The sequence below is a fragment of the Muntiacus reevesi genome, chromosome 5 (assembly GCF_963930625.1).
Source record: "Muntiacus reevesi chromosome 5, mMunRee1.1, whole genome shotgun sequence".
Classification (NCBI taxonomy): Eukaryota; Metazoa; Chordata; class Mammalia; order Artiodactyla; family Cervidae; genus Muntiacus; species Muntiacus reevesi.
In genome coordinates, this window is record NC_089253.1 from 27,284,654 (window position 1) to 27,425,410 (window position 140,757).

The 140,757-nt window shown below is 48.2% G+C and overlaps 6 protein-coding genes and 1 long non-coding RNA gene across 15 annotated transcripts in view; 3 read left to right on the plus strand and 4 right to left on the minus strand.

The window, feature by feature from the left end:
- Window positions 1-12,299: 12,299 nt before the first annotated feature.
- Window positions 12,300-19,746, plus strand: NRGN (neurogranin). Its single transcript, XM_065936490.1, has 4 exons — window positions 12,300-12,446; window positions 18,055-18,281; window positions 18,500-18,517; window positions 18,928-19,746. The coding sequence occupies exons 1-2, from the start codon at window positions 12,432-12,434 to the stop codon at window positions 18,274-18,276; spliced, it is 237 nt and encodes a 78-aa protein (XP_065792562.1). The 5' UTR covers window positions 12,300-12,431; the 3' UTR covers window positions 18,277-18,281; window positions 18,500-18,517; window positions 18,928-19,746.
- A 289-nt stretch (window positions 19,747-20,035) lies between these two features.
- VSIG2 (V-set and immunoglobulin domain containing 2) lies at window positions 20,036-26,115 on the minus strand. Its single transcript, XM_065937307.1, has 7 exons — window positions 25,121-26,115; window positions 24,601-24,764; window positions 23,630-23,837; window positions 22,688-22,846; window positions 21,619-21,738; window positions 21,133-21,277; window positions 20,036-20,165 (listed from the first exon to the last, which is right to left on the minus strand). Exons 1-7 carry the CDS (start codon window positions 25,182-25,184, stop codon window positions 20,036-20,038), a joined length of 990 nt encoding a protein of 329 aa, XP_065793379.1. The 5' UTR covers window positions 25,185-26,115.
- Window positions 26,116-26,307: 192 nt separating this feature from the next.
- On the minus strand, window positions 26,308-35,014 carry ESAM (endothelial cell adhesion molecule). The gene is made up of 7 exons (XM_065937306.1): window positions 34,786-35,014; window positions 31,120-31,316; window positions 29,621-29,825; window positions 29,302-29,457; window positions 27,773-27,895; window positions 27,353-27,479; window positions 26,308-27,130 (listed from the first exon to the last, which is right to left on the minus strand). Exons 1-7 carry the CDS (start codon window positions 34,853-34,855, stop codon window positions 26,815-26,817), a joined length of 1,194 nt encoding a protein of 397 aa, XP_065793378.1. The 5' UTR covers window positions 34,856-35,014; the 3' UTR covers window positions 26,308-26,814.
- A 1,401-nt stretch (window positions 35,015-36,415) lies between these two features.
- On the plus strand, window positions 36,416-42,683 carry LOC136169526 (uncharacterized). Its single transcript, XR_010663417.1, has 3 exons — window positions 36,416-36,490; window positions 37,733-37,816; window positions 41,571-42,683. It is a non-coding gene; the product is annotated as an uncharacterized lncRNA (long non-coding RNA).
- Window positions 39,436-70,958, minus strand: MSANTD2 (Myb/SANT DNA binding domain containing 2). 7 transcript variants are annotated; one of them, XM_065937313.1, is made up of 6 exons: window positions 56,019-56,246; window positions 54,910-54,988; window positions 50,747-50,836; window positions 46,768-46,867; window positions 45,002-45,062; window positions 39,436-40,971 (listed from the first exon to the last, which is right to left on the minus strand). In XM_065937313.1, exons 4-6 carry the CDS (start codon window positions 46,841-46,843, stop codon window positions 40,119-40,121), a joined length of 990 nt encoding a protein of 329 aa, XP_065793385.1. In that variant the 5' UTR covers window positions 46,844-46,867; window positions 50,747-50,836; window positions 54,910-54,988; window positions 56,019-56,246; the 3' UTR covers window positions 39,436-40,118. The 7 variants fall into 7 exon arrangements, 6 of the variants coding, with proteins under 6 accessions (XP_065793385.1, XP_065793383.1, XP_065793384.1 ...); XM_065937311.1 differs by lacking the exons at window positions 50,747-50,836; window positions 54,910-54,988; window positions 56,019-56,246 and adding an exon at window positions 69,371-70,944 and having other exon boundaries at window positions 46,768-47,023; XM_065937312.1 differs by lacking the exons at window positions 50,747-50,836; window positions 54,910-54,988; window positions 56,019-56,246 and adding an exon at window positions 69,371-70,943.
- A 43,542-nt stretch (window positions 70,959-114,500) lies between these two features.
- Window positions 114,501-132,489, plus strand: ROBO3 (roundabout guidance receptor 3). Its single transcript, XM_065937055.1, has 28 exons — window positions 114,501-114,660; window positions 117,610-117,936; window positions 118,228-118,385; window positions 119,051-119,171; window positions 119,270-119,408; window positions 119,715-119,842; window positions 120,237-120,361; window positions 122,018-122,189; window positions 122,491-122,696; window positions 123,234-123,315; window positions 123,619-123,784; window positions 123,982-124,148; window positions 125,006-125,127; window positions 125,308-125,533; window positions 125,758-125,879; window positions 126,119-126,290; window positions 126,399-126,584; window positions 128,440-128,463; window positions 128,555-128,597; window positions 128,810-128,949; window positions 129,494-129,688; window positions 129,854-129,992; window positions 130,164-130,376; window positions 130,765-130,913; window positions 131,042-131,152; window positions 131,333-131,500; window positions 131,974-132,158; window positions 132,478-132,489. Exons 1-28 carry the CDS (start codon window positions 114,501-114,503, stop codon window positions 132,487-132,489), a joined length of 4,158 nt encoding a protein of 1,385 aa, XP_065793127.1.
- A 1,901-nt stretch (window positions 132,490-134,390) lies between these two features.
- Window positions 134,391-140,757, minus strand: part of ROBO4 (roundabout guidance receptor 4) — a 14,580-nt gene continuing 8,213 nt past the window's right edge. For 2 of the 3 annotated variants that reach the window (XM_065937321.1, XM_065937320.1), the window contains exons 13-18: window positions 137,690-137,797; window positions 137,354-137,492; window positions 136,962-137,207; window positions 136,449-136,807; window positions 135,183-135,395; window positions 134,391-135,046 (exon numbers count right to left, since the gene is read on the minus strand). In XM_065937321.1, the coding sequence (XP_065793393.1) occupies window positions 135,036-135,046; window positions 135,183-135,395; window positions 136,449-136,807; window positions 136,962-137,207; window positions 137,354-137,492; window positions 137,690-137,797 (1,076 nt within the window). In that variant the 3' untranslated portion in view covers window positions 134,391-135,035. Of the gene's footprint in view, window positions 135,047-135,182; window positions 135,396-136,444; window positions 136,808-136,961; window positions 137,208-137,353; window positions 137,493-137,689; window positions 137,798-140,757 lie in introns of all 3 variants that reach the window. The other variant, XR_010663418.1, reaches the window with a different exon arrangement.

The following is a 140,757-nucleotide window of genomic DNA, read 5'->3' on the forward strand; positions in this document are numbered from 1 at the left end:
TGATCTGCCATATGTTTAGCAAATCATAACATAGCTCAATTCTTCTGTTCTGTTCCCAGGAGAACAGACGGTGCTCTCTTTTCTCTAAGAACCAGGCTTTAAAGTACTGGGCTTTCCTGGTGGCTCCATTAGTAAAGAATTTGCCTGCAATGCAGGAGACCCAGTTTTGATCCCTGGGTCAGGAAGATCTCCTGGAGAAGGGCATGGCAACCCACTCCAGTATTCTTGCCTGGAGAATTCCATGGACTGAGGAGCCTGGTGGGTTACAGTCCATGGGGACGCAAAGAGTCGGACATGACTGAATGACTAAGCACATTAAATTATTAGGGAAATGCAATCAAAACCACCATGAGATATCTCCTCACACAAGTCAGAATGGCCATCATTAAAAAGCCCACAAACAATAAATGCTGGAGAATGTGCGGAGAAAAGGAAACCTTTGTACACTGTTGGGAGGAAGGTAAATTGGTGCAGCCAGTATGGAATTTCCTCAAAAATAGGGAACTTCTCTGGTAGTCCAATGGTTAAGGCTTCATCTCCAATGCAGGGGTTGCCAGTTCGATCTCTGGTCGGGGTCTAGGATACCACTTGCCTTGGGGCCAAAGAAACAAACAAACAAAAAACATGTAAAGCAGAAACAATATTGTAACAAATTCAATAAACAGTTTAAAAAATTGTTAAAAAAAAAAACTAAAAATAGAGTTATCATTATGATACAGCAATCCCACTCCTAAGACTATATCTGGACAAAACTATAATTCAAAAAAATACATGCAGCCCTATGTTCACAGCAACATGGTTCACAATAGCCAAGATAAGTAAGCAAGCTAAACGTCCATCAACAAATGAATGATTAAAGAAGAAGTGGTATAAATATATATACACATATATGCCATGAAATACTACTCAGCTATAAAAAAGAATGAAATAATGCCATCTGCAGCAACACGGATGGACCTGGAGATTATCATACTGAGTGAAGTGAGACAGAAAGAGAAAGACAAGTATCATGTGATATCACATATATGTGGAATTTAAAAATTGACAGAAATGAACATATCTACAAGACAGAAGCAGACTCACAGACAAAGAAGAGACTTGTGGTTGCCAAGGGAAAGGTTGGCAGGGGAGGGATGGGTTGGGAGTTTGGGATTAGCAGATGCAAAGTAGTATATATAGGTTGGATAAACAATAAGGTTCTACTGTATAGGACAGGGAACTATATTCAAAATCCTGTAATAAATTATATTGGAAAAAATATGAAACAGATTGTGTCGGACATAACTGAGCAACTAAGCACATACATATATATATGTATGTGTGTATATATATGTAAGTATATATGTGCATACATATAACTGAGTCAGTTTGCCGTACACTGGAAGCTAACACAAAATTGTAAATCAGCCACAATAAAATAATTTTAAAAAAAAAAGAACCAAGCTTTATAGCCTCACTTACAAGGAACATCTGTTACAGGATTATGTCTACTGTACAGATTGTTGACTCCGTCTCCCAGGCATGTGTGAACACTGAACACCGATGAAAAGGCTATGTAAATACCTTAAGACTTCAGGGTCAAAGGGACAGAGTGGTTTTACCTAACATGCCTTCTCCGCTAAGCAGTAGGAACATTTCCACTAACAATCCAGCCTCAAAACAGCTCATGTTCCAGCACTCCCACCCTCATTCCACTCCAACACACGAACCCACGGCAGGCAAAGCAAAAATAACAAAAGTATATCAACCCAAATAACGATCAGTTCTTGCCTCCTTAAATGCAAACACTCCACCCAAACAGCAGAATAACAAAAGCTTGTAGCTAATAATCCTCTACTTTCCAGTGCTTCAGTCCGACCAAAAAGAGGAAAAAAGAAAAAGTCAAACCGAAGAAACATCACCAAAGTCAGAGTCAGGGTTACTCTGGGTAGAACTTCTGTCATCTCTACATAGGGAAAGGCGTTTGACCAAATGATCAAATTCCTGTGTCGTGATCTAACCTGAGGGGTGTGTGACATGCTTTTCATATTGGGTGGTGCACTTGAGGAAGTTTTTTCTTTTCCTTTTTAATAATTTAAAAAATGTATTTATCTTTGGCTGTGCCGGGTCTTTGCTGCTGCACAGGTCTTTTTCTCCCGTTGAGGCGAGCAAGGGCTGCTCTCTGCTTGTGGTGCGCTTCTCATTGAGGGGGCTTTTCTTGTTGCAGAGCATGGCTCTAGGGTGCATGGACTTCAGTAGTTGCAGGGAGTGGGCTAAGTATTTGCAGCTCCCCGGCTCTACAGCACAGGCTCAATAGCTGGGGTGCACGGGCTTAGTTGCTCCATGGCCTGTGGGATCTTCTCAGACTAGGGATCGAACCAATGTCTCCTGCATTGGCAGGCGATCTCGTTACCACTGAGCCACCAGGGAAGCCCTTGAGGAAGCTTTTCCTCTTAGAAGGCCTGCCATCTAGACCCTACAATGGCTGAATTCTAGTATCTGTTCTCCTATGTCTGGGCCAAATATGCCATCCAATAGGCTGGCAGTCTGTGAGGACAAATCTGTCCGTGTTCCCTTCCTTGTGAAGTCTAGGTAAGAAACCTTTCCCCACCAACACTAACTGTCCTCACACAAGCTCGTATGAAAATTCAGTAAATGATTGTTGATAACACCATCTCCAGCCAGATGGCTGATCTGAATTGGTTCAACAAAAGTGACCGTGGTAGGCCCTTGAAAAGTGAAAGTGTTCGTTGCTAAGTCATGTCCGACTCTTTGCAACCCCATGGACTGTAGCCCACCAGGCTCCTCTGTCCGTGGAATTCTCCAGGCAAGAATATTGGAATGGGTTGCCATTCCCTTCTCCAGGGGACCTTCCCAACCCAACGATCAAACCTGAATCTCCCGTATTACAGGCAAATTCTTTACCATCTGAGCCACAGGGTAAAGCCACCAGGTAGATCCTTGCTTTCCTATAAATGACAGTGGCAGGCTGATCTTCATCCATCTAACCAGCCTCTGGTTTGGCCTGGTAGGCAGAAATTATTAACACAGAAAATTGTTCAAGGGAATAGGGATCAGCTGCATCAGACCACCAGATGAAAGAAACATCCCGCTTTTTAAAATGAAGAGAAAACCCTCCAAGCTTATCACTGGAAAGAAAATCTCCAAATTAAAAAAGGACAGCAAACTTCCCTCACGTTCCCATGGTTAAAACTTTGCCTTTCAATGCAGACGGTGTGTTTTCGACTCCTGGTCAATGAACTAAGATCCCACAGGTGGAGGGGTGTGGCCAAAAAGATTTTTTTAAAAAAAAAAAAAAAAGGACAGCAAGGCCACAAAGTCAGGCTCTGATCCCCTGACAGCCAATTTCCTCTTAAGCTCTCTTACTCGCGGATGCTGCCACCCAGCTGGCCTTTGGACCTCGAGCCCTGGGGTGCGTCCTGCTTCCTTTGATGTCCTTTTGCATAGCTAAGACAAAGCTGAAGTGCTCCACCAAGCTAAAGGAAGGAAACCATAAAACAGCAAGAGAAACATGGAACTAGATAAACTGGTTGTAGGCAAAGTTCCTTCTCAGGCTCTCAGGCCCGGTCATGTTCTGTCTCCCACGCTCCTCCCATGAAGGGAAGGGGAGGGGGGATCTCAGCAAGGACTTCCATGGCACACAGATCCAAAAGTCTTGGCTGCTCAGAGTAGAAACCCTGAGGCTGAATCTCAGAGAGTGGAGGAGTCGCCTCCCTATTTAAGGCCCACCTACTACATTCTTGCTGAAGACATACCTGGGCTCCACCAGAATCATATGTGTGTGTGTGTCTGCTGAGTTTCAGTCGTGTCCAACTCTGCAACTCCATGGACTATAGCCCTCCAGGCTCCTCTGTCCATGGGATTTCCCTGGCAAGAATGCTAGAGTGGGTTGCCATTTCCTTCTCCAGGGGATCTTCCCAACCCAGGGATGGAGCCTGTGTCTCCTGCATTGGCAGGCAGGTGGGTTACACATGAGCCACCTGGGAAGCTCCCAACAGAATCTACGCCCACTGCAAACTAGATCATGCCTGACCACAGAAACATGCACTTTCCTTTACCCCTTACTTCATGTTGATAATATTATTCTTTCACCCCTTTTTCACTCATTCAAAAAAAAAGAATTTATGAAGTATCCACTATGTCCCATACATCAAGATAAGGTTAGAGAGGTTAAAAAAGCTATTTTCTTTCTTTATGGAGCTTTCAGTCTATAGAACATATTCTTTAAAAATAAGGATTAAAGGGTCCCTATTTTTCTGAGAAGCTAAAGGCAAAGGAGAAAAGGAAAGATATACCCATCTGAATGCAGAGTTCCAAAGAACAATAGGGAGAGATAAGAAAGCCTTCCTCAGTGATCAGTGCAAAGAAATAGAGGAAAACAGCAGAATGGGAAAGACTAGAGATCTCTTCAAGAAAATTAGAGATACCAAGGGAACATTTCATGCAAAGATGGGCTTAATAAAGGGCAGAAATGGTATGGACCTAAAAGAAGCAGAAGATATTAAGAAGAGGTGGCAAGAATACACAGAAGAACTATACAAAGAAGATCTTCATGACCCAGATAATGACAATGGTGTGATCACTCACCTAGAGCCAGACATCCTGGAATGTGAAGTCAAATGGACCTTAGGAAGCATCACTACAAACAAAGCTAGTGGAGGTGATGGAATTCCAGTTGAGCTATTTCAGATCCTAAAAGATGATGCTGTGAAAGTGCTTCACTCAGTATGCCAGCAAATTTGGAAAACTCAGCAGTGGCCACAGGACTGAAAAAAGTCAATTTTCATTCCAGTCCCAGAAAAAGGCAATGCCAAAGAATGTTCAAACCACCACACAATTGCACTCATCTCACGTGCTAGGAAAGTAATACTCAAAATTCTCCAAGCCAGGCTTCAACAGTACATGAACCATGAACTTCAAGATGTTCAAGCTGGATTTAGAAAAACCAGTGGAACCAGAGATCAAACTGCCAACATCTGTTGGATCATCAAAAAAGCAAGAGAGTTCCAGGAAACCATCTACTTCTGCTTTATTGACTATGCAAAAACCTTTGACTGTGTGGATCACCACAAACTGTGGAAAATTCTTAAAAATGGGAATACCAGACCACCTGCCTCCTGAGAAACCTGTATGCAGGTCAAGAAGCAACAGTTAGAACTGAACACGGAAAAACAGACTGGTTCCAAATTGGGAAAGGAGTACATCAAGGCTATATATTGTCACCCTGCTTATTTAACTTATATGCAGAGTACATCATGTGAAATGCTGGGCTGGATGAAGCACAAGCTGGAATCAAGATTGCAGGGAGAAATATCAATAACCTGAGATATGCAGATGACACCGCCCTTATGACAGAAAGTGAAGAAGAACTAAAGAGCCTCTTGATGAAAGCGAAAGAGGAGAGTGAAAAAACTGGCTTAAAACTCAACATTTGAAAAAAACAACTCAACATTCAAAAAACTAAGATCATGGCAACTGGTCCCATCACTTCATGGCAAATAGATGGGGAAACAATGGAAACAGTGACAGACTTTATTTTTTTGGACTCCAAAATCACTGCAGATGGTGACTGCAGCCATGAAGTTAAAAGACGCCTGTTCCTTGGAAGAAAACCTAGACAACATATTAAAACAACCTATACCACATATTAAAAAGCAGAGCCATTACTAGCAAAGGTTCGTCTAGTCAAGGCTATGGTTTTTCCAGTAGTCATGGATTGATGCAGGAGTTACTATAAAGAAAGCTGATCGCGGAAGAATTGATGCTTTTGAACTGTGGTGTTGGAGAAGACTCTTGAGAGTCCCTTGGACTGCAAGGAGATCCAACCAGCCCATCCTAAAGGAAATCAGTCCTGAATATTCATTGGAAGGACTGATGCTAAAGCTGAAACTCCAATACTTTGGCCACCTGATGGGAAAAACTGACTCATTTGAAAAGACCCTGATGCTGGGAAAGATTGAAGGTAAGAGGAGAAGGGGACGACAGAGGATGAGATGGTTGGATGGCATCACTGACTCATAAACATGAGTTTGAGCGAACTCCGGGAGTTGGTGATGGACAAGGAAGCCTGGTGTGCTGCAGTCCGTGGGGTCCCAAAGAGTCAGAACAACTGAGTGACTGAACTGATTGAACTGATATTTCAGGGACATATGTGCTTAGTCACACAGTTGTGTCCAACTCTTTGTGACCCCATGGACTCTTTGTAGCCCACCAGGCTCCTCTGTCCATGGAATTCTCCAGACAAGAATACTGGAGTGGGTTGCCATGCCCTCCTCCAGGTGATCTTCCCAGCTCAGGGATCGAACCCAGGTCTCCCACATTGCAGGCGGATTCTTTACCATCTGAGTCACCAGGGGAGCCCATATACTTGAATATTTATAAATAAAATGATAATGGGGGAGTCATGAGGAATATTGGTAAATTTGGTGATGACCTGAGAATTATTGAAAGTGAGTGATGGGTACTTGGAGTTCCTTTAAATATAACTCTGTTTACTTTTGCATGGTTTTTTCTAAAGTAACACAAAAGGTTTTTTTTTGTTTGTTTGTTTTTTTAAGTATTAATACAAGGCAATAGTGGCTAGATGTCAAATGGATGACATCCATGGCCTCTGGATCCAGATGAACCACCACACCACCCAAGCTCTCAGACTAGAGAGTGTAGCGTGGAGCAACTTAAACGTGGAATGCTGGCTACACACACATTCCAAGAGATGCCCATTCTGTATGACTTCAACAGTCTCTATCTCCTGGATGTTTCCCCTTCTTCCCTAAGGTAGACAATGGCAGGGAGAACGGCCTGCATCTCACCTGACGCACATTACTGAAAGGACAAGGAACCTCTTTTACTTTAAAAAAATTTTTTTAAGTTTTTGGCCATGCCATGAGGCTTGCGGGATCTTAGTTCCCTGATCAGGGATCGAACCTACACCCCCTGCCTTGGAAGCTCAGAGTCTTAACCCTGGACTACCAGGGAAGTCTCAGGAATCTCTTTTATCCATTGTCCACCTGAACCACAAAAGGAGAAAGGGTCTTCAAACAGACTAAGGTCAAAGCCATATCTCATATAAGTCTTTTTATAAAAACAAACAAACAATTAAAACAGGCATTGTCTGGACCAAAATTGAAGTGGTTCTTTGGTTTGTGTGGGAGTTTAAAATATTATCAGAATGGTTGTTTGCTTGTTATAAGAATACTTTTGTCGGTCCAATGTTTGCAGGTGGGATGTGAGGCTCCGCAGGTACACGTGTTGCTAGGCTATCGCTGGCTTTTATTCATCGGGAAATGCGGGGAAGCAAACTGAGGAAAGCGAAATGGAAGGCTAGAGAATAAGGAAATGTTTGGAGCAATATGGAACAAGGAGCAAACGACCCAGGACTCAGAACTACACCGAGACCCCGAGTAACAGCGCAAGGACGGGGAGGAGGCAGGCCCCTGGCACGGGGGCAAGGGGCAGGCGTGTGTTAGAGCTCTGGGGAGCAGCGGGCGGCTGACCGGGCAAAAGCACACCGCTGACGTGACCTCGAGGCCTGGCGGTGCCCCAGTGTGTCGTCAGGGTACTGATTTAGACATGAACCCTGCGTGAGGGGCAGGAGATGGAATTGCTGTCCTCACCGTCTTTCTAGACAGGGAGACTGCATTAAGTGACACCAAATGCAGTGCAGGCCTGAAATGTCCTTCTGCCTACTTCCAGCCCTATTCACTTCCTTTTTGAAAATATCTTTACTGAATTTGTTATAACATTGTTTCTGTTTTGGTTTTTTGGCCAGGAGGCATGTAGAATCCTAGCTCTCAGACCAGGGATTGAACCCACACTCCCCGAACTGGAAGGTGAAGTCTTAACCACTGGACCACCAGGGAAGTCCCCGGACCTTTAGTTCTTTGAGTCCTATTCTTCCTCCAAACCATCCTCCTCCAGGAAGCCTTCCTGGATCATCCAAATTTTCAATTATTTCTCCCCCATCTCAATTCTCCTAACACTTACTGTCCACATCATTCATTTGGCATCTATCATTTATTACTTTAGGAAATAAAAATATATCTCATACATGTACATGTAGATACATATTTATATACATCTATATCTACATATCATAAGCTATATGTGCACATAGATATATATACACACACATACATATATACTTTTATCTGTAAGACTGTGAGAGCCAAGAGAAGAGAGGCAGCTCAGGATTTGTTAACCACTGTAACCCATCTTTCGAGCCCAGTAAGCACTGGGAGTCATAGAGGTGAACACTCACAGAATTCAAAGCTATAATAGAATTCCTGCCTTTTAGTCTTAGTCCTGCAGTGCACCAGACTCGTATCAACAAGACACGAGCCCCTGAATCTCTCCAGGGCTCCCTTCCCGCTCAGATGGATTAAAAATACTAATACCTCCTCATCCAGTTCTCAAAAGCACCAAATTAAATCATGATTGTGGAAACACCTTCTAAATCATTATTCAGATTTAGGATAATATTATCATTCTCTTCTGGGTTTTAAATCCAGGCTGTTGCATTTCATGACGGTGGAAGCGTGGGTAAATTCTTCAACCCCTGAAAGTCTTCGCATCCTCATCTGTAAAATAGGAAAGATAAGTCCTAACTTGCAGAGTTGTTACCAGAATTAAACGAAATCACATTTACAGTGTGGCTAGCACGACACACAGCGCCCAGCGCTCACTCGGAAGTCTTGCTCCCTTCCCTGTCTCACCAAGTGTATCCTGGTAAGCTTTTTCTATCCTGTCTGGAGCAGCACCCTGCACACGGCAGAAGTTCGAGAAATACATACTCTTGATAAGGATGCTCTTGAGAAAGATGTTGATGAAAACAGACAATGACTGCCCGTGAAGATGCCTTCGCAGTGGCCTAACGCGTAGCAAAACCGACTTTTAGATTTGAATCCCTTGTGCCTTCTCCTCCTTGCTTTTCTGACATGTGGGGGGAGGGTGGGAGGAGACCTTCAGTCTGGTAGAGGCCCCTTTAAAAATGTACCCGGGCTCCTCCTCTGCCAACCAAGTCGCTAAAAATACTACCACAGCAAAAGCTGAAATATTTGCTGAGAAAACTGAATTTCCTGCTACCCTCACCCCTTCCACTCAAAATCCTGACCTAAGAAGCCCCCAGCTCGGCTTCATCAAAGGCACAGCCTCCCACGTCCCACCCTCGTCTTATCGTGGAGTCTCGCTGTGGGTTAGAGCTAGGATGTTATGTTCAAAAAGTGCCCACTCCAAGGCGGGGAAGCCACAAGTCTTGGCAAATAGCTTGCCATGTGCCTTGGCGTTTGTCTCTGCTTACGAGGACCAGCTCTCTCCAAATCCCCCTCCATCTGTCCCAAGAAGGATCTGTACTGGACCCTAGAGGCTTCCCACTAATCCATCTTTTATCCTCTCTTGTGTCGAACCATCTCCTCCTCTGCCAGCTTTGCCTTCTATTCTGTGCCCTCCACCTCCCTACTCCCAGCTGAGTCCAGCACCCACGGGCCCCAGCTCACCCTCAAACCAGGCCCTTGCAGACTTCCTCTCCTTTCTAGGCCTGCAGTCCTCCTTTAATAGCAGTGGGAGTCAGTGAAGGCAGGGGAGTTTTTGAAATGTGAAGAGTCGAGGACGGTAAATGCAGGGCCAAGCCCAGTGGGTTAACTGATAACACTCCAAAGGCTGGTCCCAGGCCAGGCAGTTCTCTATGGGGAGTGTCACCTGATCTCGCCAGGTCCTCAAAGTCTCGGGACCCCTCAGTTCCCACTGCTCCTGTCTCCTTTCCTTCTCATTGATTCAAGAATCAGAGGCTCACAGATCCATCCAGCCAAACTTGCCGACAGCCTAAGTCACCTAGTCCAGAAGAGGAACCCCTCACCAGAGGATGTGCGTGCCCTCGATGTGAGCTGGTGGAGGGGTCCACTTCTGTGCGTGTCTTTGGATTTGCACATGTGATGAGGAGCCCACAGTACGTGTCTCTGCAGATGTGTGACCAGTGTGTGTGTGTGTGTGTGTGTGTGTGTGTGTGTGTGTGTGCGCGCGTGGAGGTGTCATTACACGGGGACATCCGTGGTGCTGCTCCCCTCTGGATACTTGAGTCTGTGGGTGTCTGCCTTCCTATTCCTGGCTCTGCCTTCCTGTCTGTCTACCTTTTCCTCACCTTGGCGCCTGCCCATCCCCCTGCCAAGCACTGTGGCCAGTTCTGCGTAGGCGCCTCAAGTGGGCTGTTGCTGAAATGGTTGTTTTCCGGGTGGAACCGCAGTCGCGTAGCCATTGTCCCTTGGGCCTGCGGGTGTTCAGAGACACCCTCACCTCCTCACAAAGGTGGTGTTCAGGAGGAGGAAAGGGCTGCGCTGCCTGTACAGGGGTCTGAAGGGGGGTACATTAGTAAGATACCCCCTCTTCAGCTCTGACCAGCAGGAAGAAGGGCCCAAAGGCAATGCAGCCTGCAGAGTGATGTTGCCTAGCAACTTGGGAGACTTTACTGCAAACTCACTCAATCCCGAATTCCTCAGCTCTAATTTGGGAAGAGATAAGCACGGAGTCCAGGCCTGATATCCAGTGTGCCCCCCAGGTCCTCCTTCCCTCTCTCCTCTGGAACCCAGAGTTGAAAACTAACGGAAACTGGCACAATCTGAGGCCCTCATGTAGGCAAGGGCCCGAGTTCCCAGGACTTTCTGTCATCTGGTGGGGGGGGGGGGGGATGAAGGATGTGTCAGAGACAGACTGGGGAACAGATTTTCAGTTACAAGGGTGGGTGGGTCCCAAACCTGCTGAGAGAGACATCCCTACACCCCAGGGCCTGGAATCCCAACCGGCATCCAGCTCAGCTTGGGGGACAAGCTGGCTAAACCTGTCCCCAACCTGAGTGACTACCAGAATTTCCCTCCCACTCATTTTCCCTTTGGCAAGCAAAGCCCAAATGTTCAGGTAGGAAGGAAGCATGCAACAGTCGTGCTAGGACAGGCGAGGGGCTGTGGGGTCACATCAGTTCTGTTTCAGAGCCACAGGGCATTTTCCCCCTCCTCCCCTTGGCTCCAGTCCACACACCTGAAGAGCAGGCATCCTTGCTTCCTTCCCTCCTCTGGGACCTCAGCTGAGAAGGACCTCCCAGTTTTCTCGGAGGTGGCCCAACCTCTTCACTAGCATGCCACGCTGCTAGCTCTGGTACCCTGACCGGTTGGGGGAGGTTGACAAGCTGTTCCCCCACCAGGCTGTTCTCCCACGAGGCTCCTCCTCCCATATCTCCGTTCCCAAGCCTCTCACAAAGCCCACATCCTTCCTCCACCATGGACCCAAAGAACTGATGACTTTGGATATTTCCCTACACTGGGGTTGAGAGTATTTTCTTCCCCTCCCAGGTGCAAGGGTGAGCGTAGCCAGTATTTTTCTTATTCAGAAGCAATGGAACAAGATGTTGGGGAGGTGTGGTTTGGGGAATGAGAAGGAAGGGTGTGTATACCCATATATAATATATATATGTATACACACACCCCAAATGGGTGTTGTGCATATATGATTTTGCCTTGTCAGTGCAGGACATGTAGATGGAATGGATGGATGGATGGATAGATACGTAATGCAGACATTTCCAGTAGAGTGATTGCTGTGTACATGTGTACTGGTGTGTGCACATAACAGGGAGTCTGCGTGTATCTGCACAGCCTGCGTACAAGGCCTGTGTAGTTATTTTTGCAGGCTGTGTCTGCATGTCGAAGTGCACGTTTCAGTGAGCCTGGGGAGTATCATATATGGGCGTGTGGGGCTCTGGTGTGAACTTTTGTGTTTCCGTGTGCCCACCACCGGGTTGTGTACCCACACCTTCCCCATTCCACCGCAGTGATGACGACACCTTTAAACCGCACTTCCTAGGGGTGCATTTATTTCTTTGAGGCCTGAGGGGGGAGGGAAGGTAGAGGGAACCATATCTAGGACTCTAGCTAGTTTGTGGAAGTGTGGGTTGAGGGGTGCATGATTTTCTCTCTGTGGGTGGGAGGAGTGTTGTGCCCAGATGCGAGTGTTTTTGTGCCCGGGATGTCGGGGTCCTCCTTCTGCGTGCGCCGGCATACATCTGCTTGGCAGTCTGCCGCCTCGGCAGCAACGGGGGGGTGTTGGTGGTGAGTTTGGGAGGCTGGGGTGTGTAGGAGGAATGGATGGAAACGAGTAGGCAGACGGGTTGCGGCAGGAGGCGGGGCGAGGAGGAGGGAGCCGCGAGGGGGCGTGGCCCTGCCTCCAATCCCCCCGCCCACTCTACCGAGGGCTTCTCCTGATTGGCTTCTCTTCCGCAGGGCTCAGGATACTTTCTCCTGCAGAGCGGAGCGCGGGAGAGAGGACCCGAGAGCTGAGCGGTTGGTTCGGCGCGGATCGGCTGCCTCGCCACCGCCCCAGGGTCCCCACCCGTCACCGCGCAGAACCCCTGCGCCAGCCTCCGTCCCGGCCAAGGACCCCCGACATCAAACATGGACTGCTGCACCGTAAGTGAGCGGGCCTGGGGGGCGGGCACTCAGCTTGGTCTGGGGAAAGGGCTACCGAGAAGCTCCTGGAGGGGGAGTGGGGAGTGAGGGGATGGAAGTGGGTGCAGAAGACCTAGGAGCCATAAGGGTGCCTGCTGAGACGAGAATGGTGGGTGGTGGAAGGCGCCCGCCTGACTGGGCAGCCCTAGGAAAAATGCTCCCCAACTCGCGGGGGCGTCTGGGCGCCCATCCGCCAAGCAGTCTAGGTTGGACCCGGAGCTCGACAAGGCTCTGCAACAGGAAAGCTGCAGGTTAGATGAGAAGTGGAACTTCCCCAGGGAGACGCTGGAAACCGTCGCCTAGCGAAGCAACCGCGACTCCTTTCCCCTGGCTTTCGGCCCCCGCCCCAATCCCCGTCCCACTACTGCCGCCGTCGGTGAGCGGACAGGATGACCTTGGTGACCCTGGCGTCCTGTGCAGCGCCGGGTGAGATAGTCAATTCATAGTGATTACCTTAGTACTGATGGTGGGCAGCGGAAAGCCTAGACCGTGTGGTCCTGGGGAGGGATTGGCCCGGCCTCCAACGCTTTCTAGCTCTGGAGGGGGCTGGGTGAAGTGACCGCGAGAGAGCCCTGCTGGCGAGGGAAGGAAGTGTCTGCAATTTGTCAGCGCCCACAAGGAGACCTGACGCCAAAGCAGGTTGCTGTTCAGGTGCGGGCATGAAAGCGCCTCGCACAGGACCAGGCTCCTGGCACACCCGAGGAGTGGTGATCATGCGTGTATACGATATGTTTGTGTTTATTCACTTGTTACTTTTATTTATTTATTTTTAGTCCTTACATATGGAGAAAGTCCGACTTCAAAGTCCTTGTATTCTCAGCCATTTGGTCAACCCAGCTAATGACACAAGAAGTTATGACTTTGCCTGCTCCCCACCCTCCACCGTATGGCTTAGAAAAGTGGAAAAAGTAGGTTTGGATGGAAGGAATAGCCCAATTTAGAAGAGGTGAGGTTTCCCTATGTCGGAGTACCAAGAGGCAGAAAGAACTTAGAGGCAAGTGGTTGTGGTGGTTGTTATGATGTTTAGCTCTTATTAATACAAAGAATTGTTGTCAATTTGTGAATACTTACCACGTACCTAACACTTTATATTTAACCATCACGACAACCCAAAAATGGATATTTTTCCATTTTATAGATGTGCAAAGTGAGGTTTAGAAAGATTAAATGACTTGCCCATGGAAGTACAGCTTCTAAGTGTGGAAGTGGAACACTAGACTTGTCTGATTCCAACAGCTATAACTTAACCTCTCCTATAAATATTTCCAATATTTCATTATAAAGGTAATATGCTCATAACAGAAAAAAAAATTTTTAACTAAAGAAAAGTATAAAAAAAGAAACATGTCAATCATCTACAATCCCACCCCTGGAGAAAGCCCTGATAACATATTTTCTTCCAGCCTTTCCACTCTGTTGTTCTCCTGGAAGCAGTTTTTGGTTGTGAAGGAGAACTGGGCTCTTAATGGAGGTTCCTGGGCTGCTCACCCCACAGTGGTGTTTTACAAAACAGAGAAAATAAATGCATGGTGGGTTCTGGCTATGTCTGTGGGGGAGAGGAAATATTGCCCAGATGGTAAGAATGGTGGGGACGATAAGTCAGGAAGCATGGTCAATGGAAAGAAATGCGAGAGCAAAGACTCCAAAAATCCAGAGAAGGAGAGTAACTTGTCCCCACTGGCACCTGCAGGACTAATTAGAGTAGGATGTCGGGTGCCTGCCTGTGGACTCTGGTCTGCCTTGGACCATGCTCCTGAGTGCCCAGAAAGCCATACTGAGGGGCTGGTGGGCATGGCTGGAATAAGTGTCCCCTAAAAAAGAAGCTGCTCACTCAAATAGTACAGCAGAGGCAAACACACAATTATCCCAGTGGCCCCGCATTCTGGGTCACCTCCTCCAGTGCATTCTGTACACAGGCGCCTTCCCCCTTTCAGGTCGTGTCCTAGGTGTGCAGGGCTAAAGGGCTGAGCAAGCGACAACTCTCTGCCAGGCTGAGCAGGGGGGCCAAGAAGAGGTGACAGGGCTGAGGGTTGGGGCAGGGCTGGGCTGAGCGTCTTCCTACCCATCTCCATTCTGTGCAGGGCTGGGCTCTGTGCTGGGAGGAGGCTAGCACATGCATAGTGAACAGCACATCTGGGAGGCTGGGAACCCGCCCCTCTTCACCTTCCATCCTGGGCCCTCCCTGCTGACTGTCCAACCTGGTGTTTGGGCATCACCTAGTCTTCCCTTACTCCCTTCTTTCTCCTTGGTAGGGAGGCTCAAACAGAAATGAGAAGAAAACAGCCCTGCTTTTTTTTTTTTTTATGAGCGAGAGCTGTTGATTCAGATGTACCAGTTGCCAATTTACATAGTCACAAATATCTGACTTTTCCTGAATCACTTAATATAAAAAGGCAAAGAAACAGTTTTGGACTTTTTTTTTTTTCCACTTAGTCTAGTTGACTTGATCCAGCTCATAGAAATAATTACCTGCCCTGAGGCAATGGTTCACAACACAGGTTTCTGAATCCCATCACTATTTGTCGGCTCTGTGACCTTGGGTAATTTGCAAAATGTCTTGGATGTTTCTTGATCTGGAAAATAGAGATTAAATGAGGGCGTCCCTGATGGCTCAGCAGTAAGGAATCCGCCTGCAATGCGGATGACGCGTGTTCAATCCCTGGGTCGGGAAGATCCCCTGGAGCGAGAAACAGCAGCCCACTCCAGTATTCTTGCTTGGGAAATCCCATGGACAGAGGAGCCTGGTGGGCTCCATGGGGTTGCAAGAGTCGGACAGGACTGATTGACTAAACCATCACCACCACCAACGGGTGCAAAGTGCTTAGCACAGGGCCCAGCATATGACAAGCAGTAGGCAGGGATAATTCTTAAAACCTTTAGGACAGGGGAGCTGAAGGAGACTGCATTAATTGGGGCCAACTTCTAGATGTGGCTGAAGATATTGAGACCCTCAGAGCTGAAGTGATGTTTGGGACCAAGAGCCATGACTCGTGTTTTGCCCACAACTGCCCGCCTCCCCCTCCCAGAAGCCCCCTAGTTCATGCAGAGCTCTCAGGCACACACCATCAGATCTTGGTTTTGGAAGGCACCAACCTAGGCACCCTTCCTAGGTCTTTTTACTGTCCCTCCAGCTCTGCCCTGAGAACTCAGCTGGAGGGAGAGGGAGTGGACTCCGGGGAGGAGCAGTGAGTTGGGGGTGGCTCTGCCTGTTGTTCCATTCTGGATGCAGCTGGGGTGGGTGGTGACAGCAGGTGGGTCTGAGCATGTCTGGGGGAAGATACCCCTTCCTCCGCTCAACCTCTACAGCTGCTGGCTCAGGAGAGGGCACTGGGCATGCGTTTTTGATCACTGTCCTCTTTGGAGAAGAAACTTTCACCGTTCCCTAAGAATATCCCCAAGAAAGGTTTGAGTTCTGAGAATCGAGGATCCAAAAAAGAGTGGTTTCTGTTTGTAAGTGGGGAATAAGATGTCAGGGAGAGAGTGGTAGGCCCAGGAAAGACAAAAAGAGTGTGTTGGGCCCCTCCACAGCCACCCCAGTCCTTGATAACATCGTTCACACACATTTAACTCAACTGTGGACATCTTGAGCACAAACCAAAGATCTCTGAAGCCCATAAAATGCAGACAACCTTGGGGACCATGATGAGAGGAAGCCATTTGTAAACCTTGACTTAGGCATCTGGGATTGAAACCTATGCAAGTCCTGGGGTGAGATCTGGTGAGGTCCCACTCACACTCGTCTTAATTCCATGAACTGGACGCATGATGGAGGGAAGAGAAAGGAATGGAACTGAATTACTCTTAGTACGTGAGACCTTGGTCATCTCCTGCCAGAGAAACAAAAACACAGCGAAACTAGTGGAAGTCCTCAGGCCAAAAAAAAAAAAAAAAGACAAATTCCTAGAAGCTAGAGGGTCAGTTCGAAGGAGAAATGCCCTTTTAACTCCATAGTTAACCTTAAGCTTCCCACCTCACCTCAAAGCTGTTGGGTTGGGTCTTCTTATTTTTCAGTTGCTCCCTGTGAAATTGTTTTTACATGACTGCTTCACCCTACAGAAACATCTATCTTGCATCAACTTACCATTATTTAAAAGAATCATAATAGCTACCATTAATCGAGTGACTAGATTGTGCCAGAAACTTTCTGCATATCACAGTGTTTATTCTTCCCCATGACCCAGAGGAACCTGATTTCAGATGAAGGAATGGAGATAGGAAAAGATTAGAAAACTTGCCCAAGACCACTCAATTAGCAAATGGTAGAGCGTGGTTCATTTTCTTGACTGCCTTTGCTTATCTGCAGAGTAGGAGTTAAAAGGGGCTTCCCAGGTGGCGCTAGTGGTAAAGAACTGGGAGACACATGAGACCCAGGTTCGATCCCTGGGTCGGGAAGATCCCCTGGAGGAGGGCAGGGCAATCCACTCCAGTATTCTTGCCTGGAGAGTCCCATGGACAGAAGAGCCTGGCGGGCAATGGTCCATTGGGTCACAGAGTCGGACAGGACTAAAGTGACTTAGCATATACACAGGCAGGGGTTAAAAATAGACTCTGAACTCTGATATAAAAAAGGCTTGACTCTTTAGTCCTGATAACTACCTGCACAACCTCAGGTAGGTTTTCAGCACTTAACTCAGTTTGATTAGGGATCAACTGGGATAACAGTAAAAGGTACGTCATAGCATTGTTGCCAGGGCTAAATAAAATAACATCTGTAAAACCTTGTGTTGCCACGCCTGGAACAAGGGCAGTGCTTCGATGGTATTAGGAACCATTGTCATGATTCTTTTCTTTCTCTTGAGCACCTCATGGAAAGGGCTTCTTGCTCCTGCTTATCTTTCCTTTGTCCTTTTTTGAAGTGAAGCCTTTTCTCTGTAGCTTCTTGCAGACCATTCCCTCTCTCCTGTGTTTGGAGCAGTGCAGAATGGAGCGTGAATGGGGGAACAGTCTCTGGCCTCTAGCCCTGGGTTGGGGGAGGCTACCCCACTGCAGGGTAAGCCCCATCTCCACCCTCATCCCAGCTTTGAGCCCTGGGGTGATTTTACTCAGCGAAGGGACAGCCTGCTGATTCTTCTAAACCCTCTCCCAGGGAATCCTGGACTCAGCAGGGACCCTTCTGAGCCAGAGGCACCCTCTGAGGATGGGGGAAAGGCAGCCATGTCCCGGAGTCCCGGCGTGGTTTCCTTTGCTTTTCTCCAGTAATTGTGTGCAGCCTCCAGACAGCCAGCCGGCCCCCTTCACTGGGCTGCTGGCTGGGGCCTTGGCTCACTCACCTGGCTGTCTTGTAGCACATCTACTGTGCGTTTCTTTTTCCTGAGTTGGGAACACAACTGTGTTCACCTGACCCCGAACCTTCCTTTTTGTCTGCCGCTGCCCAAGACACACACGCACACACACACACCATCCCCTCCCCCGCTCCAGTGCGGGCCCTGCCTTAGCCCCTCTGCGCTTCCCACTCCCGCGTCATCCTGGCCTCAGTCCCCCAAGTCTCTCCTCCTATCCCACCCCCTCGGGGATCTCGGCCGGGTCACCCCACAAGACATCCCCCCCCCCCCGCTACCCCGCCCCCCAGGAGAGCGCCTGCTCCAAGCCGGACGACGACATTCTAGACATCCCTCTGGACGATCCGGGTGCCAACGCGGCCGCTGCCAAAATCCAGGCGAGTTTCCGGGGCCACATGGCGAGGAAGAAGATAAAGAGCGGAGAGCGCGGCCGGAAGGGCCCGGGCCCCGGGGGACCAGGCGGAGCTGGGGGCGCCCGGGGAGGCGCGGGCGGCGGCCCCAGCGGAGACTAGGCCAGGTGAGGCGGGCCGCAGGCTCTCCTTGCCGACACCCGGCCCCTTCCTCCGAAGGTGCAAGGATGACTAAGGGCACTGGGGGATGGAGAAGGGAGTGGAGGGAGCCAAGGAAACTGGCGATGTGGGGGGTGGGGGGGCGCGCGGTGGGGAGGAGGCTGCGGGCTCGCGAGCTCACCTGTTTCTATCTCCATCCTCCATTCTGCCTCGCCCTGGACCGAAGGACTGAGCATTTTCGAAGGTAATGGATGCGACTCCGAAGCAGCGAGGTGGGACCCCTGAGTGAAAGAAAAGCCCCAGACCCACACCTTCCCTTCGACCGCCCCCACCCCCCTCCCAGGCAGGGGAAATGCCCCTGCGCCTGCGGGCTTTCTGACTCTTGGTGACACCTGACGCTGCGACGGGGCGCCCCTGGACCGACACCCCTGCCACCCGCACTGGACTGCACCAGTCGGGCCCGGGAGTCACAAACACCCCGCGGCTCGCACACCTTCCGGCCGCGGGCTCATTTCAGCCCAGTGACTCCGGGTGGGCAGTCCCGGATGATCCGGGGTCCCCGATGCTCCCCGCCCTGGGTGCCCCGGTTCAGGACGGAGGGGAGAGAAGAAAGTACTGGGAGCGGGCAGGTGCTCACCCCTTCTCTCTGCTCAGTTTCCCGAGACAGATGGATGCCGCGTCCCCTTCGCAGTGACGAGACTTCCCTGCCGTGTCTGTGATCCTCTCCTTTCCACCAACCTGCCAGCTTCAGGAGCCCTCTCTGCTTCCCCGAGACTCCCTCTCCCAGGAACACTTCGTCCATCAGTCGCTAAGGCCGTGCCCTTTTAGTTAGCTCTCCAGTCTAGTATGGTCCCCGTTCGCCCTTCCTCCCCACCCTGACCCCCCCATCCTCGCGCGCCCAAATCTTTCTTCTTTAGCTTCTCGCCCACCTCTCCCCGCACCCAGCATGCAGCTCTCTCTCCGCAGCCTCCGCGTGCTTCCCTTCGCGCACTGCGGAGGGCGCCCTAAGCGTGGCCCAAGAACACTCCAAAAAAGAAAAAAAAAGAAATCCTTTAGTTCCGCGCGCAGCTAAAGGGAGCACCCCTGCGTCTCTGCTGCGCCGCTCACGCCCCAGCCTAGTCCAGAACTTCGGGGCGAGGAGAGAGGGGATGGCTGTTTTTATGATGTCGGATGCCCCTGGCGGTGATCAGAAGGGAAGTTGCCCTGTCACGCCCCAACCCCACGCCTGCCTGTAATCACCCTCCCCCCTCCCCAGCGTACCCCGAGAGCCGCCTCTCCAGTTCTCCGCCTGTTATCGCGAACGCCGAGAGCCGGGGGCGGCTCGGTAGGAGGAGTCTTCCGCGGCCCCGCCCCTGCTCCTGCTGGCCCCGCCCCCACGGGCTCCTGGGGCTGTGGCCGGGAGGGTTTTTATCTCCGTGTGTGCATGTGACTGTGCCGGGTTGGAATGTGAACAATAAAGAGGAATGTCCAAGTGTTCAGAGGGTGCCAGAAGGGAGGGAGTTTGGGTGCATGAGGCCACCGCTGGAAATCTGAACAAGTCTCCTTTGACCAAACCAAAAAGTGGAGGTGGAACGGTGAAGGGAGGAGGGAAACCAAGGTTAGAAGGTACCTTGAGAACCAAACTTCCCGCCTACAGCATCCCTTCTGGGAATACTCTGGGCCGCCTAGAGGAATTTGCTAAACTGGCAGAACAAGGAGGGAGACAGTATGGTAGCCAAAAACTTTAATTTCTGATATTCCCCCTCAGGGATCAGGAAAGAAATCAGACAGCCATAGGGAGCTTGGACTTCGTCGTCAACGTGCTGGCAGAGGGGGGCCTCTCCAGGAGCCCATTGCTAGAATCTGCCCTTTCCGAAGGTTGCTCAGAAATCCCAGGTGCCATGGCGTCCTCCCTGACAGGCAATTCTTAGTGAAAGGTGGGCGCATCCCTCAGAGCACACCCATCCTCTAACCCAGAGACTTCTCATTTTTAGTGTGCGTAGGAATCCTCGTGGAATTTTGCTTGAAATGACGATTCCTGGCCCCATCGCTCCCCCCAACACACACACACACACACACACACACACACACAGATTCTGCTTCAGGAGGAATAGGAAGTGGTTTGAATCTGAATGTTTAACAAGCTCCTAGTTCAGGTAATCTGAGGACTGGGCTTCCCAGGTGGCGCTAGTGGTAAAAGAACCCACCTGCCAATGCAGGAGACTTATATAAGAGACACAGGTTTCATTCCTGGGTTGGGAAGATCCCCTGAAGGAGGGCATGGCAACCCACTCCAGTATTCTTGCCTGGAGAATCCCATAGACAGAGGAGGGATTGGAGAGGACAGACTGGCAGGCTACAGTCCATAGGGTCACAAAGAGTTGGACAGGACTGAAGCAGCTTAGCACATAGGCACTCTCCCAATGTGAGGACCGCACTTGGAGAAATGATGCCCGATTCTGGACCCCACAGCTGACAACTGAAGTTGATGACAGGCAGCTTTTGTGTCTCCTTTCCTTACTAGCTGTCTCTTCCCCACACAGAAGAACTAGACTCAGCTGAGAGCGCAGAACAAACAACTCCCAGCCTCCACAGCCTGTGGAGGTATGTAAAAGTTCCTTAAAAGTGAACAGTAAAACATTCTTCTAAGTGTTAGGAGGGAGAGAGCAGCTCATGAACCAAGCCCTCCACCCCGCACACTTCACTCACACCCTGAAATACACAAGCCACACTTTACCCACAGCACAATCAAAGCCCAGGGCTGAGCCATGCCGCTCACCCTGAAACACCTCTTAAGGTGTCAGAGTTTGAGAGCTGCAGTCACCAACTGTTAACCTAAGCCCTTTCCTCCCACCCTGACCAGCCCTCTGCCCTCCTCACCGTAGGTCACTCCCCCCGAATGTCTCCTTGGGTCTCTTCCTCCTTTCTTTCTGGAACCTTATCAGGCAGAACACAGCCACGGACAGGAACAGCACGCCCAGCAACACCCCAATCACAGTCCCAGCCACTCGGCCTTTGGAAGGGTCTAAGGAGACACATAAGGAGATAAATGCCTGGTGGCTCAGATGGTAAAGAATCTGCCTGCAGTGCAGGAGACCTGGGTTCAATCCCTGGGTCAGGAAGACCCCCTGGAGGAGAGCAGGGCAACCCACTCCAGTATTCTTGCCTGGAGAATCCCATGGACAGAGGAGCCTGGGGGGGCTACAGTCCATAGGGTCGCAGTCGGATACAACTGAAGTGACTTAGCACATACACAGGGAGACACATGATCGTCAGAGCAGCAGACCTTCCTTGATGCCCCCAGATGGCTTCACACCGACCCCCAACCCAAGCAGACCAACCCAGCCTTTGCCCAGCATCCCCTACCAGTCACAGAGAGGGTCAGCTCACAGGACGCACTGCCCATCTGGTTAGTGGCCACACAGCGGTAGGTGCCCGACGAAGCCAGGGAGAGATTGGTGAGAATGAGCTGGCCAGACACCTCATCTAGAGGGTAAAGAAGAAGTGTCCATCACTCATTCAACTCGCAGGGAGCTACACTGTGACCAAAGCGTATCTCACTTCATCCTTACCACAATCCCATCAGGAAGGAACTAACCTCGTTCTATAAGTGGGCAAACTGGCTCAGAGAAGGAAAGTAATTGCCCGAGGTGACCCAGAGAGGAGGTGTCAAACCACTGCAAGTTCTATACTCTTTCCACCCTACACAGCTGCCTTTTCAGGGAAGGGGAAACAGCACAGATGGAAGGTTCAGAAACCGCAGTGGAATTGCGGTGAGCTGCCTACTGGCTGATGTCAACTTCTTGGTTGGTGGAAAGGGTTTGATTGCTAGAAATTGTGTCCTCTGGAGCGGGCTCTAAGCTGACCCAAATGCTCTTCTAAGCTGCTTACCTTCCCTTTACAAGGAGGAGTACACATCGGGAGGTGGCCTGGGGGCTCTCTGGATTGGTAAAGGGCTCTGCTGGGGGTTGAAAGGGTAGCCAGGGCACTGGAGCCAGCATGAGGAGGCTGAGAAGCCAAGGCCTTTAGCCAGCTATGTGATCCCCTGAAGAAGATTCAAACCCGTCCTTGCTACTCTGCCTTGGCTTCCTCGCTAGGAAGTTTGGAAATGACTCATGACCATTAAGATATCTACAAGGAACCCCAAGCCCCAAAATAGACAAGTGGGAGTCACAGAATACCCCCTGCCTTCCACTGTCTTCCAGGATATCAGATATACGTTTAGCTTGAGAAATGCTCCCAGGACCACACAGCCGCAGATGGTACAGGAAGACAGGAGGGAACAGTAAAGGCAGCCAAGGAAGAAGTAGGGGAAAGATATAGCCATGTGTCTCATGCCTGCAGGCATGGAACTTGTACTGTGGGTGTGTGGAGTTTAGAGGTCAGATTTGCCCAGGCTCTGAGTCCCGTCTTCCTTGATGGCCTGCACCCTTACCTTGCACCATGCTGCCAGGAGAAGGTGTAGGAGAAGCTCCAAGACGGATCCAGTTGTACACTGGCTTGGGGGCTCCCGTGGAAGAGCTGCATCTGAGGGCAGCAGAGCCCCCCACGGAGGTCTGACCACTCTGACTGCATGAGGGCCTACTGGGGGGCACTGCAAAAATCACAAGAAGTACCTTAGCTTTCTTCTCGCCCCACCTCCATGAAGCGCTAGTTTTCCTGCTTTAATACTCCTACCACCTAGTGGACCACTTCTGTTCACACACCACATCACCTCCAGGAAGTGATGTCCACTATTGGAAATTCTGATTGTTAGGAAATTCTTCCTCATATGTCAAGCCAAATCTGTGTTAATATGATATCCACCCATTGGTCCCAATTCCTGTCCTATGGGCCCACAAAGAAAAAAGAAAAAAATCTCCTCCGTGAGACAGCTCTTCAGATATTTGATTGCAGCTGTTACACACCACCACCTAAGTCTTCTCTTTTCCATCTCAACATCCCCAGCCCCTTTAATAGTTTCTTCTGTTTGCCCATCTCCAATCAGGCTCTAGTTTGGGGTGAGATGGATGCTCTGAACCGGAAGTCAGTGCTTAGTGATGGAGTGCCTTCTTCCTTTAATTGGCCGTACCTTTTCTCTGCTAGAGAGGAACAGAATCCAGCTGCAAATGGGAGGTTCCCCTAAAGAGGGAGCTGTTGGGGGTTGACTCAGATCCCTATCTGTGGGAGAGGTTTACTAGGGACTGAGGAAGGAGGCATTCTTTGTGGAGGGTGGAGCAAGGGTAAGATTAGACAGCTTTGGGAAGGGGGTATTTTCCTTCAAGGTCTCTAGTGCAGTTAGGTGCTTGGGCTAGAAAGCAGGAGAGGGGCGATTTAGCAAGGCCAGTGCAATCTTTCAGGTAATGTGGGTGGCTGGTGGGTCCCTAGCCTGCCTTACCCAGCACAGTAAGGTTGATTAGCCCCAATCCATTGGTGTAGAAATCTGGTGGGTTGTTAACATGGCAGAGGTAGGTTCCAGTGTCCGAGGGGCGGACATCGGTCAGTTTCAGGGTGGCCACTCCTCCTGTGGGGGGGTTCTGAAGCAGGCTGGCCCTCTGTGCCTTAGAACCAGTTGGATACAGCTGGCCATTGGTGAAGTACAGGATCTGTGGAGAAGCAGAATGTGCCTTTTGCCACCTGGCGTCAACTCTACAGTCCTTCAAAGTAGGTATAAGAGACCCTCCCTTAAAGCAGCCAGGGAAGCTGATACCCTCTAGCTAGAACCGTGAAGATCTGTCTGTTCCCAGATATCATCCCTTCCCAGGGGCTGAATGAACTAGACTCATTGCTTTCAGCTACGCAAGCTCTCAATGCAGGGGTGGGGGGCGGGGAGGGAGAGCAAATATTCTTGGAAGGGGCAGCATTTTATCCTGCTTTTAATCACAGCAGCTGAGCCTTCGTGAGTTTGTGAACTGACACTGCAGCTGCACTCACATAGGGAAGTCGCTAAGTCGTATCTGACTCTTCGTGACCCCATGAACTATAGCCCACCAGGCTCCTCTGTCCACGGGATTTCCCAAGCAAGAATACTGGAGTGGGCACCATTTCCTCCTCCAGGGGATCTTCCCAGCCCAGAGATCGAACCACAATCTCCTGCATTAGTGCGCAGATTCTTTACCACTGAGCCACCAGGGAAGTCCAGCTATGGAGGAGGAAGTTACAAACTGCAGGACTGTGTTTTTGATACAGGGTCATGCAGACTGTGTTCCTAAGATGATCTAGAAAGAGTCCACTGATTTTTTTCATCCAAGTGTTTTCATCCCCAAATGCACTCTCTCTTACCCCCTGCCCTCATTCTAGGAGGGTCCCCTGGTCCTGCCTCTCCAAAGGCAGGAAGGCCCCCCACTCGCAAAGGTGCCCCCAGCTCACCGGTTGGGACGTGGAGACGGGCCTCCCAGGCTGCACGAAGCTCCACTCCAGGGCAAAGTTGTCTCCCACCGAGGTGCTATAGCTGCAGGCCAGCTCCGCAGTCTTGCCCACCGGTGCGCTCAGGGGCTCGGAGGGCACCTTCACCTCCACGGCCAACCCGGGGGCTGGGGGTGCCAGAGGCCGGCGGGGGAAGGGCTCAGATGACCCGGTCTGGGTGCCCTCCCTTCGCCAGGGCTCAGCTCCCTCCTCTCCATCCCTCCCTTTCCGAAACCTGAGGTTTCGGGGAGGGAGGAGCCCACGTCCCCGCCAGGTTGGTGGGTGAAAGGACCGAGGCTGGGCCAGGTCCCAGGGTGTGTTTGTCGGGCAAAGAAAAACAGAAGTCGGGTGGTGGTTAAACCCTCCTGAGAGAGGCCCAACTTGTCCTCCAGCCTCTGTCCTCGACCCTCCCAGCAGCCTTTCACATCCCCTCCCTGTCCGCGATTCGCTGGCTCTCACCCCTATCCTCCAGCCCCCTCCTCACCGCTTAGGCCGACCCAGCCCAGCAGGAACCTGCAGAGGAAACGCCCGGGGAGCCAGGTCATCATCCTGCCAACTCTTGGTCCGTCTGGGTCTGGGAGAAGGAAGGGAGTGCCCACCGTGCAGCCTGCTGGTGCTGGGCCGAGCGAGACTGGCTATCTCAGAGCAAACAAGGGGAGAGGCCGGGCCCTCAGGTAAGGAAGGGCTCCTCCCTCCTCCAGGCCCAATATGGGACTCATTCTCACCCTAACCCGTTGTGTTGTCCCTTTCCCCCCAATTTCTGAAGCTGTCAGGCATGGGGGTCGGGGAGAGGGCTGGGTTTGGGATGGGGTGGACACTCCAGGGAAGGGGAGGGATCAGAACCGGAGCTCTGTAGGGAAAGAGTGACCCTGGAGGAAAAGTGATGCATCCTAATAACCTGAGATGATGTCTCCACTTCGGGGTCTCACACTGTGAGCCTGAACCCCAGACTAAGACCCTACCACCCCCTTCCACTCCCTTTACAGTCTTGTTCCTTCTGAGCCCCTCAGAGATCCCTTTCTCCCCTGAGTCCCTTTCTTTGGCCCTTTTGGCATCCCTTGTTGAGAAAGGAGTCTCCATGGAAACTATAACCCCGCCCCCTTCCCAGAGCCACCCCATTACATGGGCAGAGAAACTGAGGTCTAGAGAAGCCCCCGCCCTTGGTAGGAAAGGGTGTGGCAGGATTGGTGTGGACACACCAGCCCCACCTCCTGCACCCGGCTCTGCCTCAGCACAGGGGGATCACTGATGGATGGACATGGACAGGAAGGATTCAGTGGTCTGGGAGAGGGCAGGAGGGGTCAGTTTCTTCAGGCCCTGCCCTCGAGGAGGAAGGAGAAGATTAAGTGCACAGGCACCCAAGCTGTGAGCTCCAGCAGAAAGTCACCAATGTCATCCCCTTGCTGCTCAAAGTGAGTTAGAATCTCTCTGCCCCAGGTTCTTGTTCCTCTCCACCACCACCGCCTGACACCACATGACCCTTGTAAAGACTCTAGAAGAGCCATCCTGAGCCAGTAAGCCAAGTTGTAAGCTGCGTGAAGCCCTGCTGGGTCCACAATCCGGGTACCGTCCTCTTTGCATCATCCTGAATGTCAGCTTCTCCCTGGGAATTCCAACTTTGAAAAGGCAACTGGACACCCACTTTCCATACAAACACAATGTATCTTTATTGAAGTTGGCAAAATAAAAACAAAATCATGCATTTCAAGTTAGTTGAAGAAAATATCTTCCTTATCCCCTGTCCTAACAAAACCCAACCAAGCCAGCAGGGTAGGTTATATTAATGCAAGGAGCTGGAGGAGGGAGTGAAGGATGAGGTTAGGTGGGGTGGGGTACAGACCAAGGGGGCCTGGAGGACTGGTTGACTGGTGGTCCCCACCAGGCCTGGGGGTTGGGGGGAGGGAGCGGTAGCAATTTCAGCAGCATCCCACTGCAGACTTAGAGACAGCCCAGGGTGGGAGCGCTTCCTAATCCCAGGTCCACTTCCTCTTCTCCTACTTCCTGGAAACTTGGGTTTCAACTGAGGCTCAGTTTTCCCATAGTAAAGAAAGGTGAGGGTGGAGGACCAGAGGTCTGGAAGGCGGCCACCCTCCCGATCTCAGGCCTCAGTGCCAGGGGTGTCCGAACCTTGCAGGAAGGAGAGGAACCAAACGGCTCAGCCACCGAGTGGCTGGGCCATCACACCAGAGACCCAGCCTGACTCTGGGCAGGAACCATCACGGGGACAGCACCCATGCGGCTCAGAGCAGAGGAAGAGACCCCACTAGGGCCGGGAGGTATTGGCTGAGGGTGGGCCCCATCTGTCCTGGGCAGCCTTGGCGAGGGCAGGACCTGACTGGAGAGGCTGGGTGTGGGGGTCAATGCACCAAGCCTGGAAGGGCCCTGGGGTGGCCGGAGGGCTCGCGCCGAGGTAACAGAGGAAAGAGTCCCATTCTTGGAAATTGTGTCTGAGCCCTTGGGCCAGGGCAGCGTCCGGGGAGCGATGGCGTCCTCCCTAATCATCAAAGAAGTGATAAAGGATCAGAAGGTGGAAGGAGGAGGAGGGGAGAGTTTCCATATGTTTTGTCTTATTCTTGCCTCTCCTCTTCGTCACTCTCCTCCCTTAAAATCTGCCCACATAAGTGATGTCTCAGCCACTGTCCATCCCTACCTTAGATGGGAGCTGCCTGAATCCCCAAGGAGAGCCCTCATCTTGGCAGTGACCAGGGACACTTACTTGATATCATTGGCCGGCTCCTCTAGGGCCTTGCCCCGGCGTTGGTACAAGAGCACCAGCCCTGCCAGCAACCCCAGTCCGACCATGGTGCCCACGACAGCTCCGGCAACCACCGTAGCTCTGGGCCCTGGAAAAACCTTACTGTCAGAGGCAGACCCTCAGCCATCCCCCAGTCCTTTCCAATCCCACTGCCCCTCCGCCCCACCGCCACCACACCCAGTTTCTCTCTTTGTTAAGAGGAAGGTGACTGTCAAGCAGTAAGTGGTCACTGATCAAACACCTGCACAAACGCGTAACCAAGACAACCACCTTGTCTTGTTATAACGAGAGGCCTCAGCAGACAGCCCTCCTCCCCTCTCTTGCTGACCCACCCCCACCACTGATCAATCTTCTCCTTGACCACACTTACCCCTCACTGACCTGTGCTCACAGTCAGGGTCACATTGCACTGGGCATTGCCCACCTCATTGTGGGCCTTGCAGACATACACTCCAGACATGGAAGTGGACAGGTTTTTGAGGCTTAAAGACCCATGGATGGCATCTGTGGACACAATTTGGCCATCAGTCCAAGGATCGATCCCCTTTCCCATAAAATATCACCCTACCCTTCCTCGAGAATGTCTATTTTGACTCTCTGGGAGACTTAGCTATCTGAATCCCCAATGAAAGATAAAGGTATGAGAGTCAGTTGCCAAACTGCTAGCTCACTATCCTTTTTCATTTCCACTGCTCAGCGTTCCCAAGTGATACCTGAAAGAAGGCTAAAGAGGAAGTGATGCCCAAGAAAACCAAAACCCAATTTTTATGTTTATTTCTGAGGAGTGAGAGAGAAAAAACATTGAGTGAGAAATTAGAAAACGTGGCATCCAGAACAGGCCATGGGACTATAAGAATGTTACTTGCTATCTCTGGGCCCCAGTTTATTCATCTATAAAATGGGGTGATATGACCTAATTGATGGTGTTGAAAGGAAAGTATGAAATAATCTAATGATTTTAACAGTTAAAGTTTATTGGCTGCTTACTCTTCACCAAAGACTAAGTTCTTTACATGTATTAATTTATAAAAGTCTCACAACAAACCTACTATGTAAGTTCTACGTAAATAAATAAATAAATAAAGTTTTATTATAAAAATGGTCAAATAAAAAGTAGAAGGAGGAACAAAATGACAACCCATATACCCACAGTTGCTAACATTTTGCTACACTTATTTCATTTCTTTCTCTTTTTCTCAAGACATTTTATAATAAACATTTCAGCATGAAATTCCAACACAGAAGGATACTGTCCCACATAACTGCAATATCTTTACCACAGCTGATAAATTAAGAATAATTCTTTCAAAGTATCTGGTATACAATATTAAAATTGTTCCATCAATAATCTTAATAAAATTGAAAAAAAAAAGTTCCAGCTGCCTCCAAGTGTTTTTTATAGTGGTATTCATGCGTGCATGTTCAGTCATGTACGACTGTTTGCAATCCCATGGACTGTAGCCCGCCAGGCTCCTCTGTCCGTGGGATTCTCCAGGCAAGAACACTGGAGTGGGTTGCCATTTCCTCCTCCAGAGGACCTTCCAGACCTAGGGATCAAACCCCCATTCTCCTGCGTCTCCTGCACTGACCAGTAGATTCTTTACCACTGAGCCAGCTGGTGTACTAATTCAGGGCTATTGATACTCCCGTTTGACAGATGAGGAAACAGTCACAAAGTCACACCTGTAGTGAATGGCAGATCCTCTAGCCCCAGCGTCTCTTGAGTGGCATAGTCTTCAGCACCTGTCTGCACCTGGCAGGCCTCTTTCTTCAGCCCCCTCCCCACATCCTCCTTCCCCGCCCCACCACGGTGCTTTTCAGCATCGCCTCCCCTTGCACCCCAGTCCCTCTGGCCCTCATCTTTCCTCTACCCCAGCCACACTCTCAGTTGCCTCTGGAAGTTCCCTCACCTAAAACAGGTGCAAAGAAGACCTGGGAGGAGGGGGGTGACCGCTCCCACTGGTACTGGGCAGCAGGCTTACTCCTCGGGGACTGGCAGCTCAGAGTCACGTTGGTCCCCACGTGGGCCACACCCCGGAGATGGCAGGATGGAGGAGCTGGAGGGACTGGGGGAGGGGAGACAGGTTAAACATGCACATCAGGGGACCAGGAGCTCCCCCTCCCCCTCCCACACAGGGACTCTCGGTCACTCTGCCCCTCCCCCAGCCTTCTCCCTCAGTCATTTAGGGGAGAGGCCTGCCTGACCTCCCACCAGTGCCTCTCACTCACCCAGCACATTGAGCTCTAAATGTTTGCTGCTTTGACCTTTAACAGTGCGTTGATTGTCTTGCAAGGTCACAAAACAGAAGTAGGACCCGGAGTCTTTCTCCTGCAGGTCCCGCAGCCGCAGTGACACGTTCCGGGAGGGCATGGGGTGGACCAGGGATGCTCGAGGCTCATCCGTTGTTGTGACCTGATTCATGTACACCAACACCTGGGGGGGGGGGCAGCAACACCTCCCCATTATCACGTGCCTGCTCTGTGCTCAGGGCTCAGCTAGTGCCCCTCCCCCAAGCTGGGGGTCCTCAAATACCCCTAACCTGCACTGTCCCCTCTAACCTGTAGCAGCTCCCCATCCACCTCTGTCTCCCTAGCCACTCTCTTACTGCCCCAAATCCTCTGCATCAGAACAGGTCCTCTTCCCCTGGACACTGTTTCTTCATCTCCCACTTGGGTGTTTAGAAAGTGGTAAAAATGGATGTGTGTTAGTTGCTCAGTCATGTCCTAGTCTTTGAGATCTCCTGGACTGCAGCCCGTCAGGCTGCTCTGTCCATGAACTTCTCCAGACAAGAATCCTGGAGTGGGTAGATATTCCCTTCTCCAAGGGATCTTCTCAACTCAGAGATCGAACCTGGGTCTCCTGCATCACATGCAGGTTCTTTACCATCTGAGCCACCAGGAGGGGATCATATAAACAAGGGGAGAACGTATGAAAGAAACAGGCTGCAGGGGGAGAGTCAAAAAGAAAAAATATCTTATAAAATTTCCTTTTTCTTGAAGACCCTGCCCTCCAGTGTATAAATCCCAGCCCCCCTCCTGCAATCTATGTTGCTTGCATATTTCATATGCTTTCATCCCCTATTTATCAAATGACTCCCCCCTCAACACTCTTTCTAGCCCTTGCAGGGAACCCAGGCAAGAAAGGTGATCTGAAAATGACATTTCCCTGGCTTCTGGGTAAATCTGCCTCTGATGTTAGGAAAGGAGGACAGGTGAGAGACTGTAGCAAGAGACCCACCTTGCCTCTCAAGGAGGTTATAAAGGGGTGGGGGGCAGATAGTCATCTGGGGGTGGGCTTACTGTGACCTGTGGCTACGTCCAAAGGACAGGTAATGTGAAAATAGGGAGATGCTCAACTTTTAAAAGCTGTGTGACACCTGCCCTAAACTTCCTGCTTCCCATATCCTCAGTCCCCACTTTCTCCCTCACCCAGCAAAGTAAAAGGCTTGTCCACCCAGCAGTGTTTCGTGTGCTGGGTTTCTAGGGAACCCTAGGAAAAGGAGAAATGAGTGGGTGGGGGGAAGCCTCCAAGATCAAAACAAAACTTGAACCGGTGACACGGACCTCGCATTTCGCTAACCTAGCTGGCCACCCCTCCCACCGTCGCCAGCTCTTCCCAATCCACTCCCCCACCCCTCTCCGCTCCCTCCCCCTAACCCCCTCCCACTCTGCACCCCCCAGCCCCGCCTCCAGTAGGCAGCTAGCCTCCTGCCCAGACGTTCCCTCACCTGGCTCATATTCTTATCCTTCCCTTCTAGGAAGAACCACATCACGGTGGGCACCTCCCAAGGCTTGGGCTTGGTCGGAGACAGCTCTCCATGCAGGCTGTACCACGCTGAGAACACCACTTCCGCTCCCTCCACCGCCTGCAGCTTCGTGAGGCTGGTGGACACGTGCACCTCCAGCTGGGCCCGCGAGGGGGGCGCTGGGGAGGAGAGAAGGGGGGGGGGTGAGCGCGGAGTCCCGGGACCCTGCCGAGCGCAGCAGCAGCTGAGGACAAACCTCTCCTGGGTCTCTCCCAAGACTGCCCAGGGCCCGCTGGCCTGCGATCCCGCGAAGGTCGAGTCCACCACCGCGTCTTCTCCCCAGCCTCAGCCCCGCGGGCCTGTAGCAAGGATAGGACCCGTGTCTGTGCATTTATTTGTATTCAGAGGCACAGATTTCACAGCACCAAGTGGAGGGGGGCAGATTTCCAGCGAGAAGGGGAAGACACCCAAGAGGAAGGGCGGATTTAATACCTTTAATCTACACTCTACTTAAGCCACTTGCTCCCGCAATTTCCCCGGGGCATGAGCCAAGAAGGAAAGACAAGGGTCAGGATCAACAACGTTTCCATCTCCTGCAGATTCTCCACCAGATGGGCAGAGGGGAGCGGGAGGGTTAATTGTTTACCGATTAACCCCGCGGCTGCTTCAGAACTACTCTGAGCCAGAGAGTCTGGAGCGGCCAGCGCCCAGTGCGGCCCAGTGACTGCTGGACTCCACACGTGGGCTCCCCCCAGCAAACCTCCCAAAGGCGCTTTGAGGGCCCAGGGGAGATGGGGGGTGGTGCTCTGAAGTCGCTGGGAACCTCGGCAGAGCTAGGAGGAGAAGGAAAGTCCCCAGGTACAAAACGATCAAGCACAGAGCTTCCATCTGCCTGTGGCTGTCCTTCAGGAGGTGGCCGCGGGTATAGGTTTCAGGGAGGGGACTGCCGAATCAGAGCTTGCCTCATGGCGTCCACAAGGCACTCCCTTCCTGCCCTTTGCAGAGGGAGTGGAGAGGCCCAATCAAAAGTCCTTTGGGGGAATAACCTTGGACTTGTCTGTCTGAAGCCAGGCCTGAGGATGCTGGCGGCTCTAGACCTTCACCCAGCTCTTGCTGAGGCTCTTGAGTCCTCGGCCTCAACGGTCTGCACTGGAGTCTGAGATGCCATCTCTGCGCGGTGGTCAGGGGGCCGCCGAGCGGACAGAGGCCGCGCACAGGCCGGGCGGTCCACCCTCCTAGAGGCCGACTGAAGGCCTCTGAGGACCCAGGAGCGGATCCGGCCAGGATGCGCGCCACCCCCCTCCGCTTCCTGGTTGCGCGTCTTTACAGAACCCTCACCCCAATTCCTTGGCCTTCTTAGCACCCCCCTCCCCATTTCCTGGCGGGGTCCCTGAGGGCTGAGCAGGAAGCTTGTGCCCGGTGATAAGCCAGGAGACAATGTGGAGGGCGCCGCTGGACCGGAGGCTCTGCAGGCGAAAACAACGTCCGCCTCAAGGAGCCCGCCGCCCGCTGAGGACCGACCGGCTGGCCGGGACACCAGAGAGGCCTGCGGGGGCCGCAGGCCCTGGCCGGGCCTTCCTGCCGCTCACTCCCAGCGGCCAGACACAGTTCCCGCCGGAAACCTGCCGGGGTCCCAGGAGAAGTGAGCCGCCTCCGCCCTAGGCGCCCCTCGCTCAGGTCCTGCATTTATAATGTCACTTTACAAACGGGGGTGGGCAGGGTAAGTAAGTCAGTAGTAAGTTGGACACTCTGGGGCCTGGACACGGGTCAGCCAGGAGCTGGAGAGGGCCCCAGGCTTCACTGCTCTGATCCTGAGTGTCCCCCGAACCAGCAGCCCCTCAACTCTTCGGCCCTTTTTGTTCCCAGGTGCCACAGGGAGAGGAAAGGAGCCGGGTGGTCTGAATGAAGGAACCCCAGGCAGGGAAGGGACCCTTCTGGGCCTCTCCAGACCAACTTGTGGAGCAGGCAAGAGCGAAGGAGAGCGAAAATGGGCTCTGGGCTGGCTCCCCAGGGCTACTATTTTTAGTCTCCCTCTTTCTCTGAGAAACTCCCCCCGCGGGCTTCTCACGCCCCAGGGGCAGCATCGCTGAGCCGCGAGGGAGCAAAAGGGCCTCCGGGTAGAACCCGACCGGGGCAGAGACCAGTGGAGCCGGTATCTCCCCAAGTGCTGACCATCCAGAGGACCATTTAACCCTCGAGTGACCAGAGAGAGTTCAGCAATCCCCCAGCGGGGGTGGGGTGGGGTGTGGTCGGTGGGGGGTAGGGGTGGGGAGAGGTAGGGATGCTGAGTTCTGGACCTTCGGTGTGAAAACTGAAGCTCAGAGTTATCAGAGCTCGGATGGAAAGAGGATGGGTTGCAGGAGAGCCAGAGATGATCAGATGATGCCCTGGACACTAACTTGAATTTTAGATCCCCAGCAAGAATTAGAGCTCTCCAGCAAGAAGGGGGATGGGGAAATTGAGGATAGAATGCAGGAAAAGAGACAGTTGATGTTGAAGTTGGGAGAGGGGGGCCTGAGAAGTGGAGGGATCCTGCAGCAGGCCCACCAAGCCTAGAGGGGCTGGCAGTCTGGTCTTGAGTCCTACTTTGTCTAGGGACCCTAATATGTCCTGCCCTGACACCCTTGCAGCACAGATTGGGCTAAAGATCATCTGGGTGAGATTTAGATGCTCCCCATCTCAGTCTCCATCACTGTGGTTCTTTCCAAGCCTTACGTGTCCTGGAGATTTCCAGCCTGAGAGAAATGAGGAGTTAAAGCTGAGCCGGACAAACCCACCCTTCACCCTCATTCGGGATCCTTGAAGGATAGCAAGAAAGCCTGGGAGGCAGCATGAGAAATGGTTTATAACGAGTTTCGTTCCTGTGGGTCCTTTTCTCCCAAATGTTGCACCAGGCCACCCCAGCTTCTGGGTGCTCCTGGAGGCCTTCACACAGGCCTCAAGCACTTGGCCCAAGGAGGTGGCCTTCCTCTCTGACTCTCTGAGGCCCTCCTCCTATTTCCTTTGTCCCTTTGGCTCAGGGAACCAATGGGTGGGTGATGGACCTCTGGGGGGGGGGGGGTGTCACAATTCTGCTCCTCTAGGCATTCGAACCCCTCCTCCACTTCCTGTGTCCTACATGACCTCACGGTCAAGCTTTGGGGGCACCTCCCTTGATTCCCAGGGCAGGAAGCAGGAGGAGGGGGCCAGCGGGAGGATCTAGGCTTGGGAATTGAGGTGAAGTTCGTGCATGTGTCAAGCTGGGGTACCAGGGAACTCCCCAGGGGCTCTAGTACATCAGCTTGTGTGTGGGGTGGGGGGCTGGGAGGGGGCTGGAGTTAAGTCCTTAAGCTCTTTAGCCAGTGTCTCCTGCAGCAGCCTAGCTCATCTGGCTCTGCCGGGTGGAGGTGGGGAGTGGGGCTGAGGAATGGTTCCAACAAACCGTCTCCCCTGCCACAAACACACTGCGCCCAAAGTGGTGGCTGTTCCCAACACAGGGGACAGAAATCAGCACCCGCCAGTGACACTCAACCTAGGGGAAAGTATAAGGAGCCGAGGCGGGAATCCTGTCCCACCCAGCTCCTCATCAGCGCCCCAAACCACCCGCCTCGGGTGGGATGCATCCCATCTCCCATCTCATGTCCCCTCCAGGTCCAGGCTTTCACTCACCGAGAGCAGTCAGCCCCAGGAACAAAACCCGCAGCAAGCTGATCGCAGGAGACCCGGGCAAAGAAATCATGGCCTTCCCTGGCCCCGACGGAGTCAGGGGCGCGGGCTCCAGGACACACCGGCAGACAGGTGTTCGGGCTGCCCGGCAGCCGGAGCCGACGCGGGAATCGGACCACTGGTACCAAGGGCGGCTCTGGCCAGAGTCTCTGCGTGTGTGTGCCGGTGGCGGGGTGGGGACCGCCGGGGACTGGGGGGCGGGGCATTCGAGGGGGCGGAGAGGTCGCCGTCCTCCCGGGCGGGGCTCCAGGGTGACCCGCCGCAGGGGGGCGATCCCTGCGCTCCGACGGCCAGATCCGGCGGCCTCCACCCGGTCAGGACAAAGGGTGGGGTCGAGTGAGTCGTGGGGCCCTCGCAGCCCGCGGGGGTCCAGGGCAGAAGAGAGGGTCCTGACCTCTCAGACCACGCCATACCCTCCCCCGTCCGCTGCGTGAGCTAGGGAGGGCCAGGAAGGAAGGGAGGTTTGGGGATTGTCCGACGTCCAGGGGCCACCCTAAGCGGCTGGGGTTCTCGCCCCACTAACCGACTGGGGGAGCTTGCGGGTACCGCGTCCTCAGCCGCGTTTCCCCGGGGCCACTGGGGCTCACGGTGTGGGGGTCGGGGCGGCAGGAAGGGGCCAGAGTGCCGGCCGCGCGGGCGCGGTCCTGCTGCCCGAAACGATCAGTTTTCCAGTGCCAGCGGCGGGCTGGCCGCGGGAGCCGGCCGGGAGAGCGGCGGCGAAGGGATGCGGCCGCGGCCGCCCCCGCCCATCCCTGCAGGTGCCGCGGGATCCGTAGGCTGCGGGGCAGGATGCGAGGGCCTGCCGGCGTAGATCGGACCTCTCAGCAGGTTCCCCGAGGCTTCCTAAAAGGCAGACCCCAGGGTCATTCGGACCTTGTAACGCAAACCCAAGCAGGGAAACGATTGGCGCAAGGAACCCCAGGTTCTGAGCGGGAAACAGGAGAAAGCCAAGTTCCCCTCTCAACTCTGAAAAGCCTTAGGCAGACTGGGGAGGAGGGGGCAGCTGCGGGAAGGTAGACTGGACGGAGTCCCTCGGTTTATTTCTGCCTCTGTCTTCGCTGCCTCCCATCCCGCCCCCAGCGCGTTCTGATCTTTTAATTCCCGGGGCTAGATCATGTTCTAGTGAAATTTAATTTAACCGTCCCTTCCCCGCCCCCATCTCCCCGCGCCGGTCGATCAAATGCTCCTCTGCACCCTCTGGCGGCCGCAGCTCTCTTAGAGAAGGGCACGCACCTGTTCCGGCTTCTCTGTCGGACAGCCAAAATAAAGACGCCTCAAACGTCCCGGCACAGCTCAACCACCGAGTCAAGGTCACCGAGGACAGAAATCCTAACAACGAATCCCTGGCGCTGCCTGCTCCGGGTGATAACTGACTGGGCAGAAAAGATGCCAGGTCTCCTGGATTCCATTTACTCCACATGGTTCTCAGGGTGGTCTTTGAGCCTGCGCTCACCAAGGTTTTGTTTTGAATACACGATGTCCCACTGACCCTCTCAGCTCTTTCTTCCTAGTATGACCTACGTGACTACTCTTTAAATACCTGCCATGCAGTGGCGTTGAGAAATGGCTATGCAAACACTAGACTGCTCATGCAATCCCTGGAATCTAGTACTCGGCAGCTTAGTGACAGCAAAGGCAGTAGTAATAGGTAGTAATAGGTAACTGCTAGTCTTATACCCTTATGCAAGGGCTACAGGCTTGAAACGGTCAACTAGATTGTGTGTTTGTGTGTGTGTGGTGGGGTGCTGTTGGTTTAGTTTTTCTAGTCTATCAGTCTTATTTTTTTCTTTTTTTTAACTTTAGTCTTCATTGCAAAGCACCTCTTGCAAACATCCCTCCTTTACTTCCAGGTCAGTGCTAGGTTACCCCAAATAACTCCTTCCAAGAAGAGCAGTACAGAGCTCTTGGTTGTCTCAGGTGCACTAAAGCATCTGCTTACAGGCTGTAATCAACTGCTACATGTTAGAACCTCAACATTCACTCTCAGTAGCTAACTTTTCAGAATTTGCACCCCAAGTAATTTACATCAGAAGTAAAGACACAAATATTACTTGTCTGGCAACTACCACAGTAATCATTGTTACAGGCAAGAATATTAATATTATGGGAACAAGTGAATATATAAGGGAATACTTTGTACACTTTATACAATATTTTATAAATCCCAAATTATTTCAATAAAAAGTTTCTTAAGGGAAAAAAAGATGTAAAAATAAAGATTCGTAGTCAGTGATCCTCTCCAAGTGACACAAAAACAGTGCTTTCAGGACTCTCACTGTTCTCACCCAATAGAAGAATTTTCTACACTATCTCCTATTCCAACCACTTTTTTTTTTCCCTGCTGACCCTGAGGGGGTCAAGTGTAGAAGTTAGCAGAGCAGTTCTACTTCCTGAGTTTTTGCTGAGATGTAGTAATTTAGGGTGAACATTTCTCTTTACCCTTGTGTAAAATGGGAATATTAGAAGATGATCTGTGAGTGATCTGGGAGCTGCATGCACAACAGGTTATCTGCACAAGCTAAGTTCGTATGTTAAAGAGATTTATAGTTCACTAGTGTTTCTCCCAGTCATATATCTTTTACCTCTACAGTATATTTTTTTAAGATTTTTTTTTATGTGGACCATTTTTAGTCTTTATTGAATTTGTTACAGTATTGCTTCTGTTTTTATTTTTTTGGCCCCAAGCCATGTGAGATCTTAGCTCCCAAACCAGGGATCAAACCCACACCCCCTGCATTGGAAGACGAAGTCTTAAACCCTGGATCGCCTGGAAAGTCTCTACAGTACTTTTTTTAATGCTGATTTTTATATTTGAACACAGTGTCTCCATTCCCCTGGAATCAGTTATAAGGCTTCATTAAGGTCTAAACAGTCCACTTTTTGTTTTTAGGAATACTCATAGTTATGTGACACCCTGCTGTCCCTTTTTCTGGATTGTTCCGGCCAAAAAGAATGGATATTCAGGATCAGCAAGGTACTTTCAAGTCTCCCTTTCCCAATGCTCAGCTTTGTCCTCTTGCCCCGACTCCTCATCCATCTCAAGCCACATGGTGAGAAAACAAACAAGATTGGTCTTCGCCATATTCTCCATGCTGCTCATGGTGGTCAAGCAGTGCCCTGTTCTTAGTAACAGTAGGTAAATCTCAAACATCCTCTCTAAATGTTCCCAAATGTTCTACTCCTGCTTAGTAACCAACAGCAGTGAGAATTGGAATGGGGAGAAAATGTGTAATGTTAGTTTTAGGGTTGACCAGTGCAGCTTGGGGAATGCCATGTACTACTCCTGGCAATAACGCTTTTTCCTGCAGCACTTGGCACTGATATTATGACATTATTGCCACAAAATGGTCAATGTAGCCTTGGTCTTCAGGACAATTCCAAGTTCCAAAGAAGAGCTAACTCATGAGAATTTCCTAAGGCCCATTCCTACAGCCTATGCCTGGCAAGATGTGCTGCATTCAAACATTCCAGACTATTTATACACTCCCTGAACTAGCACCCATTTTAGCATCTCATGTCGGGAAACAGCCAACTCCATAAAGCTAGCCTCAAATGACATTAATAAGAGTTATCTCATTGATCATAAGCTCTCTAGTCATTAGACAAATAAATAAACACTGACCAGCCAGAATGAGGGCTTCCCAGGTGGCTCAGTTGGTATCTTCAATAACAATGTGGGAGACCTGGGTTTGATTCCTGGGTTGGGCAGATACCCTGGAGAAAGGAACGGCTACTTACTCCAGGATTCTGGCCAGGAGAATTCCATGGACTGTATAGCCAATGGGGGTCACAAAGAGTCGGATACCACTGAGCAATTTTCACAACCAGAATGAGAAAAATTACTGATATAAGGCCACTCAGGCTACAAGAAACATTTTTTTTTAATCACTATGCAACTTTACCTTCAAGAAAAATGGGGAGAATTATGGCTCTTACTTCGACCTGTAGACCACTTAAAGTAGAAAACCTGAGAGATGTTGGGGGACTCATTAAAGGTAAATAAATCTAACAAACCCCTGCCTAGAGACTAAAGTAGCCCTTCACAACACTACTGGTAAGCTAGTTCTTAGCTGAGCTTACTAACCTCTATGTGGAGTGCACAGAAATCTCTGAAAGATCTGAACGTAATAGTTACCCTCCTAATGAATCAACACATTACCATTTCCTATCCTATGGACCACTTAAAATTTTTCTATGAGCGTTTCTTAGATCTTCTCTCCTTTTCTAGGCAGTATGATGTCAGTCCTCCACCCGTGCTCTTGAGAGAGCTACCCCTGATTACTGAGTATAAAGATGAGGAATGAAAGTCTCTTGCAAATATTATGTACCGAGGGCCAAAAGGAATATCCTTTTGTAGATTTTATTTTTATTTTTGTAGCTTTTTAAAAAGTAGCACAAAACTAAATGTCCCAGTGAGCTTCGGGACTCGGAAAACGGATAATGACATTGGCCAGTGGGGTACAGACAGTGAAGATGAGTAAGGAAGTGAAGCTACTATCCTGCTCTGTTTTGTTCATCCCTTGCAGTAAAGTCAGAGAACAGTCCCACTGCCAGTGCGACCACACTCCGCTACAAAAAGCTCCACCACTACAATGCCAAGAGGCCAGGAATTACTTTAATATTTTTTTTAAAAAAGTTTTAAATGGCAACACAACCAAAAGTTGGTACATCACAGAAACGGAGGGCTTTGCAGGCAACACTGATTGGGAAGAGCAAAACACTTGGTTGGTGAAAAAAAAGGAAACTAAATTATATACAATAGTAGCTAAAGGGTAATATTGAAAAACAGTCTTACTCACTGTGACTCAAGATTTTACTTGCCATTATCTATTGCTTATTTATTCAAGGTTGTAAATAATACTTATATAGAGACATAGAGATGTGTAAAAATGAAACATCGTGAAAAAAATACAATTTTTCAATTTCATATGAAACTCAAAGTATAAGTTTTGTCCAATATGGAATGTACCTACATTTGTTTACATTAGGGCTCTAAAATTCATTTAAAAATTGTTTTTTTGTTGTTTTTAAAAAAGAAAACAGCTGACCCACCACGCAAGTCTGCTGTGTAGCTTGTCTGCTCAAAATGAGCATTTTTCAGGTGAGGTCTGTGTTCTCTGCCCAAGGTCTACTAGGGTTTCTTAGTTGTACTGGCCCGATCGTGGAAAGAGTTTCCATGAAGAGTCGATGGCAGCATCTGGATGAGGGACAGTCTGGGTCATGGGACAGGGGTAGAGAAGAGAGGTAAGAGCCCAGATCCTTATGAAGGATGACATTCAGTTGTTATATTTTAAGGGGTACCCGATGGCTTTTTCCAGGCACTCAACTAACGAGCCAGCAGAAAGAAAATCCCTCTCGACTTCTACAAATTTGATGTAGATGGATTTGGGGGACACACCAGGATCCACAATACAGTTCTGAGACAAAAACCCATTTATACCAACCCAATCCTTGCTGAAGGTTTTGGTATTTGCTTGGAAATGTAAAAACAAGCATTGCTGCAGAGTCCTGACCTCAGCGATCCCGAGGTAGCAATAGATAATTCGAGTGGGTTCTATCTCCACCTGCAGTGAGGCTTGTGCTGAAAGGGTTTCCAAGTCAACCCGGCCCTCCTTTCCAGGGTCCAGGGTACGTCGCTCCACATGGGGGGAGGGAGGCCTCTCAATACACTCCTCGTAGCCAATGGCATAGAGACCCGGGCTTTTGGGAATGCCTCCTGGCAATAAATACTGAACCACATTCCCACCAGTTGGTTTTGAGTGGGCGATGGGGATCCAGTCAATTTCCATGTGCAGCTCCAGGCACCTGGCTTCGCTAATAGTGATCTCCAGAAATTTGTAGTATACATTCTTCCAGTTCATTTTCTGCACTCGGGTCATGATGATCCGGCCCTCAGGTTTCTCAGAATTGAAGTACTCCCGGAGTCGCTTGCCAAGGGGCACCTGGGAGCTGATCTCAGCGTAATGGTAACGGATATCCTCTTTCCAGCGGGTGTTGTAACCGATTCCAAAAATGGCCAGTTTATTAGAAAGGTGAAGCCTTGAAAAGTCTGTCCAGCTCTGAAACAGTTCCCATTTCAACTGTACTGACTCCAAAATTTGTACGATATTCTGCATGATGTCTCTTTTCCTAGAAAGAGAGATAAAAGTCAGATTCCTCAGGTGTCTAGATGTCCGACAGAACTTTCTGCAATGGTAGAAATGTTCTGTGTCTGTGCTGTCCAGTATGTTAGCCATTGCACTGATATGTGGCTACTGTGAGTGAGGTATTAAGTTCTTAATTAACTTAAAATTACATTTAAATAGCCACAGATGGCTAGTGGCTACCACATTGGACTATGCAGGTCCAGGTAATCATAGTATTAAAATCTGAGACATGCTTACCCCTAGGAAGTTTCTAGGAACTAGTGATGAACTGCTTTCCATTATTCTATAGTCTAGTTGTATTACACTTAGTAACTATTGATACATAAGACCCTAGGATTTCAGAAACTCAAGAATAATGTGTGGTGTGTGTGTGTGTATAATAGTGCATATGATGGCCTTTAGACCTATCAAAATTAGGTGAAGATTGCTGTATTCAGAAAGGTAATCAGAATCACTTAAAAGAATGAACAGATTAATTTCTAACCTGGAAATTCTGAAAGTTAAATAAGTTTGGCCCATACATGCTGGCCATAGGAAAACATGAAATTGATTATGACTATTGATCTGAATTCTCCAAACCAGGCTTCAGCAGTACGTGAGCCGTGAACTTCCAGATGTTCAACCTGGATTTAGAAAAGTCAGAGGAACCAGAGATCAAACTGCCAACATCCTTTGGATCATCAAAAAAGCAAGAGTTCCAGAAAAACATCTACATTTGCTTTATTGACTATGCCAAAGCCTTTGACTGTGTGGATCACAACAAACTGTGGAAAATTCTTCAACGGATGGGAACACCAGACCACCTGACCTGCCTCCTGAGAAATCTGTATGCAGGTCAAGAAGCAACAGTTAGAACTGGGCATGGAACAACAGACTGGTTCCAAACAGGGAAAGGAGTACATCAAGGCTGTATGTTATCATCCTGTTTATTTAACTTATATGCAGAGTACATCATGAGAAATGCCAGGATGGATGAAGCACAAGCTGGAATCAAGATTGCTGGGAGAAATATCAATAACCTCAGATACACAGATGACACCACCCTTATGGCAGAAAGTGAAGAAGAACTAAAGAGTTTCTTGATGAAAGTGAAAGAAGAGAGTGACAAAGTTGGCTTAAAACTCAACATTCAGAAAACTAAGATCATGGCATCTGGTCCCATCACTTCATGGGAAATAGATGAGGAAACAGTGGAAAACAGTGTCAGACTTTATTTTTTTGGGCTCCAGAATCACTGCAGATGGTGACTGCAGCCATGAAATTAAAAGACGCTTGCTCCTTCAAAGAAAAGCTATGACCAACCTAAACAGCATATTAAAAAGCAGAAACATTACATTACCAACAAAGTTCCATCTAGTCAAAGCTATGATTTTTCCAGTAGTCATGTATGGATGTGAGAGTTGGACTATAAAGAAAGCTGAGCGCCAAAGAATTGATGCTTTTAAAGTGTGGTGTTGGAGAAGACTCTTAAGAGTCCCTTGAACTGCAAGGAGATCCAACCAGTCCATCCTAAAGGAGATCAGTCCTGGGTGTTCATTGGAAGGACTGATACTGAAGCTGAAACTCCAATACTTTGGTCACCTGACGCGAAGAACCAGCTCATCAGAAAAGACCCTGATGCTGGGAAAGATTGAAGGGAGGAGGAGAGGGGGATGACAGAGGATGAGGTGGTTGGATGGCATCACCGACGCAATGGATGTGAGTCTGAGTAAGCTCTGGGAGCTGGTGATGGACAGGGAGGCCTGGCATGCTGCAGTCCATGGGGTCACAAAGAGTTAGACACGACTAAGCGACTGAACTGAACTGATCTGATTCAAAAACATGAAAAAAGGCTATTTTCCTCTATTTGTCTAAAATACATTACTACTCCCAAATTTAAAAGAACAGTTTAGCACAGAATTAAGATCTGAGAATTCAGATGGAAAAGTTTCATTACTAAGCTTCTATTTTAAGAAAGAAAAATTCCAGATAATGAATTGAGATTGTCCTAAAATATATTTTTATAAAGGGAAGCAAAAGCATAGAAATTATTTCAGTTTTGATTTGGACAGTTAACAGAATAAGACAAAGTGCATGGAAATTCTTGTTTCACATGCTGCTTAATTCAAGTAATTCCAACTGACACTTCATAAATGACTTATATAGATAATGAAGATATTTGTTTCTCAGGGCACAACTCTGATATCAGAAGACTGAAGTTTGTTAAATGGCAACTCGGCAGCAAACAATCACAGGTTTAAACTACAAAAGTACTCAACTACCACACTCACATATAATCAAATGCAGGCAAGATAAGAGGGTGTAATGGTGGTTTGTGAACAGCTTCTTGGTAGAAGACAGATTGTACACTTTCCTCTTAAATTCTCAAACCTTCTAGAAGAGCTTTTGCAACAAACTGGGGGATCTTCCACATAGCCATTCTCTTACTTTCCTTTACTTTCTTTTCAAGCTGACAAAGAGCGAATGTCTTGTTGTCAGTTTCTTGGTCCAGTGACTGTCCTGGACTCACCCTCTGCACTTTAGTTTGTCTAGAAAGCTACTCAAGTACTTGAGTGACCATGCAGATGAAATCACTGCATTTCTGGGGACTGTTCCTCTTCTCAGAGTGCACAAAGGCACTCAGTCACTTTGTTAATAATGTTGAGGATGTGGTGTCTGTGAGGCTAAGATATAGGACCATGTTTCTGCACGGGTCGATGCTTTAAAAAAGAAATCATTGTTCAACGCTATCATTCTTCCTTGTCCTCTTTTAAAATATTTTACTGATCTCAAGGAAGATTGGGCTAAGGAGGTGGGATGGAGGGCAGAGACTTTTGTCTGTTCTGTTCACTGCCGTACCCCAGTGCCTGACATACAGTAGGTATTTGATGAATAAGTGATGACTCTTCTTCCTGGGTAAAGGATGGTATAATTGACTGGTGTAAAAGAATCCATCAGTTAGTTCAGGTGAATTCCATCTAAACTTAAGAGTGAAAAAATCCAGTGCCCAAATGAAGTTATCATATTTGGCATTGTCACAGCCCTAAGTCAGCAATAAGGAACAGTTCTTAGGAAACTGGTACACTGGGAAATGAGTCGCCTCTTAGGACCCACTCACTCTGTAAGCTGAATCTTGGAGAAGAGGCAGCCATGCTGGACATTTCTGCAGAGTCTGCCAGTTTCCTGCCCCAGTGATCTGATCTCAGCCTGAAGTTCCCTGGGCTCAAGCCTCAGACCAGCTTTTGACAGCTGTGGAACACAGCGAGAACTAGACCCAGCTATTTAAACAGTTCCTGAGAACTGTCCGCTGTATTTCTGAAGTTCCAACTGGGAAAAGTTCAGGGGGATCTGAGACTGGTGACACCAATTCTGTGAAGCTTGAGTTCATTTCCAGTTACATCAGTTGGCCTACCATGTAGTTCCTAAGAACTTACTTTTTGATTCCCAAAATGGAATGTTATAATCTGGGGTCCCTAACTTCTGGGAGCTAACGCCTAATGATCTGAAGTGGAGCTGATGCAATAGTAATAGAAATAAGGTACACAGTAAATATAATGCGCTTGAATCATCCCAAAACCATCCTGTACATCCTGGTCCGTGGAAGAATTATCTTCCACAAGACTGGTCCCTGGTGCCAAAAAGGTTGGGGACAGCTGTAATTTAAGTGTTCCTCTGGCCCCACTATCATTTCACTTAACCCCAGACAATCTCTGGGCCCTGCACCTTATCTCTGTATCATATTTAAACATCCAAGTGCCATATCCACACAAATACATAAACACACTTATTTTCATATATCTCTTTCTTCTCGTCATACACAAAATTCTCAGCATTTCTGGATTAAGCCCTGGGAAACTTGGGCAAGAAGATGAAGAAGAAGGAGACACGCTCCCTCGGCGGCACAGCAAGCAGGTCCTTTACTGTCTGGGCCACCAGGGGAGGCCCTACCTTTCACAGCACGTCTAATTACAGCAAGACTTTTGACATTAAACTTAGGTAGTTACGCTTTTTAGAAACGGGGGACATCTACTTACTGTGCTTCTTCAGAAGACTCTTGTTTTATTTTTAATGTTCTCTTTGTGACAGGTATTTCATCTGAAAAACAGAGGTTTTGGAAACATTATATTTTCCTAAGTGGTGACATGTATTTATGTAGATGAGTAGCTGTAAGTTTACTGTTTGTTCCATAATTTCCAATGTGAGAACTTAATTCTAGTGTCTAACACTGTCCAATGTCAGACTTATAGATGTAACTCATATATAATGAGATGCATACATTTATATGCAAGATCAGAAACCAGCTCTACGAGTATAAAATTCTTCAAGGTCACTAGTGGATTTCTAGCTAGGAGCTTAAAGCTTAATTTCATGGCAAACATGATTTTTAAAGGAATGAGAATGAAAATCATTCTCTTCTATTTAGATTTTCTATGTAGGTTTTATAGAGCAATTATTCTCCCCCAGCCCAATATCAGGATCAATATGCTCTACATGTTATTTTTTTTGTCCCAAAGGTTTGGGTGACTTAACTCTCTCCGGCAAAACCAGAGTTACAGGATGCCAAAGTAATTGAGACCTTAGAACTGTTTTGAAATTAAGAGGCAGTGATCACTTAGCATCTGCCCTTTTTATTCTTCCAGTAATCAATTCTCTTACATAGTGTTAGTCTTATGATATAACCACTTTTTTCGCTCCTTCTCTTTTTCAATATTTGAGAGGTTTTTTTTTGTTTTTTTTTTTTTAGAAACAGCATTTGCAAGAAATACTGGGTCAGTCAAAAAGTTCTTTCGGGTTTTCCATACCATTTTATGAAACAATCCAAATGCATCTTTTGGCCAACTCAATACTAGCATTTAATCCTTTTTCTTTTGAATCAGCATTTCTCTGTCATAGGAGATCTGTAAAACAGTGCCCGTGGGCTTTTGTCTTAAGCTGGGGAGGTATATTTATAGAGTCAATTCTACTTATCCTTCCTTGGGGGCTGCCTGAGTGCTTCACTAGAGTAAGAACATTCACTTACAAGTGAGCACTCATTACACAACTTGCTATGAATGTACAAAGGCTGCAGCAGACACTTGATTAGTACTGGCAAATTATGAAAACTGAAACCAGAACATTTATTGCAAAAAAAAAAACCCAATCCAACTACATATATATACTCTCTTAATTAGTCCATACAAGTTTAGATTTGCTGGCCAAGAGTTTTATTTTCCATTTTTAATGTGAAGATAGTGAATAAATCACTCCAGCTATTGTTGGGATGTGAGCCTTTAAGAAGTTGGAAGGAGTATGATCCCTGATGAAGTTCAATTATCAGCTCCTTTCAAACCAAGGTTTTCCTTCATTTATTGTTCAGACTGAAGCCTGGGAAGGGACCTTTGCCAAATTACAAACAGGGGTGGGGGAAAATTATTGGGGATAATGGAAGGAAATGACAGTTATATCTATACCAGCTGAGCCAGGAGTCAATACTCTTAGCAGTCATCTTAGAACACAGAGGTGCAGGGTATTTTTAATTGTATAGCCTGTCACTGAGCTTCCCGCTGCAGCCCAGCATCAGGAATTCTTCTGTGTCTTTAGGGACTTTGTGGAACCCCAGGCACCAGGCGCCAGCTGGCAGTCTAAGGCTAATCGAAGGATCCCCAAGTCGCCCCAGACAGACACTGGCTACATGTGCTGTGCTATCAGTGGGAATGGTAAAAGAAGGCGTTACAGATGTGAAACACCTGAGCACATGTGAAGATAGGTACAGACACATACACACACACACCACAAGTATCACAGATACTGGCTTTCTTACCCAATTCCTGATCTGTGGGGTAGCCATGGAGATCCTGACTGTGGTTTCCCCAGTCCTCCTGTGAATACTCCTCCATAGTGCTGCCATCTGACTCCAGCTCCTGGTACAAGCCACTACTGTTAATAAGTACAGGCTGGCAGGGCTGAGCATCCCATCCTCCCTGACCAAACACCTGTTCCAACTGTTCAAATGTGTAACTGCTCTTTCTTTTCCCAACACCATGTTCTTTCACCCGACTGTAACACCTGCGAAGGGTCTAAGACACAAAGTCTTTTGTTATTCCTTTAAAGCTGTACTTCCTCTTCCAGGTACGGACCACAGATATTAATTACTATTAGACAGACACGGACAGACAAACACAGACACATTGTTACAGGAATGCTAGATTTTAAATTCATTATTATATTAGAAAAAAATGACTAATTTAGCATTTACTCAAACATGTTATAATTCAAACAATTATTTCGCAATTAATTATCCATTAAACAACAAGAAACATTACAACATTATTGCATGTATCCCATACACATATTTTTATACCCCCACCCCCATTTTAAAAGAATAAGGAAAAAAAAAAAAGAAAACAAGAAATACCAGCCAGCCAATAGGATGCACACCTGCCACAGAAAAGGAAGAGCTGCTGTTGTGCCCAGAATTTGGAAAAAGTGAGGGGAGGGAGGACAGAAAGAAGAATTTCCCAAAGCAAAGAATGTACCCTTCCTTACTCTTGATTAAGAAAGAATATAGGGTAAACACAATTGCCTAAACGAATTAGCTAGTAAAACAAATTACTTACATAGTCCATACTCCTTACTAACTCACTCTGACTTTGGGGCAGTTGCTAGAATTGAATTTAAAAGAGATCAAATCAATAACGCTACAGATGCTGTCTCAATCGTCAAGAAACAAGACACTGATACCAACATCTAAAAATCAGCCAATGACAATACTAGCCTATTCTACCAACTCAAACTGCCAAACACCAACAAGAGATGCCAATCATTTCTTCTGGGGTGGGGGTCACAGAAAGTGAGGTGGAAGGGTGTTATTTCACTTCTTTTTCTGCTTCGTGGTACAGAGCAAATAACATATCCTTATGCAAGTCCACAGATAAAACCTGTATAATTTTATTACCTTGCACAACCCTTCAACCTGCTTCATGGTCTTCTAATGCATATTTCTGATAATTAACCCAGTTTCCTTAGTTTAATGGTATATCTTATGCTATCTTACATGATATTTCAAAAGATAAGTCAAGGGTTTAGTCCCAGGCCTTGCGCCTCAGTTCCAAATTTAGTTTAATTATATTCATTCTCTGTCCCATCTCTGCCTCCTTTCGATCCTTTTAATCTCCTTTCTACTTTACTAGGTTTTACTCATGAGACTTTTCACAGCAGACAAGACTCTTTTTCTCCAAATGCTTTCAAACTCAACTGTGCCAAACCAGCTTACCTTAGACTTAATTTACACACATCAGCCAGACTGTAAATTTCTCCTGAATGTGAGATGACTTTCCATAAGCCAATACCTCACCTACTCTCGCCAAAATAAAACAACTCTGAATAATCTTTATGGAGCCTCCTCGAAAGTTCAGTACCGTTAAATCTCAGTTGACAAACTACAGGAAGACACTCTGTCAAACACTGCAGATCTCTCCCTTGAGGCCAGAAATCCAGACAGGCAAAGGGAATAATAAACACAAGACACACATGACGATCTTCCTCCGACACAGAGCAGCGATTAAGAGTCGTCCACCCTGAAACCAGCCAGCCTGTCCCCTGCATGAGCACCTGCCTCACTCTTCCTTTCTGGAGATTTCTTTTGGTGCCTGAAAGGATGCCTTAAAGAAGTGAGGTTTCTGATCATACACTCTTTAAAAGTGTTCCTTCTTCCTCTTTGTAAAGGATACTCACAAGTACATAACACATAACTTTCTGGAACAAATCGGAAATGAACCTGGGAAATGTGTCATGGGCAACTCTACAAATGGGAGGGGACAAATGCCTCCAGCTGACTTCACGTGACTTTCTATACCCCATTACCCAGCACCCTCTGCCCTCCTTTCGGGAACTGGAATTTGAATTGCAAACATCTCCTGCCAATTTATTTTTATCTCACAATGTCTACTTTCTGCCTCCAGGAACACCCCAACCGCTCTTTTCAGCTCCTCCAAGGACCGTAAATGGAGAGTCCCAGCCTTGTCCCTCTCACCCTTCCAAGGCCATAAATGGAGATGGAAACCACACCACTCAGCGCTCACTACTTGCTGGCTGCCTGGAGCACAGCTCTCCACACACAAAGAACCCCCACGGATCTGTCACTTAGGGCCACTTCGGAAGTCAGGGAGCGAAATTAACACTCCTCTGAAGGAACGTGCCACACTTAGATGTGACCAAGGCGTGAGCAAAGCGACCAATCTTTGACACTACATTTGGTGGGAAACTACAGAGAAGATTTACTTTCTTTGAAACCATCAAATCGAGCTTAACATTTCACTTCTTCTGTATATGAATAAGGAAACCAGCAGTATTTAAGGGTTCTAGATATGGAAGAACAGTCAGATGATATATTTTATATTCCATCAAAAAAAGGTCTAACAGATCCTGTCACCTCTTACTCTGCAGTGTAATTTTGAAATATAGTAGTGTAATATGCTGAAATGTAAAATATCTGTTAGGCGTCTGAATGAAAAATGTTTGGTGACATCTAAATCCATAAGATGGGAATTTGATGTATCGAAACAATGTTAAAAAGATTTCCAACTCTCTGGAGACATAAATATACAAAAGAGGTACGTTCTGGGTTCAGTAAAGACCACAGATCCAAGCAGAGGCTGTTTAAATAGCATATATCAACTGAGATAGAAAACAAAGAAAGAAACATTAGCTTGACTGCTACTCTAACAAACATTGGGATTTAGATAAGCGAGAGGGACTTTAGAAATGCATAAAAAGGACATATGGAGGCCTTCCAATTCTTATCATTCGTAATAAACCAGAAAAGGTTACACTTTCCATACTCTAAATGATTAACCAAAGCACAAAGTCTGTATGTCTGTAACAACAGTCCTCAATAAACCAACTAAACATCTACTGTGCATCTTAGATTAGATAATGCTATGGTATCTAGGAAAAACTTGCCTCCCATTTTGGAAAGCTGTACCAAGCCCAACAAGAACCTCAATTCCGCTTCCTTCGAGAACCATTTCCTGTTCTGCAGAGAAACCTTGTTTCCCTTCCTTTCTTCCTTTATCTCACCCATCTTACAAATTTATAGTCACTTGGCTCTAGCATTTTTCAAAAAATTAAGACCTCAGAGAGGAAAGAATTTGCTTAAAATTATTAAAAGACTATTCTATTCACAATGAAGAAGAAGAACACTTCCTTTATTGTTAGAAATGTACACGGTAAATCTCTATTACTGTCTCCCCCAGGAGTTATGAGATAATACTATATCCTGAGTGAAGTCACATGGATAGAAGTCAAGAAAACCTGGATAGAAGAACTAAAACAACTTGACCATGTGGTCGGATCAGAGAAATCCAAAGGTATCTGATTCAGAAGAACTCCCAAGTGAATGCTTGATACATCCACCATGTCGAGTGTTCAATGACTAGAAAAGAAAACCAGAGAGAAGATGTCCCATTACCAAAGCAGGGAGAAAAAATCAGAAGGCTGACAACTGACAACTCATAGACAGAGGGAAGGTTTTGCCAAAGTTTAAGATTACAGTGAGAGGAAATGAGAGAATAAAAGATGACATTCATTGTGGATGAATGTAAGGGGAGTCTGGGGGGTGGGAAGCAGGGCAGGTAAACAAAGGCAGGAGCTTTAAGATTGGCAGGATTGGGGGTTTGACGGCAGCAATGCAGAGAGAGACCCAGGGTTACAGTACACGTAACATTAAATACAGTGCACAATGCAGCTATCTTGCCAAAGTAAGTAAATCCAGTATTGGGCTGTATAAGCAGAGGAATCACATGTAAGCTATGGAGGTGGCTCTTCCTCTCTATTCAGCACCGGTGAGGCCACAGCTGGAACACAGCATTCAGTTCTGGGCATCGAACCAGCTACAAGAGAGGGAAATTGCAGAGTTCAGAAAAGGGCAAATAAAATAATGAAAGGCTTGGAAAATAAGATCTTTAAGTAGGGCCAGTGGTTTCATCAAAGCCCTTCCTGACATTATATAAGCTACTGTGGGGGTCAAAAAGTAAGGTTTCTTTTTATTTCAGTGTCCTCCAATTCCTCCTTTGGCTTTCAGGAAGAGGGAAGAATAGAACTCTTCCCTGGTATGGCAGAGTAGGAAGCAAGCTCAATAAATTACATGGGCATACGCCACCTAATTCTGCTACTGGCTCCATCATTTTCTCAAAATGTGCCCCATTTCATACAATCATAAAATCATCACCATGACAAAACCACTGTTCTAACAGAACTGTCTATAACTGGAACAGGGTATATAACAGGGAGGAACAGAGATAAGGCATAATTGCCATACAATGTTTTGTTTAGAAAACACTGGCATGATCAGTCTAAGATGTCAGATGAAAAATAGTCAAATTGCAGGGAGGACAGCTTAGTTGTAACAGCAGGAAACAATGTTATAAGAAAAAACAAGCAGTGAAACAGATTTTCAAACGTGGTTGTCAAATTAGCCATACTAGAAATGGCTTACAGTTTATCTTAACCCTCTGCCAACTAAATATGATAAATTTAAGACTCTTTAACCCAAATGATTAAATAAAGGATACACTTATTTGGAAACAAAGTCTTAAAAATCACATACTATATTTCCACAAGCAATAGCTGAAATTACACTAGGTGCAAATCTCTAGTGATTGTTTATAAAAAGTGATAAAAACAATACTTCAGCCTAAGCTGATGTGTACTGTAAAGCAAAAGAAACAGATCTATCATCTTTTAAACTAAAGCCGCTGCTTTACTGTGTTACAATTAGTTGCTCTTAAATTAATTGAGGCAACAGAACAATACTGAGTTTATTTCAATATTTCTAAGAAAGGTTCAGTTTAATTTTCTTACTGTGAGCACAAAGGTGGTGGGGGGAAGCTTGAAATGGCAAATAACTGTAAAAACATTTCTGCACACAGTAAAAGGAACATTAAGAATATAGCATAAATTTATATATATATATATGTGTGTATATATATATATATAGACAGAATTGTAACTAATGATGAGGAAATCAGTTAAAGCAAAATCCATCTAAGGTCAGTGTAATTTTTACTATCTATTTTCTTAGGTTTTCTGTACGTTAAAATTTGGCAAATTGACTTGCCAATCACCTAATCCTTCAAATCAACCTAAGTCATTTAAAACCAACCAATCAACCAAAAACCCCAACAAAAGAAAACCAAAAAACACAGCACTTGTTTTACACTCCCTGGTTCTTAGCACTACAGAAGATCTGGCAAGTGAGAAATCTTGACTCTCAAGACGCCCTTTTCCTCTCTAGAGCAGAGGTGCTGTTTTGGGTCCTGGATCCCCTCCCCAGAAGAATATCTGTACAAAACTGTTCTATACAATGTCAAGGGGAACCTGGACTCCCTGAAGAGCTCACACAAGAACCCTGGGTTAAGAAACTGCTCTATGCCACGTGGTTTTTTTTTTTTCTTCCACAAAAGAATATATAACATATTAGTCAGAAATTCTAAAATAAGGTAGACTTAGTCTGTGTCTTACGTTTTACAAGAGAGGCTGAAGGCTGGGACCAATTCAAATACAATTTCCCCAGCTTTCTCAGAATCCTACTCATTTAGATAAAGCAGCCTTACTACTTTCTTTAAGAGGTAAATTAGCAAAATTCCCATTTCTTGAAAAAAAACAATTTCTATAGGTAAGAGCATACAAAGGTATCAACTTACTCTTCACAAAAATATAGCACTTTTTTCCTACCTACTGGGAAAGAAATGTTTTTCTGTAGTGGCAATGAAACAGTAATAAATGATTCATAAGTTATGTTATCTGTTCGAGCAGTATCACAAAGTACTTGATCATTCACTATCTGATTAACATATCAATTGAGATTCTAGGTAAATCACCTAAGGTAACCACTTAGACCAGGAAACTCTCACACACCTAGAAACAAGTATAGGAACGTTAAGTCTTGACTACCTTCCTCAGTGGACAATGGCTAAGCCTTAACATCTCCCCACTTTAACAGCCTAAAGACTAAAGGGACTCCAAGGAATAGGCAATGTCTATGGGAACTCAATCCTTAACTCCATGGGATCAAAGTTGATCTGTTATTCCACTGAAACCATCATGGTCAGTAATGCCTTTCTAATTATTAAGAACAATGGTCCTCAAACTTTGTCCTTAACTCTTCTGACTTTCTTGCGGTACTTGATACTATTCGTTACCTATACCTGTCACTACTCTTGCCAAGTGCCTCTTCTGTAAAATCATCTGTAATATAATGATTGACAGAGAGTAGGTGGGGCTGCCCAAGGCACTGAGAGAAAACCAGGTTCCAACTTCCAAAACATTACAGAAGTTCTGAATGGAAAAGAACTCAATATCATCTAGTCCAACTTCCTCACTTAACAAATGAGGAGTCAAGACCCCAAGACAAGTGTTCCTTCAGAAGGGATTTGGCATGTAAAAATTACCAAATGACACTCTAAAATGTTACTGTATCCTAAAAAAGTTATTTCGCTAGATTGTAAACTTCAAGGGGCAAAGGCTGTCTGTCTTGTTCCCTGTTTCCTGGAGCCCGGAACAGTGCCTGTCATGTAAGGATTGTTCAATATATGTTTATTAAACGAATTAAGGTAATTTTAAAGTATTAAATCGCTTGCAAGAAGGTGAAAATCTTCTTAGCAAAGAAAATGGGGAAACTCACTGTTTAACCATACAATGCATTAAATGTATTAAAGTCAATAAATCCAAGGTAGGCAGGAGTCCTAAAACCTTTTGAAAAGAGCAGAAGTGGCAAGAGGTATAAAACACAGATACCACCATCATTAGCAGAGCAAAGTAATTTCTTTGTAAAACAGGAGGACTAACTGCAGAGGGTAAGGCTATTTTAAAATATCTACCATTCCTATCACACTTTTCTTTGGCGGGGAATGGGGGGCGGTGGGGCAGGACGGATTACCTGCCAAATAGAGCTTGTAAACCCTGTCCAAATTTTATTATTTCTTATGCCTTACAAACTAAATAGTGAAGAGTATTCTTTGACAGTAGTTCAGTAAAATATACAAAAGGAAAAAAGACTTGATTGCTTCCTGGATTTTAACAGGGTCAAACCCAAGAATGACCACCAGAAACCAAGAGCTCTTACCTCTCTAGGGCCTCAGTCTTTGTGGGGAACTGCCCAGGATCGAGTTCTATCAGCTGCACTTCATCCCAAATCTGGCTATCAGTGACTCACTTGTGTCTGTATCTGATCAGTGTGTCTTTATGAGGGAGAAATTCTTGCATAGAACAAATCATTCAGGAAATTTTCTCAGTGCATATTCTAAGCTTTCTAGCTTCCTCCATGCTAGCAGCTGAGGGTCTTACCCATTCCGAGTAAAGAAAAAAGCCGGGTGGGAGGCGGCAACAGGATGGGGAACACGTGTGGATCTATGGCTGATTCATGTCAATGTATGGCAAAAACCACTACAATATTGTAAAATGATTAGCCTCCAACTAATAAAAATAAATAAAGAAAAAAAAAAAGAAGAAAAAAGCCCTCGAGGAGAACAATACTAATTGTCAAAATTAAACATCTTCCATTGCTCAAGAAACTAAACTCATATGGCCATAAAGCTTTTAACTCTACACTGTCTATAAATCATACGGATACTCATACAAAATCTCATCTTGGTCGCAATACTAGATAAACCATACCTAGTGTGCATGGTCAGGTTCAAGGGCTTCTTTGGGATACAAGAGTCTTTCTAGATATGGAATTCCTCAAGGGTTTCTCTATTTAAGACAAGTAAAAAAAAAAAACAAACTAGAGTTTACTGAACTGCTTAATTATTTAAGATGTAGGCAGCAGTCAAGCAGTCATCAAACCCAGTCAGATAACATTATGTATCTAGAACTTCCCCCACCCCCACCCACCACTTGAAAGGGAAAAAAATCAGTTGTTTCGAAAAGCACTGACTTGGATGAGAGGTTATTTTCATCTGACCTCCTCTATCAGCGCTGACGTTGCTACATTAGCATCTCTGTTGAATCTTTTCTCAGTACGTCACATCCCAGGGCACCACCTAAAAGCAGTATTTGGATGATGTTAAAATGGCAGCTTTTATTAGTACGTGATAACTAAAAAACGCATTCAAGAGAATTATCTAAAATCTATCTAGGATAGCGGTGAGAGCCACTCATCCTTAAAGTCCTCTCTCATACAAACATTCTCCATTAAACACTGACAGCTCCATAGTCAACACTGTCTAAAAGTTAAGCACCACACATGAACATGTATATACGTGTTCCAAACATCCTTGGAGCATCATCGTTACAATATTGTACTGCTTCCCAAACACAGAGGTACTTTCTTTGATTCATGAGACCAGGTTTAGGCAGACCAGGCTCCCCTCTGAAAAAGGCCACTTGATTTTGTTTCATAGGGTGACCATGTGATTCTCAATTTTGCAGTTATCTTCTTACTGAAAATTACCATCTATGATGCAAAGATAACTTAAAATAGTTTTTTTTTTCCATTAGTAAATTTTAGGTATTTGGTTATGAAAAAAATAATTTGGACATTTAGTCAAAATCACCTAAACAGTAAGATTAGAAATCCTCCAGAGATACCTGGGTACAAGCATTAGGTTAAGATTCAGTTGACTATTAAAACCTGGTAAATATTAAGTGATTTCAAAAGGGTTTTTTCTTTCTGCATTTACAGGGTATAAGCATGAAAATAAAATATTTCTGTATCTTGACATATAAACTTTCTATGAAAAATCTGAAAATAAGCCTGCTTTAAGTTTATGCACCTGTCTTTGAGCAACCTGAGCTTACTGAGAAAGTTGTTGGAAACTCAGAAAATCTACCATAACACTTTTTATAGCTCAGTTGATAGCATTTTAATATTTTATTCTTACCTTTATAAGGACTGCTAAAAGGAATTACCATATGAAAAAATGTCTGTACCTTCTACAAAAATCAGACATTTTCCATAGGTGGCTCAATGTCCCACGCAATGAAAGTAAACCATAACTAACATCTTCTCAGACTCTACCATGTGCTGAGAGTTGGAGTCAGCAGTTTTCACTTATTATTTCTAATTTTTACAATGATGCTAAAAGAGAGGGTCCCAGGAGAGACACTGAGGAGGCTGTGCAGGACGTTTATAGCGGAGAGCTCTTCAGAACAGGATTTGTGAGCACAGGATGGGGAAGACAGGTGAAGTAACTCATGGCTGCCGCGGAGGTCTTGGTCAATCCTAAAGTGAAGTATGGAATCTGAAAGTAATACTTTAGAGCTCCCTTGACTTAAGGCAAGGCGGCTAGACTTTTGAATTTCAGCACTGACCACTCACTGAGTCCAGGCTGCCAGGGGAGAGGGAGCCTAGCCATGGACAGCCAGACATTCCTGGGAGGATTCCTTCAGGAGGATTCCCGAAGCCATCACCACTCAAGGCAGCTGGTGGGGACGCGCCAGTCTCATTCCCCGGGGGAGGGGTCCAGGCAGTGTATTACATATACACAGAAGATACATCATGCTGCCCTATTTAACAGAAAAGAGAACGAAGAGAAAGGCAAGAGGAGTATCCAAGGTCGCTATCAGAGTGTCCTTAATGAAAATTCATCTTAGGTTTCAAAACGAGGACCTTGTGTGTTTCTCTTCTGCAGGCAATGAAAAGTACAGAAAAATCGCTGTATTTACCTTTTTGCCATAGTTGCCAGGAAGTTCATAGCTCATTTTCATATTTAGCTGAAGTAACCACATTTACCTGGGTTACTGCTATACTCCCTGCACTCTCTTGATTTCTCACTTCTTGATTCTATTTTGAGCTTTCTTCATCTGCATGGTCTCCTTTTCGTATATTTATATCCCGCATTATGAAACAGCCCACCTCACCCTCATCACCTCTGAGGAGAAGAGCACCCAGCCATTCACACAGGAGGTGAACAAGCACAGCCATACAGTAACGGTCACTCTGCGGTCTCCTTCAGTAAGCCACATCCTCACCCACTTTTACTGTCAAAAAGTGCTTTCTACCTTGTAAATGTTTCTCCTTCTTTAACCTCAAACTTAATTTCTTTAAGAAGAGTTGGTAGTCCAGCAAATACCATCACATATATAAAGGCCTGAATGAACGACTGAATGAGCTGTCTACAATAAAAGTCTTATTTATGTTTCAACACTTTGTTTTAAATTCTTGGGACTTTCAAATCAATGTTTCTCATTATGTTTATAATCTTAGGACAGCATGAATCATCTGCAAGGATTTTTAAAATTTCTGTTTCCATTTTTATGCCAAGACACATATATGAGCCCTATGAGGTCCATCTGTGTGTTGCTGTGTGATTTTGGCATTTATGAATTTGATTTCATTGTTGCCAAAATACTGTTTCAACTGTCAAACTTTAATAAAGGTGGACTGATAATTCACAATGGGGCAATACATAATCAAGTGATTAAGAGTTCAGAGTCAGACTTAGTCTAGCTTCACCACCTGCTAGCTCTGTGACATTAGAAAAATTAATCATTCTGTACCTCAATTTCTCTATCTGTAAGGTGGAGCTGGTAACAGTACCTCCATCATGAAGTGAAAGTGACAGTTGCTCAGTCGTGTCCAACTCTTTTCGACCCCATGGACTGTATCCAGACAGGCTTCTCTGTCCATGGGATTTCCCAGGCAAGAATACTGGGGTATGTGGCCATTACCTCCATCATAGATTTGTGTTAAATAAAAAAATTCAAGTAGAGAATTTAAAACAGTGTTTGCTTAGTAGCTTGTACTCAGTAAATGTTAAATATTTATTATTACAACAAGAATAGTCACGCCACCTGGAAACCAAGATGCCTTAAGTGAAGGTTAGTTCAAGGGGAGAAAAAGTAGCCGTGAAGCTTTATCATTAAGTACATGATAAGAATAACAAACTCACAAGAACCTTACTGTGGCGATCAGTGTCAGGACCTTGTTTAGAAAAGCAAGTAACTTTCAGCTAAACATCACCCAATATTAAAAGAATGCTCACTTTATTAGTACTTAAAGTGTTGTATCAAGTTTTGTTTGACAACATGTGAAATCTTTAAGTATTAATAAAAGGTGCTTATACCTAGATTTAGGTTTGTTATATATTAGGTAACATTGTTAAATGAGTATGTTATTGCCCATACATTATTCAAGTTTCACCAACACCCGGCTATGTCATCGTAACTTCGCTCATATTCATTCTTCTATGGCTAAAAGCCAATCATTTAGCCATTTTCAAAGGTTTATACTCTGAGCAAGAATATGGTGACTAACACAGTGACATATAAACAAGGGGAAAAAAGGAATCCTCGCTACCCACCCTGAGTGAGGACTTAGCCTCACTCACTGGGCAACCTGTTTGCAAGTAGCAGGAGGCAGGCATGAATCAAGTAAGAAGCATGAATGACCTATATCTACTTTCGCAGAGTTCAATAAAACAAAAAGCATGTAGGTTTCTCATTTCTTCTTTGGTGCATGGAAATTTTGCATGTGTGCTCAGTCATGTCCAACTCTTTGCAACCCCATGGACTGTAACCCACCAGGCTCCTCTGTCCATGGGATTTTCCAGGCAAGAATATTGGAGTGGGCTGCCATTTCCTTCTCCAGTGGAAATTTTACTGGAATTAAAATAAGCTTCACCACCACTTCTTGAAAAATAACATCTCACAGACTTGTAGATATGCTATCGTGAAGAAGAGTTAAACTTTCCCTTGCTTTTTCCTCTTAGTTTTATAATGTGGTTTATATAACTTGTGTCAAAAATTATTTTATACTGTTCTAAAACTGGCAAAACTCTGATTTCTCAAATCCAACTATTAACCATATTTCCTAATTTATACAAGAGAGAAGGAACATTATTTCTGCTGAAGGCTGCACCACCAGGACCAGCACAGACGTGCTCATTATCTAATGACAGCATGAATACCAGGCAGCATGGTACTCTGCTGCTTGGAGGGGCAAGACTCAACCGGACACATCACAGTAAGAAGTCATAACACAAAAATCATGTAGGTCATTCTTAATAAGGCCAAAGCAAAGGAATTTCCATTTCCCATGCATAGTGGAAGGTTGAGAGCGCAAACCTTCTAAGGTCAATAAGGCTAATATAAAAGAATATCTTATTTGAGGGTTTTTCTGATTGTGTTAATAGTTTTGAATTAACATATTTAAAGTATTCATATTGTTTTCTACTGGATATAACCTCCTTGAAGGCAGGTGGGTTTGTCTTTGTTTTTTCCCCCAGTTTTACTCTTTGACGTATTCTTAGAACCTAAATCAAATATTTGGCACACAGAAGCGGCTCAATATATTTTTGTTAAAGGGATGAGTAAATGACAGAAACTCCTAAGATTGTATGTGGCAACTGAGAGTTACAAGGTCAAGGTACTTTCTGGCCTATCACACTCCTTTTTCTAAGTCATTAAGCAGCTCTAGCCATTTAGAGAAAAGTATTTGTAAATTTTAAATAATAATGATAAGAGCAGGTTTTGGTATATATGAACTTTATTCTGGTTTTATTAGTATCAAGTACAAACATAATTGACTTATTTGGATAAATGTAGTAATCTGAAGGTAGATATTAGAGGAACAACATTGTGAGTTTCAAAAATTCAGGCTGTTACAACAAAGTCATCTTACACAGGCTGAGAAAATGCTACTAGAAAATAAATCTAGGTAAATAACTTCTATTCTATTCCATCACTTTATAATGAATGAAGTTATTATTTGGTAACTCAAGAAATGTAATTTATGAATACAGCCAAGAACACACATATAAAAATAAGATGATGGCTGTTATTCCTAAAATGTCTGAGAATAAACACAGGTCTGTATTCTATTAGGAAATAACATCACACCCCACCCACTAAGCGACAAAGTAGCACTCACTTGATTAGCGCCAAGAAAAAAGGTATTTCCATCGGCTCTCAAGGACTCTCTCAACTACAGATAGGTTAAGAATTATACAGACTTAAATATACACCTTAGTCCAGTATGCAGGCATTTTTCAATTCTTCAGAACAATAGTGGGGAAGACTTCACATAGATTACAAACCCCAGATAACTTGTAACATATGCAGCATAGGAGGCACAGATTCATTGAGCATTCATTTTCAACACTGAAGGAAGTTTTTGCAATGGTAAATAGTAGACAGAACACACTGCATAAACCCCGCAACAGAAATTAAAATTAAACAGTACCTAATAATCAATGGGCAATCCTAACAATCGACTATCTAAAAAATGGTACTGGTATTCGTTTTTGAAACTCAGGAAGTTTTTTCTCCCCCCACCTTTTTTTTAAATAACATTTTGCAAACACGACACAGATACAACCATCCAAAGTGAAGGGGGGTCGGGGGGGGGGTTGCTATTCTACCTCATCCTAGTGACATGAGCATACTTCTGAGAGAATGCATGACAATTTACATTTGAAATTTTAGATCTGATTTTAGTTCTTGCCCTCTGGTAATGTTAGGAAAAAACAAGGCAAGATCATCACTTAAGAAGCCTGGGGAGCAGATCAGAACCCAAGGGAGTCTGGATAACACAGACAGGACTGTCCTAAAGCTGTGTTTTATTTAGCTGGGTCTCATTGGGTTCTGGGCTCCCCTAGTGCCTCAGATGGTAATGAATCTGCCTGCAATGCAGGAGACCTGAGTTCAGTCCCTGGGTCAGGAAGATCCCCTGAAGAAGGAAATGACAACTCAGTCCAACATTCTTGCCTGGAGAATCCTGTGGACAGAGGAGCCTGGCAGGCTACAGCCCACTGACTCACAAAAGAGTCAGACAGGACTGAATGACTAGCACTTCCACTGGGTTTGAGAACCAAACCTAGAGAATTCCCTGGTGATCCAGTGATTAGGACTCTGCCCACTCCCTGTAGGGAGAACTAAGACCCCCTGCCATGTAGCACAGCTTAAAAAAAAAAAAAAAAGAACCAACTTAAAGCTTAAAACTTAAGCAATGAAGTACTGTGATGACCTCTGAGGACTGTAATTAGCATCCTCTGTGTACAATGGTAGAGAAGTACACAGTGAGTTGTGTAGCCAGGTTAAGATCTAGCAAATCTAAATTTTCAGTTTCTCCAAAACAGCTCCAATACTTTTGATTATGTCTGAAATCTGTTCTGTTCTCTCCCTTTTCATTGCCACTATTTCACCTCCTATGTAGGTTTCTGCAAGGAGTCTCTAAAAAATCTTAGTACTTTCAGTCTTAGCCTTTCCAATTCATTTTCCACCTGACAGCTAGTTCGAGAACCTAAGGGAAACCATGTTACTCCCCAGCTGAAAACTCTCTATTAAGTTAGAACAAAGTCCAAACTCCTTGGCCCATCCTCTGACCTCTTGTTTGTCTCCAGTCTGATTTCTTACCACTTCCCACCTCCTTTCACCTTCCCCTCAAGCCATAGGTTCTAGGTCTCTAGAACTACACAGGATAAAACATTTCACAAGAACATCTGGGACATGACCTGTCCCAAATGAATGATGTTTCTGGAGTTTTGATACCTTGAGTCTAAAGTAGCACAATGACTGAAAAAACTAAATGTCACCTCATTCTCTTCTATTCCTCTTCTATCTAACTGCAGGTTCTGGCTTATTAGCAGGTTGGTAATCAATTTTAATGACTTGTGGGCACCTTTCTCAACACCTCACATGGGAGATGAAGGGGTAACCAACCAGGGGAACAGGACCTGTTCTGGTGCAGAGGATTTGGGGCGGTGAGAGGGTGACTAGGGAGACAAGGGTGGATGCAGAGCTGCTACAGGTTAGAGGGGACAGTGCAGGTAAGGGATATTTGAGGACCCCCAGTTTGGGGGAGGGGTACTAGCTGAGCCCTAGGCACAGTGCAGGCACATGATAATGGGGAGGTGTTGCTGCCCGCACCAGGTGTTGGCACACCTCAGTGAGGTCATGTCAACAAACCTAGATCATCCCTGGTCCACCCCTTACCCTCCCAGAACATGTCACTGCGGCTGTGGAACCTGTAGGAAAAAGACTCCAGGCCCTACCTCTATTCTGTGAGCTGTTGGTCCCCTGGAAATGAGTATTTAGCCTGTCTCCCCTTCCCCCAGCTCCTCCATCCTGCCACCTCAGCGGTGTGGCCCTCGTAGGGACCAACGTGACCCTGAGCTGCCAGTCCCCGAGGAGTAAGCCTGCTACCCAGTCCAGTGGGAGTGGTTACCCCCATCCTCCCAGGTTTTCTTGGCACCTGTTTTAGGTGAGGGAACTTCTGGAGACAAATGAGAGTGTGGCTGGGGTAGAGGAAAGATGAGGGCCAGAGGGACTGGGGTGCAAGGGGAGGCGATGCTGAAAAGCACTGTGGTGGGGGGCGGGGGAAGGAGGGTGTGGGGAGGGGGCTGAAGAAAGAGGCCTGCCAGGTGCAGACACATGCTGTAGCCTATGCCACTCAAGAGGTGCTGGGGCTGGAAGATCTGGGTTCAAGTAGAAAAGAACCAACCAGAGAGTGTTGCACAGTTAAGTATAGCGTCACTATGTGAGTTAATTAAGTTAGTATTTGTAAAGCACTTAGAACAGTGCAGACACACTCTAGATGCAATATCAGCATGACTATTTTGTGAAATGTGCTTTGGTTACACATACACAAACATCTATTTATGCTCATATAGGCCACAGGGTAAAATACATTTCTTCTTGTATGTTCAAAAAGACGCATGGCTTTGGTTTTTCTTTCTAGTATATAAATTAAGGAATGAGATATATCATGGATATAACTGCAATTCAAACTATAAAAAAAATTACTTATGGAAACATAAATTTCTAGAACTGGTACATCTGCTGTTGTCCCAAAACCAGTGACTCCACCCTTTGACCTGGTCCTGGATGACAGCCCCCCACCAGTTGAATGTGGGGTCTAGGGCATACCTTCATGCATTACAGCAAATGGTTTTTCAACTGAAAGGCATGACTTTTAAACAGGTTGTAGCACCAGGAGCTTAATGTCCACACAATCCATAGACCACGCTCACAATACTGAAACTGGTGCTCTAGTATCCTGACTCCTTCTTCCCTGGAAAGGAGACTCTGACGGTAAATGATACACTGCGGTAAGTCAACGGCCTCACACAGAAAGCCCTCAAGTATCTGTTGATGAATAACAAGAAAAAACAAAAAAAGTTCTTATTTCAGACCTTAGTATTTAAAGAAACCCTGTGATGAATCTGTCAGATGAGTGTGATGAAAGGGAATGGGTAAGATTTCCAAGTCCTCCCCAGATGCCTGGCCTTTAGCCAAGAGTTAAGTTCCAAATCTCTCCTGGCTCCTCCGGGCAGTGGAATTCCAAGGGCCTGGGAGCTCTACATCAGCCAAGAAAGAAACAGAAAAGATGCTCAAAGTTCTAAATTAGGGGTCTTTAATTGTAGTGCCCATATGCCTTCTTTAATGATTGATCAAGGCACCTTAAACCTGAGGGACTCCTGTCAATCCCAGTTTTGTATATATTTTTTAGGCATGAAGCTTGGCTGCTGAATTTAGAATAGTCAAAGGAATACAGGTTAATCATACTATTTAAGTATAAGTGGAATACTGTGGGATCATCAACATTTTCAAGATATAGTTGATAAAACCTATAGACACCAGTCCATCCTAAAAGAGATCAGTCCTGGGTGTTCATTGGAAGGACTGATGCTGAAGCTGAAACTCCAATACTTTGGCCACCTCATGCGAAGAGCTGACTCATTGGAAAAGACCCTGATGCTGGGAGGGACTGGAGGCAGGAGAAGGGACGACAGAGGATGAGATGGCTGGATGGCATCACCAACTTGATGGGCATGAGTCTGAGTAAACTTCGGGAGCTGGCGATGGACAGGGAGGCCTGAGGTGCTGCGATTCATGGGGTCGCAAAGGGTCGGACACAACTGAGTGACTGAACTGACTGAACTGATAAGAATTTGGGGTGAGTCTTTCAGATTCAGAGTACATTATTCAGTAAGTTTCACATCAATCTCATCTCACTCACACTAGATTTAATATGTCCTATATCCTGTTCTGTCCTGTTAGTTGCTCAGTAGTGTCCGATTCTTTGCGACCCCATGGACTGTAGCCCACCAGGCTCCTCTGTCCACAGAATTTTCTAGGCAAGAATACTGGAGTGGGTTGCCATTCCCTTCTCCAGGGGATCTTCCCCACCCAGGAATTGAACCTGAGTCTCCTGCGTTGCAGGCAGATTCTTTACCATCTGAGCCACCAGGGAAGCTCCCATTAACGTCCCATAAATTTTAAAACACATGATGAAAAAATATTAATATCATCTTTCAAATGTTCAAGAGAGTGCATGGATTTCAAAACTCTTTTGGGAGTACACAGCAAAAAAACTGAACACTATAACCCCAAAGCTGTTCTGGTCAATATAATAGCCACTAAACTTACTTATCTTTTTAAGTTAACTTTTATTGAATTATAGTTGCTTTAAAATGTTGCATGAGTGAGATATAAATGAATTAAAATTGAGATTAAAATCCAGTGGCACAGTCTCATTGGTCACTTTTCAAGTGTTCCATTACTGCCTGTGGCTAGCAGCTATTGCACAGTAGCTGCTAGACAGTGTAGATAGGTTTTGCCCCAGCCAACTGAGATTGTAATACTTTATTCCTTACAGGAAAGCTCCTCCTCCTCCAACGGTGAACCGTATCCCTGGACTGGTCAAGGTTCCTCCTACTCAGGGGTAAAGCAACAGGGAGCGCAAGAAGAACGAACTTCCAACAAGACCCCCGCCCCCTCGGAGGTCTGAGGGTGTAGCCAAGAGAATCCTTTCATAAAATAAAGCCTTCTTTAATATTCTGAATAACAACTTTTTACCTATATTGTTCAATATGGTAGCCACTAGCCACACGTTGCTATTTATAATTTAAAATGTAATTAATTAAAATGAAACAATTAAAAATTCAGTTCTTCAAGCACACTAACCACATTCCAAAAGCTTAATAGCCTTTGGCTAGTGGTTCTTGCCCTGAACTGCAGCAGATATAGAACACTTCCTCATTACAGAAAGTTTTATTGAACAGCACTGCTTTATACTATGGATCGCCTCATTTTTTTTTCTTTTCACATATCCTCTTAATGAAGGATCCAGAATATTTCACTCTACTTTCCAGTAGATCTCCCAAAATGCCTGGAAATAAACTCAGGTGCCTATTCACGCAGAGTTTTAGGTGTGCTTACTAGAGTCCTCACCTCCAAAACCAAAAGCCTAAATATACGTTTGTATGGCTGGGAGTCTATTCTTTCAGTATATGTATCAAATCTTCATCAGATTCAAAAGCAGACAAGAAAACTGGAACACACAAGTTTTCTGGTGGCAACGGCTTGGGAACGAAAGAAATGGAAGGAGATAAATCTGACTAAATCTTTCATATGAACACTTCTGAGTGGCAGACCACATTCTGAAAAATCTTTCAACGATAATGCAGAAAGTCTGGTGTGCTAACATCAGAAAAGTCCTTAGAGACAGGCAGTCTTAAAATGTTCACGCACGGACAACAGTATTGGTGGGCTCCAAGTTATCTTTGCCCTATTTGTTCTCACAGGACAGATAATGACAAGTCTTGATAGTTACAGCAAAAGATCAAATATACCACACTGTGATTTGTCTGCTAAAGCACAATATTTGTTCCAAAGATTACAATGAATTACTGATGAATAAAGATCAAGACAATGTCCCTAAAAAGTTAATCATCTTGCTTGCTAGGCAGAAGACTCCCCACCACTTATAAGTTTATCTGATAAACAACCAGCACTGACCCAGCAAAGACAAGTTCTTTAGGTCATATGATCACCTTGCATTTCATCTTCAGGTAGAGCCAGACTAAAGCATCCAACTCTCAAGAGTCAAATTTCTGGAGAACACCCAAAAATATGGGACTTGAGAATGAGTTTTGCAGGGCATCAGATTAACTGACTTAAGTGTGAATCCGGCATCTGGCTCCGAATTCCAAGTAGGTCTCTCAACTACTACAGTATGGGCTGTGCTGAGTCCTCTTCCTCCTTTGAAGTAAGTCATCACACTTGTGGTTTGCTTCTGTCATTCGATACTAAGTACTGCACTGCATACCATCCCCTGTGTTGTCTGGTACAGCTTTTGAACTCTTAGGTGTGGGTATACAAATTTCAACTACACTGTAAGCTCTTGGACTCTGTATTACAGTTCTTCTCTCCACCAAGCAGACAGTAAACACTCAAGCATTTAGAAAATGGAGATGACGACAAGGCAAAGAAAAGGACAGAAAATCACCCATTTGTTTATCTGACTCCAAAATTAGGGCTGGAATTGTTAGCAGATTCATTTTCTCCTGGCAAACAAACAGAAAGCAACAAAACTTCAGAACCAAACGATACCAAACGTGTAGCAAGTCAGTCTCAAACATACCCATTTTATCCAAAAAACTGAACAAATACCAGTAACAGGACATGTCAGACTTTGCAGCAATTAAAAAAAAAAAAGTTTATATCTGACTTTAAGTTAAAATCCTGTGCACTTAGAAATACATATATTCGCTTGGATAGTATTTAAAAATAGTACTTTGCTAGCAAAATCCAAGAGTCACCATATGACAAGGTTGTTACATCAACATATTGAAACTATGATTCAGTGGAAGTTTCAGGGAAAAACTGAAGTTACTATATATCGTCCTTCCTTTCAAACTTGGAAGAATTTATTTACTGGGTCTTCATAGTTGAATCTTGAGAGCTATTTAAATAAATCCACTGGACCAGAAATGTAACTGATGCACATGGCGCTCCTCCCCAGGAGCCTCTGACATGAGTTCACAGTTAACTGAGCTGCATTATTCTGGACAAGATATATCTCCATGTCCATATCTCACTGCACGACTTTGTTTCTATTCTGCAAATTCCAAAGCAAAAAGGATTGTTGAATTTCTTTTTGTGGTTCTCATTAACAGAATCAAGTGAAAGATATCTCTGAATTACTTGTTCTAAATTGGCATTTCTGAAACTGGGATTGAAAGATTTGTTTCAGGGGTTTGCGATGATTCTCTGAGAATTTCCTAAGGTTGCCTTTTGATTCTCACAATCATAATCTGGAACATAATCATAAACATCCACCTCATAACTGTGTAAGCCTATGATTTCAGTGACCACGTGTGTATCTATGTTTAAGATTACATTCATCTTAAGTCTCCAAGAGGGAGAGTTTAGTTTTTAAGGAAGTATTTCTCAAATTGGGTTTCAAAGTCTATGTTTTGAGGTTAAAATCTGAACACTGCTCTAGATTTTTATACTTTCCAACATTATCCTTCAAGGCTTTGTTTATTTGGTGAATTTAATAATGTATCCAGTGCCTACTTATGTCCTAGGCACTGGACATACTATTGGGAATAAGAGATCAGAACTTGTCTTTATGGAGCTTATAATTCCGATAGGAAAGACCAATGCTATTAAAGAAGTCTGGTTCCTTGGTTGAAATCACACTTAAGGAATTGTTTACTGAAAAAAGAAAACAAAAAACAGTGATCTGGTCACCTCACCAACTGCTACTGTGGATTAGAGAATCCATCATCAACATCCATATAGTCTCAAAATATTCTAAGAGCTTGAGGTCAATCTGATCTTATCTGCTTGGAGACAGAGAAAACGATCCTCTTTTGAAAATTCTTCAGAGAAGCCCAGTCTCCTTTCTTTGCTTTAGGTTATGCTTCTCATAACTGGACAAAGATGCAACCCAACTAGAGATTTTCTGGCTTTTTGAGAAACAATTTTATAATCAGTGAGACTCATAAGCAGCTTTGGACAACACCCTTTGTCCTTCTGATTGGGAAATCTCTATGGACCAAAAAAAAAAAAAAAAATCAATGAGGCTAAAACAATTACAAACGCCTAAAGGGCACTTCTAAACTCAAAAAAGTTCATGGATAGAGGCTAAACAGCACAATGCAAAAACTCCCCTGAACTTAACCTTAACAACCTTGAATAGAACAAGGAATGAGATTCAGAGAACAGTGGTTACTATTAGCTACTATTTATCCTATCTATAAACTATTACTTTCATGACATCCTTGTCTAAAATGGAGAGGGAGGGGGACCTAAAGATAACATGTTATCAGGTAAATTAATCTAATTTTCTAATTGAGAAATGGGTGTCAGATTCCCTAAAAATAGTTAATAGGAAAAAAAAAAATAGTTAATAGGTTTGAAATACCTTGGTTTCTGGACCAAAGTTTCTAAGCCACAATGTCCTCAAATGAACACTTGAGACAAGATCTCCAGAATTTTGGAGCCATCTCCTTCTCCAGTGTGAGTATGACAGTTCCAACTGGGTTTTTTACCCCGCCATGGAGTTCCAAAAAAGTGTCAGCCCTGCCAGAAATGAAGCACACTGATCCTGTAACTCTGAACAAGTAGTAGTTCCGTGAACTAGGGGGAAAGTCTTCTACCAGAATCTTTCAGCAGACACTGCAAGGAGGGCACCAACCAACTTACCTAAAAAAAACAACTCCGTATCTGCCAATACTACAAACCTGAACTCCCAGATTAAAAGTCAGCAGGAACAGAAAACTGTAACCGACTGGAGGTAACATTTCCAGCCCAAATTCAGTCTCTGTACTGAAACCTTCAGTACACAAGGATGGCCAGACGCACAGTGAGAGCTTCACTTGTCACCACATCCGGCACAACAGCTAAGGCAGGGAAACACAGGCTTTCAAGAAGGAGCTTCGTCAGAAACACTGCAGGGCCTCAAGCCAACGTAACTCTGGAGGCAACACACTCAAATTTCGGACCAAGTATCAGCCAGGCTAACTTTAACTGTGCCCTAACTCCACAAAAGCAATACAGTATCTGGCTACAACCGAGCCTTCCCAATTCTCCAAAGCATCTCAAGACTTGATCGCCCTTCGAGTTAGAAGCAAGCTCAAGGCAGAAGCAAGACTGACACAAAGGCCATCGTCTGAAGGCGCCTTTCGTAAGGCTCTGCCCCTGCCACTCACTTGAAAATTCCTAAACTGGGGGGTAGCGGGGGGGAGCTCAGCACCTCCCCCCCTCCCCCGCGTCTATCCCTGCTCCACCCTGCCCCGGCCGGTAAGCCTCTGCCTGGGAGCCCCCCGGCCTGGAACAAAGCGAGAGGCCCGGGCGGTGGGGGCGAGAGGCGCCGGCTGCACGGGACCGCCGCCGGGAGCACAATGCGAAACTACCAACTTCACAGCGCAAGAACATCCTCGATTGGCAAGAGAGAGGGGCGGCGGCAGGCACGCCCAACTTCAAACTCAGAAAACCTACGGGCTGGCGGCCATCTGGAAAAAAAAGTCCCCCCCTTCCCAGGGAGAGAAGAAAAAAGGCGGAGGAGATGCGAATGGCCCACCGGGCCCCGGAGGGGAGCCCTGCGCTCAGACCGGCCCCCGCCCCCGAGGCCCGCTTCCCCGCCTTCTCTCTGCCTCTGGTTTGCTGCCCCAGGCCGGGCGGCCGGTTACCTTGATGCGCTCCCGGCACTGGGACGGGGTCCGCTCGTAGCCCAGCTCGGCCAGGGCCCGGGACACGCGCTCGTACATGGCCGGCCCGGGGGCCTTGCTGCCGAACACCGTGCCGGCTCCCTCCAGCTGCTGGTACCGTGCCTCCACCAGCCGCTCGTTGCCCCACACTGCGATGAGCGCGTTCGTCTCTGCCGGCGTCCACGACATGCCCCGGCAGGCGGCGGCGGCGGCTGCCGCAGCCCCGCCACCACCGCCGCCACCAGGGGAGAAGGAGACCGAGGACGAGGCGGCGCTGCGGCCCCCCAGCCCCAGCCCGAGACCCCCGGACGCCGCTGCCCCCGAGCCCGCCGCACTGCCCGGCCCGAGCGGGGAGGCACCCCGAGGCGTGGAAGGGTCGGACAGCGATGGGTTTCCGTCGCTCAGGCCATCAGGAGAAGCCGGGGAGAGCACCTCCATCTTCGGGATTTTTAGCGGCGAGTTGGCGGGCAGCTCCGAGCCACAGGGCGCAGCCATCTTCCAAGCGGCCGCCGCTGCACCGCCCGGAAGTGACGCGCCCTCACATCCGGCCGCCCCGGACTCCGGGGCTGCCCTCGGGCCTGGCTTGCTGGTAGGCGGGCGGCTGCGGGCCCCGGCGGCCGCGTGGAGGCCGCCCGCCGTCCCCGGCCTTTCTCCGCGCACTCGGCCGCGGCGCGCGCTCCTCTCCCGGGGCGAGGGGCGGGAATGAGGCTCGCCGGATCCCCGAGCGGAGGAGAAGGGTGGGGGCATGAGGGCGCCGGTGTGAGGAACAGATTGAAACCTTCCCACTTCCTCTCCAATCTCAGCCCCCGGGAGGAGGGGTGAGGCCCGCGAAGGGGCCCGGAGTTAAGGAGGACTTGACCATTTCGCTCTCTCGCTCTCCTCCCTCGGCTCTGCCGCTCCCCTCTTCGGAACTGGCCTCGGGGTGCAGGGGCTGACGCCCCGGGCGGAGGCTGGGGAGCCCCGCGCCGGGCTCAGCCAGGAAGGCGCCGAGGCTGCTGGGAGAGCATTCCTGGTGAAGACTTTTAAAAAGCATCTGGGAACCAGGCTTGGTTTGTGCTCTGTAGCTTTTCGAGACTCCCAAGCGCAGTATTTGAAGAGCAACTCCTATTCCAGTTCTGATCTATTTTCCAGTTAGTCTAGATGGGGGTGACGGTTTGTAGAACAGTTAGACGTCTTTATTGCGCTTGCACGATCTGTCTACAGCTTAAATGAGTATGAACTCCCAGCCTCAGCAGAAAACTTACTTTCCCATACCGTTCTCCGTCTCCCTAATTGGGAAGTTACATCGTTTTTCCTGCAGTTTTTCATACTCTCCAGTGTAAGGCGACGAAAAAAGGACTGTCAGTTATGATGGCTCTTGTGACCTCCAGTAATTAGTGGTAATCGTTCCATAAAGTGCTGCAGTTTAATGAACGTTAAACACCCCGAGTCCAGTACATGTTGTTAGCTATTTCAGTATTCTTCAAAGCCAAACATCTAATCTTAGATGCTAAACTTGAAGGCCCCAGCTGGTGGTTGTTGTTGTTGTTGTTGTTTTTCAAATATAAATAAGCTATGCAATGGTTTTTTTTCTTTTAATGGCAAATATATGTTAGGTTTAAAAAAAAAAAGCTGAGGTCATCTGCATTTTAAACTTAAAATCAGGGCTTCCCTTTGTGGCTCAGTGGTAAAGAATCCACCTGCCAATGCAGGCGCGTGGGTTCAATCCCTGATGGGGGAAGATCCCACATGCTGTGGAGCAGCTAGGCCAGCCTGCCACTGTTACTGAAGCCAGGGCCTCTAGATCCTGTGTGCCACAAGAGACGCCACCGGGATGAGAAGCCCACACACGGCCAACTAGACCTCCTGGGCTCCTGGCAACTAGAGAAAAGTAGTACAGCAAGGAAGACCTGAGCACAGCCAAAAATAAGCTCAGAATCACCCCAGAGAATGGCAGGGTTGTCATTGGAAAGCCAAAGGAATAAGCAACAGGGACAAAGTAGAGGAGATAATTGTCTCTCTCTGCCATTTTAAAATGTCACCGTACTTTATAAGATAGGAATATGAAGAAACACAAATTTCAACATTTATGCTATCTCTTCCTTTTTTTCTAAGAAAAAGCTATAGTCTAGTAGATGTATAACTGATTCCTATTGCTCTACACCTGCAACTAACACAACACTGTAAATCAACTCTCCTCCAATAAAAATTCAAAACTGGGGTGGATGGGAGGGAGGCTCAAGAGGGAGGGGAAGTGTGTATACTCCTGGCTGACTCCTGTTGTTATAGGACGGAAACCAACACAATGTTGTAAAGCAATTATCCTCCAGTTAAAAAATTCAAAGCAATAAATCTTTCACATCTTTAAAAATATATATATATATAGTCTAGCACCACAGTTAAGAGTATGAATTCTAGACTCAGAAAGCCTGGCTTCTTCCAGTTCTGTAACCTCTTCCAACTTATTTACCCAACCTTTTGGTGTCATGGTATCTCCAGCTGTAAAGTGAGGATGACCTCACGGCATTGTCATGAGAGTAAATGCATTAATACAGATCAAACTCTTCCAACGGCTCCTGGTTCTCACAAGCATGTGTGAGCACTGGCTGTCACGTCACTTTGCTTGTACTCTAGTTAATCTAATCTTCCCCCTTCACTTTCTACTTCTGGTTTTCAGTGTTCTCATCTCCAACTCCCTCATGGGCTCTAGTGGAATCTTAGACACCTATGAAAGTAAAACTCACTCTCATTTAGCCCAACAGTAATTTTTTTTAATGTCAAGGTGTATAGTGTGTATGAAAGAGAAAGAGTGAGTGAAAGTCACTCAGTCATGCCTGACTCTTTGCGACCCCATGGACTATACAGTCCATGGAATTCTCCAGGCCAGGATTCTGCAGTGGGTAGCCTTTCCCTTCTCCAGGGGATCTTCCCAACCTAGGGATCAAACCCAGGTCTCCCTCATTGCAGGCGGATTCTTTACCAGCGAAGCCACCAGGGAAGCCCTGATGAAAGAGAGTGATGTGCCTAAAATCATACATGAAATCAGAAACGCCACAGAGTTTTAAAATCATTGCTTCTCCCACTCTTATTTTTCCACAAGCCTGAAAAAAAAAAAGTTCCCTCCTTCTATTGTTAATTCTGGATGATCCTCAAATCACTCTGACTCATGCAGGAAGCCTTCCTAGATAAAGTGGGTTGACTGAGAAGTCTCCCTTCCCACTAACTTCTGTTTTAGACATTATTGCTATATATCCCCCCCACCCTTTATTCCAACACCCATCAGTCTATTCAATGAGAAAAGCTTGTATCAAAAATAAAACTTCCAGTAACATCTTGAAGGTAAAATGAAGCCAATAATGTAAAAGCTATTAATACATATTCCATTCTATAGTGTAGAAGCACTGCCATATGATCACTAGCATCATGTGACCGTGGTGTTGGCTTCTAGGAGTTGTGTGATATACTTGTTCAAGACTTCATGGTTCATTCAGGACTTGTGGAATGGCTGCTGGCTTTGAAGTAATTTGCTAACACCTTTTATTGTGGATCTAAATGGTAGTCATAAGTAGATAAAAACTTATTTGAGAGATAATGCATGAAATGCCTCAAAAATAAAATAATGTGCAAAAGAGTACAGAACAATACAAAACTCCTGCCTGTAAGCGATCCACTAATCTCCTTTAACTGTATAACCCCTCATCCATTTCCTCAACTGTTTGTTTTCCCAGCTTTTTAATAAATACTTACTATATTTATTTTTAATTATTTGGCCGTGCCGGGTGTTAGTTGCAGCATGTGAACTCTCTTGGATGTGGCATGTGGGATCTAGTTCCCTGACCAGGGATGGAACCCTGGCCGGCCACTACCTTTGGAGCTCGGAGTCTTAGCCACTGGACCACCAGGGAAATTCCTTCCCAGCTTTTCTATGAAGCTTTCCCTAATGTGTCAGACAAAAATCCTCCATCTGATACCCGTTCACACAACTTAGCTCTTCACATTAACGTTTTCTGTTTCAGAAGCTTAGTTAATTCTGTTGCGTACTCTCACTGTGTTTTATGACTCAGTGTGTTTGTTGCTGTATTTTTTGCCCTTCATATTCCACATCAAGTCCTGTTACCTCTAATTCTAAACTATTTCCTATATCTGACTACTTCTCAACCCTGGTCCAAGCCTCTATCTTGTCTTTACTGGACAATTGGACTTCCTGCTTACATACTTGCATGCTTACACAGTAGCCAGAGTGAACTTGGTATTTTAAAACTTTTTTCTTGTGAAATGTAATGTATAGAGAAGTACATAAAGCATGCATATACAACTACTAAATGAATTTTTATAAAACTGATACTATATGACCAAGACAGTAAATAGAATATAGCCAGCACTCTAGAAGCTCTACCCTACAACCTTTCCCAATGTTAAACTCTATCTTCTTCATAAAAATAACCACTATGCAGGCTTGCCCTTCTTTACAGTTTTATCGAATGATTGAAAAAAGTGAAAGTGTTAGTTGCTCAGTCGTGTCTGACTCTGCGTCTCATGGACTTAGCCCACCAGGCTCCTCTGTCCATGGTTATGCATCGCTAAAAGTTTTCCCCAGTTTTGAATTTTTTGGAAATGAAATCACATGTATTCTGTGTCTGGCTTCTTTCATTCAATATTATGTTTTCAATTAAGATTCATCTAGTCTGTATGAGGCTGCAGTTTATTCATTTTTGTTGCTGTAAAATACTCTGTTTTATGAATATATCACATTTCATTTATCCATCCTACTGCTGAATCTTTGGGTTGTCTCTAAATTAGGATATTATGAATAATGCCGCTACAAACATTCTTGTACATGTCTCCCAGTGCATATGCGCAAGTATTTCTGCAGACTATATACCTCCCCCTCCCTTCTTTCCTTCTTTCTTTCCATGTGGATACATAATTACTCCAACTCCATTTACGGAAAAGACCATCCTTTCCTTCTTTTATAATGCTATCTTTGACATAAATCAAGTGTCCATATGTGCATGAGTCTATTTCTGGGTTCTTCTATTACTCTGGTCTGTTTATTTTTCTATCTGTGTTCCTCATGGCAATATCACACTGCCTTAATAGCAGATGACACAGGCTTTATGATAAGTCTTATATCAAGGACAGAAAATCCCTTTTCCACTTTTCTTCTTCCTCCTTCAAGAGTGGCTTACTATTCTTGATCCTTCACATTTCCATATACATTGTTAGAATTAGCTTGTCAAGTTCTACAGAAAAAGCTGTGGATATTTTGATTGGCATTGCACTGAAACTATGGACCAATTTAAGAAAAACTGACATCTTTATAATAATTGGTCATACAATCCCGGAAAATAGTAAATCCATCTATTTAGTCTCTAGGTTCTTTCAACAGAGGTTTGTAGTTTTCTGCATAGTAGTCTTACACGTATTTTTGTTGGATTTATTTCTAGGTAGTTGGCTTCCCTGGTGGCTCAGAGGGTAAAGCGTCTGCCTGCAATGCAGGAAACCCAGGTTTGATTCCTGGGTCAGGAAGATCCCCTGGAGAAGGAAATAGCAACCCACTCCAGTACCCTTGCCTCGAAAATTCCATGGATGGAGAAGCCTGGTAGGCTACAGTCCATGGGGTCACAAATAGTTGGACACGACTGAGCAACTTCACTTTTTTTTTAGTTGGTATTTTCAAAACACTCTTGTATCATTTTAAACACTTTATTTGCTAATTGTTTTTGCTGTTATATAATAACACAATTGATGCTTGCATGTTGATTTTGCATCTTAGTAATCCTGACAGACTGACCTTTAAAAATTGCAAATCATTTTGTATCATTCCCTTGTTAAAAACCCACGATTGGCTTCCTATTGTAAAAATATGACCCAAAGTCTTTGCCATGAGTATGATGGTTTTAAAACATGCATGCATGCTAAGTTGCTTCAGTTGTGTCCCAACTCTTTGCAACCCTATGAACTATAGCCCACCAGGCTCCTCTGTCCATGGGATTCTTCAGGCAAGAATACAGGAGTGGGTTGCCATGTCCTCCTCTAGGAGATTTTCCCGACCCAGGAACTGAACCTGTGTCTCTTATGTCTCATGCATTGGCAGGCAGGTTCTTCACCACTAGCGCCATCTAGGAATCCCAGTTTTAAAACATATCCACATATTATTTGATGCTCTTCCAATAAGTTGAATTTTTGTTCCTTCCCCTTGGACCTGGGTGAATCTTTGTGACTACCTTGACAAACCAAATGTGGTGGGAGTGACATTGTGTGACTTCAAGGCTAGGTTTGGAAATACCCTGAAGCTCTTGCCAGTTTCTGCTCTGAAAACCTTTAGCCACCATGTAAAAAATTGGGTTACTGTAAGTTGAGAGAGAGAGCTCCAAGGAACTAGAAATGTTCTGTCCCTTAGTTATTTGTCTAAGTAGCCCAGGTTCTAAATAGGGGGATGAGGAATCTTTGAGATGACTCCAGTCCCACCCATCACTTGATTGCAACCAAAGAGACCTGTAACAAAAGTCACTTAGCTGACCTCAAGCACCCCTAGATTCATGAATAAAGCTCATGATTGTTGTTCTATGTTATGCAGCAGTTGGTAGTTGGAACACTGATCTACAAGACTCTTTTACTCTAAGTTCAAGACCCTGTTGCTGAGAAAGATTGAAGGCAGGAGGAGAAGGGGACGACAGAGAACGAAGATTGTTGGATGGTATCACTGACTCAATGGACGGGACTTTGAGCAAGCTCCAGGAGATGGTGAAGGACAGGAAAGACTGCTGTGCTGCAGTCCACGGGATCACAAAGAGTCAGACACAACGGAGCAACTGAACAACAGCAATCTACCTGCGGCACCAACTTCATCTCCCATCTCAAATACACTCCAGCCACACTGGCCTTGTATTTGCCCTCTGAAATAAGCCGAGCTTATTTCTGTTTGGACTTGTCACATCTCCTTATCTTAGAACACACTCTTAGCTCTTCAAGTGACAGCCTGTTTCTCATAAGTCATCTCCTCAAATGTTGCCTCCCGAGAGAAACCTTTCTGCATCTCTATCACATTACCATCTTATTTTATCGACACACATTTTCTGAAATCATTTATTTATGCAAATTTACTTTTCTTTCATATACTTACTGTCACTGCGGTCTGGAATGTAGGCTGTTTGAAACCAAGGATTTTATCCATTTTGTTCCTTCCTACTGGCTCCAGCACTTAAAAGAGTCCAGGCAGGCTTTCATAATCAACCAAGATAAGCAGCCGGAACCAGATACACCCTCCTCCCTTGAATCACTAGAAAACCAGACAAAACATATGAAACAATGGTTGAGACAAAGGACATCAGAAAACAAAGGACAGTGAACCTAAGAGATGGGAAACAAACAAGGTGACTGCAGGGATGGGTTCACAGGTGCGTGCATTCATTGTGTGAGTGTGCCTAGCCTCTCAGTCGTGTCCGACTCTTTGTGGCCCCGTGGACTGTAGACCACCAGGCTCCTCTGTCCGTGGAATTTTCCAGGCAAGAATACTGGAGCATGCATATGTTTGTGATTATCAAATCGTACACTTAATTGTGCACAATTCATTGTATGTTGATTATATCTCAGTAAAGTTGCTATGAAAATATAGTTGCAGAAAGACAATAGACATTTATTGAGTGACTGTTGGTTTTCTCAGACTGTGATTCCTTAGAGGTTAGGGATTTTTAAAAATTAATTTTTATTGGAGTATAGTTGCTTTACAGTGTTGTATTAGCTTCCACTGTTCAGCAAAATGAATCAGTCATACTTGTACATATATCCCCTCTCTTTTGGCCTCCCTTACTGTTCAGGTCATCGCAGAGAATTAAGTAGAGTTCCTTGTGCTGTACAGTATGTTCTCATTAGTTATCTATTTTATACGTAGTATCAATAGTGTACAGGTGTCAGGCCCAAGCTCCCAACTCCTCCCACCCCCATGGATCCATACATTTGTTCTCTATGTCTGTGTCTCTACTTCTGCTTTGCAGATAGGATCATCTACACCATTTTCTGGATTCCACACACATGCATTAATATACGATGTTTGTTTTTCTGACTTACTTCACTCTGTATGACACTCTAGGTCTATCCATGTCTCTACAAGTAACTCAATTTTATTCCTCTTGATGGCTGAGTAATATTCCATTGCGTAGCTGCACCACATCTTCTTTACCCATTCCTCTGTCAATAGACATCTCAGTTGCTCCCATGTCCTAGCTGTTGTAAACAGTGCTGCCATGAACCTTGGGGTGCATGTATCTGTGCCAAGGAGTGGGGTTGCTGGGTCATATGGCAGTTCTATTTTTAGTTTTTAAGGAACCTCTGAACTGTTCTCCATAATGGCTGTGTCAATTTACACTCCCAGAAACAGTGTATAAGGGTTCCCATTTCTCCACACCCTCTCCGGCACTTTCTGTTTGTAGATTTTTGATGATGGCCATTCTAACCGGTGTGAGGTGATAACTTAGAATAGTTTTGATTTGCATTTCTCTAATAATTAGCGATGTTGAGCATCTTTTCATGTATTTGTTGGGCATTTGCATGTCTTCTTTGGAGAAATAACTATTTAGGTCTTCTGCCCATTTTTTGATTGGGTTCTTCACTTTTTTGATATTGAGCTTCATGAGCTGCTTATATATTTTGGAGATTAATCCTTTGTTAGTTGCTTTCTTTGCAATTATTTTCTCCCATTCTGCAGGCTGTCTTTTCATTTTGTTTATGGTTTCCTTTACTGTTCAAAAGTTTTTAAGTTTAATTAGGTCCCATTTTCTTATTTTTTGTGTTTATTTTCATTACTCTAAGAGGTAGGTCAAAAAAGGATATTGCTGTGATTTATGTCAAAGAATGTTCTGCCTATATTTTCCTCTAAGAGTTTTATAATGTTTGGCCCATTCAGGTATTTAATCCATTTTTATTTTATTTTTGTGTATGGTGTCAGGGTATGTTCTAATTTCATTCCTTTACATGTAACTGTCTAGTTTTCCCAGCACCACAGTGGTTAGGGATTCATTCTTCTATACATGTTTAGTAATAACCAGCAAAGTACCATGTTGAATACCAAGTATCCAAATGATGCTGTATAAATATTATCATGGCGCATTTATTTCATACCCATTATATTAATGTCATTTAAGTGGGACTAAAGATGTTTTGCTTGACAAAATGTTTAAGTTAGTTTTCAAAGAAATACATATTAAAGGCATAAAATACTAGTTTTAACTTTTTAAATTTGCAAATAGTTTTAAATGATAACATAAGGATGAGTTATTTTTGTATCCAGAAGGAAAAAGAAAGCTATTTCAAATTCTGAAGCATTTTGTAATACCTCCTTAAAAGCCTGGGGAAATAGATGCTTTCTCTGTACTGCTGATAAGCATGTACATTGGGAGAAATTTTCTGTTGGGCAGTTGTAATAAATATGTACTTTCCTGGTGGTTCAGTGGTTAAAACTGCTTCCACTGCAGGGGGGGCCTGAGTTCCATCCCTGATCAGGGAACTAAGATCCCACGTGCTGCATGGGGTAGCCAATAAATAAATAAATTACAAAAGCTTGAAAAAAATAAGAACTCCTTAATCCAGCTAGCTATTCCACTTCTAGATATATATACTGAGAAAATAAGGTTATACGCAAAGATTTAGTTACAAGATGGTTTGCCACTACATGGTGTGCAATACCAACAATTAGAATGGATGTATAAACCCAGCAGTAAGATACTGGCTAAATGAGCACTGCTATAATCATTCCATGAAATACTATTCTGACAAGAAAAGTATTGTAGTAAATAAGTGAACTTAGAGAGATGTTCACAGTATGCCTTGTTAATCAAGAGTAATAGGCTTTAGAAAATGAAATGACAAGCCAAAAGCTGAGAGGAAAGATTTATAAATCTAGTATTTAATAAAGGATTCATCTAAAATATACAATGATCACTTAAAACTTAACAAGAAAACAACCCAATTAAAAAAATGGGCAAATGATCTGAATGGACACCTCACTACAGAAGATATATGAATGGAAATGCACATTAAAATGTCCTTCAGTTCAGTCGCTCAGTCGTGTCCAACTCTTTGCAACCCCATGAACCGCAGCACGCCAGGCCTCCCTGTCCATCACCAACTCCCGGAGTCCACCCAAACCCATGTCCATCGAGTCGGTGATGCCATCCACCCATCTCATCCTCTGTTGTCCCCTTCTCCTCCTGCCCTCAGTCTTTCCCAGCATCAGGGTCTTTTCCAATGAGTCAGCTCTTCACATCAGATAATATCCTTAATGTCATATATTTTGAGGAACTGCAAATTGAAACAATGACAACATACCTCCAGACACCTACTAAAATAGTTAAAATCTAAAACACTGACAATGCCAAATGCTGACAACGTTATGGAGCAACAGGTACGCTGATTCATTTTTTGTGGGAATACAACTCTACAGCACAAAAAGTCAATGCTAATGTAAACTACAGACATCAAAGAATATTAATATTTTTGCTGCCTGGTCCAACAATGGTGCTTACGACCACACAGAAACCTGCGTGCGTGCCTCTGTGCTTAGTCGCTCAGATATGAATGTTTGTAACAGCTTTATTTATAATTGCCAAAAACAGGAAGCAACCAGAATGTCCTTCAATAGGTTAATGGAAAAACAAACTGGTACATCCACATGATGGAATATTATTTAACAAATAAAGGAAGTGAGTTATCAAACCATGAACAGGCACAGAGGAATGCATACTGCTAAGTGAGGGAAGCCAGTCTGAAAAGCTACATACAGTGTGACTCCAACTATATGATGTTTTGGAAAAGTCAAAACTATGGAGACAGTAAAAAAAGGGTCAGTGGTAGCCAGAGGTGGAGCAGGAAGGGAGGGAGGGATGAATGGGTGGAGCACGACCGGTTTTTAGGACTTTGAAACTATTCTCTGTGATACTGACATTCACACAAGGATACATGGCATTATACATTTGTCAAAACCCATACAACTCTACAGCACAAAAAGTCAATGCTAATGTAAACTACAGACATCAGAGAATATTAATATTTCAGTAGTATTAGTTCCAAGTCACCATTATTTCTTGCCTAGATTGAAGAGCTGCTTAAGTTCTGCTCCCATCCAGTTGCCTCTCTGACCTCATCTCATATCGCTGTTTCCTAGACAGTCACACCGGCCTTCTTGCTGTTTCTTGAATATATAAAGCATGCGGATGAGCTTCTTGGGCTGGCAATAATCTGCATATTACCATACACTGATGCCAGGAGGGAAACACATTCTTGAGGACACAGAACTTCACATTTGGGACCCACTCCATTCTACATTCTGCCATATGTATCACGTCCTGTGGCTGGTTCTAATTTGTATCCTTTTATTATAACAAAACTATACAATCATGTGTCCTGAGTTCTCTGAGTCATTTTAACAAAGGATGGAGCCTGAAGATGGTCATAGGAGCTTCCTAATTTGTAACCAGCTGGTCTGAATTGGGGGTGGCCCTAGGGATCTCTGAACTTGCAATCCGTGCCTCAAGTCTCAGGCAGAGGGTCTGCGCTCTTAACCTTGCTGGTGAAATTCAAATTGGTATAACCTCTATGAAGGGTGGCTAGGCAATATTTCACAAATGCAAACTAGCCTTTGACTCAGCAAGTTCACTTTTGGGAATGTATTCCAAAGATGTATCCACATGTTCAATACATCTGTATGGATACATGTGTAATGATGTCTGCTGTATACCGAAAAACATCGTCACAATATTTTATAACTTTTCCATTACTAGATGAGTCTGTTTCCTCCACTCCTTGAAAACACTACTGAGTTTCCACAGCCTGCGTTAGATCCTGGATGGTAGCCAGTACCTTTAGGTGAACATCCTAACACCATATATTTGTAAAATTTACCTTTTCAAATTGCAATTTTGAGTTTCTAGACAGGTAACATTATCCTCCTTTTACAAGCAAAGAAACTGAAGTGAAAGGGAGACACTTGTCCAAGGTCACTAGACTCAAACACGCATGTTCTACTTCAATGTAGAACTCTTTAAGGCATTTCTATTTTCATCCACTAGTGGGCATGCGTTGCTTCAGATGTGTCTGACTCTTTGCAACCCTTTGGACTGTAGCCCAGCCAGGCTCCTCTGTCCATGGGATTCCCCAGGCAAGAATACTGGAGTGCCATGCCTCCTCCAAGGAATCTTCCTGATCTAGGGGTTGAACCCACATCTCTTATGTCTCCTGCACTGGCAAGTGGGTTCTTCACCACTAGTGCCACCTAGGAAGCCCAGTGCAGAACTCTTTATAGTAGCGTGCATGAAGTACAGAAGTCAATTATAACACATAAACACAGGTATCTTTATGATCACTTCTCCCTAAGCCTCCATTAGGAAATTGAAGGCAATTAGGTCCCTCCAGACTTAGGATTCTCTTCCACCTATGTGAGTTTCTCTTTTGGGAACAGTGAAATTTGGGGGAAAATATCTAGGAACCCAGGTCTTCTCCAGTTAGAGAACCACATATTCCCTTAGAGCTCATCATGGTCTCATACTATTAGCTTTTCCCAGGGAGGAGAGAGTTTGTTTCCCTTAGAAAGACCAAAACCATATATATAAGAAAACAGTTCAGAGACTCAAGAGAGCCTGTCCCAGAATTGTATTTCACTACTAACATATGCAAGTTCTTGAATGCGTTGAAAGATGATAAGCCAAGCCTACAAACCAAGAGGAAAATGCAAACGTAGCCAGTTTCAAGGAGAACATGCAATTGGCTCTTAAATTGGCTCTTTATAAAATATTTCTAATTGCACTTATGCAAATAGAAATTAAAACTACAAGAGGTCATTTTAAATTATTTATTTGTTTATTTTTAATTTTTATTTTTGGTTGCACTGGGTCTTTCATTGCTGCATGGGGGCTCTCTCTAGTTGCAGCAAGAGGGACTACTCTTTGTTGTGGTTCACAGGCTTCTCATTGCCGTGACGTCTCTTGTTGCAGAGCACAGGTTCTAGGCTCGCGGGCTTCAATAGTTGAGACCCACGGGCCTTTGCTCTGCGGCATGTGGAATCTTCTTGAACCAGGAGCTGAATCGGTGTCCCCTGCATTGACAGGCAGACTCCTATCCACTGTACTACTGCCAAGGAAGTCCAAAGATGTCATTTTTACCTGTTATAATGGCAAGGAGAAAAAAAGCTGGATAATACATTGTCTTGGAAAATCTGAGGAAACCTCATCTGGCATCTTCCTAGTTTGCTGGTGAAATTCAAAATTGGTATAACCTCTATGAAGGGTGGCTAGGCAATATTTCACAAATGCATACTAGCCTTTGACTCAGCAAGTTCACTTTTGGGAATGTATTCCAAAGATGTATCCACATGTTCGACACATCTGTATGGATACATGTGTAATGATGTCTGCTGTATACCCAAAAACATTGTCACAATATTTTATAACTCTTTCCATTACTAGATGAGTCTGTTTCCCCCACTCCTTGAATCTGGAATGGCCCCAGGGGCTTGCTTGCAATAAAATGTAGCAGAAGTGTTCCAGAGCCTAACCTCAAGAGGCTTGTATCTTCCACTCTCCTGCTCTTGGAATTCTGCCCTTGGACCAGTTGGTGGTTAGAAGCTGGAAAAACACCAAAGAGGCTGTTAGCAAAGCCTGGAGGGATGGTGAACAAACAGTTGCTGGAGGCTGAGAAAACAGCGAGGAAAGTTATTAGAGGCTGGAGAAAGGACAACACGTGTTAAGTGTGATGGAATAATTGGCGAAATGTTGCATGTGGCAACTTGGAAGATAGAAAATGTACCTAGTAAACTTTAAAATAGATGATAAGGAGTTTTCCAGACAGAATGTTGAAAGTGCCATTTGGTTTCTTCTAACGGAGTCTGATAACATGCAGTAAGAGAGGGATGAGCGAGAGAAGGCATCATGCAATTTGTAAGCAGAATCTGGAGGAGACACAGAAGCGCCAGGACTGGCTGGTTTGGCTGATAGAACTGACTGTTATTCCCAGTTCTCCCAGCTGGTAAATATTTCTCAGCATTGAAGGAGTCCGAGGCCAAATATCAAATCAAGGGTATGGCTGGAAGGACCTCTGGGAAGACTCCTGAATGATTTAAGATAAATGCCCTCTCATCGAGGGCTTCTGAGAATCCTAAGGATGTTTTCCCACAGCACCTCCAAATTATTACCCCAAAGACCTTGATTGTCTTGGCACATATGACACAAAACATCACCAAATTCCCCTATATTTTTAAAAATTGTTTATTTTTGACGCCACTGCGTCTTTGCTGCTGCGTGAGGGCTTTCTCTCGTTGCGGTGAGCAGGGGCTGTGGTGATTGGGCTTCTGATTGCGGTGGCTTCTCTTGTTGCAGAGCACATGCTCTAGGGTGCACAGGCTTCAGTAGTTTTGGCTTGCAGGCTTAGTTGCCCCATGGCATGTGGGATCCTAGTTCCCAGACCAGGGATCGAACCTGTGTCCCCTGCATTGGCAGGTGGGTTCTTAACCACTGGGCCAGCAGGGAAGTCCCAAGTTCCCCTATTTTGATAGCAGCGTGTTAATCACTTGAATACCAGCAGGGAGGAAATAAGCCCTAAAATGATTGGTGGGCCTGCCACGTCAGTGAAGTTTTTAAGGTTCAGTTGTCTTGGGCCACTCCAAGCTTGAGGACAAGTTCCTGCATCTTGCTCCTTATACCATGTGGGGGTGCAGTAATGGTAGGCTTCTTCGGATTGTAGAGACAACATGTACCACATTTGGGAATACTGCTCCAATCCATGTATTAGGTGACTTTGAAGAGCACACACTATGAGGGGGGCCAGAGCGAGGGCAGACCTTCCGCAGGTTCTGAGAGCAGTTTCAGCGGCCTTGCTGCCTGGCCCTATGACCAGTAGATTCCTTGGTGCTAGTGGTGTTAGTTGTAGTTGTATGTAGAGTCTTTTGCAAGCTCCACTGGGAAAACTGTAGTGTAGACCTCCAGGGTTCTGCTGCATGGCGCTGCTGCAACAGATAATGCTCCTGAAAGCAGATCTTAACTGATAATGAGAAGTCGGTAAATAAATATCCCAACTGCCTTGCTCTTCCTGGCGGAGCAGCTCCAAAGTGTGTCCTACACCGTCTCCCAGGGAGCCCTGATGGGATTAAACCCCAGTTGTCCACACTCACCCTTATTGCCTCCTGCCTTTCTCTCAAACACCTCCATTTCCCTGCTGGTGACTGTCTTCCCCAGATAAACTGCTTGCACTCTAATCCTTATCTCAGCATCTATCTCTCAGAGATCCAATCTAACCTACCAATAATTTCCCTACCAAAAAAGGAAAGGATCTTGCTCACCTATGACACCTATCCCACACAGAGTTTCTCCCCAAATAGAAAATTCTATGATGGGGTAGGCCGACTTACTGGCAGATCAGTGAGCTTTCTGATAGGCTGCGTGCACAGTGGGTTGGCCAAAAAGTTTGGCCATAAGATGTCATGGAAAACCCAAATGAACTTTTGGCCAACCCAATAGTTTCTTGATCAGAGGTGAAGATCAACCAGAAGCCACCTGAGGTGTCAGAGGTGAAGAAGGTTCGACTCTCATGGAGCTTTGCAGGATGCCAAGAACTTCCACTCACTGATGCGTTCTGGTGGATACTATACTACGCATTTTACATATTTGTCTAATTGAAGCCTCATGTAACAAGTGAGAAGTTTAGCCTTAGGTCAGAGAAGTTGTTACTTTTCTAAAACAAGATCACTGGTAAGTGATAAATCTCAACTTTGATGCTGGGACTGTCCAACCTCAGCTTATGCTCTAAACCTATATTCTTTTTCATATGTCTGTCACCACAGTTCTACCACTTGATGGAAAGTGTATTCTTTTCACTTTTAAGACTCATCTCTTGGGGGCTTCCCTGGTGCATCAGTGGTAAAAGAATCCACCTGCCAATGCAGGAGAGATGGGTTTGATCCCTGGTCCTAGAGGATCCCACATGCTGAGGAACAACTAATCCAGCGTGCTACAACTACTAAGCCTGTGCTCTAGGGCCCGGGAGCCCCAACCACTGAGCCCACCTGCCACAACTGTTGAAGCCCGCATGCCCAAGAGCCTGTGCTCCGAAATAACAGAAGCCACCACAATGAGAACTCCAAGCACCACAACTAGACAGGAGCCCACCCTCACCACAGCTAGAGGAAAGCCCACCCAGCAACAAAGACCCGGTGCAGCCACAAATAAATAAATAAAAATATTAAAAAAGAGACTCATCTCTTAATGGAAAGAGTTATATTGTGACAATGTTTTCAATATATACAGCAGATATCCTTACACTCACATGTGGATACATTTTTTGAATAAATTCTAAGGCCCTCTGCCCATGTCTGCTTTCTTTCTCTTTCTTCCTTAAAGAATCTAGGGGATTCTGTAGAGAATCTTGGGTCGGATGCTGTTTGCAGAGAAGATTTGGGACTAGAACATGGGACAGGAGTAGCCAGGGAGGGACCCTACTATGACCAGGCACCATCAATAAGACCCCGCATCTCCCTCAAGTGGAAACGCTCTACTAGATAACTCGGGCTTTGCAGGATATGGGGGTAAGTCTGTTACCGAGTCCAAGCTTGCTCTGCTCGCTGCACGACAGGCCAATGAATCAAGAGACAGGGGTTGAGGCAAGGAAGAGACTTTAATAGGGGAGCTGGCAGACCAAGAAGATGGCAGGGAGCACCTCAAAATGACCATCGTATGGGGTCTGGATGCCAGGTTCTTTTATAGATTAGACATGAGGGGAGGTGAGGAAGCAAAGTAAAAAGGCTATTAATCTTGCAGACATCTCCTAGAATGGCAAGCCTCAGACAGGGGATGTGTTAATTTCTTCCTTCCTACCATCCACAGGTGGACAGGGTTCTGAACAAAAAGGCACTTTAGTTTAATAGTCAGGCAGAGGGGCGGGATTCTCTGAGGCAAACCATTCTGTATGATTATAAAAAACAAAAGCAACGAAAAGCAAGTCAAGGAAACAGTTCCAGGTGGAGTCAGAATTGGCTTCCTCCCGGCAACAAGTTCTGTTTCAGTGCCCTAAGTATGTGATGGAAATTCCTTGTTGAACTAATAATTGAAAAAAGGCAGAACCAACTGTGTATGTGTACATATGTTAATAAAGGTTGCTAAAGTTAGCAGTAGGAAAAGGCAACAAACAAACTTACGAAATCGCCTTATGTTTATAAATTAATTTCAATGATCGAATGTTGGTTTGAATGAGTCTAGCCATTTGCATTGATCAACAGTATCTTGGTAAAAGTGGATTTTTAAAAGAAGATTTATTTATTTTTGGCGGTGCTGGGTTTTCCTTGCTGCGTGGATCTTCTCTAGTTGTAGTGGGCAGGGGCTACTCGTTTCGGGCTTCTCTTTGTGGTGGCTTCTACTGTTGGGGAGCATGGGCCCTAGGGCACGTGGGCTTCAGTAGTTGTGGTTCCCAGGCTTAGTTGCTCTGAGGCATGTGGGATCTTCCCAGACCAGGGATGGAACCTGTGCCCTCTGAATTGGCAGGTGGATTCTCAACCACTAGACAGACCACTAGGGAAGCCCCAAAGTGGGTTTTCTTTGAATCTAGTTTGTGTGAGAGTCAAGACAATATGACATTCCATAAGTGTAGATGTGAACACAATTTTATTTATTGATGGTCATTAATGGCTTATAACCAGGGCATAACCTCCCAGGTAAACATTTAACTTTGGAGCATTAGTAGAAGATGATTCACTAACTTTTAACATTGTTTTCCCCTTATGTGAATATCCTATTACGTTTGTAGCTTTTAAGTCCATATACACAGACACAGGTACAAATAAATTCACATATATAATTTGTAGTATGTGACAGTTTACATAAAGCCTTCCTAGTGCAAAAGGGGGTTGTTAGTTTTACATCTCAAATTAGTTCCTGCTACCCCAGCAACTAAAGCAAATTTCTTTGTGGAGAAAATTTTCTAAGCATGGTCTACTAATTGTTTTAATGGATTTTCAATGAGGGGTGAAGTACCCTACTATGTGCCCTGTGGGCATTCCATAAACATGGGTTTGACTGACTCTGTTAACAATCCACAGAGAAAAAAACCCAAATGGGTACTATTTCAATTATCTAATTTCTTCCCTCATATTCTCTGTCTTTAGCGCAAGATTTCTATAAACATTTAAGATGACCAAGGGAACTTCTGAAGAATCAGGGAACTGCCCACTGAAGCTTTCTGGGTTGCATTTTAGTTAAAGTGGTCACTATTACCTGGGATTTACACATCCTCAAGCCTTGGACTGCAAGGAGATCAAACCAGTCAATCCTAAAGGAAATCAACCCTGAATATTCACTGGAAAGACTGATGCTGAAGCTGAAGCTCCAATACTTTGGCCACCTGATGAGGAGACTTGACTCATTAGAAAAGACCCTGATGGTGGGAGGCTGAGGGCAAGTGAAGAAGGGGATGACAGAGGGAGCTGGTTAGGTGGCATCACTGACCCAATGGACATGAGCTTGGGCAAGCTCAGGGAGATAGTGAAGGACAGGGAAGCCTGGAGTGCTGCAGTTCATGGGGTCACAAAGAGTCAGACACGACTTGGCGATGGAACAACAATGCTTCAAGCTGATGAGCTGAGGGTAATGTCCCACCTGTGTTTGAGAATATGACAATGGTATAGGCAACTTCCTGTTTTCTTTCTTTTTTTAAATTAATTTTTATTAGAGTGTGGCTGCTTTACGATGCTGTGTTAATTTCTACTATACAACAGGATCAATCAGTCATACATGTACATACATCCCCCTCCTCTTTGGATTTCCTTCCCCTGCAGGTCACCACAGAGCATTAAGTAGAGCTCCCTGTGCTAGAAAGTAGGTTCTCATTAGTTATCTACTTTATACAATATCAATAGTATATATGATACTATATATAGTATATATTGATACTTTATACAGTATCAATAGTATATATGTGTCAATTCCAACCTCATAATTTCCTGTTTCCTGTCTAGGTATTGATCTGCTCTGACTCTGGCCCTGGAGTGGGTACTATTATATTCTCAGTATCTGTTGCACATACAACTGAGATAAAAACAGTGCATAAAACAGAATCTTCACCAGCTCTTCTCCCAAAACATTCATTGAGTTCTCCTGTAAGACACTGTGTATATATTTTAACACACATATGAATATTCTTGGGCTTCCCTGGTGGCTGAGTGGTAAAGAATCCACCTGTCAATGTAGGAGATGTGGGGTTCGATCCTTGGGTCATGGATCCCTTAGAGGAGATATGGCAACCCACGCCAGTATTCTTGCCTGGGAAATCCCATGGACAGAGGAGCCTGGTGGGCTACAGTCCTTGAGATCTCAGAGTCAGACAGGACTTAGTGACTGAACAATAATAACAATGTATATTCTTGCTATGAGCATGTAATTTGCTAAAGTTACTGTATGATTTAGGTTTTCTAACATGTTGAGTATCCTCTGAGGGAGGGTCATGATCACTTGGGTGTATATTAGAGAACATCCTTGTGTTCATTAGATGGAAAACTGGAATTTAGTAAGAAGGTCCCAGAGTGGACTTTAGAGTTAAAATAAAGCGGTCATTTTTATTAATAATTTGAGGAAGATTCAATACCAGCAAGAGAACAAAGAACTCGTGCGTGGTAGGAAATAAAGGCTGACCGCCCCAGGGTCCCTGGGAGGAAGAAGCCAACCCCTGGGCCATAAAGTGGTTCAGGGCTGCTTCGTGTGTAGAAACCTCTGGTCTGAAGTTACATTCTTTGCATTTTTCTTAGTTAAGTAACCCATTTTCTTACATCTAGAGCAGGGTGGACCTCTTTCCCAGAAGGAAAAACTAAGACGTCTCAGAGAGCCCTTGAGAAAACTCAAGGGATCACCAAGTACCTCGGCAGCTGTTACATAGGTATTTTCCAATAACAGCTCTTCCTGCTTCAATTCCCAAGTCATTTAAGTAGAGAAACAGCCCTTTGTCCTGGTTCTGAGTGAAAAAATGTAGAGTATAGGCCAGGCTCCAAGTGCAGGGTTAATTCTCATTGATTGGGCAAGGTCTGCCACCTGGTGGGAAGAAATAAAATGTCACCTGCTTTTCTCATCTAATTTCTTGGTATACTGATTTTTTAAAAAATCATATATATTTAAAATCATACACAATGCTGAAGCTGAAACTCCAATACTTTGACCACCTCATGCGAAGAGTTGACTCATTGGAAAAGACCCTGATGCTGGGAGGGATTGGGGGAAGGAGAAGGGGACGGATGGATGAGGATGAGATGGCTGGATGGCATCACCGACTTGATGGGCATGAGTTTGAGTAAACTCCGGGAGTTGGTGATGGACAGGGAGGCCTGGCATGCTGTGATTCATGGGGTCATATAGAGTCGGACAAGACTGAACGACTGAACTGAACTGAACAATCATATATTTTACAAGGGCTTCTCTTGTGGCTCAGCTGATAATGAATCCACCTGCAATGCAGGAGACCTGGGTTGGGAAGATCTTCTGAAGAAGGGAAAAGCTACCCACTCCAGTACTCTAGCCTGGAGAATTCTGCAGACTGTTTAGTTCACAGGGTCGCAAAGAGTCAGACATGACTGAGGCGACTTAACACATATTTTTACAGAGCCCATCCTCAGCCTCTAACTCAGGCTTGCTTGCCACCAGCCAAATTCTCCTACCTTGATAATGATGCTGACATATTGAGGAGAATTTTTCAGCAAATATCTGGATCTTAAATCACTTTCAGAGTATTTTAGAACAGCCGGGAGAAGAAGCAAAGGTAAGAAGGAGGGGACTGGTAGGTGTTAGGCTTCTCCTAAAGAAGAAAGCATTCATGCATGCATACACCATCATCCATGGAGTTGAGCACCACTGAGCACCAAAAACCATGCTCATCAAAATAAAATGCCTTTCCACAGAAAGAAAAACATGCAAATCAGTTTGCAGACAAAAATGTGTAAGATCACATCCCTGCACCTTTAGTGCCAAAGAGATGAACAGATGACCAAGTTAGGCTGGGAAAATAAATTAGGTAATTTTGGTTTTCACTGGAGGGTGCAGAGTTGTTTGAGTCCATTAGGGGGAGTGCTAAATCTCCAGACAAAACACACATGCCCTAGGCTAATTCTGGAATATGCCCAGGATTGCTTGAGGATTTCAGTCTATCTGGCCCTCACAGAAAGTAAAGATACCCCAGGACTCTGGGGACCTTGAACTTTCAATAATATCCTCCAGCACTGCACACGTATCACTTCTTTCCTCTTTCACCAGCCCATACTTTTCCTTCCACCCAGGCCAGTGCTCTCAAATTACAGCCCCAGGCATCCCCACTGCCCTCACCTGGGAAACTTATAGAAATGCAAATTCCCAGGTCCCGTGACTTCCCAGACTAAATATATCAGAATCTCTGGCAATTAAAAAAAAAAAAAAAACTATTTATTTATTATTTTCAGCTGCTCTGTATCATTGCTCTATGGGGGCTTTCTCTGGTTGTGGCAAGCCGGGGCTACTGTCTAGATGTGGTGCACAGGCTTCTTCTTGCAGTGGTTTCTCTTGCTGCTGAGCACAAGTTCTAAAGCATACAGGCTCAGTAGTTGCAGCTCTGGGGCTCAAGGGCAGGGGCTCAGTAGTTGAGGCTCATGGGCTTAGTTGCTCTGAGGCATGTGGGATCTTTCCAGACCATAGAAATCAAACCTATGTCCCCTGCATTGGCCAGCAGACTCTCAACCACTGGACCACCAGGGAAGTCCCTCTGGGAGTGTTTTGGTTTTTTTTTTTTTTTTACCCTGGGAGTGTTTTTTAACAAGCTCTCCAGATGATTTTTTTTCCATTTATTTTTATTACTTGGAGGCTAATTACTTTACTCCAAGTGATTTTGATGCATGCCAAAGTTTGAGAGCCATGAGTCTACAAAACCATGTGGGTATGGACCAGGGAGACTGGTGGGGTGGCAGAGAAGAAGTGATGGTTCCTGCAAGAGGAGAGGAAGCAGAGAACATCTGTAAAGGGAGATGACACTGCACCGCAATGCCTTTTGCGGTGGCATTGCTCCGCTTGGCACCATTGTTGTAAACACTAACCCTCAAATTTACCCTAGGTCAGATTGGTGACTGTACCACAATCCTTAGACATGGGCTCAGCCTTCAAATCATGCTACTCCAGAACAGTAGCTGCACAGTGTTCAGGACTGATAAGATAAGCAAGGGCTGGGCCAACCGACACTCAGTTTCAACTCTCTCCACTTCCGTCCGGATCCATGACAGGCGCACCTCACCTCCTGGGCAGTGTGGGTACCGGCAGGCCCCCGGCAGCACCCCCCTCACTTCCGCCACGTGGGACTGGGATACCTGGATTGAAAACAAACTCCATTAAACCCCAGGCAGCATCAGCACCTTGCTCCCTCCTCTGTTGCGTGGGGAGAATACTACAGTGGGTCCTCTGGATCGGCTGGTTCTGCAGCTGCAGAGTCCATCAGTCCTGGATTGAAAATATTCAGAAAAAAAAATTTCTAAAAACCAAACCTTGGACTTGCTGCAGGAAAGCAACTACATACTTACATAGCATTTACATTGTAGTAGGGGTTGTTGTGGGCTTCCCAAGTGGTACTAGTGGTAAAGAACCCGCCTGCCAGTGCAGGAGACATAAGAGATATAGGTTGGATCCCTGAGTCAGGAGGATCTCCTGGAGGAGGGCATAGCAACCCACTCCAGTATTCTTGCCCAAGAATCCCCATGGACAAAGGAGCCTGGGGGGGCAGGGTTATCTACAGTCCATAGCATCTCAAAGAGTCGGACACGACTGAAGTGACTTAGCATGCATGCATACAGGAGTTGTTGTATTAGTTGTAGTCTAGAGATGATTTAAAGTATATAAGAGGATGTGCATAGGCGATATGCAAATACTAGGACATTTTATATAAGGGACTTGAGTGTCAGGTTTTTGATATGGGGGTACTGGAGCCAATCCCCAGAGGATATCCAGGGAGGACTGTACTTACCAAAGGGAAATGCTATTTAAACATACACAACGAATCACCTAAAGTCCCTAGAGCAGGACAGGCATTGTTGCTCAGTCTTGTCCGACTCTTTTGTTACCCCATGGACTGAAGCCTGCCAGGCCCCTCTGTCCATGGGATTTCCCAAGAAAGAATGCAGGAGTCCATTGCCATTTCCTTCCCCAGCGGATCTTCCCCACTCAGGGATGAAATCCACATCTCCTGACAATGCCAGAGGATTCTTACCACTGAGCCACCTAGGAAGCCCTCAGGGCAGGCATTATTCCTTAGCATTTTTCTGACCTTGGTTCCTACCCTCCGGGCATCCCGGCTGCCTGTGCCTCCCTACCTTGGGTTTTTTTGGCACAAAGTGAAAGTCGCTCAGTCGAGTCCAACTCTTTGCAACCCCATGGCCAGGCCAGAATACTGGAGTGGCTCCCTTCTCTAGGCGATCCTCCCAACCCAGGTTGCCCGCATTGCAGGTGGATTCTTTACCTGCTGAGCCACCAGGGAAGCCAAAACGGGGCTTCAAATGGTGTGGAATGAACAGGCGAAGCATGCTCTGCTGTCTGCCATATTTTTCTCTAGCTGCTGCCAAAACGTGCCAGGCCAGAGCCAGACTTTGTCAATCTCTTAAGCAGAAATCACTCTTCTAAAGCGGAAAGCAATGGTGATTCAGGCACCTCCCTGCTTTCCATTCCTCCTCCCCACACGTGGGCACAAACAGCGGAAGAGGGGTGACACTGATGGGGGCGGGGGTGGGTAGTGAGGGGGAGAAGGCCTCCAAATTCCCGGGGCACCTCGTCCGCAGTCTAACTCAGCAGCAGACGACAAGATGGGACCTGGGAGGGGAACAGGAGCACCGCCCCCCGCCGCCACCTCCCCGGGCTGGGGGCCTGTCAGGTCGCATCTGTTCCAAATTTATAGCCCCTCCTCGGGCCGCCGCCGGCCTCTCCACGGCCTCTTTACCAAGTGCAGCCCCAGCTGAGGCCCCTCCCGCGGGGAGGGAGAGGACACACCCCCGGCGGCCCCGGGCTGGGGGCGGGGAGCAGGTGTGAAGCGGGGGTCGCAGCCGCGCGCGCGGTCACCCTCCATCGCACGCGGAGACCCGGCTTCACCCCCATATTGTACACAATGGGGCGGGGGCCAGGCCGAGGGCGGCTCATTACCCCGGTCGGCCGGGGAGCGGGTGTGGAAAGAGGGGGGTTCGGGGGAGGGCCGGCCGCCAGAGCCCCGTGCCGGAGCGCGCGAGGGTGGAGGGGCGAGGCCTGCACGGTGGACGCCCGTCCAGTTACAGCCGATCTCCGACCCCAGCCAAACCCCCGACGCCTGAGCCAATCTGGGCCCCCAGGGCCTGGCGGGAGGAGGAGCCAGGGAACCTCGAGAGGCCCTCCGGGGCTGGGCAGAGACGGGCGCACCCGGGTAGCGCGCGCCCAGCGGGTTCGCAGATCGCCCATTGTCCGCGTCGGCTCCGCGCCCCCCGCGCTCTGCCGGGGTAACAGCCTTCTCTCTGCCGGCCTCGTGGGTTCGAAATGAGCAGCTAGGGCCGTGGGGAGCGCCGGGGGAAGGGTCTTTAAAGGAGGGAGCCTGGGGAGGGGTGGGGAGGGGATGCACCTAGCCGAGGCTACACAAAAAAGTACCGGCGTGTCTCCAACGCGGCCTCTGACTCATGCCTGCGGGTCAGGGGACTCGCTCCCCTCCCGCGCTTCACAGGCTCCATCTCCCCAGATTACGACTCTCTTCTCTAACCCGAACTGTTCCGGGAGAGATGCCCTCTTTTTATTTTATTTTCCTGGTCGGTCGATACCTTTGTCTGGGCTCTGGAATGCTGAAGGAAAAGGTGGGGGATCTGGACAGATGTGTGTGTGTACCTTTGACGTTGAGGCTAAAGAATTGGACGGAGGAGTTGGGAACTGAACGAAGGGCGCTAGGTTGTGATGGCCCCTGACACCCAGCTCCCTAATCCTGGGGTGAGTTCCGTCTCAGGGAACCCGCCCTGGTCTTTGTGGCTTTGCTCCATGCTCCTCTTTGCCAGGATGTCACCGTCTCTGGGAGATGGTCATCTCTGGGAAAGGACCTGAAAAGGGGCCAGAGAAAGGTTGGGACAGTCAGGTTTAGTGATAAAGGGCCTTAACACTTAGAGTTCGGGGATGAAGACAGAGTTGAGTGGAGGCTGAAGCTCATTAGATATAGAGGCCACAATCTGGCAGATGCTGGGCCAAATCGAGAGGACAGACACTTTTTGACCCTTTAAGTATTTTTCAGCATCCTATTATGGATAAGTTGCATATTCTGTATAATAATTAGACACAAAATTAGAAAAATAGAATGAGACCCCATGAACCCATTACCCAGCTTTAGCACTTGTCTGTTTAAAGACAGTCTTCCTTTATCTGGCCCCATCTCTTTCCCTTCATAATTTGGAAGCAAATGTGAGAAATCATATTTCTTCTGTAAATATTTCGGTGTAGTCTTAAAAGGTAAGGTCTCATTAAATAATAATAATAACACTGGCACACCTGAAATATATCTTCCAATATATAATCAATACTGAATCTTCCCCAACTGTTTTATGTTTATTCATTTGTTGTTCAAATGAGGGTCCAGATGAGAGTATACAGTGTCATGTCTCTTTTAACTGGATGTTCCACCTCTTTATCTCTTTTTTCTTTGCAATTTATCTGTTGACAAAACTGGGTCATTTGTTCTGAAAATTTTTCCACATTCTGAATTTTGTTGAATGTATCCCCATGGTGTCATTTAACATGTTCTTATGCCTCTATATTTCCTGTAAATTGGTTGTTAGATATAGAGGCTTGATCAATTAATGCTTGATATTTTTTCACTAGAATACTTCATAGGCAATATTGTGTAATTGTGACAGCAGTCATGTCTGCTTGTCTGTTTTGTTTGTTGTTGTGATATATCACCATCCAGCAAGGATCATTGCCTGGATCCACTATTTCATTAGGGGTTGCCAAATTGTGACATTCTAATTCTGTAATTCCATCTTCATTTATTAGCTGGAATACTTCTCTAAAGAAAACCTGTCATCAACTATTTCTTTATGTTGGGGTATATCCAAATAGAAAAGGTAGGATAAATTCTCGATTCTTTTCCCTTGCCTATTATTTCTCAAAATAATGAGCCAATTCCTTAACATCCTCTAAAGGTAAGCAAGATTTAAAAAAATCATTATTAACTCAAGACTTTAAATATACTTGATGGATTTTACAGCGAGCATGTTTTTTTATTACATGAGTATTTCTAAATTAGGAGACACCATAATAAAAATACCACGCTCTGTCTTCTCCTGAGGATGATAAGGCAATCCTGAGCCCTTTCCCACATGGCTAGTCTGTGGCTGAAGGGCATATCCTCTGCCAAACGCCCCTCCCATCCAGACTTAGTGGACATTCGTTCCTCTCCTGATCTGCTCAGATCTCTTCTGTTACCTGCCTGGACACTGAGGGTGTGGGTTTGTAAATCAGATTCAATCTGTATTTCATCTTACAGATGAGAGAGCTGGTGAAGTAATTTACCTACCTAGGAGGAGAAGACAAGTCTCCTGGCTCTGATGCTGGGAAAGATTGAAGGCAAAAGGAGAAGGGGGCGCCAGAGGATGAGATGGTTAGATAGCACCACTGACTCAATGGACATGAGTTTGAGCAAAATCTGGGAGATAGTGAAGGACAGGGAAGCCTGGGTGCTGCGGTTCATGAGGATGAAAAGAATAAGGCAGAACTTAGCAACTGAACAACAATAGTGCTTCTGTTTTATGTTTTGGCCACAAGTCATGTGGCATCTTAGCACCCTGACCAGGGATTGAACCCACACCCATTACATGGAAGGTGAAGTCTCAACCCCTGGACCACCAGGGAATTCTCTGCCTTACCTTTCACTTGAGCTGAGTCAGAGACCTTGAAGCACCTCAAGACAACCTCCCTCCCAATTCCCAAAACATACTTTGCAGAGGAAACTTGATACTATTCCAAATCCTTCTCTCTCTTTCTTGCCTCCCACACCCAGTCAGTCACCTAGCCTGCTAATTAGCCTTCCTGCCTCCATTCCTGTCTCCTTCATTTGTCCTCCTCATCAAAAAGAGGATGTTCCAAACCATAAATCTAATCATGTCACTCTCTGGCTTAAAGATCTGTCAGTAACTTCTCATTGCCTTCAGGTTAGATACAAGCCAGCCTCCTCTGCACGCCATACAAGGCTCCCCATGAGCTGTGTCTTACCACATGCTGTTCCCTTGTCATGACCCCATCCTCCAGCCAGAGGGAGTTACCCACAGGACTTTGCACACACAGTGCAGTCTGTACTTTGTCCTCTACGTTTTCTATTTGCTTCTTTAAGCACCCATTCCTTCCCCAGCTAACTCTCATTTATAGTTTGTCTCCCTTCAGGCACGTTCCCTGGCAGGTCAGTGGTTAACAGTCCATGCTTCCGATGCAGGGGGTGCAGGTTCAGTGGAAAAGATCCCACATGCCCCGCAGCATGACAAAAAAAAATAAAAATAAATAAGGATAATAAAATCATTTTTTTTTAAAGTCTCCCTTCAAGTTGGGATGGACATGGGCACACGGCTATATTTAAAATGGATAACCAACAAGGACATACTGTAGAACACAGGGAACTCTGCTCAGTGTTATGTGGCAGCCCGGATCGGAGGGGATTTGGAGGAAGAATGGATACATGGATATGTATGGCTGAGTCCCTTTGCTCTCTGCTCACCAGAAACTATCACATTGTTAATCAGCTATGAAAGTGTTAGTCACTCTGTGTCCTGACTCTTGGCGACCTCATGGGCCTGCCGACTCTCTTTATGGGATTCTCTAGGCAAGAATACTGGAGGGAGTAGCCATTTCCTATTCCAGGGGATCTTCCCAACCCAGGTATCAAACCTGGGTCTCCTGTATTGCAGGCAAGATTCTTTACCATCTGAGCCACCATACGCCAATACAAAATAAAGTTTTTTGTTTTTTTTTTTAAAGTTTCCCTTCAAGCTTTGGTCCTTTTGGAAACCTGCTTTGGGCAGGCCCTGACTCCATTCACTGTCCTGCTCTGCACTTCTGTGGCCCCTGTGTGGGTTTTTTGTTCTCCTATTTTCTTTTTAAAGTTAGGTTGTTTTTTTCTTCCACCTGTCTGCCACCTGGAGGATGTGGGCGCTTCCTGAGGCCTCACAGGTGCTTCGTCTGTACCTCCAACACTAGAAGCGCAGCACTCAGTAGGCATGTCAGCAAGGATTTGGTTAGTAAATGGAATTAGATCAGAGAGATGAAGCTTTGTGGACTTTTTTGGACAGAAGGAAGTTCCCCCTTCTCCAGTAAGGAGGGGGCTGGATGCAAATGACACTATGTGATAGTAAACTGACAGATGCTAAGCAGAGGCTAGGGTGGCCTGGGGCTGATGTGCGGGGTCCTGAACTGGAGGGGTGTGTGTGTGTGTGTGTGTGCGCGCGCGCGCGCGCTGATGCGGCGGGGTCCTGGACCGGAGGGTGTGTGTGTGTGTGTGGTGGGTGTGTGTGTGGGGGGGGGGTGTGTGTATGTGTGTGTGCGCTGATGCGGCGGGGTCCTGGATCGGAGGGTGTGTGTGTGGGGGGGTGTGGCTGTGTGTGTGTGTGTGTGTGTGTGTGTGTGTGTGTGTGTGTGTGTGTGTGTGTGTGTGGTGCATGTGTGTACCCACACGGTCATCGCCCACCCTGCCTCATCCCGCTGGGAGGATAATTAAAGCGCCAAACGGCGGAGCGGGCGGGCAGTGTTCCCGGGGGCGCATTTCATCGGGGCTGATTGATGAGGCCGGGGAGTTAATGAGAAGAAAGCTAACCGGAGGGAGCCGAGCAGCGGAAGCCGTCTGAGGCCCTAGGGAGGAGGGGGCTTCCGAAGGCATCTCCCACCCCCTCTTTGCAGGGGAGGCGCAGCGCGAGCCACGCGGCGGCCCGGGCTCCACTCGCTCCTCCGGGGAAAAGGAGGGGTCGCCGCCCTAGAGAACTCGTTTCTCCTTCCTCCGCGTGTGCCCAGCCTCGCTCAACTGAGAGAGAAACTGCCCTTCCTGTCTAAAACCCAACAAAGGACCTCGGGACGCCGTCCTTTTCATTGTCTGGCAGGAGTCCCAGACCACCGGCAGGTCTCCTTCCGGACCCGAATTAGGAACCAGCTCTGCCCTTACCAACTGAGTAGCCAGTAGAGGCCTGGCGTGCTGTGGTTCCTGGGGTCGCAAAGAGTCGGACGTGACTGAGCGACTGAACTGAACCAGTAGACAAATTACTTAGTCTGGCGAGCCTCTGTTTCTGCATCTGTAAAATGGGATCATACTCCTTACCCCCACCACAAAATGGCTAAGGTTGATTGAGATCTTATTAATAGTCTGTACCAGACACTCCTGTAAGCATCCGGCAGGTATAATTTTTTTAAACTTTATTTTATTCAAGTATATTTGATTTAAAATGTTGTGTTAGCTTATGCTAACAGGAAAAACTGATGTATGGCCATACACATGTACCTTCTTTTTCATGTTCTTTTCCATTACAGTTCATCACAGGGTACTGAATATAGTCCCCTGTGCTACACAGTAGGACCTTGTTTATCCATCCTGTGTGCAAGAGTTTGCATCTGCTAACCCCAGACTCCCAATCTGAACCTCCCCCCATCTCCTCCCCCTTGGCAACCACAAGTCTCTTCCCTATGTCTGTGAGTCTGTTTCCTTCCAAAACAGCTTTACAATAAGAGGGAAGAAAGATGCTACTTTGGGGAAGAGAAATGTGTAGAATAGGAACATGGTCGTGAAGAGGAAGCAGTAGCTGAAGGCACATTCCTGCTGCTTTAGGTGGGAAGAAACCAGTTAACAGCTCAGGGAAGCAGGTGGTGAAATGCATGGCATGTGTACTCTTTATTGCTCCCCCAGACTCTAGGAGGCAGGTCTATTCTTACCATCTTTATTCTATAGAGAAGGACATGGGGGCAGGAAACCTGAGGTGACTTGCCCAAGGCCACCCAGCTACTAAATGCTGCTGGGCAGTGAACCTGCCATGTGATTACAGAGTCCAGGTCCTTAGCATCATGCACCGGTGCTAGTTTGAAGGCGGTTGTGAGGGTCTAACCACATAATACGTGAAAAAGATCTGCCAACTGTAAGATGCTAAGCAAATGGGAGAAGAAGCCCCTGTTGTTGTCGTCGTTATTCTTTTCACACTTGGTTTTGGACCCAGGAGAGGGACAGGTCCATGAGGGATGGGGCGCCTGACCAGAGAGAGAGAACAGGGGGTGAATGGCCTTGCCAACAGCCTGCAATGTGTGTCCTAACTGCACTGGCAGAGCCCCCACGACTGCATGCGCGCTCACTCACTCAGTCGTGTTTGACTCTGCAGAGAGCCCATCGGGCTCCTCTGTCCATGGAATTCTCCAGGTGGGTGAATACTGGAGTGGGTTGCCATTTCCTTCTCCAGGGGATCTTCTTGACCCAGGGATCGAACCCCCGTCTCCTGCGTCTCCTGCACAGGCAGGCAAATTCTTTATCACTGAGCCACCGGGGAAGCCCAGATCCCCCATACCCACCTCTCAATGCTCACACTTCTATGGTCAGACTGCAGACACACCAAATGCTCTCCGTGTCCCCACAAATGGCACAGGAATAGTTGTCTTGATTTTAAAGGCTAGAGCATGCACAAGGGGATGGGGCTGAGTTTGGACCTGGACGAAGCATGTTCCAGTATGAATCTGCCATTGAGCAGCCACGTGGGCCTCGGTGAGTCACTTGATGACCCCAAGCTCCATCTGCCAGTTGGGATGATGACAGCCATAGCTGTTTCACAGGGCTGCTTGGAAAGGGACAAGCATGAACCTTTGCATGTGAAAAGTCATTGTCACCTTACATTGTGCTTTGTATCTAGAAATGGCTGGAAGGGGAGTCCAGGGGTTTCTAGCAATGGGCAAAGGGCAAGGTGCCTAAACTGCCCGATGACTACACCCCTGTTCCCCCAGTAATCTGACTTTGGGATCTACAACTCCGTATTGATCTCCAGTCTAGAGTGATTGGAGACCAGAAGCCAATCAGCCCCGACAAAGTCTTGATGAATTCAAAATGAGCCAGTTTCCTCCTGGTGAGTTTCTTCTGCTAAATCAGGAAAATGGAGGCTGCCCAGATCAACCAAAACCAAATCATTCCACCCCTGCTCATCACTCACCTTCATCTTCCCCACCAACCAGACTCGGAAGCCCCCAGCCCTCACTAGTACTCGCTGCCACCACCACCCCCCTCACTGTGGGAGCCAGCCAGCGCTGGCAAAAGAAGGAGCATCAATAATTTTTTCCAAAGGAGCTTGTGTCTAGAGAAACCAATATTTAACATCCCCATTTACATTGAAAGCGTGGTTCTGATTATGAGATGGTAATGAGGGGATTAGGCAGAGTAGAGAGCCCCCCTGCCTGCCGCCCCCTCCCATCTTTCCCTCCATCACCCTGCATGGTGGGCTTATTCCTAGAGAAGGAGGTGTGGGGCAGGGTGCAGGGCACTCCCACTGGGAGAGCATCAGAGATGCCAGAGCAGGGCAGGGGTCCTCCAAGACCCCATCTGAGAGCCCCTTATTCATCTCTGGAATCAATTAACCTCAGAAAGGGTGATGGGTGAGATGGAGACCCCCGACTCTGAGAGTCCTTCTGTCTTTTCCCCTAGACTTGGCTAAGGCCCTCTGCTCTCTGATTCTGTCCAGTATTTCAGATGGGCAAGTTCCTTACGTCATCCTTTGTCTCTGAACTAGAGGACTGAAGTTATCAAGTCTGTTGCGAGAAGTTTTGTTTGGCTTCTGACTTCTCTGGCTTCATCTCAAACCTGGCCTGTCTCCCCTAAATCCCCTCCTTCTCGGGAGGGGCATCCTTGTTCCTCCTCATGCCAGATCCTGCCTTTTAACCAGCCGGCAGTTTATCTCTGACTCTTCCTGTAGGGTGAGGGGTGGGGGACGGGGAGAACCCAAGGGGGTCACCCATCCTGAGGCCCCGTTTGTTGGCCGACAATTGCGCTCAGACTGGATAATTCGGTGTGTGATTGTGGTCACGCCCCCCCTTTTGTGCCCCTTTCAGAGCCAATCTCCCAGACCCAGATGGGTTAATCCATAATGCAGACGAGCAAGTAATTGGCTGTCAGCCCAGCCCCCTGCACCCCCTCCCCTATTAGTGCCACTGCCCTAATGAAGCCCAGCTTGGAGAGCCCCCTTCTCAATGAGGCGCCAGCCCCAACCCGACCAGGCACACATGTGTCTCCGCTGCTCTGCCTGAAGCCTCGCTCCCTTTAGGGACCCTCAGCCCAGCCTCCCCGGGGTAGCCCAGCTGCCAGGGCTGCAGCGGCCTGGGAGGGGGGCTGTGATGGATGGGAGGGAGTTAGTTAATAGAGCCCCAAACACATGAGCCCTGTCCCCACACCAGCCCTCCCCCTCACACACACGCACTTTTGCAGCTTCCTCTGACAGCTGCCCTGGCCTTCTGAAATAGCCCTGTGGAATATTCCCTGCTTCCGTCTCCCTCTAAGCTGTGCTGAAAAGCCGTTTCTTCGGACGCTGGCACAAGTCATTACTGCCCAGCCCATCCCCAACCCCTGCCAACCTAAGTCCCCGTGTGGGTCTTGGGCAAAGACAGGTCAAGACAGCATTGAAAGATGAGCTTAACTCAGCTAATGTTGGGATCTCACTGAGCTATTTTCTTTTCCTTAAATACTTAAATCTCTGTTTTTCAGTTCTACCTCTCTTCCTACCCTGGGCTTCCCTTGTGCCTCAGCTGGTGAAGAATCCGCCTGCAATGCAGGAGACCTGGGTTTGATCCCTGGGTCGGGAAGATTCCCTGGAGAAGAGAAAGGCTACCAACTCCAGTATTCTGGCCTGGTGAATTCCATGGACTGTATAGTCCGTGAGGTCGCAAAGAGTTGGACACGACTGAACGAATTTCACCTCACTTCACTCCTCTTCCTACCCACTTCCCCACCAATTCTTTAGTTAGAGGCTGAGCTAGAACACAGCCCCAAAGATGAGGCAGGCGTCTACAGACCAGAGCCCTTCTCTCTGTTGGAGCCATCTGTCTTGGCCTAGGTATCCCATCAGGTGTTTTGGTTTTTTTAAATATTTTATTTATTTATTTTGAGCTGTGCTGGGTCTTCCTTGCTGCTTGCAGGCTTTCTCTAGTTGTGGTACATGGGCTTCTCACTGCAGTGGTTTCTCCTGTAGCAGAGCACAGGTTCTAGTGCGTGCCGGCTTCAGGAGTTGTGGTGCATGGGCTCAGCAGTTGTGGCTTGCAGGCTTCAGAGTGCAGGCTCATTAGGTGCTGCACATAGCCACAGTTGCTCTGCAGCATTTGAGATCTTCCCAGGTCAGGAATCGAACGGGTGTCCCCTGCATTACAAAGCAGATTCTTAACCACCGGACCACCAGGGAAACCCCTCCCATCAGGTTTTGAGCTACCTGTTGCTGGAAGGATTCAAGCCAAGCCTGGATGAGCAGAAAAGTTTAGGGAGGATCTTTGCAAAGGGACCTACCATTCTCCGACTCCCTGCACTTGCTTTCTGTTCCCACATCTCTCTTTCCTCCAATAGAAAGAGCTGTGGGTTTACTGAGCCTTTCTCCAAGCTAGTGCAGGTAAGAAGAGATTGGCTGCTGCCTGGGTTTGGGCACTAAACCCTTTAAAATGACCATTTTATGGGACTTCTCTGGGGGTTGCAGTGGTTAAGACTCCACACTCCTAAGGCAGGGCCACAGGTTCGATCCCCAGTCAGGGAACTAAGATCCCACACGCTGCGTGGGTGTTACCAAAAAATAAAGATTTTTAAAAATGACAATTTCAGGGCTGCCCTGATGGCTCAGTGGTAAGGAATCTGCCTGCCAATGCAGGAGACATGAGTTCAATACCTGATCTGGGAAGATCCCACATGCGTCGGAGCAACTAAGCCAGCAAGCCCAAACTACCAAGCCCACATGTTGCAGCTACTATAGCCCATGCTCTGCAACTAGAGAAGCTACCGCAATGAGAAGCCGGAGCACCTCAATGAGAGAGTAGCTCCCACTTGCCGTAACTAGAGAAAAGCCTGTGCAGCAAGGAAGACTTGGTACAGCCAAAAATAAAATAAGTAAATAAATAAAATTATTTTAAAAATAACTTAAAAATGACAATTTCATATTTTCCCTTTTTTTGTTTGTTTTTTTTTATTTATTGGACACACAGCATGTGGGATCTTAGTTCCCCAACCAGGGATAGAACCCATGCTCCCTCCATTGGGAGCTCAGAGTTTAACCACTGGACCACGAGGGAATCTCCCATATTTTCCATTATTAACAAAATATTTTTAAATGAAAGAAAGATGAAAAGTTGCATATGTTCCCTTGTCCCCAACCAACCATTGCTTATAGTTTGGTTTAGTTTTTTTCCATTTTTTTAATATGCATAGAAATTACTTAACACAACTAAAATATTTACTGAATGTCTTCTGTGCACCAGGCTCAGGGCTTACAGGGTTTCTACCTGGATTATAACTCCAGACTTATTTTTCCTTCTCCTCCTTAAATGCAAGGATTATTGCTCTGGAATAAGTAAACTGTCTGTGAGGGACTATTTGGAAATTCTCACATTTAGAGATGGGGGTCTCAGCGCCTGTCAAGGTTGGAACCCATAAAGGGCTCCAAAGTCACAGTGGGTCATCCCTGTATGATGAAGACCTTGGAGAGGAAAATAAGGCCCCCATGCTGGTAGTGTAGGCTCAAGGGAGTGTAGGGAAGCGACCCTGAGGAGAGTCTAGCTCCATTTCTGATTGGATGGGTTAACAACACTGAGTAGTGAAATATCATTCAGGGACTGCTTCTAGGAAATGTTGAATATTTATAAGTCTTGCAATCAGGACTAGGAGGTAAGGCTTTAAAAATAAACAGGCAGCAGGATGGGGGTAGGGAAGATGGAAGGAGAGAGAGATATGGAAGAAAAGCCATGGTAAAGGAGAGGGACATAGAAAAGGAAGACTAGAGTCCTCTGACTTGTCAGAATAGTGACTTCTCTGCATTTGTAAATGGGGAACGAGGTCACCATGACTTTTCCATGGCTTTACCATGGAAGCCGAGAGAGATCTTGGAGTCATCTTCATTCCAAGGAATTGAGCTCCAGGATATGTCGGTGAAACAGAGGCTCTTCTGGTGTAGGAAACCAAAAATCAGTGGAGAGCAGTGGCAGGTAGGGGTCCAAGGCAGAGGAACCCCTGAAGACTCTGGAAATCAGTCTGTTATTCACAATGAATTGGAAGAAATCTGTGAACACAGGTAGCAACCCAAGGAACACAGAGACTAAAGACCCAGTGATGTAAAGTGGAAAGCCTTCTCATGTATTTAATGCAAAAGCATTTCCCTCTGAATGTAAATCATTAGAGGCCAGGGAATAGTCCTCTTTAATTGAAAAATGAGACACCCTCTCTTGGAGGCAGGGGATATGAAGATCTTAATTGGTCTCTTTCTTTGTGCATTTTATGCTCATGTAGACACACACACACACACAGGGACAGCGGGAGAGGGAGAGGCAGAGAGAGAGACAGAGAAAGGTTGAGACTGGGAAATTAAGACAGATAGTGATAAAGAACATAATCCATTTCTGACTTCCCTGAAACTGCAAAAGTTCCAGGAATTATAGAAATGCGTGAACACAAAGAACAGCACGTTTAAGGCTGATAGGTATCAGGGACTGAGGGATTTCAGAACTAAAAACAGAACGGGAGAAAAAGATCTGGAGGTCTTAGTGGATTATACTCAGCGCTGTGATTGTAGAGGCCATTCTGTTACTAGAATTATGAATTATACATAAGCACGTGGGGGTGGGGCGCAGGGGGGTCTTCCTTCGCTATCCTCAGATGCAGGTCTTTCACAGAGAGGTGGTGTACCAATCACACTGGTGTAGGAACAGCCTGAGTTTAAATTCTGGATCCTCCATTTAGTAGCCACCTAAGTAACTTCAGGCAAGTTACTCAACTGAATCAGTGCCTACGTCTCCCTGTCTGTAAAATGAGGGTAATGACAGCACCTATTTATTGAGTTAATAGGAGAATTATACGAAAAAAGCACCTAAGACAGACCTGGCAATTTTAAGTTCACAATAAATGCCATGCTACACATTATGTTAGGCACCCAGGGTTCAAGGATGAGTAAGATGTAGCTCCAGCTCTCGAAGGGGACATTCATGAAAGGAAAAAGGCTGCTTGGTGGTGGGATGTAGATGGCCAGAGGGATAGAGTGAGGGGAGGGGTAACAGAGAAGACCAGGACACAGCAGACATTATCTGAACTATGGCAAGACTTCTTGCCACTTCTTCTAGGGATTATAATTTTTAAGTAGACGACTGACATGATTAGATTTAGACATCAGAGATAAGCCCATAGCTCAGTATCTGGCACTTGGCAGTTGCTTACTAAATGGGGGTTGAACAAATAGATGACAGCTCCCCAAAGCAGCAGTGTAGGTGATGGACTCCCAGTGGGAGACTGAACGCAGAGTTACTTTGCAGGAGTCAGAGAGAAAGATGGTGAGAACCTAGACTCAGGCAGTGGCCGTGGAGATGGGCCGGAGCGACAGAGCTGGTAAAGTAGCTCAGAGACTCACTGGCCGAGCATGCTCAGGATCAGGACTTACGAGGGGGGATATAAGGAGGTTGGAAAGGCGGCTTCCCAGGTGACTCAGCAGTAAAGAATATGCCTGCCAAGCAGGTTACTCGGGTTCCACCCTTGGGTGGGAAAGATCCCCTGGAGGAGGGCATGGCAACCCACTCCAGTATTCTTGCCTGGAGAATCCCAAAGACAGAGGAGCCTGGTGGGCTGCTGTCCATAGGGTCGCACAGAGTCAGACACAACGGAAGCGACTTACCATGCATGCAAGAACATCTGCTAGACAGATGAATGAAGAGAACCACTCAGTAAACATTAGCTATTGTTAGCTGTTAGTCACCTCTATACTTCCACTTCTAAGACTTTAGCTTACAGGTACACATATGTGCAAATACATATATATATATATGTGTGTGTGTGTGTGTGTGTGTGTGTGTATATGTTGTTTATTTGTAGCATTGTTTATACGAAAAATTGAGAAGCAACCCAAATTTCCATAAATAAGGATCTGATTACAAGCGTGTAATAAATTTATGCAATGACCAATATTAGGCAGTCATTCAAGTAAAAAAGATGGAGACTATATATATATTCTGATGTGAAAGGATACCCTAAATATATTGGTAAGCTAAAAATAAAAGGCTGCAAAACAGAACAAATAATATGATCATATTTGTGTTTTAAGAAGGATATATATATATGTATATATATATATTATATATAAGCTTTTTAAAATCTGGAGACTTCCCTGATGTTCCAGTGACTAAAACTCTGCATTCTCAATGCCCAGGAGCCTAGGTTCAATCCCTGGTCAGGGAACTAGATCCCACATGCCACAACTAAGAGTTTGCATGCTGCAGCTAAGGATCCCGCCTGAGGCAAGGAAAATCGGAAATTCAGGGTTCCACATCTAAGACCCAGTACAGCCAAAGAAATAAATATTTAAAAAGTAAAATAAAATCTGGAAGGATACACAAGAAGCCATCTGTGGCTACCCCAGGCTAAAGAAGGATAAGAATGGTGTGAGCACTTTGTTCACCTTATACTCTTTTATTCTGCTTGAATATTTTTGCATGAGCATGTATTGTGTATGTGTGTGTATGTGTATATGTGTGTGTGTATGTGTGTGTGTGTGTGTGTTTGTGTGTGTGCGCACGCGCACTCAGTCGCTCAATTGTGTCCAACTCTTTGTGGCTCCATGGACTGTACCCTGCTAGTCTCCTCTGTCCATTGGATTCTCCAGACAAGAATACTGGAGTGGGTTGCCATTTTCTTCTCCAGGGGAATCTCCTGACCCAAGGGTTGAACTCACATCTCTTACATCTCCTACATTGGCAGGCAGACTCTACCACTGCGCCACCTGGGAAGCCCCATGAGCATGTACTATGCCTACAATAATAAAACAATATTTTAAACTATATTCAAATCCCTTATGATTATAGAATGGAAGTGACAAATAGATTCAAGGGATTAGGTCTGATAGACAGAGTGCCTGAAGAACTATGGATGGAGGTTCCTGATATTGTATAGGAGGCAGTGATCAAGGCCATCCCCAAGAAAAAGAAATGCAAAGAGGCAAAATGGTTGTCTGAGGAGGTCTTACAAATAGCTGAGAAAAGAGAAGCTAAAGGCAAAGGAGAAAAGGACACATATACCCATTTGAATTCAGAGTTCCCAAGAATAGCAAGGAAAGATAAGAAAGCCTTCCTCAGTGATCAGTGCAAAGAAATAGAGGAAAACAGGAGAAAATAGGGGAAAGACTAGACATCTCTTCAAGAAAATTAGAGATACCAAGGGAACATTTCATGCAAAGATGGGCACAATAAAGGACAGAAATGGTATGGACCTAACAGAAGCAGAAGCTATTAAGAAGAGGTGGCATGAATAAACAGAACTATACAAAAAAGATCTTCATGACCCAGATAACCATGATGGAGTGATCACTCACCGAGAGCCAGACATCCTGGAATGGGAAGTCAAGTGGGCCTTAGGAAACATCACTATGAACAAAGCTAGTGGAGGTGATGGAATTCCAGTTGAGCTATTTCAAATCCTAATAGATGATGCTGTGAAAGTGCTGCACTCAATATGTCAGCAAATTTGGAAAACTCAGCAGTGGCCACAGGACTGGAAAAGGTCAGTTTTCTTTCCAATCCCAAAGAAAGGCAATGCCAAAGAATGTTTAAACTACTGCACAATTGCACTCATCATCTCACACGCTAGCAAAGTAATGCTCAAAATTCTCCAAGCCAGGCTTCAACAGTATGTGAACCGTGAACTTCCAGATGTTAAGGCTGGATTTAGAAAAGCCAGAGGAACCAGAGATCAAACTGCTAACATCTGTTGGATCATCGAAAAAGTAAGAGAGTTCCAGAAAAATATCTACTTCTGCTTTATTGACTATGCCAAAGCCTTTGACTGTGTGGACCACAACAAACTGTGGAAAATTCTTCAAGAGATGGGAATACCAGGCCACCTTACCTGCCTCCTGAGAAACCTGTATTCAGGTCAAGAAGCAACAGTTAGAACATGACATGGAACAACAGACTGCTTCCAAATTGAGAAAGGAGTATGTCAAGGCTGTATATTGTCACCCTGCTGATTTAACTTATATGCAGAATACATCATGCAAAATGCCAGGCTGGATGAAGCACAAGCTGGAATCAAGATTGCCGAGAGAAATATCAATAACCTCAGATATGCAGATGACTCCACCCTTATGGAAGAAAGCAACAACTAAAGAGTTTCTTGATGAAAGTGAAAGAGGAGAGTGAAAAAGTTGACTTAAAACTCAACATTCAGAAAACTAAGATCATGGCATCTGGTCCCATCACTTCATGGCAAATAGATGGGGAAACAATGGAAACAGTGTCAGACTCTATTTTAGGGGGCTCAAAATCACTGCAGATGGCGACTGCAGCTGTGAAATTAAAAGACGTTTGCTGCTTGAAAGAAAAGCTATGACCAACCTAGACAGCATATTAAAAAGCAAAGACATTACTTTGCCGACAAAGGTCCATCTAGTCAAAGCTATGGTTTTTCCAGTGGTCATGTACGGTTGTGAGAGTTGGACTATAAAGAAAGCTGAGTGCTGAAGAATTGATGCTTTTGACCTGTGGTGTTGGAGAAGACTCTTGAGAGTCCCTTGGACTGCAAGGAGATCCAACCAGTCCATCCTAAAGGAAATTAGTCCTGAATATTCATTGGAAGGACTGATGCTGAAGTTGAAACTCCAATACTTTGGCCACCTGATGTGAAGAGCTGACTCATTTGAAAAGACCCTGATGCTGGCAGAGATTGAAGGTGGGAGGAGAAGGGGATGACAGAGGATGAGATGGTTGGATGGCACCACTGACTCTATGGACATGAGTTTGAGCAAGCTCCGGGAGTTGGTGATGGACAGGGAAGGCTGATGTGCTGCAGTCCATGGGGTTGCAAAGACTTGGACATGACTGAGCAACTGAACTGATAGCTTAAACTAGCAAAATAGGGTCCCTGGGAGAGTATCAGGAATAATAGAGTGGTGAAAGTGAAAGTGTTAGTTGCTCGGTTGAGTCCGACTCTTTGTGACCCCCTGGACTGTAACCTGCCATGCTCCTCTGTCCGTGTGATTTCCCAGGCAAGAATACTGGAGTGGGTTACTATTGGAAGAAAAACAGAAAAAGAAGGTGTATTAGATTAAATTTCAGAACGTGACCTTATTTGGAAATAGGACTTTGCAGTGGTTAAGAAGAGGTCACAGTGGATTGGGCTGGGCTCTAATCCAGTAACTGGTGTCCTTAGACATACACACACAGGGCAGAATGCCATGTGAAGAAAAAGGAAGAGGTTGGAGTGATGCATAAGCAAACTGAAGAATGCCAACGACTACCTGCAACTATCAGAGCTGGAAAAGATAAGAAAGAAATCTTCCTAAGAGCCTTCAGAATGAGCACAGCCCTTGAGCTCAGGCTTGCAGCCTGTGAAAGAGAATAAATTTGTGTTGCTGGAGTCTACCTGGGGCTTCCTAGGTGGCTCAGACATCTGGTCAAGAATCTGCCTGCAATGCAGGAGACCCAGGTTCAATCCCTAGGTCAGGAAGGTTCCCTGGAGAAGGGAATGGCAATCCACTCCAGTTTTCTGGCCTGGAGAATCCCATTTACAGAGAATCCTGGTGGGCTACAGTCCATGGGGTCGCAAAGAGTTGGACACGACTTTCACTGTGCACCCAGTGTGTGGTTTCCTGTTATACCAGCCCTAGGAAAATGAGAGAGAGAAAGGGTGAGGGGAGAGAAGGAGAATGAGAATGAATGGGAGGCAGAGAGAGCAGGTTAATGGGCTCTGAGGGGGCAGTTGTTATGAGGAATTACTAAACAAATATTTATTGGATTTAGTCACTAAACAAATATTTATGGAGTGCTTCCTCTGTACCAAGTTTAACAACAGGAACCAGGGAAGCTCTTGTCCTCCCTAGCCTTTGTTCCACCTGCACTGGGATGTGGACATTTCTACCCAGTTGCCTCCAGATTTCCAGACCTGGTGGTATGCGTTGCACAGTAAACTCCCATCAGGCTCCTCCACTAGAACCCTGGGGGTGGGGGAGCGGGGGGCTCTAGGACAGGGGGCCCTGGCCTATTATCTCAGCAGCTCCAGGGGCTGAGCCAACAGACCCTAGCTCCTGGTGGGGAAGGCTCCTGCTGTCTGCTTTCCAGCCGAGGGCCTGTTCTTTGCTCTCTGATCCCCCCTCCTGTTTGGCCCTCTGGCCCCTGCTGGCTGGGTCACTGCCCCCTGGCATCACTGCTCTGAAGCCCGCAAGCCTGCTGGGCCATTCACAGGCATAGCCTGGTAGGGGTGGGGGACAGATGTTCGATCCTTGTCCCCCCTCCCCCAACCAAAACACACACATATGCTCAATGTGTATCAGTGCCCCGGGAAGGGATCCAGGCAGAGAGAGTGATGGGGGGCTATAGGCTCTGGGGGGATGTAAATGGGCTGGGCATGTGTGTGTGTGTGTGTGTGTGTACTGGGGAGAGGGAGGCAGGGGCAGTAATCAGTGTGAGAGAGGAGGGCACTCTGAGGACAATTACATGCCAGCAGCTCATCCACGACCAGCTGGCATTCAGCCTTTGAACCTCCAAGAAGCTTCCCATGCAGCCCCCAGCTCAGTCGCTGAAAACCCCCAGCTACATTCTGTGGCCTCATGTGATGGCACGAGGCCAAGGAGGTTGGCCTGGGGTAGCTGTTCTCTCCATAGACACCCACGGCCATGGCCACGCACCCCTGCCCCAGACACGCATTTCTTCCCACCAGATGCTATAACCCATCAGAGGAAACTTGGCCTCTCTCTCCATAGTCTCTGCTCTCCCCACACTCCCTGCTTCTTGCCACTCTCTCTTCTTTTTACCAACTTTTGGAGTGCTTTAGATGCTGTCCCAGTGCCCATGTGCTATAGGTTAGGAAACAGAGACAGATGCAGTGAGTTACCTACTCTAAGAGAGGTAGAAACCAGAATTGTATTGGTCGTGTGTGGGGTGAGGTGGTGGGGCGCAGGCAGTGAGGAGACAGAGAGGAGGCCAACTCCTTCCAGAACTGCCTGTGGGAACAGCTGAAAAGGCACAGGGCAGAGACTTGGCTGGTGGTCAAGTGGTTAAGGCTCTGAGCTCCCACTGCAGGGGCCAAGGTTTGATCGGATGGTCAGAGAACTATGATCCCATGTACCATGAAGGGTGGCCAAAAAAGAAGAAAAGGGAAAAAAATGGTGCAGGGCTACTGTCAAGGCTGTCCATCTGACCTTAAGAAACGGAGGCTGGGCTTTTTCTGCTCACCCTCTGCCCCACCCTCCACTATGTCCATGGCTCTAGGGACCCTGCCTGGAGGGGCTGGGAATTAGGCTGTGGTTGGCAACTATTTATTCTTCAGTACACCCCAGCTGAGTACTGCACCCTCTTGGTATTCAGTTGAGCTGATTCAAAGGGAGCATATTCTAGAGATACAAAGAAGTACAAGGAGGAAAAGAGCAGAGAGAAACAAGAACAAAAAGTTGGGAGAGAGAGAAAAGGGTATGGAGAAGAAGAGATGAGGTGTAGAAGAGGGCCAGGAGATTTGGGCCAGAAGAGTCTGGGAAAGGAAGAGTGGCCCCACTTTGTCCAGCCTCCACACCTAGGATGCGAAGCATTAGGAGGCAGCCTTGCCCATGGGCTGAGTCACAGCCTCCGCTCAGGGAACCCTGAGCAAATAGTCCTGATCCCCACATAAAGGGCCAATTAACTGTGCTGTCTCCGGGAACAAATCCGCTAACAGGGTGACAAGCCCCCAGACGCTGGCAGGCCCTGTGTTTGCTGAGAGGCCGACCGGGAGCAAATCAGGGGATTAGGATAGGGCAGGAGCCACATGGCGGGATGTGGATTCCTGTCTGCTGCAGCCCTCCCTGCCCTGGAGCAGGGTTGGGGCCAGGAAGCTGGATTCCTGTCCCAGCTCAGCCTCTGGTGTGATGGAACCCAGGTGACCCGGGTGCGTCCACAGGAGTGGGAGCAGAGGGCTCCTGAAGCATCAGAGCAGAGCTAGTGGTCCAATTTCTCCTGAACAGACCAGCAGACAGGTCCGGAGTGTGAAGTCTTCTCATAGGCAAATACAGCATTGTATTTGGGTTTGTCATTCCTGAAGGGGTTGATTTCCCATGGAAAAATCTATCCCTTACCACCTCTTATCTGAGTGCAACTTCGCCCTGGAGCAAGGACTGGATCCTGTCTCTTAGTATCCAGTGCTTTAGAATGAATGTGTCACCAGCCCCTCTCCCACCTACCCCACCTCAAGGTCGACTTGGATTTAAGTCATATGGGGGGCCCCAGATCCGTTGTCCAGCAAGGGCAGATGGGGTGCTGAAAGAACAGTTCCCAGGGTGCAGCCTCCGATTGGCGGGGGGTGGGGGTGTCTTCTCTTCCCCCATCCCCCACCTCTGCACCTCAAGCTTGGGGCAGAGCTGGGGGAGAGGGAGGGGGCCGCGATAGGAAGACACCCAAACATTCATTCATTTGCCCTGAGGATTGAGGGAGGTGTTTTGGGACAAGCTCTCACCGCTTGACCAAGTCTCTGGTTCACTTGAGAGCTGTCTGCTTGAAATACTCAACTCCATTTACCTTCGTCCGGAGTCTACCTCTGTGTGGCACTCATCCCCCCTCACGATCTTGACCTGTTCCCCTGCCTCCTCCCACTTGGAAAGCAGCCACCCCAAAGCTGATCTCATCACAGAGCCCTCTGACTGAACTGGAACCCCACCATCTGCAGGGACTTAGCTCAGATATTAACTAATAGAATGCCTCTGGTCTCTCTTCCCCTGACATCCCAAGACCACCTACAGCCTAGGAAACTGTGTCTGTGTATGTAGGTAGGTAGGTATTACTTGGAGGTCTTCAGGTATTAAGAACTCCAGGAAAGTCGGAAGCATACTGGGAGTGGGTGTGTGTGTGTGGGAGGGGGATTGTTGTGACCCCCTTCCCACCAAGGAGGATCGTTATTAAGTTTGAACAGATTCCTGCGAGTTCTCCATCAACCCCATCTCTTCTCTTGCACTTGCCTTTACAAACACAATATTGATCTTTGTCTTAGCCCTAGTTCCCCTTCAGTCTCCTCCAAAAAGTAAAACAACTTAATAAGTCAGAGCATAAAATAAGTCAGAACAGAGCAATGCAAAAGCAAGCAAATGGATGTGAGCTGCTCCTGGGTTTCCCTGGGCTTTCCCCTCGGGTTTTATCCCGGTGGAGTATCCTGCAAGAACCACGAGGTTAAGAGGTCTGGGGTAAGGATTCCGGGGTCAAGACGCACCGACTCATCTCGGGGTCTCTCGACTACAAAGCAGCGACTGCTGGGCAAAGCGGTGGACGCGCCGCGGAGTTACTCTCCACCTAGCCCCAACTCCCGCCCCAAACCACCCAGCCGCCCGCACTCCCGCCGCAAAACCCAGGGACTTGGGAGGAAGTGGCAGTCACGACTTGGAGAGCTAGCGGAGCGATCTAGGGCTGCCTCAGTTTCCTAAGAGCTGGGAACTGAGAGAAGGGTCTCCTCCATTGAAGTCAGGCAGAGGGGCAGACTCCGACAGTCTCATCCCTCATCTTGGATGCTTTGAGAAAGGAGAGAAACTCTCCTGCGGTGCCCAGAACCGACGCGGGACGCCTGGAGCCGGGCGCAGGCCGCGGGGCGGGGACTCCAACTCGCGCGCTAGGCGACTGTAGTCTCTGGCCCTGCTAGTGGCCGTCGGGGTGGGGGTGGGAGGGCGGAGAGAGGCGGATTAATCCCTTAATTACGCGGTGATCGGCGTGGCACCTGCTTTCTGCCCGCCCGGCTCCCAGGGGACCCCGGCTCTGGGGGGTGGAGAGAGAAGGAAGGAGGAAGGGCGCGCGGAGGCACGCACGGTACCCAGGCGCGCCGGCAGGAGAGCGGCACCGTGGCTGGGGCAGCGCGTAGAGGCTGTGGAGGGGCTTACGGCTCCCGGCCCGCGGGTCTTAGACCCAGGGGCTGGGCCCCGAGCCCCCAGCCCCGGTCCCCACCTGGTCGCGCCATGCTGCGCTACCTGCTCAAAACGCTGCTGCAGATGAACTTGTTCGCGGACTCCTTGGGCGGGGACATCTCCAACTCCAGTGACCTGCTCTTCGGCTTCAACTCCTCAGTGGCGGCGCTCAACCACAGCCTGCTGCCCCCCGGAGATCCTTCTCTCAACGGTAAGACCCTGCCCCACGGGGACTTCAGATCCAGGGATGGGGGTAAGGTGCGAGGGAGGCGCGGACGGGGAAGTCCAAAGCGCTCCTGCCTTGAGGTCCGGGACCAAGCGGCGCTCTCCAGCGCTTCCCAGCGCCTCCCGGGTGGTGGGGACCAATGGGTAGTTTGGGGCTTAACACATCTTAGTGATAATATCGTCGGGAGGTCGAGGGTTTGGGAGGAGATGGCCACGGAGTCCACCACTTCTCGCCTCCCCAACCGACGCCCACGGCCACCCCAGGTGAGAAGAACCGGAGCACGGGAGGCCCGGACCCACTGCGCCGAGGGTAGAGGAGGGGGCGCGGTCACCCGAGGGCCTGGGCCAAGCCGGGCCACTCGATGACCCACCCAGGCCGCAGGTTTCCCTTCGGGAGCCTAAGTTTTCCAAGAACTCACTTAGGACGAGGGTGATGACGCCAAAATGTTTAATGTGTTTGCTACAGAAGACGACAGCGGCGGCGACCGTTTCAGGGAAACTTACAAGTTTGCCCCTCAGAGGTAGAACTCACTGCAGGCCCACCCCGGCAGAGCTGCGGCAGGCGGGCAGCGCCGGCGGGGAGGTCATTACCTCTAATTACGGTGATTAATAAATGACTGAGACAGCGCGCTATCCCGGAGCGCGGCGGGGCGGCGGCGAGAGGGGACCGCCGGGGGTTTGGAGAGAGCCGGATGGCGCCCCTGCCGGCCACATCGGAAACTCGCGCTTCCCTGAACACCTTTGCGGTTGATCCCTCTTTGGAGGTCACAGCCTCCATCCCTCTGCCTCTACCCACCCCAGTCTATCAGCACCGTGCTGGGGACTGCAAGGTGGCCAGAAAGAAGACCGGGCCAAGAGTGTGTTTGTGAGCGGGGTGCTCCAGGTGCTGGGGGAGGAGCCCCAGAGCCCCATTAGCATGGCCATTAGCTATTCATTAGCTGCTGCGAAGCATCTCCTGAGACCGGGAATGACAGGGAAGAAATTCCAGAGAAAGGGCGCCCGCAGCTGTGTCTACAGGAATTAAGGGGAAAGAGCCGATGAGAAGGGCGTGGTATGTATGCAGGGAGCACGGAGGAAGAAATTGGGGAACGATCTGGGATTTCCCAGTCTCTTGACCCTCCTAGGTTCCTAAGGGGAAGCACAGCACGCTCCCCACAGACACTTTGGAAACCTCTCTGCTCCCCCAGCGCTCTTATAGAGTGTTGTCGCCACACATCGCCTCCTTTAAACTCGAAAATGTAAGGAGGTGCGTTGATGGTCACATTTTGCGGCTGAGGAAGCAAACTCAGAAAGGATGAATAATATCCCAGTAGTCACAAAAGCAGTGTAAAGTTTGACAATAACCAATTCCCATTACACCTGAGGATATGTGAAGGGCGGAAAGGGAATATTGGAGCCTGAAAAAGTCTGATTCGGGTGGAAACTGTAGAGATCAAGGTAAGGTAAGGCGGGCCAGGGAGAAAGAGCCCTTAACTAAGGGCAGATTAGCCATATTCATGGCACCTTCTCCCAAGTTCTTTACATACACCATGGTCTTATGACAATCCATCACAACTCCCACATACAGGTAATGAAACTTCGACCCAGAGAAGTTCATAATTTGCCCTAGTTCTTACAGCTAGGAAGTGTTGGCATCTGAGATTCCAACCCTGGTCAGCTCCATAACATTTCTTGAGCATTAACCACTACAGGGCTGCCCACCGAGGGTCTGGTCTGCCTGAATGGGGACCGGAATGGGATAGAGGAGAAGAGACAAGTGAGAAACAGAGATTTCCATCCAGGATGGAGGAAATCAAGAAAAATTTCTTCCTTCCCTAAGTGGGAGGGAAACTGATCTTCCTGTCCCAAACCAGTTAAATACATTTTCCCCAGGAGAGCACCAGGCTGGGGGCAAACCTTGCAGCTTTGTCTCAAGAACTTCTGAGAGCCGGCGCTGAAAATGAAACTCAGTACCAATCAGTGACTGGAAGCAAGAGGTCCCCGTGGGTTTTGGAACAGGGCCAGGGTGGGGATGGGCGGGAAGGCAGAGAACCGAACTGTGGAGTGGTCCTTGGTTAGTTAAGGACACCAGGTTAGGCGAGGCGGCAGCGACGCCTACTGGCCACTACGGGTTAGAAATCCATTTTTGACGAAGCTGGGGGTGGCGTGTCTGAGCTCAACCAGCTCCTGGATCCTGGGTCCCAAACTGAAGATGAAAAGCGAGCAGAAGTCTGTAGACCAAGTGAGAGGCAGGAGCAGACACGCGGGTGAACAAATCTGAATGACCAAGAAAAATTAGAGGATTCTTAGTCTCTCTTGGCTACATCAACCTGTAGAATAATCTGTTGAAAACTATGCCTTCTCAGAAAAGGAGCGTTACTCACTTTTCCATCCTCATTTGCGTTCAATTCTTGTGACTTAAAAAGACCAGGAAATGTGGTTATCAGGGGGTGTCTGTGAGAAGGGCACTGTGCCCAGTTACAGAATCCAGGTTAAGGGCCGCTTCCAGTTCCAGGCCACAGTCTTCTTCCCTTCTTCTTCCCTTTCCTAAGGAGATCCCCAGACAGGGCCTCAGTCTCTCCATTTCGGTGGACAACCAAGTGTCAGCTCTTCACAGATCGGGGATGATCCGTGAACCAGCTCTGCTGGGGGACTGAAAACCAGTCGACTAGAGTCGTGGTCTACTTGCCAAGCCGTGATCCAGTCACTTTGCACTTGAACTTGGCATGAAAGGAGGCCGGGGTCTTCAGCCTTTCTAGGAGCTTGCGTCCTCTACTTATCCCTGTTCGCAGGCATCTCCTTTCCTGCCTAAGAACATGCGGGGAAGATGCCTAGAAGGAGAAACTTGACCTTATCCAGAGAGAGGGTGGGCGGATGGGTTCTTTTTCTCTCTGGAGGCTCGGGCTCTCCCCTGATCTCCGGGTCTGAGTGCTCTGCGCCATCCACCCCATCTCAGGGTCAAGGATCGAACCGGAGGACGCAATGCCGCGCATCGTGGAGCAGCCGCCAGACCTGCTAGTCTCCCGAGGCGAGCCGGCCACGCTGCCCTGCCGCGCGGAGGGCCGGCCCCGGCCCAACATCGAGTGGTACAAGAATGGGGCGCGCGTGGCCACGGCGCGCGAAGACCCGCGCGCCCACCGCCTGTTGCTACCCAGCGGCGCCCTCTTCTTCCCGCGCATCGTGCACGGGCGCCGCGCGCGGCCAGACGAGGGTGTCTACACTTGCGTGGCGCGCAACTACCTGGGGGCAGCGGCTAGTAGAAACGCCTCTCTAGAAGTGGCAGGTAGGAGTCTGCTGGTCGCTGCCAGAGCTTCGGGGAGGTGGGAGGGTAGCGGGTAATCCCATCCGAAGCCAGTCCCAACCTCACCCCATCAGCAGCCTCCCTTAAACCTCCTTGGCCAGAGGAGGAAGCGGGCCTGGTCTTGTCGCAGCCGGCGAAGAGTTCCGGCCTGCGGTGGTGATCCAGCTCTTCACCCAAACACTTTCCTGCGTCCTCACCCAGTTATGTCAGCCCACACCCTAGTTATTCCTCTGGTCATTCATTCTGGCTTTCTCTCTTTCCTCCTCTCTCCAGTCCTCCGAGATGATTTCCGGCAGTCTCCTGGGAACGCGGTGGTGGCAGTGGGGGAGCCAGCTGTAATGGAATGCGTGCCCCCCCGCGGCCACCCAGAGCCTTCGGTGTCCTGGAAGAAGGATGGTGTTAGACTCAAGGAGGAGGAGGGGAGGATCACGGTGAGGGGTGAGACCGGGGCTGGGGATCTCACTGGGAGCCAGGTCCTGACCGGGAACATCCTGAAGGTCAGGCCTCTAGGCTAGAGGTCTGGGACAAGTGTCAAAGGAGGAAGGTCTGAATCTAAAGGTCTTGGAAAGGGTTGGGGACGGGGGCGGGGGGAAATGTCCTGGAAGCAGTAAGAGATTTTAAATTGGGGCATTAGCTGACGAGAGGCTGAAAGTCAGCATGGGTAGGATGGAATTGGTGTAAGAAGGTGGGGGTATGATGCCCCATGGATGGTGGGAGGTGGTCTGGGCTACGGGAGCAAAGATACACCTGAGCTCTACGTTGGGCAAATCACTTAAGGATTCCTCAGAGGGCTTCCCTGGTGGCTCAGATGGTAAAGAATTTGCCTGCAGTGCAGGAGACGAGGGTTCAATCCCTGAGTCAGGAGGATCCCCTGGAGATCCTCCAGTGGGTTGCATGGCAACCACTCCAGTATTCTTGCCTGGAGAATCCTATGGACAGAGGAGCCTGGCAGGCTCCATGGGGTCACAAAGAGTGACTACTGCTACTATAAGTGGGTCGACTTCACTGGTCTGCTTCATTGGCTTGCTTCGAGGATCAAATAAAAAGTGTGCTTTCATGGCTATAAAGGACCAAAGTCTCCCTGATTACTCTGCAGATCCGTGGAGGGAAGCTGATGATGTCACATACTTTCAAGAGCGATGCAGGGATGTATGTGTGCGTGGCCTCCAACATGGCAGGAGAACGGGAGAGTGGGGCAGCCAAACTTATGGTCCTGGGTAGGCTTGTGCAGGTTGGGAGTTACGGGAGTGGGCGGCCCGGGGAGTTAGTAGCTGTGCAGACCCGAGGACTCTTCACTCCCCCCACCCCTCCACAGAGCGTCCCTCCTTCCTGCGTAGACCAGTCAATCAGGTGGTCCTGGCTGGTGCCCCCGTGGACTTCCCGTGTGAGGTGCAAGGGGATCCCCCTCCTCGTCTACGCTGGCGCAAGGAGGATGGGGAACTGCCCACAGGCAGGTGAGAAGCCCCCTCCTACTGCCTGTAAGGAGACCCAATCAGCTCAAGAACATACCCAGCCCTAGAAAACTGGAAAAAGAAAACGAAGGTAGATGCCTCTCACTGGACCATGTGGTCTGTTCCCAGAGCCTGTGGCCCTGCCCCAACCAGTCCCCACCTCCATTCACGGGTCCATGAGTACCAGTTAATGTCCCTGCAGAGGTCTACCTTGTCCTTATGTACCCCGATTCTGGTGTCCATCCTGGGGGATGTGAGAAGGGGTCTGTAGTTGTGGCCAACCCAGCCTGGGGGTGGGGAGGGGAGCAGGTACGAGATCCAGAACGACCACAGCCTTCGGATCGGGCGTGTGAGCGCTGAAGACCAGGGGACATACACCTGTGTGGCGGAGAACAGCGTGGGCCGCGCTGAAGCGTCCGGCTCCCTCATCGTTCACGGTGAGCCCCCCCCACCACCATCCTGACTGGCCTTGGCAGGCATGGGACAGGGGCAGATGGAGGATGGGTGGAGGTGGAGAATTCGGAGACAGGACAGAGCAGGAGATATTCGTGGGTCCCCAGAGACTCCAGTGTTCTTGCCTGGAGAATTCCCGTGGACTGAGGAACCTTGCGGGCTACAGCCCCTGGGGGTTGCCAAGAGTTGGACATGACTAAGCACACACACCATGAAACTTCTAGGAGGAGAGGAAGGAGGAGAAAGCTAAACAGGCTTGAGCAGGAGACAGACATCTGCTCCTGCCTAAGTGAAGCTCAGGCTTCTCTCTCCTGTTCCTTCCGCCTCCCTTCTTAGTGCCCCTGACTCCCTGTTCCTTTATCTCCCTCCCTTTCCCAGTCCCACCCCAGCTGGTGACCCAACCCCAGGACCAGGTGGTGGCTCCTGGAGACAGCGTGGCTTTCCAGTGTGAGACCAAAGGAAACCCGCCGCCTGCCATCTTCTGGCAGAAGGAGGGAAGTCAAGTAGGTGGCCAGCTCCCAGGGCCTGTCCGCAGCTCCTCCTCTGGGTCTCAGCCTCCCTCCTCTCACATTCTGCAAACTTCTCTCTGGGCTTCGGTCTTACCCTTCCTCCCAGAAACCCGTGCAGGTTATTTGGGAGGATTAAATAAGAAAATGAATATAAAAGGCCTGGAACAAAGGAGAATATAGTTAGGTGGCAGGGAACAGTCCTATATGGGAATTCCTTGGAGAATCTTTCTGTTTTGGACAAGGCTATCCAGAGGATGTGGGCTTTCTGGGTGGCACTTGTGGTAAAGAACCCGCCTGCCAGTGCAGGAGATATAAGAGACTTTGGTTCGATCCCTGGGTTGGGAAGATTCCCCTGGAGAAGGGAGTGGCTACCCATTCCAGTATTCTTGCCTGGAGAATCCCCATGGACAGAGGACCCTGGCGGGCTACAGTCCATGGGGTCGCAAAGAGTCAGACACGACTGAGCAACTTAACACACACGCATATGCTGAGGATGTAGCTGATCCAATTAGGTCCTTCCTCCTCCCCACGCCTGGGCCTGGACTTTAACATTCTGCTCTAGAAAGGGAGTTTCATACCAAAGCTGCCCACGGTAGAACGTGACAGGCTCACCTACTTACGAAAGACTTCCAGCAGGGGGAGCTCACAGTCACCCCGCTTTAACCACAGACATATCTCAGAATTCTGAGATGAGCCTGTCATGTTCTACCCTGAGCGGCTTTGGTATGGAACTCAGCATAAAACAAAATCGACCCGGGGTCTCCCGCATTGCAGGCTGATTCTTTACCAGCTGAGCTACCAGGGAAGCCCATAAAACAAAATTTAAGTCTCTTTAAACCCTCCCCACTAGGAAACCAGGTCACCACCACCTCACTGCATATCCACAGCCCCAATTTTTCAATATCTTTTCTAGCACTGCAAACTGCTACAATTTTAATTATATTCTTAAGTGAATAAAAATGCTGATAATAGGGACCTCCCAGGTGGTTCAGTGGCTAAGATTCTGCGCTCCTAATGCTGGGGGGTCTGGGTTTGATGCCTGGTCAGGGAACTAGATCCCATATGCCTCCACTGAGTTCGCATGCCCCAACTAAAGATCCCACATGCTGCAACAAAGACCCGGTGCAACTAAGACCCAGTGCAGCCACATACATAAATATTTTTTAAAATGCTGATGGTAATAGAGGGTGGGAATAGGTATCAGTAAGGGATCAGCATGGTGTCATTTTTCCTGAAACCCAAACCTGCTTCCCTACCTTCTGTGCATCTAAGGTAAAATGTTAGAACTGGGAAGAAGCAGAACATACTTAATATTTCTCAATCTATTGAAAGAGTTTCAGGTAATTACTTGATTTAACCCTTAAAACTATCCTCTAAGAGTCAAATTTGGGGAAATTGGGTCTCAGGAAGGTTAACTAGCTTGCTCAGATTTCCCCAACTAGTACAGCTGGGATGTGTACCCCTAAAACATCTAATGAAACTCCCTTACTGTTGTGAATAGGCTTAACTAGTTTGCCTTAGGTCACAAAACTGGCTAGGGACAGCGATATGAACTAGAACCTTAGGAATCCCCTGGATCCTGGGGTTGCTGAGAATGCGGAGCTCTCCCTGGCAGCTGCCACCGGGCTCTGTTGCTTGCTCTGTCCCCAGGCTCTGCTCTTCCCCAGTCAGCCGCTTCAGCCCACGGGGCGCTTCTCAGTCTCTCCCCGAGGCCAGCTCAGCATCACTGAAGTGCAGAGCAGGGATGCAGGCTACTACGTCTGCCAGGCTGTCAGTGTGGCCGGCAGCATCCTGGCCAAGGCTCTGCTGGAGGTAAAAGGAGGTACGTGCCCATGGAGATAGGGCTGGAAGGAGATAATAGCTGAAAGAGGTCTGTTTTTCTTGAATTCTATGTAATATGTCTGCACGGGGAGAGGCATGTTCCTGGCACATGTCCGTGAAGTTTGGGAATCAGGTAGAGAAGCCACTAATGGATGGCTGATCCCAGGCAGAGACACCACATGGTTATGGAAGCCCCTCCAATATCCAGGGGAGGGGAAATGAAGGGGTAGAGATGAGGACAAGGGGCTGGTTGCCTGAACCCAGGACCCTCCCCTGAGACGCCCAAGTTCTTCCTCTCTCAGCTTCCCTGGAAGGACTGCCTCCCATCATCCTCCAGGGACCAGCCAACCAGACGCTGGCACTGGGCTCCTCCGTGTGGCTGCCATGCAGAGTGAGCGGGAATCCCCAGCCTAGTGTCCAGTGGAAGAAGGATGGGCAGTGGCTGCAAGGGGATGACGTCCAACTCAGTGCAATGGCCAATGGTACCCTGTACATCGCCAGTGTGCAGGTCAGTCTCACTCCTGGAGCCCAGGTAACAGAACGGCCGTGTGTTCTGTGTGCCCCACTCTAGTGCCTGCTGCGACTTGAATTCCGTCTCTGCTCCTCTGCTCTCAGACCACCTAGAGCAGGGGTCCCCAATCTTCAGGCCATGGGCCGGTACTAGTCTGGGCCTCTTAGGAACCGGGCCCCACAGCAGGAGGTGAGCAGCAGGTGAGCAAGTGAAGCTTCACCTGTATTTACAGCCGATCCTTATTGTTCACATAACCGCCTGCGCTCTGCCTCCTATCAGATCAGCGGTGGCTGGCATTAGATTCTTACAGGAGTGTGAACCCTCCTGTGAACCGCACATGGGAGGGATCTAGGTGGCCTGCTCCTTATGAGAATCATCCCCAAACTACCCTCCTATTCATGGAAAGATTGTCTTCCATTTTGGCACTGGTCCCTGGTGGGACAGCATCCTCCCCATCCTCCTATACACCCACCCCCACCCTTCGCCTTGCCCTGCTCACTCCCAGCGTGCCAGTTCCTCCACCCTCTCCTGCAGGAGGGGCACATGGGATTCTATAGCTGTGTGGCCAAGAGCTCCACGGGGGAGGCCGCCTGGAGTGGCTGGCTTAGGAGGCGGGGTGAGTTTTTCCTGTGTTCTCTTGGTTTTTGCCAGCACTCTTCTCCAAATTGCCCTCAAAGGTGGTCAATGCCTCCCCACCAAACCCCAGAACTGGTTTTATCTTCCAAAGGCCATGGCTGTGGCTGTGGGGGTGGGGAAGAGGACAGAAGTGGTACCCGTGGGAGCAGATATGAGCAGGGTCAGTTCACTCTGTCCCCCGCTCCTACGTCACCATTCTCAAGGCTCCTCTGGGAAGGAGGATGATTACATCGGGGCCATCTTTTCCCCATCCTTCTACTCAAAGATTATCTCCTCACTGCAGAAGACTGGGGAGCAACATCAGACCCCCCTACAGAACCCAGTACGCCTCCGGGACCTCCCTCGCAGCCTGTGGTCACTGAGATCACCAAGAACAGCATTACTCTGACCTGGAAGCCCAACCCACAAGCTGGGGCCACAGTCACCTCGTATGTGATAGAGGCCTTCAGGTACGGAGGAAGTTTCCCATGCAAACCTGGAAAACTACCCAGAGGCACTCCTGCGTCCTCAAAGTCTTGGCTGTGGTGGGAAGAGGTTTACCAGTTCTATCTCCCTAGCTCAGGAACAGTTAGAGGGGGGCGACAGAGAGGGATGAGAGGGAATAGACAGCTTGGGCTGGCACAGCCCTGTCGCCTCATTCTTGTAGCCAAGCCGCTGGTAACACGTGGCGGACCGTGGCGGATGGCGTGCAGCTAGAGACACACACGGTCAGCGGTCTGCAGCCCAGTACCACCTACCTCTTCCTGGTGCGAGCTGTGGGAGCCTGGGGCCTCAGTGAGCCCAGCCCCGTCTCTGAGCCTGTCCGCACCCAGGGTGAGTAAGGCCCGGATCTCTGGATCACAGGTATGGCATGCAATGCCGCAGAGCATCCTCTGCCCACAAGTCATGGCACCTACCTGGTTCCAGCTTCTGTCCTGGTGGCTGGGCCTGGAATAGGAAGTCATGCTTCCCTTTCACTGAGGGGACAAGAGAAGAGGAGAGAGATTGATTCAGTCATCTTGGTAACTGCTCCCTTCTGATCCTTTACTTATAGCTAACAGGACTAGAAGGAAACTTGGAGGGGCATCTTCATGTAAGAGATGAGGAACAAGGCCTTTAAAGATGCATATAGGGAATCCCCAGGCGGCCCAGTGGTTAGGACTCCATGCTTCCTTCCACTGCAGGGAGCACAGGTTCAACCCCTGTTCAGGGAACCAATATTCTGCATGCCATGCATTAAGGCAAAGAAAAAAAGAAAAACCACATAAATCTGCAAAGAACCGACTCATTGGAAAAGACCCTGATGCTGGGAAAGATTGAAGGCAAAAGGAGAAGAGGGTGGCAGAGGATGAGATGGTTAGATAGCATCACCAACAGAGTGGACATGAATCTGAGCACTAACTCTGGGAGATAGTGAAGGACAAGGAAGCCTGGCCTGCTGCAGTCTGTGGGGTCTCAAAGAGTTGGACACAAGTTAGCAACTGGTAACACAACAAATATATGCAGAAAGCTGCATACCCTGGCCCACCTCTGGAAACCCTTGCCCTGACCAGCCCTCTCCTGACCCTGGGATGGGCTCCAAAGTATTAAGTAGTGGTTTGTGGGGCAGGGCAGGGGTGGGACATACACATGCCCTTAGTCCTGACTCCCCATCCCAGAGGCCCTTGCTGAGTGGGCTGTTTGGTCAACAGACAGCAGTCCATCCAGGCCAGTGGAGGACCCGTGGAGAGGCCAGCAGGGACTGGCCGAAGTGGCTGTGCGTCTGGAGGAGCCCGTGATCCTTGGGCCCCGGACTCTGCAGGTGTCCTGGACCGTGAGTGTGGCCCAGGGATGAGCGTAAGGGCAGGCATGATGATGGGGGACACAGGAGAACGTGTATGGGAGTGTGCGAGGTGCGTGGCTGGGGAAGACAGGTGAGCGGAGGACGGGCTGGGACAGGAGGACTTGTTGCCTCCAGCCCCTCCTCTGGCATCCTCTGTCCTGTCTCCCGTAGGTAGACGGCCCAGTCCAGCTGGTGCAAGGTTTCCGGGTGTCTTGGAGGGTAGCAGGTCCTGATGGGGGAAGCTGGTCGGTGCTGGACCTACCATCCCCAAGTCAGCAAAGTACTGTGCTAAGGGGACTCCCCCCAGGGACCCAAGTCCAGATCAAGGTGCAAGCTCAAGGCCAGGAGGAGCTGGGGGTTGAAAGCCCCTTGGTGACCAGGAGCATTCCTGAGGAGGGTAAGGGAGTGGGGCACAGCGCTGATGGCTGGACAGGAGGGAAGAGAGAGAGAGGGGAGGAGGAAGGTTTGCCTGGGGAGGGCAAGGGGTGGGGGGTGGGGGGAGGAGACACGCCTCTCAGTTCCCTAAGAGGTTAGACCTGGGAGGATGAGCAAGGCTGGGGCTGGAGGGGCAGCTTGCAATGACTGTCTGTGTCCTTCTCACCATGCTCCACCCTGGCCCAGCCCCCAGTGGTCCCCCCCAGGGAGTGGCCGTGGCCTTGGGGGGTGAAGGCAACAGCAGTATCACTGTGTCCTGGGAACCTCCGCTCCCCTCGCAGCAAAATGGGGTCATCGAGGAATACCAGGTGCAGGGGTTGAGAAGGGCCTGGGTGGGCCGGCTGGCGGGGGAGGGAGAGGGAGGACCTCGGGGTTAGGATCAGGGAGGAGGGATCCTAGGACTGGCTTTGGGACTGGAGGTGAGGTCCGGGGAGAGGAGAGAGGTTTCAGAGTGCTCTCTCCGAGTGAATTACGCCTGGCTGAGGCGTCATTCCCACCATGTAGAGATCCACTCTGACTCTCTAAGCCCGGGTCTCGGCCTCCCCAGATCTGGTGCCTGGGCAATGAGAGCCGCTTTCATCTCAACCGGTCCGCGGCGGGCTGGGCGCGCTCGGCGGTACTGCGGGGACTGCTGCCCGGTCTCGTCTACCGGACCCAGGTCGCGGCGGCCACCAGCGCGGGCGTGGGCGTGGCCAGCGCCCCGGTGTCGGTGCAGCTGCGTGAGTCCGGAGCGGGTGGGAGGGAGGAGCCGGGGTTTCGGGGAGTGGGGTGAGGGGTGTCCTGGGGTAGGGGTGCCTCTACTCCCCTCACCTCTCTGACCCCCGCAGCGTCCCCGCCGGAGCTGGAGCCTGGGCTCGAGGCGGGTCCGGGGCTGGGGGAGCGGCTGGCGAGGGTGCTGCGGGAGCCCGCCTTCCTCGCGGGCAGCGGCGCCGCCTGCGGGGCGCTGCTCCTCGGGCTCTGCGCCGCCCTCTACCGGCGCCGGAGGCAGCGCAAGGAGCTCAGTCACTACACCGGTGAGAGCCCGGCCCGGGGGTACCCGGGCGGCTGGGAGGCTCGAAGGAGGGGTGAGCGGAACCTTGAGATCTCGCTCCCCCAGGGAGGGAGGCGCGGAGGATGGAAAGAGAGAAAGAGTTCAGTTCAGCTCAGTCGCTCAGTTGTGTCCGACTCTCTGAGACCCCATGGACTGCAGCACGCCAGGCTTCCCTGGCCATCACCAACTCCCCGAGCTTGCTCAAACTCATGTCCATCGAGTCGGTGATGCCATCCAACCATCTTATCCTCTATCCTCCCCTTCTCTTCCTGCCTTCAAGCTTTCCCCGCATCAGGGTCTTTTCAAATGAGTCAGGTCTTCTCATCAGGTGGTCAAAGTATTGGAGCTTCAGCTTCACCATCAATCCTTCCAGTGAACATTCAGGACTGATTTCCTTTAGGATGGACTGGTTTGATCTCCTTGCAGTCCAAGAAGCTCTCAAGAGTCTTCTCCAACACCAGAGTTCAAAAGCATTGGTTCTTTGGTGCTCAGCTTTCTTTGTAGTCCAACTCTCACATCCATACATGACTACCGGAAAAACCATAGCTTTGACTAGATGAACCTTTGTTGGTAAAGTCAAGTTTCTGCTTTTTAATATGCTGTCTTGGTTGGTCATAGCTTTTCTTTCAAGTAGCAAGCGTCTTTTGATTTCATGGCTGCAATCACCATCTGCATTGATTTTGGAGTCCAAAAAAATAAAGTCTGTCACTGTTTCCACTGTTTCCCCATCTATTTGCCATGAAGTGATGGGACCGGCTGCCATGATCTTAGTTTTCTGAATGTTGAGCTTTAAGCCAACTTTTCCACTCTCATGTTTCACTTTCATCAAGAGGCTCTTTAGTTCTTCGCTTTCTGCCATAAGGGTGGTATCATCTGCATATCTCAGGTTATTGATTTTTCTCTCGGCAATCTTGATTCCAGCTTGTACTTCAGGAGGGACTCAGCTGCTGGTGGGGGTGGAGGGTGGGGGAGAGGTCACGGGAGGGGTCTCACTTGAGTTCAGCCCCTTGGACAGAGTAGGGTGCCCACGATGTAATCGCCAGCGGTCGGGACTGCCGGGAGGGGGGGGAAAGGGCGGAGTCCAGAGGGGCGGAGTCCAGAGGGGGCGGAGCCTGCAGAGGTGAGATTCTGTCCTTTAGATTCCTGGTGTACGTGGAGGAACAAACTCTGCAGTCAGCCCCAGTAGAGAAGTGGGCTTCCCAGGTGACGCTAGTGGTAAAGAACCTGCCTGCCAATGCAGGAAATGTAAGAGACGCGAGTTCGATCCCTGGGTTGGGAAGATGCCTTGGAGGAGGACATGGTCACCCACTCCAGTATTCTTGCCTGGAGAATCCCTTGGACAGAAGAGCCTGGCGGGCTACAGTCCATGGGGTCATAAAGAGTCGGACACGACTGAGTGACTAACACTTTCAGTAGAGAAGGAGCAAGTCTGGTGGAGGGAGGGAAACTCACTTCCTGGAGCCTGGGGGCTGGAAGAGGGAGTGTGGCCGGGATCCCAGGTGGTAAATTGTCAAGCCAGTCTGGATGGAAGGGAGGAGGGCCCACTGAAAGGAGGAGACTTGAGTTCTCCTTCTTCCTGGGACGGGCCCTGTCTGGAAAGATCTGAGGTCTCTTAGATCAAAAGGTTCTGTCTTGGCTACATGCAGGAATCACTTGGGGAGCTTTAGAAAAATACTGATGCCTGAGTCAAAGCCCTAGGAATCCCAATGAACTTGGTCCAGGGTACCGCCCGAGTGGCGTAATTAGGACCAGAGACAAGGAGTGGACAGGAATGTGGATATTTCTGACTTTTCTTCCCATTACCCCTCTTCTTTCTCCCATGGGTTCCTTTTCGGAAGCCTCCTTTGCCTACACACCTGCAGGTAAGACATCTAGCTCTGCCTCCGGGGTGGGGAGTGGGGTTCAGATCCCAGGTAGGGGCGCTTCTCACAGCCTCCCCCTCATCTTCCCCAGTGTCGTTCCCACATTCAGAGGGCCTGTCGGCAGCCAGTTCCAGGTAATTCTCTCAGCTCAGCTCCCAAGGATGATCCCCTCCCCCAAGAGACCAGTCCCTCTGTCCCCATACCTGTCTGCCTCCTGGGGCTGAGCTTCTCCCTCCTCCCACCCCACACCCCCCATTTCGGTCCTCATCTCCCGTTACCCCTGCCTTCCTTACTTTGCTGGCCTCTGCAGGCTCTCTGACCCCAGGTTTCACCTGCTGTCCCTCAGGCCACCAATGGGCCTTGGCCCTGCTCCCTACCCGTGGCTGGCAGACTCGTGGCCTCACTCATCTCGGAGCCCCTCAGCCCAGGACCCCAGGGGAAGCTGCTGCCCAAGCAACCCTGACCCAGATGACAGATACTACAATGGTGAGGAGGGCTGATTCTCTCCGGGGAGGGTGCAGCAGCAGGAGGCCCCACATCCCCTCTCCTCTCCACTGCTGGGGTAAACTGAAGGGGGCCAGGGCGTCCCTGTCTTGCTGAGGCTGCTCTGTCCTTGGGAGGCTCTTGGGAGTTGCGGGAGACTCTCTCGTGCTTAACCTTTACCCTGGCTTAGGGTTGGGGAAGATCACCAGCTTCCCTGGTGGCTCAAATGGTAAAGAATCTACCTGCAATGCGGGAGACCTGGGCTCGATCCCTAGGTCGGGAAGATCCCCTGGAGAAGGGAATAGTTCTCCACTCCAGTATTCTTGCCTGGAGACTTTCATGGACAGAGAAGCCTGGTGGCCTACAGTCCATGGAGTCCCAAGTATTTGGACATAGCTGAGCAACTAATACACACACAAACTTTACCCCCAGCTTGGGGTGGGGGGAAGAAATGGGATCTCCTTTCGCCCTCCATTCTCCTGTCATCCTGTATTTTCCTGTCTCTGCCCCGTTTGCTCCCCTGGGCCTCCCGCTCTCTCCCGCTCAGAAGCAGGGATCTCCCTTTACCTGGCTCAGACGGCCCGGGGCACAGCCGCCTCTGCTGAGGGTCCTGTCTACAGCACCATTGACCCGGCCGGAGAGGAGCTGCAGACCTTCCATGGGGGGTTCCCCCCACATCCCTCAGGGGATCCAGGCACCTGGAGCCCGTATGCTCCCCCAGAATGGAGCCAGGGGGACAGTGGTATGACTCCAGTTCCCAGCACCCCCCTTTTGAGCTGTGAGCAGCACCTCCCCAAGAGCATCCCCCACCCTTCCCCTCTGGGACCTAGCGCAGCACTTCCTTCTGATGTGTCTCACCTCTGCCTCTTTCCTGCCTGTGTCTTTTGCGCCCCCATCCTGTTCTCAGGAGCCAGGGGAGGCAAAGTGAAGCTTCTGGGAAAGCCTGTACAGATGCCCTCTCTCAACTGGCCAGAAGCCCTGCCTCCCCCGCCACCCTCCTGTGAACTGAGCTGCCTAGAGGGGCCTGAGGAGGAGCTGGAGGGCAGGTAAGGATGCTCGCTGCCTGCAGATGCCTGTACACAAGGGCCCAGCCCAGGCCTCCTGCCGGGGCAAGGAGGGAGAAGATGCTGGGAGAAGAAGGGAAGGGGCAACGGGAGGTCAAAGGGAGGGAATGAAGCTATTCAGTCATCCTTACCCTCCTGCCTCTTTGCCCCCAGCTCAGACGCAGAGGTGTGGTGCCCACCGATGCCTGAGAGGAGCCATGCGGCAGAGCCCAGCTCCGGTGGGGGATGCTTGATCCCTGCGTCCCGAGGAGAAACCCCTTCGCCCACACCTTCCTATGGGCAGCAGTCCACGGCCACTCTCACCCCTTCACCTCCTGACCCTCCCCAGCCCCCCACTGACCTTCCCCATCTCCACCAGATGCCCAGGTAGGGAGGTATATAGTACCTTGCATGTTACAGCCCTCTGTACGTATTTACTCAGTGCGTGGATGGATGGATGAACACATGGATGGATGGATGAATCTGGGGTCCGGAGGTCTCATGACCATATCGGGGTGGAAGTGTGACGTGGGGAGAAATGTGGAAACAGACAAAGTCTCTCACTCCCTTCAGACTTTCTCCATCAGAGTGACCCGGCAAGCTTCCTGGGGCATTTCAGAGATGGCTTTCCTCATACTGCACTGGGGTGGGAGCCTTGGGGGCATGCTGTGTCTTATTCATCTGAGTATTAGGCTGACTGATTAGCCCAGTGCCTGCTACAGAGTAGGCACTTAGTGTTTGATGAGCAAACAAATGCAGTCTCGTGTCATTGCAGGAGGGTGCCCCTCGGGCCAAGCTCCCCTCTCAGTGTCTCCCAGCCCACCCTGAGTAGCCACGAAGGGAGGCCCGCCGGCCTGGGTGCTGTCCCCTCCGGCCCCTATCACAGCCCCAGCCCCATCCCTGCTACAGCCGGCAGTGCCCCCGGTGAGTCTGCAGACCCCTCAGCTTGCCCCACACCTCCCCATCTTCCCGAAAGCTTGTTTCCCCTTCACCCTCAAGCCCCTTTCCTGACCCCCTCTCTTGTCCACCCGTCCCGTCTCCCGATGCCGCAGGGAGAGCCCGGCCAGTGCCTGGAGAGCTGACTCCTCCGTTGCACGGGCCCCGTGCCCGAATCCGGAAGAAATCCAAGGCTCTTCCCTACAGGCGGGAGCACAGTCCTGGAGGTGAGGGGGCCGTGAGCCTGGGAGACGGTGACAGGAGTGGGGACAGGCTGGAGGAGGGAGCCAGTGAACCCAAACCTCAGGCTGTTCCTTCACAGGCTCCCGGGGCCAGGGAGTGGGAGTGGGAGAAAGACTGGGGTCAGGAGAAGCAGGGGACCCTGCTGACAGCGGGTCTCTCCCCAGACCTGCCTCCGCCACCCCTGCCGCCACCAGAGGAAGAGGCAAGCTGGGCCTTGGGGCTGAGGGCAGCAGGCAGCATGTCCTCCTTGGAACGGGAGCGGGAGCACAGTGGGGAGAGGAGACTGGTGCAGGCCGCACCCCTGGGGGGCCAGCGGCGCCCCCATCCAGATGGTAAGGAGGGCCATGGCTACAAAGAGGGTGGGCTTTGGGAGGGCAGCCTAGTGTTTGGAGGGTGCCAAGGGTGAGCTCCTTTTCCAGCCAGCTCACCCTTGACCTCCAGCTGGGTTCATGCATCAACATCAAAGGCACTTGTCTCTCTAGCTTTCTCTGGGCAGAATTTCCTTCCAGTTCCCAAATCACATCCTTCCCCAGGACTGGAGCCCAGGTGTAGAATGGGGGCTGGGCGCTCTGTCCCTCCTTCCCCAAGGCCCTCTCTTCATGGGGGGCTCCCTGCAGACTTCTGAGCGCGTGTTACGTCAGGGCCACGGGCTGGGCCGGCTGCTGCTGTGTCTCAGTTCCCAGGATGGTCCGCCCTCCACTCTCCTTCCAGAGCTGGGGTGGCGGTCAGGGCGGCACGGGGCGGGGGGAGGCAGCCCTGTTCGGCCCCCTGCCTGATCCAGCTGCCCTTCTGTCTCCTGCTGCAGAAGAAGCCTGGCTCCCCTACAGCCGACCGAGCTTCCTGTCCCGGGGCCAGGGCACAAGCACCTGTTCCACAGCGGGCAGCAACTCCTCCAGAGGCTCCGGCAGCTCTCGGGGATCCCGGGGCCCCGGCCGGAGCCGGAGTCGGAGCCGGAGTCAGAGCCAAAGGCCCGAACAGAAGCGTGGAGAGGTGGGGGCCGGGGCTGGCCAAAAAATGAGAGTGGGGGGCTAGGGAGGTTGGGCCAAGGGACGATTACAAATAGGAAGGTATCAAGGGCTTGGGGTGGGGTGGGGGAGTGTCAAAAGGAAGGGACCCTGTGAGTAAGGAGCCCGGAGCAGAGGTGACAAAGGATGGACACAGATGACCTAACAGAGGGGCCTGGGCTCCACAGGGGAGCAGGATCAGGAGAGGAGCTGACCAGAGAAGAGGCACATCCCCACTGGCGCCTGTTAGCCCTGGGCCACAGCCTTACAAGCCAGCCTCTCTCTCTCTCTCTCTCTCTCTCTAGGAACCAAGATGACCTTTGACGATAAGCCAGAAGTTCCACGGGGAAAGGCTTGTCCCTGGGCCAGGAATCTGCATGTGAGCCCCTCCCCCTGGTGAATGAGGGCTGAGCAGAGAGGAGCGAGGAGGGGGTCTCCTCCTTCTCGCCATGATGCCTGGGGCTCCCTGAGGAATTGGCTTAGAAGCCAGAGAGCCAGATCTTTCCTTGCCATCTGAGACCCTTCATAAAAAAACACAATAAAGAGAACGGATCAGAGCCCTGAGCCCTGTTTGTCGGGTTTTGAGCAGGACGTAGGGAGGAAGGGGGCTGCGAGCGGGTGTGTATTCTCTGAATTTCTTCAGTCGAAAGCACTAGGTGAGTGCAGGGCTAAGATGCCACCTGTCCTACCTCCAGAAGGAGCTGAACCACCAACTGTCTTCCCAGTTACCACCAGAAGGACTTTCCACAAACCCAACCTCGAGAAACTTATCCAACCGTCCCAGAGCCCCTCTCTCGGTGCCCTCCTCCACAATCCGGAAATACACCCTTTACAACAACAGCGATCTTTCAAAACTCAAAGAAAGGACGAGTTCAAGGGGGGAGTCCTGGTCAAGAAGGAAAAAGAGGCGTTTTCAGACACCCATCCCCACCCTTTCACAGAGGTGCAGACGGCCACCTCTCAGCCAGATTAGCGTGCTAAACTGCTTCAGTTGTGTCTGACTCTTGGCAACCCTGTTAACTGTGGGCCACCAGGCTCCTCTGTCCGTGGGATTCTCCAGGCAAGAATACTGCAGTGGGTTGCCATGCCCTCCTCTAGGGGATCTTCCTGATCCAGCCATCAAACCCGCGTCTCTTATGTCCCCTGCATTGGCAGGGGGGTTCTTTACCACTAGTGCCACCTGGAAAGTCCGATCAGCCAGATTAGGCTCCTAAGAGCCTATTACATAATAATTGGTTAGGCTGGCAGAGAAGTTTTTTAAAAAAAATTTGGCCACAGGACTTCCCTGGTGTTCCAGTGTCGAAGACTCCATTCTCCCAATGCAGGGGGCTGGAGTTCAATCCCTGCTTGGGGAAGTAGATCTAACTAAATTTTTTTAAAAAATCAAAAGAAAATTTTGGCCACGAATGCCATAGTCGCCATCACTCCTGCTCCCACGGCCTGCACCACTCACTGCATAGACCTGGGTATTGCTCAGTGACTGCCTGGGGCTCTCAGGGAATGATGGCTGACCCTCAACCCCAGGCTCTGACCTCCTCTGCCACTTTGACCAAAGTGCATACAAATCTCTTTTTCTCATTTGCCCTGGCATATGAAGTTGGCATGTTTTCAAGAGGGGTTTGACCAGGAAACTACAACAAAATCCTAAAAAGGAAAAGCAGGCAGAGTGGAACGGATGTGTATCCGGCGGGGCACTGAGTCCTCATCCTGAGATCATGACCCTGGTCATGCTGAGTAGTATCCTCGCAGTGTGTGAATCCTGCCCCCGACCTTCCCTGCCACGTGAGGAGGATAAAGCCCTGCCTGGCCTCCGGTGGTTTTCTGTGGCTCAGGCTCTGCAGGTCCTGCTCCTCCTCCATTTCTCTGTCCTGTTCTTTGTCTGAAGGGTGCCCACCAGCCAACCATTACAGGTGGTTCCTACCTTTTGTGAAATGGAGCTACTTCATTTTAAGAAACTATCTGGGACTGATCTTGGGGGCTGGGATTGGTGAGAGCAGAAATCATCTTCATGGGACGAGTTGCTAAGACCTGCAGAACCCGGAAACAGCCCCATCCCGGCCTTTTCTGGATTCTGCTTAAAATCTGAAAGATGCAGGTAATTCTCCCCTTGATGACAGAACAGAAAGAGTAACGGCGGAGGATCAATGAGTGCCTGATGCTGTCCTAACCCAGGTGCCTTCTGCAGGATATGGTGCTCCACGGAGTGATCTCACAGAACTCAAGTCATCACAGCTTTATGGTATCAAATCCCTCAGTGACAACTCATAGTGACAACAGTATCAGGAGGGTGCGTTCGTCCCACGTTTGTCCCACTTCAGCTTCCTCCCTCGATCCATCTTGAACCCTTTGCCCTGGTGCCGAGGTCGGACCTCACTGCCTCAGTGGAGCCCTTCACAGTGTGGTTGGGGCGGGCCAGGAATGGACTGGAAAAGGCTGAGGAGGCCCCGAGACGCTCCCTCCTCCGCAGTCCCTCCCCATGAGCCAGCGCTGTCCTCCAGGAAGACGTCCGGGTCCCCCACTTCCTGTGACCCAGGCAGGGGTGGGGCAGGGAACACATAGGATTTAGGGCTGCCTCTCAGGCCAAAATGACCTGACTGTGGGCATGGATGGAGCAGAGGGAAAGGCAAGGGCTGCAAGCCAGGTGGAGCTGACATTTTGCTCCTGGAGGCTGCAGGTCTGCTCTGTTCTTATTTTGTTTTGCTTTCATTTGTTCCCACCATCTGGGAGGGAGAATGTCAGAGGCCAGACAAGGTGGACCCCTAGCTGCAGCGAAGCACAGGCCAAGACCCGCAGTCCACAGCCCCGGCCAGTGGCTGATGGGAGAGGAAGGGCTGGTTCTCATCTTGGCAGTCAGGCGGTCAGTTCAGGAGGAGTCTAGGAGAAGTTGAAGGAGGGTGGAGTTACCCCCCTGTTCCTTATCGCTCTTTCTGGACCCCTCTTGGCTGCCCCCAACCGCAACAAAACCCCTCTGGTCAAGATGGATCGCTGCATCAGCCAACCAGACACTTACCGCCAGCTTTGGGCACAGGAGAGCTGAGCTTGAGCTGACTTTTCTGGGAAGAGAGCCGAGATTCAGGTGGCCAGGGAGGCAGCCCCCTTCCCAGCCACTGGGTGGGATTTTTCTCAATGTCCTCCAACCAGTCTGACCTCCATTCCCACGGCGTCAGGGAAAGGGTAGAAGTCAGGGAGAGGTCGTCCCGGGGCGAGGGAGGTGACGAAGCATCTGTTAGGGAGGATAGAGATGTCTGTGGAGGGTTGGCCTTCACCCTTGGGGACCAGTTTAGGGCAGAAGGCGTGGGGCTGCTTAAGGCATACACCCGACCGTAGACATAACCCAGTCCCACTCGGTCCATCAACCCAGTGGTCACATCCCCAGCGTCCTCCACCCCAGGGAGAGGAAGATGTTCATTGATTTCTTTGAGAGAACAGCTTGAACTCCCTCCTCCCAACTCGGCCTTAGCTTTCTGTCCTAGGTAATTCCTGCTCTCCTGTTCGCCACAATCCTGACTGCTTTTTTAGGGGGAAGAATGTAGAGTTAAGGTTTGAAAACTAGGTCTTGGGGATATATGTCCAAGGAAGGGAACACCGAAGGGGCTGGAGGAGCCCTCACTACCTGCCGTTGACTCGGGAATGATGGTCCCAACCTGCTAGACACACGAAACAGGAAGCCCAGTCTTGCCTCATCTGGCCATAGATGGGAGAGGAAGAAGGCTTTGACAGCTCAGGGGGATGTAAGAGACAGAACAGAACTTCCCACAGTGGATGAATCTGTCACTGGGCTGGGGAGGGCAACCTTTCCTGCACCCCACATTTAGTAAGAGGAAGGTCCTGGAGGCAGCAGAATGGACCATATAATTGGCTGCCTCTGGGCCCTTTTTTTTTTTTTTTAATATATTTATTTATTTGGTTGTGCCAGATCTTAGTGTTGGGATACGGAATCTAGTTCCCTGACCAGGTTTTGAACTTGGGCCCCCTGCATAGGGATTATGGAGTCTTAGCCACTTAGTCCCTGCCTCTGGGCTTTTAACTTGCACAGTTTATCCTTGTTCTGGGTGATCTTGGGCAAGTTAATAAACCTATGGGACTTACAGCTCCCTCATTTGGAAAAGAATGATAAAGAATATTCCTCAGAGAGCTGCTGCTAATGCTGAACATATGTAAGGCGCTTGGCATGGGGGCTTGGACACAGTGACGATGGTGAGGATGCTTTACTCTTGGTTGGGGAGAAGCTGTGTCCCCTCCCGGGGGGTGGGAGTGAAACAGTGATCTCACCTACCCGTGAAGACGCAGTCTGCCTCCCTGGGCTCCAGACCAAAGCCGAAGCTGTCCGCTGCCACAGCCAGGGCCCGGGCGAAGTGGGCGTCAGCGAGGAAGGAGCCATCGGAGGAGCTGACCAGGCTGGCTCTGGCGCTGGGGCCGTTGTCCTCTGAGGCTGAGCCCCAGCCGTTGGCCAAGGAGCCCTCGCTGGGGGTGGGTGTGAGGCAGGGCCGAGGAGGGCACAGCAAGCCCCTCACCTCGGACCCCACTCCTCCTCCAGGTCTGCCCATGTCCGCGAGGTCCGAGGCCGCGGGCACGCTGATGTAGCCATAGGTGGTGGGAGGGGAGGGCGCCCTTGGCATCGGAGAGACGCTGTTCCTGGGAAGAGGTCACAGGGGAGATGGCGTGATGATGGGCGGGGGCAGGGCGTGGAGGGGCAGAGACAGTCCGCGAGGAAGGTGGAGGTGGGAGAGCTGAGCACGCCTCTGTCTCCCGCTTATCTGTATCCTCTGGCTCCCCTCCGGCCACTCACCTGGGGGTCTCCTCACCCTCACTGAGCTCCAGGCACAGGGCCACCTCCTCAGGGGTCAGCACGCTGTCCTGATCCTCCCCCAGGGACGACAGCGACGAGCTGGACAGGCGGCTGGACGCTGGGCTGGGACCAGAGAGGGAGGAGGCCTGGGGGCTGGAGGGGCGGAGGGTACCGGAGGGAAGGAGGGCGGGGACGGGGGCAGCTGGCGGAGGAGCGGAGGTGGGGGCTGGGGGCTCCACCGAGCGCCTGTTTGGGGTAAGACGGCAGGATGGTTAGTGCAGTTCTTCCGGTCCCTGCCCCCCCCCCCCGCCCCCCACGCCCCCAGCCCCGCCCAGCAAGCACCTCCCGCATCCCCAGTGCCCCGCCCTGCTTCCTGACCCAGGCCCTCTTACTGGGTCTGCTGACTCTGAGTGGGGGGTCCACGGGGAGCGAGTGGTACCGGGGGCAAAGGGCGAGTCATCAGTTCACTGGAGGAGCTGAGGAGCTGTGGTCCCAGCGCCCGCCAGGCCACCAGAGCACGGGGCACAGCTCCTGGGGAACAAGAGCCTGGGCGTGAGATCGCAGAACCACCACAGCCCCCAGGCCGCAGCTTGTCTGTCCACGCAGCGTCCTGTCCCCCTGCCCCGCCGAGCCAGCCTCCTCGGGGACAGGAGAAGCCAGACGGAGGGGCTGGCGGGCCCCACACCACGCCTCACTCCCTCATTCGCCTCCCAGGGCCCTCCACTCACCTGGGCTTTGGGGAAAGTTCTTGGAGCCTCTGTTGCTCACCTCGCAGGCCCAGAGCTCCGCAGGGTGGCTGGCCCGGAGCAGAGGGGAGCTGTTGGCCTGGTGCAACTCTGCAAAACATAAGAGTTTTGTTTGTGGGGCTGGCGGCCACTCCAGATGGGCCTTCACATCCCAGCCACAGGCTCTGTCTTCAGCCTGTTCACTTAAGCTTTTCTCTGAAACCAGAAAGAAGAGAGAACAATCTCCCTCCATCCAGGCAGCTGGGATATAAAAGTGAAGGAGCATCAGACTTGGAGTTAAATCACCTGATTCACAGTCCAGCCCCACCGTGTATTAGCGATGTGACCTCAGATAAATGCATCAACCTTCCCGAACCTGTTTCATTTGTAAGCAGCCACTTCAAAGCATGGTTTTACCAAGCAATTGAAAACAGATTGGAAAGTTTCTGGCATATAACAGATAATTTTAAAAACAACCTCTCGGGATTTCCCTGGTGGTCCAGAGGCTAAGACTCTGCACTCCCTATGCAAGGGGCCTGTGATTGATCCCTGGTCAGGGAACTAGATCCCACATGCTGCAACTAAGAGCTGGCTTCAAGTATAATAAAAGATCTCACGTGTTGCAGCTAGGACCCAGTGCCAAATAAATAAATAATTTTTTTAAAATATTTTAAAAATAATGAGGAAGACAAGAGATGGGAGCCCCAGACCAGCCAGCTCTGATGAGAGAGAGTCAGCTGATGGGAAGAGGAACTTTAGAGTAGGAAGAAGGGTTGGTCTCACCCAGGTGGGCAACGCCTTGCCTGTGGATAGTCAAGATGTACTGAGTGAATGAGTGAATGGATGGATGACATTAGAGATGCAGCTGTAAACACATAGTGAGAAGAATCATGTATGAGATGGCAGTTACCATCAGGCCCATGTGGCCACTTAGGAGACAGGGCTCTGAGTAAATCGTGACAGTACAGAAGCCCTGGCTGTGTGCAATGACTTGGTCAGGCCAAAACCAAAATGGACCTAAGTTTAAGCCAGAAGAGAAACAGAGTAATAAAGAGAAGGGATTTCCCCAAGACCAGGAATAAGAGAACATCAATCAAAGGAGAAAAGAAATAATCTTCAGGTTAATGCCACACGATCAAAAGCCCAAAGCCCAGTTAGGAAAGGGGAGCAGAGACCAGGCAGGACTCTCGACATAGAGCTGTCTCGTCAACCTAATATAAAAGATGTGGGGGCCACGATGGGTAGGTTCAGAGTGAAGACAAGACATTCATCAAGGATCCATCTGGGTCCTAGAAACCCATGTACAGTGGCTGGTCTTCTAAGCCACTGGATGAAAACTCACACAATGGCTAGACTTCCTCCACTAGAGTTTCCTTTTGTACTTTGGCTGGTTTAGCTTTTACTCATTTCCTTTAATTGTCGTATGACCCAAGGAGTCCTGGAGGCCAGCTTTGAGAGCTCCAACCCCCACTCTCACCAGCTTTGTCTTGTCTTGGGCCTGGCTTCTTGCCTAAGCTCAGAAGTGGGGGCACATGCTATTGGTGTTGATTTATGTGGAAGGGGAAGGGAAAAGACTGTATTTATCCCAGCTCACTTTATTTCTTCTAAAGGATTTTTGGTAACCAAAAAAAGAAAACTGCCTTCCACCTTGTTTGGAATTACTTGAACTTAGTGTCAATATTATTTGAATTAAACTATGAAGTGAAGTGAAGTGAAGTCGCTCAGTCATGTCCGACTCGTAGCGACCCCATGAACTGCAGCCTACCAGGCTCCTCCGTCCATGGGATTTTCCAGGCAAGGGTACTTGGAGGGAATTAAACTATACACTAATGTTATCAAAGTGAGGTGGAATCTTGTTGGGTGCACCTGAATTGCGATAGATATTTGAGTGAATTATTTAATGAGGATAATTAATATATGTATCGGCAAAGTGAGCTAATCCATCTGACATGATGGATGAGACAGCTGTTGTCAGAGTATTAGTACAGAGGTAAAAAAACCCAACTAGGCTCAGATAATAAGAAAAAGGAATAAGCAGCTCAAGGGGGGGCACTGAGAGAGACTGCCAGAGTTCGAAGACAAAGAATCAGCAGACTTTTGGCCTAGATGATAGCCATAGAGGAGCTCCATGCCTCTGGATGAGATTTGTTCTTTTTTCACTATCAGGCTGTACTGCGTGGCCGTGAGATCTTAGCTTCCTAACCAGGGATTGAACCTGTGACCCCTGCAGTGAAAGTGTGGAGTCTTAACTGTTGGACCACAAGGAAAGTCCCTCTGGATGAGATCTTGTGGCTGTTGCTATTGCCCACCAGCCCAGAGGAATTACTATGCTCACTCTATCCTGGAGCAGTGATGGCGTGGAGCCAGATGAGGGAGAAAAGGGGTGTGATGAGGACCTAAATCTCTAAGTGAGATTAGAAAACTTCGTCTCAGAACGGGAACGTTTCTTAACAACTGTCCGTAGAAAATTGCTCCTCTTTTCGGGGTAGCATTAATGTTTTCAAGTGGGACATACATAATATTCAAATCAGTGTGGTTATCCATGAAAAAGCTACTTTTTAAATGAGATTTATGCAACCTCTTTTTAGCTGGTATTTCATGATCACAGAGGATTGCTAATGCAATAGCTCTGAGGCAAAGCTGGAAAGGATGCCAGCTTCGCTAATATTTAGAGTCATAAAATTCTGGATATTGGCCAAGCCCTTAATTACTCTAAATCCATCTTTATCTTGATAAAAGTTGGATTATATCCACTTAACAAAACCGGCTGCTGAATGTTTATAAATCTTAACTAATCAGTACAGGAGGCTCATGGAGATGGCGGAGTGTGAAGTCAATGTTCAGAAATGGAGAAACAGAGTCATCGAGAGAACAGTTTCCCAGGGGTGATCCCAGAGAGATTCAAAGTAACTTTTGGAAGTTTCTGGTTTCAAATTTGAGATCTGCAGCTCATGGACGTAGGGTTTTAAACAAGCTACCCCATTCTGATCCTCTTTCCTTGTCTGTAAAATTAGAGAAATAACACCTTGCCAATATATTGTGAGGATTCAATGATGTAACAAAATATGAGT

Excerpts from the sequence above, each read along its gene's own strand:
- VSIG2 (XM_065937307.1), bottom strand. The coding sequence starts at position 25,184 with ATGATGACCTGGCTCCCCGGGCGTTTCCTCTGCAGGTTCCTGCTGGGC. Across the intron at positions 21,739-22,687 it reads TCCTGGCAGCATGGTGCAAG|ATGAGGTGTCTGGCCAGCTC; the intron begins GTAAGGGTGCAG and ends TTTACCCTCTAG. Across the intron at positions 21,278-21,618 it reads GCTGACCCTCTCTGTGACTG|ACCCTTCCAAAGGCCGAGTG; the intron begins GTAGGGGATGCT and ends GTGTCTCCTTAG.
- ESAM (XM_065937306.1), bottom strand. The coding sequence starts at position 34,855 with ATGATTTCTTTGCCCGGGTCTCCTGCGATCAGCTTGCTGCGGGTTTTG. Across the intron at positions 29,458-29,620 it reads TTTAGAGCTCAATGTGCTGG|TCCCTCCAGCTCCTCCATCC; the intron begins GTGAGTGAGAGG and ends CCCCTCCCCCAG. Across the intron at positions 27,131-27,352 it reads GAGCCGGCCAATGATATCAA|GGAGGACGCCATCGCTCCCC; the intron begins GTAAGTGTCCCT and ends TTTGATGATTAG.
- MSANTD2 (XM_065937311.1), bottom strand. The coding sequence starts at position 70,135 with ATGCCCCCACCCTTCTCCTCCGCTCGGGGATCCGGCGAGCCTCATTCC. Across the intron at positions 45,063-46,767 it reads CCCCACAGATCAGGAATTGG|ATGAAATACCTGTCACAAAG; the intron begins GTAAGAAAGCCA and ends TCTGTTTTTCAG. Across the intron at positions 40,972-45,001 it reads GAGTCTTCTGAAGAAGCACA|GAAAAGAGACATCATGCAGA; the intron begins GTAAGTAGATGT and ends CTCTCTTTCTAG.
- ROBO3 (XM_065937055.1), top strand. The coding sequence starts at position 114,501 with ATGCTGCGCTACCTGCTCAAAACGCTGCTGCAGATGAACTTGTTCGCG. Across the intron at positions 123,316-123,618 it reads TGGCTGGCTTAGGAGGCGGG|AAGACTGGGGAGCAACATCA; the intron begins GTGAGTTTTTCC and ends TCCTCACTGCAG. Across the intron at positions 128,950-129,493 it reads AGATGACAGATACTACAATG|AAGCAGGGATCTCCCTTTAC; the intron begins GTGAGGAGGGCT and ends TCTCCCGCTCAG.